The following is a 144179-nucleotide window of genomic DNA, read 5'->3' on the forward strand; positions in this document are numbered from 1 at the left end:
TATATACTTTCTATTTGTGTGTCATTTTGTAGTGTTTTCATTAAGTTACTGTGTGTGTTGGTACAAATACTTTACACCTAGCACTCTGAAGTTTAGCCTACTGCTCATGCCAAGCTACCAAGGGGGTAAGCAGAGGTTAGCTGAGGGTGATTCTCTTTTACCCTGACTAGAGTGAGGGTCCTTGCTTGGACAGGTAACCTGACTGCCAACCAAAGACCCCATTTGTAACTTTCCATTTACCCTTTTCTTGCTCCTTTTACCTCTTCATCACATCTCTACCCCTACAATTTCTCATTTTCTCTACCCTTGTTTTTCTTCTCCACTTCATCATCCTGTATGCACCTTCCTTCTCCATCTCACCCATCCTCTTCTCACCCCCTCTCTGTCCTCACCTCTTTCATTCTATTCAGAAGTGTTCCTGTTTTACTAGGATCAGTGAGCTGTTTCTCATCCACAATCTCAGGTGTTCATTGAGTCAGTCAGGTGAAAATAGGGCTTGTAGTCTGTCCTGGGTAAGGAATGCTTCCGGGTAAAGGAGTGGGAACAATCCTATCTACCATGGGGATTTGTGGAAGTGCAGGGGAGGAGCATGCTGATGTGTGCTGTGGCTGATGTATGGTTGCAGTGTCTGCACATGACAGTTTGGAAAATACACAACAGAAAGTGTGGGATTAATATCTGTAGATAGAATGTTGGTGAGGGTTTGAATGTGGTAATGGGAGCATTCTGCTGGCGGTTGGTGGCAAGAGGAACAGCAGAAGCTGTGCACTATTGGTGCTTCGCTGCATGGCTGGCATAGCTCTTGTCTGGAATACTGTTTATTAGTAAACTGTATATCCCCTACCTCATCTGTGTGAAGACATACTATAGTAAAAATGAAGACAAGGATGGGATCCAGCAGTGCCGGTGGCCAGCATTGTCTGATGTTGTTGGATGATCATCGATTGGGTGGTTGGACCACGTTGTCGGAAGTCCGGTGGGATTGAGGTGATCCCAGTCCTTTCTCCTTCAGCTGAGGCAATTTGGAGGCATTGATTGCTGGTGGTGTGTACTGAATTGAATAAAGTTTGTAGCATGTGTAAAAAAAAGGGCCATTTTAGTAGAGTATGTAAAAATATGGCCAAAAAAACTGAATCAAATCATGGAAGATGTGACGGAAGAAGAGAGTTTACAGGGGTTGGTGCTAAGTGTGCTAGATGAATGTGTACAACAGGAACAAGCATCTGGAATTGAGAAGACCAGGAAACTACCCAATTGTACTATATAAATAGATTGTAAACAAGTTAAAACTATGGTGGATTCATGTGAGTGGCCTGGAAAAAATTGCATTACCCAGATATTAATCCAGGGAGCTATTCAGGTCACAGGATTCCTTTGCAAGGATGTATGGGGGATGATATTGAGTTTGAGTCAAGGAAATTTTATTGGAATATTTATGTTGCTGATAAAGGGGCCATTATTTTATGGTGGCCACATATAATGGAACTTAGTATAAGAACTATGTGTAAATCCACCAGTGCATTCGATTTACAAGGGTGATGGAGGGGAACAAGATGATGTGGAATATGTTAATCTAAAAAAAAGTATCCTAGTGGGTTCAGAGATCAATTGGGAAGAATGCAAGGATTCAGGCACAATATTGTATTATGTGTTCAAGTGGTACTTATTAGGCAGAAATTGAGGAACGTGCCAATAAATTACAGAAGCAAATTGAAGGGGATTTTAAAGGAGTTGTGTGAGAAAGGGATCATCAAACCAGTAGAGAGTTCCAATTGGGTTTCTCCCTTGGTTATATCCCTTAAACCTAATAGAGATTTAAGACTTTGTGTTGACCTGAGGCTTGAATGAGGCAATTGGGTAGACACTTTTCCCTTGCCAAATCTGCAAGAGTTGATGTTGTAAATTGGTGATGCTGCAATGTTTTCAACAATAGACCTCACATGTGCATATCACCAAATTAAGTTAAAAGAGGAATCCAACCATTGTACGGCCAATACAACCCCTGAGAGCATGTATCAATATAGAAGGATGCTGTTTGGACTTGCTAGCAAAGGAAAATGATCAGGATTTTGTCTAATATACAAGATGAAAAAGTGTTCCAAGATGACATTTTGATTTTTGGTGAAGACAAAACAAATCATTATACTACGTTATATCAAGTCATGCTGGCACTCAAGGAGAGTGGATTGACTGTAATGAATGAGAAATTGGTATCTGGCAAACAGCAAGTGGAGAATTTGGTGCATGTAATTTCTAAGGGAGGAATTCAACCAACAATTAGTCATATGGAAGCTATATCAGTACTCCTGAACCAGAAAATAATGAACAGTTGATGTCCTTTTTAGGGCTTGCTGAAGTTTATTCCCATCTTGTGGAGAACTATGCTTTCAAAGTGGAACCACTACTTGTTTTACTGAAGAAGAATGCTATGTTTTGCTGTACACATGATCAATCACAATGTTTCGGAGAAGTGAAGAAGAAAATATCTGTAGCACCATGTCTAAAACGTTTGTGCTAGGGGCTGATTGTGTGGTATCAATGGATGCAAGTGGTCATGGGATAGGTGCTGTTTTTTCTCAGGAAAGCAAAAGTGATAAAAGGATTGTAGCATGTGCTTCGCCCACAGTAACACAGGCTACATGTAACAACTATGTCATGGAGAAGGAATGACTTGTTGCAGTATGGGCTGCAGAATTGTTTTTAAGAGAGGCTGGTATTAAACATGTGAGAATGTCATTGTACTACCTAGAAGGAAATGGCCAGGTAGAATGATTTAATAAGGTGGTGAAGAAAGCCATACAGTTGGCTCTTAATTCAGGGTTACCATGGAGAAAAACAATTTGGAAAAGATTGTTATTTTATAGGGTTACTCCCCATTGTGTAATGGGTAAAATGCAATTTCAGTTGTTGAGAGAGAGGAAACCGTCTACTAAGTTGGTGCTATGGTGGATGAAGAAGAAGAATGTGAATCTATTTGAGTGGAACATAATCAAGACGTGAAAAAGAGTGGAGAATTTACAGAAACTGACCAACCTGAGTTCAGGTGGTAATACTAAAATGCCAGTGGTGGAAGCACTATGAAAGTAAGTATGTTCGGTAAGGAGACCCAAATTTGTTGAAAAAGATGATGCAAGTTGGTTGGAGCCCTTCAGAGTTGTCGAAGTTATGGGAAGTGCTGTAAAACTAGAAGATGGCAAACTGTGGAATTTATGGAGAGTAGGTATGTGCTGGACAAAATAGAATAGTTGTAATGCTTGTGGTGTAACTAGTGGTGACATGAATAATGCTAGTGGGTGCATGTTGCATAATGATGTTGATGTGAGAATGGAAGAATTGCGAAGGGGAAATGGTAGTGGAAATAGTAGTGATCGTGGTGCAGATGCTGAAATGAATTAATTGGTGCAGCGGGGTACAAGAGTGAGGAAGCCCCCAGCACATTTTGATGAATATCAGTTAGGATGACTGTGAATGTAAGAGGTAATGATGCTGGAATTAATGAATCAGTGCGGCAGGGTACATGAGTGAGGAAACCACATTTTGAAGACTATTAGGAGGATTATAATGAATTACTCATTATTCTTAATTGTTATTATATGGAATTAGTATATAGTATTACTTTAGGGTTTAGGTTCATATTTCAGTAGTTTTCTATTTTATTCTGTAAGGTATTGTTTAAGATTTGACGAAGAAGAAGAGATTTTATTGTTTAGTTACTTAAAACCATAACACAAAAAATAAAAATAGATAAGCACTATGTAAAAAGGTAAAAAAGAAAAATCATTGTTCAGTCATTTCAGGTTGGCTTCATAGGAGCTCAGTTTAAATGATGGTTAAGTGTTGCTATTTAAAAAATTTGCGTTGCTCCAGTGTGAGTAGAGCAGCGCTTAATGCCATTGTAGTCCATTGTCAGGCATTAAGCCTGTAGTCTTCCTTTAGATCGACAGGGGGGCAATGTTGCTCGTTTAACTCCTGCTTTTGTGACACCTGCAGTAAAAACTTTACCAAGGCACAATTCAACTGTAGGTGACCATGTGCAAAGCATGCCATTACTGCTTGTCTCTGTGTCCGTATGCCTTTTTCATTAAATTTGCACATCAGTAGGGCTTTTTGTTCTAGTGCGAGATGATTGCAAGAACAAAGGACGTGGAGGAGATCTTCCGTGTCCTCACCGCACAGGCAGCACATAGAGTTGGTTACGTCCCTCAACCAGGGGGCCGCATATAAGGCAAGTGGTAGGAGACCAAGTCGGTACTTTGAGAAGTTGTCCTTTGTTCGTTTCGAGAAGCCCTGTGGTGTTAAAGATGTGTAGGTGTGCATGGTCATCCAGGTGTGAGACCTCCGTGAGAAGGCTGCTTTGTCCTCCAGTAGTGACTGGAGCCTAAGTGATTTCCTAGCTGCTTTCTGAAAGGCATTGTGTGGGATTGAGGTCCTCCACAAGTCCATTAGTCTGGTCTTCTTAAGAGAGTCATCTAAGCGAATTCTGAATGGGGAGGTGTTCTTACGTTCAAGCTCTTGCCACAAATGTTTATGTAGGCGACAGGTCGAGCCAGGGATTGGTTCAGGAGACCAAACTCCAATCTCAGTTGGGCAGGGGAGGTGAATCTGGGGATGTTAAAGATCGTCCGGTAAGCTTTGCTCACTGCACGATTTAAGATATAAGAGTCCCTGCCTCTTTGAGCTTCACTCCCGTATGCTATAGTGGGGAGGAGCTTGGCCTTTAGCACTTTTAAGAGGGGGGTGTATGAGGGCCCAATCAGAAGGGTTTTTAGTCTTTTTAGTGACAGTGCTATGGCTAGACTTTTTCCCATTAGGCTTTTCCTTTGATGCTCGAAGTTCCCAAGATATTTGTACTTATCTGTGTGGACCAGTCGTGTCTCACCCCATAACCAGGCTCTGGCGGATGGCGGATGGCTTTGACCTAATTGACAGTGTGCGTGTTTTGCCAAAGTTTGATGTCAAGGCATTCGTAGCTGTGTAGAGCTGAGTGGCGTTGAGTAGTTTCTGAAGGCCTACCTCCATGTGGCTGAGTAGTACGAGATCGGCGGCGTACATGAGGCATGGTAGCTCGAGGTCCCCAATTTTTGGAGAGTGCGAGTTTATAAGGGTGAGTGCACCCGCTAAGTCTGCTAGATATAGATTGAACAGTGTGGGTGCCAGAACGCAACCCTGTTTTAGGCCTTTGGTTGTAGGGATTCACCTTCAGAGATAAGTGCCTGTGCCTAGTTTTATCTGGACCCAAGTGTCTGTGTGGAGAGCTATTATTAGGTGTACAGTTGGATGGGGAAGCCCACAGGTTGCAAGCTTCTTCCACAACCCGTTTCTGTCAACATGGTCGAATGCCGCCTTAAAGTCAACAAGCATAGGTGGAGCTGACGTTTCAGTGTTTTTGCTTTGTCACTTAAGAGGGCAATGGCCGTGATGTTCGTGATGGTGCCGGTATGTTTGGAGAATCCTGTTTGAATCGTAGGGATTATTTCCTTTTCGGTAGCCCATGCCAGCAGAGGATCCAGTAACAGGCCTGCAAAGTACTTTGCATCATTGTCAATTAAGACAATCAGACGATAGTTATCGGGAAGCGACCTGTCCCCTGTTTTATAAATGGGGGAGATTATGGACCCCTTCCAGGACTGCGGGATCGTTCCTGTCAGACCTATTTCCAGGTAGAGGGGTTCAAGAATCTTTTCCCAGAAGGGTCTATTGTGCTTGAAGATTGCTGGCGGGAGGCCATTTGGTCCCGGGGCACCATCTCTCCGGCCCTTGGCTAGCTGGTTATGTATAGTGACAGAATTGGTGAGTAATGAATGCTTAGTCTTTGGTGCAGGCCTGTGTAGAGGAAGACATCCTGGTGGGATCATGCTTTGTGTGTCCATGCTAACTGATATTGGTCCGTTGAAATGCAGTCTGAGATATTTGGCCCAGACAGCTTCTTGTATAAGCAAAGAAATGGCACCTTGGTATGGGCCTGTGAGGTTGCATATTGTACGCCAGAGGCGTGCGCTGTTGTTACTCCTTGTATCCAAATGTAGTCTGGCCCACAAGTCTTCATTGCGGCTCCTTTTGATTGCCCATTTTAGTTTTTTCAGTTCCTGTTTGTGGTGCCTTAGGTTTGTCAGAAGTTTTGGATTACCCGAGCTGCCACGGAGTCGTCTTATGCTGGAGTTGATTTTTCTCTTTGCATCTCGCAGTGCCAGGTGAGTTACTGCTACAGGAGGTGGTGATCGTCTGTTGGTAATTGGTACCGCAAACATTCCGCTAAGCCTGGTTGTGAGTTGTTCCCATTTCTGCACTTCGCTATCGTTAGTTGTTTCAAGTTCAAGTGAGAGAACCGTTGCTGTTTTGATTAGCTGGTCAATGTTTGATTGCCCACATTTGACATGCTTGGAATTTGTAGTAAAAGTGGTGATTTGTGCACTGTTCGTTTTCTCTATTTTGGTTATCCCCAGTTTGATGGATACTTCCTGTGGGCAGTGATCACTCTCGCACCTGTTGCTGAGCTGAAAAGAGGCTACTTGATTGAATAGTGGAAGAGAAATGAATGTGCAGTCAATTGTGGTGGATGTAATTGTTTAAAAATATGATGCTGCCTGAGGCAAGTCTTCAGTAAATCTGCCATTCAGGGCTCTTAGCTGTAACAGTTCCAAGCCATTAAGCAGCATCCTGCTGATATTTGTTGGGCGGCCATCTATGTTATCCCCTTGGGCAGGGAGGACCCAGGCGCTTGAAAGAGCAGTTGTAACTTCTTCTGTTGAGGATCCTAGCAGGTGCAGATTGAAGTCCCCTGAGACGATGATGTCGGCTGCGTCGGCTATGACGCCGCTGCTTATGAAGTTCTCGAGGAGAGCCACTAAATTATTGGCTTCACTGAGTTAATTTTTTGGGTGAAGATAGGTGTTTACAAGAAATATCTCTACTGTGGACGCGCTTGTTGAAGCGGCAATTGACACCGTATTGATGGAGTAGCAGGTGGAATGCAAAGGGGTGACTCTTGCTGATAGTGCTAAGGAGACATAAGTGGCAAGGCCACCTTGCAGATGCCCATACTTCGCTATCCTGATTGCTGGGGTAATGAAACACATATAGCCCTGCAAGTGAAATGGTTCCTCCAGCCAGGTTTCCTGCATTAATATGATGTCAAAGGTGCTGATGTATTGGAGAAAATCAGAGTCCTGTACTTTGGAGAGGAAGCCATTGACATTCCATAAGCACATATGGAGGTCTCCTTTATAGATGTAAAGCCTATCTTTTTATCCAACGTTTGTCACCCTTGCCTGTTGCAGTTGTTGATTGTTTTTGAAAACCACCTTAAGTCTTCATTGTTTGAGAAGAGGCTGATCGAGGTGATGGATTTTTGGGGCCGAGATTCCCCTCTAGCAATCCTGGAGGAACTTGAGTTTACCGGAGAGCAACCTCGAGCGCTCCTGAGTACGGAGGGTGTTTCCCGGCACTGGGGGCCTGGTTCTAAAGCGGGATCCGGTGATAGCAGGGGAGTTGGGTAGCCAACCTTACAGTACGTGGTAATACTGATACCCCAGCGTTCGAAGGTTGTACTTTCTCCTAGGATTGTTTGGGCAATCAGGCTTGTCTTCCATGTGGCTTTAGTGGGTTCGGGAGGGGTGGTGTTGATTGGATGGAGAAATTCAACTGCTAGAAGATCAGTTGAATTGAGGCCGCTTGTGGAGGGGATATGTGAGAGTAGCCGAAAAATGTTCCCCCTGTTCAGAATGTCGCCAGATCCTTTGGATTTATAATGCGGGTGAAAAAGTAATGAGTTGGTGGTGGCCAAATCTGGTGGAGTCTTGAATTTCTGCAGATGATGCCGAAGGGACCCTGGGGTGGGGCCTTCTCCCTGGTTTCAACAACTTTTAGACTTGCTGATTGTAAAGTTTTCTGCTTGTGTGTGATATTTAGGGTTAGGAGGTTTGGGCAGCAGGGCAGGTGCTGGCGGTGGCCTATTGGGCAGCGGGGATGATGGCGGTGGGCTCCTGGGCAGCGGGATGATGGCGGTCTTCTCCGCCGTGCTGCTCTTCTCAGACCTGCTGACTTTCTTGTGGCCCTTCCCCACCTTGGAAGGTGTCGCAGCTGACTCCACACTGGCTGGAGTCTTCCCCCTCTCCCGCCGGGCACTGGCAAACTTTTGATGCTTCACAGGTGGGGACTGTCCGTGCTGTGGCTCCGTGCCACACTGGCTGCCTGGTGGCCGGTGCACTCCAGATTCCGGTGACTACAGGCACCACTGGTCCCGGAGATGTTGTGGTTGAGGTGCTAGGTTGGGACCTGGAGAGTCAGGCCCTAGGAGATGGACGGGGTGGGGGAGGTGTGGGAAAGAGGTCAAGGTAGGACAGGAAAAGTTTTTGGGAAACACTGGTACGGGTAGCTGAAGGGGGTTTGGAGTGGAGGAAGAGGTTGTGGTTGTAGGAGGTGTTCGTTTTGTGACTTTGTGCATGCGCTGGAGGCTGTCGTGAGGTGGATGGCTGTTGGGTGGGTGTGTGCCTGCGTTTGTGTATCTTGGGAAGTGGCGTCACAGACACACTGGGAGAGGACACAGGGGACGTGTGAATGGCAGTGGGGGTGGCGACTGCACGTGAGCGGTGTGTGGTGGTGTGTAGGCTGGTGATGGCAGTAGTGGCTGTAGATGTAGTGCATGCAGGTGAGTGGAGACGAGACTGGGAGGGAGGAGGGAGTCGAGGAGGAGGGGGACACAGTGGAGGCAGTGGATGTTGGTGTGTCTGCATGTGTGTGATGCTTGCATGAGTGCCTGTGAGATGTGTGGTTCTTATGTTTGCCTGAGCTTCCCGTGTGTGATGACGTGTGTGCATGCTGGTCTGAAGGTGTGCTTGGGATAGGCTGAGGTAGAGGGGATTGGGTCTGGGTGGAGGAAGTTGGAGGGAGGAGGCTAGAGACAGGGACAATGGCCGCCATCAGTGCTGAGGCCAGAGTCTGAAAAGCTTGCTGATAGGCCGCCTGACCAGAATGAATGCCCACCAGGAATGCATTTGTTTGTTGCAACTGCCTTTCTACACCCTGGATGGCATTCAAAATGGTAGACTGCCCAACAGTGAGGGACCTGAGGAGGTCAATGGCCTCCTCACTGAGGGTAGCAGGGGTGATTGGGGCAGGGCCTGAGGTGCCTGGGGTGGAGGTGATGCCCACCCTCCTGGGTGAGCGGGCACGGGCAAAAGCAGAGGGGCTGCTGGGAGGGCGGTGCTGGTAGGGGGGATGGTTGCTCTACCTGTAGATGCGGGGGCACAGATGTTGCCGCCACCAAAAGGGAGCTCCCATCAGAGGACGAATCCGTGTCACTGGTGTCAGCTCCTGTCCCCGCCGTGGAGCTCCCCTCGCCGTCCGTCCCACTGGTGAACTCCGATTCCGTTGTCTCGCCCTCCAGGGCCATGTGGGATGCAGCTCCCTCCTGCTCCGTTGCCACTGCTCCTCCTCCTGATGATGCTAATGCACACAAGAACAGGGAGACCACAAAAAGGGGGGGGGGGACGACAGAAGAAAGACATGTTGAGTGCATGCATTACCGCTACTGTTGGCGGACACGACAGACACAGAAGCCCCCTGCACTACGCCGCACACTTGCCCTCCACTGTTCAATCCCTGGGACATGGCCAATAAGGCTATGGACGACATCCGCACATGGATGACACAGGAGCGTGACTAGGTGTACTTGGCACTGTACACAGGTGGGGTGGGGTGCCACAGGCTCTGTCAGAACAAGGGGACCTTGCCTCCTAAACTTGCCCTGGGCTAGGGAAACCCACAGCCCACCTCCCACACCTAGACACCTCTACTGCGCGCAAAATCTGCAGAATGAGAGTGTACTCAGCCCCTTGTGGCTGCTGTGATGCCCCCAAGCGCCCATCCAACTCCGGGTACGCCACTGCCAGGATCCTGAACATCAGGGGGGGTCATGGTGCAATGGGCACCCCTCCCACGTTGGGAGGCCATCCCAAGCTGGGCCTCCGCCGTCTTCTTGCTCCAGCGGCGAATGTCCTCCCATCTTTTCCGGCAGTGTGTGCTCCGTCTGTGGTATACCCCGAGGGTACGGACATCCTTGGCGATGGCACACCAAATATCTTTTTTCTGGTGGGTGCTGACCTACATGAATTGTACAGGAGAAAAGAAAAGTGATTACCAAATGCACCATCACAGTCATTGGCCCCCATCCCTACCCTTGCCATGATGCACATGCACTCACTGTCGGTTCATGCACGCCTACTGCGACGGTGTACAATGCCAGCGCAGTTACCTCACATCCCATTGTCCCACTTTACAGGTCAGGCAGCCGCCATTTCAGTGGCCCACATGGCTTAATTTTTAACTGCGTCACACATACCTAGGCCTAGCCTCAACACACATAGAGGCCAATTTTTGGATTATGATTTGTGTTCTGTGTAAGCTGTGGGCACGTACCTCTGAGGTGTTTGACTCTGTGCTCTCTGTTGTCCTTCATAGGCACCGTCCGCTGGTACATGTGAGGAGATGGCGGCATCCTCCGGAGTACAGACCGCTGGTGGACCTGTCGACAATGGAGGAGCGACATGTAATTATCACCTACAGGCTTGACCGTGCCACAATCCAGGAACTGTGTGCCCAGCTGGAGCCAGACCTGATGTCAGCTATCTGCCATCGCACAGGAATCCCCCCTCAAGTGCAGGTGCTGTCAGTACTCCATTTCCTTGCAAGTGGGTCATTTCAAACAACAGTGGCCATAGCATCAGGGATGTCCCATTCAATGTTTTCCAACGTGTTGTCCAGAGTGTTGTCTGCCCTGATGAAACACATGCGGAGCTACATCGTTTTCCCTCAGGTGGAGGATTTGCCTACAGTGAAAGGAGACTTCTATGCCTTGGGACATATCCCCAACATCATAGGTGCCATTGATGGGACCCATGTGGCTTTGGTACCCCCGCAGGAGTGAACAGGTGTACAGAAACCGGAAGAGTTCTCATTCCATGAATGTGCAGATGGTGTGTTTGGCAGACCAGTACATCTCCCATGTGAATGCCAAGTTCCCTGGCTCAGTGCATGACGCCTACATTCTGCGGAATAGCAGCATCCCTTATGTGATGGGTCAACTCCAGAGGCACCGTGTGTGGCTAATAGGTGAGCACCTGGAAACAAGTCAGTGGGAATGGTTGTCTGGGTCTGGGGATATCCCTCCAGGTTAGTGTGTGTCTAACAGTTGTCCCTCGACATTTGCAGGTGACTCTGGTTACCCCAACCTGTCATGGCTACTGACCCCAGTGAGGAATCCCAGGACAAGGGCAGAGGAACGCTACAATGAGGCCCATGGACGAACTCGGCGGATAATAGAGCGAACCTTCGGCCTCCTGAAGGCCAGGTTCAGGTGCCTCCATATGACAGGTGGATCCCTATTCTACTCACCAAAGAAGGTGTGCCAGATCATCGTGGCCTTCTGTATGCTTTACAACTTAGCTTTGCAACGACAGGTGCCTTTTCTGCAGGAGGATGGTCCAGATGGCAGTGTTGTTGCAGCTGTGGAGCCTGTGGACATTGAAGATGAGGAAGCAGAAGAAGAGGACATGGACAACAGGAACTCGGTGATCCTGCAATATTTCCAGTGAGACACAGGTAAGAATACAAACCTGCCTCCTACATGTTCTTTAACACTACTACCTGTCTGTCGTTTTCACCCAGTGTATGGTCACTGAGTTGTCACTTTCCCTTACGATTTTATAGATGTGTGTCCCACTGTGTGACATCTGCTTTGTTTCCTCATGGACTAGAGCTGTGCGACATAGGTATGTTGACATTACAATTGAAAGAGCATTTTGCCATAGTAATTGCTAATACACTATTCCGAAATCACAGACTGACTCCAGATTGTGTTGTGCTTCAAGGGTGTTTATTTAAGTGCTCAATATTGGAGGGGGTTGTAAAATGGTGAGGGGTGATGGTGGAGGAATGTCCATGGCAGAGTCCAGTCTATTAGTCTCACAGGTGTATTGCCCAAATGGGCATAGGAAGTGGAGCTGGGGCAGTTTGAGGATGGACAGGGTGACAAAGTGGGACAGAAGGATGACATTCAGGGTGGTCTCATTTCTTGGCGGGGGTCTTGGCATTGTTCTCTGTCTCTGTCCTGGATCTCAGGGACCATTTGCGGGGTGGTTCTCCCTCTGCAGGGGGTGGGGTGCTGGTGTGGTGGTCCTGTGGCGGTGCCTCCTGTCAACTAGCGCCGGCGGAGGTGGTGTGCAGTTCATCGTCCATGCTAGTGTCAGGGGCCCCTTGTTGTGCCACAGTGTCCCTCCTGGTGTTGAGGACTTCCTTCAGCACCCCTACGATGGTGCCAGGGTGGAATTGATGGCTGTGAGTTCCTCCCTGAAGCCCAAATACTGTTCCTCCTGCAGGCGCTGGGTCTCCTGAAACTTGGCCAGTACCGTTGCCATCGTCTCCTGGGAGTGGTGGTAGGCTCCCATGATGGAGGAGAGGGCCTCGTGGAGAGTGGGTTCCCTTGGCCTGTCCTCCCCTGTCGCACAACAGCCCTCCCAGTTCCCCTGTGTTCCTGGGCCTCCGTCCCCTGGACCGTGTTCCCACTACCACTGCCCCCAGGTCCCTGTTGTTGTTGGGGTGGTGGGTTAGCCTGGGTTCCCTGTAGTGGTGGACACACTGCTAATTGACGTGTCCTGAGGACGGAGGTATGGGCCCGCTGGGTGGGTGCTGTGCTGGTGTTTCCAGAGAGGGGAAGGTGTGTGGTGGCCTGTGACTGGGTGAGGGGAACTGACTGTCCCGAGGTCGTCGATGGGCCGGGCTGGTCATCCTGATCCAGTTGGACAGAGCTGCTCTCCTCACTGTGGGTCTCTTCTGTTGGTGGTGTGGACATGTGTGGACCCTCCTGTCCGGTGACGTTGGGTATGGGTCCTGAAGGGGCATAAAAGGATGTTTATTACATGTGTGTGTGCCATGGTGTGCAATGGGTGGGTGTCCGTGTACCCCAGTGCTTGCATTCCTGTGTAGGACCTTGTGTGATGATGGTTTAGGGGGGTGTATGGGTATGTGCAGTGGCATGCTTTGGTGATGGGTGTCCATGCTTTGTTGTTGCATGCAGGGCTTGGTGTTGGGATGGGTGGGTTCTGATAGTGGTACATTTGTGAGGAGTAGGAGTGATGGAGGTGAGGGTGAGGGTGGGGGATGTAATAGTTAAGATTTGCCTTACCAGAGTCCATTCCTCCATCTACTCCTGCGATGCCCTCAAGATGCAGAATCGCCAAGACTTGCTTCTCCCATGTTGTTAGTTGTGGGGGAGAAGGTGGGGGTCCGCCGCCAGTCCGCTGAACCGCAAGGTGGTGTCTTGAGACCACGGAACGGTCGTTCCACCTCTTCCTGATGTCATCCCAATTTCTTGGGTGCTGTCCCACTGCGTTGACCCTGTCCACTATTCTGCGCCATAGCTCCATCTTCCTAGCTATGGAGGTGTGCTCCACCTCTGTTCCGAATAGCTGTGGCTCTACCCAGACGATTTCCTCCACCATGACCCTGAGCTCCTCTTCAGAGAACCTGGGGTGTCACCGACAACACCGCCATCCACACCTGGAACCCAACCACCACCGAGGAAACCACCCGCATCATGAACTCCATCCACTCAGGATCACCATCCGACCCCTGCCCGCACCACATCTTCAACAAAGCCGACAACATCATTGCACCCCACCTCCGAGACGTCATCAACGCATCTTTCACCACGCCACCTTCCCGGAGAACTGGAAACACGCCGAACTCAACGCCCTCCTAAAGAAACCAACAGCAGACCCCACCACACTCAAAAACTTCCGGCCCATCTCGCTCCTCCCGTTCCCCGCCAAAGTGATTGAGAAAATCGTCAACACTCAACTCACCACCGCCCTGGAAACCAACGACTCACTCGACCCCTCACAGTTCGGCTTCAGAGCTAACCACAGCACTGAGACCGCCCTCATCGCAGCCACGGATGACATCAGATCTCTGACTGACAAAGGAGAGACCGTGGCCCTCATACTCCTGGACCTCTCTGCAGCCTTCGACACAGTTTGCCACCGTACCCTGATACGTCGCCTCAGCAACGCCGGCATCAGAGGCAAGGCCTTGGAATGGATCATCTCCTTCCTCTTCGGAAGAACCCAGAGAGTCCGCCTCCCCCCCTTCAGATCCACTGCTACGGAGATCATCTGCAGCGTCCCCCAAGGATCCTCCCTCAGCCCAACCCTCTTCAACATCTACATGACCCCCCTGGCGAACATCGCACGAAAACACGGACTCAACCTCATATCCTACGCCGACGACACCCAGCTCATCCTCTCCCTCACCAACAACCCCACCTCAGCAAGAACCAGACTACACGAAGGCATGAAGGAAGTAGCAAACTGGATGACAGACAGCCGGCTCAAACTTAACACAGAGAAGACGGAGGTCCTCATCCTCGGCCCTACACCCTCCGCCTGGGAGGACTCCTGGTGGCCCCCCGCCCTAGGCAGCACTCCCCAACCCACCGACCACGCACGCAACCTCTGCTTCATCCTGGACTCATCCCTCTCCATGACCAGACAGGTCAACTCGGTGACCTCGGCATGCTTCAACACCCTCCGCATGCTCCACAAGATCTTCAGCTGGATCCCCACAGACACCAGGAAGACCGTCACCCACGCCCTCGTCTCCAGTCGCTTGGACTATGGAAACGCTCTGTACGCCGGCATCACTACCAAGCTACAGAAGAAACTACAACGAATCCAGAACGCGGCCGCACGACTCATCCTGAACATACCTCGCCACCACCACATCTCCGGACACCTGAAGAAACTTCACTGGCTTCCAGTCAGCAAGAGGATCACCTTCAGACTCCTCACCCACACACACAAATCCCTGCACAATATCGGACCAAAACTCATCAACCACCACGTCTCCTTCTACATCGCTCCTCGCACCCTACGCTCGACCGGACACGCCCTGGCAGCCGTGCCTCGCATCCGCAAAGCCACCGCCGGAGGCAGGTCCTTCTCCTACCTGGCAGCAAAGACCTGGAACTCTCTTCCCAGCCACCTGCGCGCCACACAGGACCACCTCTCCTTCAGAAGGCAGCTCAAGACCTGGCTCTTCGAGCACTGATCCCCCCACCCCCCCCTCCAGCGCCTTGAGACCCCTACGGGTGAGTAGCACGCTTTATAAATGCAAATGATTGATTGATTGATTGATTTGCCGTGCCATGGGGTGGTGTGGGTGATGTGTGGGGTGATGTGTGTAGTGATGAGTGGGGTGTTGTTTAGTGGTGTGTTGTGTGAGGTGCGTGGAAGTTCTGTGGGTGATGGTATTGTGTGCCTGTGGATGCTTGGTAGTTGTTTGTGGTGTCTCTCTCTGACCTTCGTTCGGGATTATGGTCGTAGAGTTTTGTGGGTGATGTGGGTGTGTGTTTTATATTGTATTGGGTGTGTGGGTGTGGTGTGTGTATGTGTATCAGGTGTGTGTGTTTCGAATTGTCCAATGTGGCTGTGTTTTGTAAATGTGTGTGTATTTTGAGTGCGGCGGTGTGTACCGCCAATGGAATACCGCGGTTGAAAGACCGCTGCGTGGATTCATGTGTCGTGATAGTGTGGGCGTATTTCTGTTGGAGTGACGGTGGAGGTTTTGTTTTCGTCAGTTTATCACTGACCTTTGGTGTGGCGGAGTTGTGTGGGTGTCTAAATTTTGGCGGATTCCGTGCTGTGGGTCATAATAGCTGTGGCGAAATTCCGCGGTTGCGGCGGTGTGTTGGCGTTCTTCTGCACGGCAGTAAGCGACTTTTACCCCCAATGTTGTAATGAGGGCCTAAGTGTTATTTATTCTGTGTAGCTGTAATTGAGTGTGTTGTTTGTTTAATGTTTCTTTCAGAGGTTTGGACACCCACTAGTGTTACTGTTCCTCTACAGTTTGCTTTTTTTAGAATAGTTTATATTATCCTGATTATTAATTTGTAATAAAACCCATTAGCTTTATCTCTGCTTTAGGTTTTCATTGTGTGGCCAAATTGGTCATACATGTAATTTAAACGTTGATTGATGTCATGCTAATATCTCTTCCCCCTGCTTAGGATGAAAAATTTGTCAACCTCGTTTAGAGCATACCTGAAATACTCCATCAACAGAGAGGGACAATAAGTCTGGAGATGTGGAAGAAAAAGGTGTGAGGTGGAATTAAAACTTGGAAGGCTTGGTTTTGTGCAAATCAGGAATCCAGGAGGGCTTATGATGGGGTCCTAAGTAAACCTGCACATATTTCATTTTATGAATTAGTAACCAGTGGTGCCAGGCAAATGAGGTTAGAAGCAGGAATTGGACTGGTTTACTAACCATAATCCTGTGCACAGCCTGAGTACTATAACCTGATCCATGCTTGCAGGCCCTTTAAACTGGTCTTAAAATCGCCATTGTACGTGGTCAAGTTGTATAATTGGACAGCGTAGACAACTTCACCTGTAGAAGTAAAAGATAATGCAAAAATTACTTACTCGTAATCTTCAGAAGCAAAGCATTGGATTCAGTCTAAGTAGACTAAGGTGGACCATTTTATGTCCAGTGATAAAGGTTCGGTAGGCAGTATTCCTGATAGTAAAGCAGGAATAACTATCTCCTGATAGAGGTGAAATTTTGAGTTAATCTTTGGTAAAACGTGCTCCAGTCTGAAAGTGTCTCTGTACAGGAAAAGCCTTAAATAGAGATAGAAAAAACACCAAAGAATTTACCTCCCTCAGTCTTCTTGCCAAGGTAATGGCAATTAAGGCCACCACTATTGGAGACAACCAAGGGAGTTTAGTCGACTTCGAAGGTTTAAAGGGTAGTTCTTGAAGATCTCTTAGGACTACAGACAAATGTCAGGTTGAACTAATGTTCGGAACTACTGGTCTTCTAAGTTTAAAACTTTTAAGAAGATGACCAGCTAAAGGAACAATTGACAACTATCGGCCCAATACACAAAAGTAAACTTAGACTTTTGGTCTAAACTTAGGCCAAAAGTCTAAGTTTACAACTTTCGATATCCACAAAGGGCATTTACGCATAGTACATTTATGTCCGCACTCAGGACAGAGTCTCCACACTTGAAGCAGAGTCTCCGTACTCGGTGTGGGGTCTCCGTACTCGGTGCAGAGTAATTGTAATTTCACACATTCGCTGCTCACTATCAATGCCACTTGCAACCCCGCACCAAAAATCAGATAAAGCAGCACACATCCAAGGCTTCAGTCTCTCCACGCCAACACTGTACCTACCTGCCTGCTCTGTGCTTGGAAAAACTCATGACATGCTACCCCTGATGAAGTAAAAAACGTATACAGCGGAGGAGACCACCATGATACTTAAGTTCATAGTGAGTCATTACAAAAGACTGCATGGTGCCCCACAGTATCAGTGCCACACAGATGACAGCCCCATAACAGCATTTGGCCATGACTGTCACTGCATTGGGAAAGGATCTCCATACAGTCACAGATATTAAGAAGAAGTGGCAGGATGAGGTGAGGAGGGTGAAGAAACAATACTGCAGGATAGAGGTGGTCAAAGCTCTTCCAGGTGGACAAACTGGGCCCCACCACTAACTCACACCACTTGAGAGGGTCGTCTTCTCCACCACAGATCCTCATCTGCTCCATGGGCTGCCTATGAGTGATGACCTCAATGTGCTGCCAGGTAATATGCGATGATCCTGATACTAAATGATCAATGTCTGTTATACCCTTCAAATGTAACCATGGATGTTTTCCCAAGTATTTGCAATTCGCATGGTGTGTCAGACCCTCATGAGTTTCATGTAGTCCATTGCACTACAAGTCCCAGATTCCTTTGTGATGGAAATGGCAACTTCCAATTTCTCAGGCCCAGGCAGTGGCACATCACTTCTGCTTCCTTCACTTAACACTGGTAAATGACAATAGATAAAGTGCCTCATTCACTTTCCATTACTATAGGCATGTAGATGCAATTGTGTACATATGTGACAAGTTGCATGTATTCTACAATTCTTGGTTATGTCCGGTGACCTCTCTCTTTTATTGCTACATACAGCCAGAGTACAGTCACACTCTGGAGCAGAGGTCCCTGCACCATCAGGGAGGCAACATCATGGAGCACATCAACCCATACCACCAGCACAAACTGGTATGTAAACATGGCCAGGAGAGAGTCCTTACTCCTACACTGTGATCACTCAACTCATAGATATATTACATAAAATACATCAAGAGTCCGAAACCTGTGAAATGAACTCAGGAAATGTTGTGTATCACCCGTGTCAACAAGAATGTCAACTGAAAACAGACATATCACCCTGTGACTTTGTCCCGAAATACACAGCCCGCAGTGATCTCTTCTGCACGTATGGGTATCACATCTGGTCAGGCACCACACACTGGGTTGATGTGGGACCCTGGTAAGTATACCTAAAATTACTTTACCAAATGCTCATGCACCTAAACTGTGGATTAAATGTCAGCACTATGTGGTGTGTGTCTAATATCACTGTTTTTATTCATCTCCACATGCTCACATATGGCTCATAACAGTATATCACTGCATAACATGTTGGCTAATAAAAGGTTGACTCAAAATGTATGTGTACAGAACGTATCTAAGGTCTCATATTGGCCTTCATATATCTGGATTTGGCGTAGAGCAGCCCTGCAAGCCTTCATGTTACAAGTCGTTACACCTCACCTCAGGAGGTGTAAGGTTTTGGTGCATCCCCAGCTTTACATGGTTTTGTAAACCTGTGGAAGTGTCAACATCCATGGGTGTTGTGTGGGAACACCCCTAGCAATGCCCATGGAATGCCAGAGTAAGGCAACACAGTGATTTGCTCAGGCTTGCCTTACTCCATAGCTAAGAGGCCATTCAGAGCCATGCAAAAGTGGCTTGGCATGGCCTCATAGATATGAATTTGTAGATTGCATAGCCAGAGCTGCACAAAAGGTGATGCTTTGACAGCTCAAGGGACTCATAAATATGCACCCAAGTCTCTTATGGAGAGGAGTAGCCACAACTGGTTTGAAAGTCAATGACATGGATACTCGCTGACAACATCCCAGGCTGTGCTGAAGCCAGAAGGGTTGCAGTTGTGGGGGGGTTGGGGCTGGTAAGCATATACATCTGGTAGGTTGGGCTGCACAATGTGAAACCAGTGAAGGTGGGGACCAGCTCAGCTTCTCCACTTGACCAAACTGTGTGATCCTAGCCAAATGTTGTTGTTCGCTTTGCCCCCTCTTCCCACTTAATCACATAAAAGCAAACGCTGAAATACGGGACTTCAGGAGGTGTGCTGTACAAAACCTTATCCAGTGTCAGGTAAATAGAACATGATGTCGCTAATGTATAATGGGAACATGGGACAGCAAAAGAGTGCAGAGCAGAAATGGTTGACCTCCCAGTCCACAGTGGGCAATGTTGTTCCAGGTGGGGGGGTAGAAGAATGAATGTTATCTAAACCTTGGTTGATAATTCTACATATCAAACTTGTCATCTGCAATGCACTGACATGATCTGATGTGCAAAGGTGAAAAAGCTCTGCATGTTGTGGAAACCTCCTTTAGAAATTTGAAGAGACCACATCACACTTATGATGCATGATGCCCCTAAAAATGAAGGTGTGCCCAAAGATAAGCAATGCAGGACACCTTCGTTATTTCCATTTTGTAACTATCAGTAACCTTCAAATCCATTTTTGCCTGTAAATATGATTATCTGGTTGATATCAGGGCCGTGTTGAATTAACAGCTGCCCAGTGCTGCTATTGACCAGGGGGCCATATGTGCTCCCCCCCCACCCGTAACTTGCAGATCACTGGTCTACATAATGACATATACATGTAGAATCATTACCGTCATCCTTTGCATTCAAATATGGACATGTATGTCACTTTACAACTGCTGGCAGAACTATCTAAGTGATATAGATGACACCATCGAGGGGTTTGGGAGGCATCTTGACTGCAGCAGTCAAACCTACTGCCATTCATCCATCAGGTAAATGTGCCATATAGTGCTGTAGACAATTGATTCCCTATTCATACAGAATAATCAAATCCTTGTGGAAGGGCATTAGCAGATTTAGCCACTTTTGCATTGCATCTAAATTTTGTGTGTACAATGTCCCAAACATAATCAGTGATGTGTGTCAAGTGTACATGTTCACATATAATTCATACAAAACATTAAGTATAGTGCCAATTCTTTCTCAAGCTGCTGGAATGAGGACTGTATCTTCTGCTACACACGAAATGAGCCACGTTCCAGCAGCTGACATTCCCCTTGAGAAATGCGGTTGGAACTGGTGAGTCTGCTTTTGCATTGCACATCTGCACTGAACACCTCAATGCTACAGGGTGAGCTGTCATGTGTAGGTGTACAAATACCAGGTCACATGTGGAACATCTGTTGATGCAAAGATCATTTGACTCAACCATTATGTTGCACCACAAGATATTCTAAGGAAGATACTTAGCCTCTTATAAACTCTGTCTTTCAGGTGCTGAGGATGATGAGTCGCTTCAGGAAGAAGGACCATCCACTAGTGGCAGGTGCTGGCAATCCAATGGGAGACCCTACTGCTCTTCCAAGCAGCCTTGTCAGCTGCCAGAAATGCACAAAAGGAAGAGAAGAAGGTAGAGAAGGAGGAAGAAGATCTGGCGCTGTTTGTAATAGATGAAGAGGCTGATCCCCTGCCCACCATTGTTGGCCCACTGGGCAAAACATCTAAGCAAACACCTACTCAGGCCAGCATAGTGCCTCCCACTCCACCCCAAGGATTGCCCATTACCTGCAGTCAGCCAACCAGCCGCAGCATTCACATACCCCAACATAACCATCACCTCCTCACAGCCATCCCTGGTTAGAAGCAGGTAGCCTCAAGGCACAAATCTCCTCCCCACAACCAACCAACTGCCCCCTCACTACAGGACATGCACCAACTCTCGGAGATGGTCCATACAATGACCCAGGTATTTGACAGGATGGATACTTCTTGGCATGACATGACAAAGAAGATACATGACATCATGGCCATACAGAAGAAAGAGAGTGCAATAGAACACGCACTGACTATGAAGGTGATGGTAAGATATTTTGAAGACACAGCAGTCCCTTGAGTGTAAGCAATCATGAGTAATATAATTGCTACTATGAATTTCAAGGGATACCCCAGTAGACAGTTTTATACATTTATTAAACAATGACAGAAAAAAATATTGCAGTGGGTAACATCCACAGAGAACACACATTTTTGATACTCAGGTATTCAGATGGTGACTTTAAACAATGTAATAGCAAAGCCACAGTAATCAAGTACCCATGTTTATGCAAACATATTAATAGTTGTAAGAAATTATGTCAGGGCACTCACGTAAACGACTGTTTGATCCCTTTACACAGGATCATCATCAGGACATCAAAATGAATGCCTGAGATACACTGAAGGGTACTGTATGTAACACCAAACAGCCTGGAGAATAGGACAGAAAAAGAAAGTTATAAAAGGTGGGGGACGCAAGGGGGTGAAGGGAAAAACTGTATTTAATGGTAAGAAGCAAACTGAAAATTAGAAGTCATTATGCATAACAAATATATGGTTGAAGCCATGCATAGACAACAATCATAAAAAAGAGGAGAGCGAATTGTAATAATATGAAAGAAGTGAACATGAAGGGCAAACCATGCACATGGTATATAAACTGGTACAGGCACATGGTTCTACTGAGGATATTGATGGAGGTTAAAAAAAAAAACAAGTGGAAAATGCTGAATACTGCACATGACAAGCACACTGTGAGCAGGGTGAAAAAAGAAGACACACTACATTCAGTGAGTCAATAGCTTGGCAGTGAAGTCCTATGCAAACTGCAATAAAAATGTATCTACTGACCGAGTACCCAGTAATAGTCCTACATAATCAAGAGTGCACAAGGGGAAATTGAAGGTGTAATATCACGACAAGCAATAAATAGCCAATACTGAAAGAAAGATGGGAAGACCTGAGACCAGGGTCAAGTGGAAAGAGGTATAAGCAATGTGGGAAGAATCCACCACCCTGGGGATACAATGTGTAATGGAAACCAGGCATAAAGTACAACCAAACGGGGGAGATGGGTACTGGAAAAGGAAACAATAGTGCCCCCAATCATGACCTATATACAAAATTGAAGAGGAATATTATCAATATTACAGTGGTGCAGAGTGCATAGATGAGGCAAAACAGCTGTCAAAACTCACCTGGGTGAAGTAATAGTGAATAGATCAAGGCATGAGAGCTGAAATGTTCATGTTGGAAAAATCGGGATACATGAAAGTGCAGCAGAGATCATAGCAAAAATGTCTAAAAAGATGTGTGCGCATGCGTGAGGGAAAAGAGAGTAATCATACGAGGCCCCAAGGGAATACAAAGAGGTGCAGCCATATTGAAATGTTCAGAAACCGCTAAGAGTCAATTAGTGAATAATAGAAGAAACTTGAGAAAAAGCAGGACATGTTGGACATGTAAATAATGTAACAAGGGCACATTTACCAAATAAAGGGAAGAATACTTAAATGCGGAAGAACTACAGCAAGTGGCGAATGACCATGTAACCGAAAATAGACAATTAACTAAGTCCAAATAATACAACGATCAACTATTACTCAAAACAATAACGCAACCAATGGAATAAGAGTTGGTGTCACATAAATACATGTAATAAACAGTACGATGTAAATGAAACCATGGCAGCCATATTGGATAGGGAGCAAATCAAAAGAATCACGTAGAAACTAGAGGGACCATCACAACATGAGCCAATCATCACTCATCACGAGGGAAGGAAAGGAGGGCCAAAAGACCCACCCAAAATGCTGGCCAATTTTATATATAGTGCAGAGTTTGAGAACCAAGTAACAGCAACAAAAATTAAATCAATTTCAATGTTAATGAAAAAACTACACAATCATGTTGTACAGAAATAATAATGTAAATGAAAACATATACTGTAGTGTGAATCAATTTACGATCAAAACTAAAGAGTTTGTGCATGAAAGTATTACAATTTTGCTGGATCAATTTTCAAACTGCAGTACTGTTAATGTTGTCTATGGCATTAAGGGGGTCATTTCAACATTGGCGGTAAAAGCCGCTTACCGCCGTGCAGAAGACCGCCAACCCACCGGCGCAGCCGCAGAATACCGCCACTGCCATTATAACCCACAGCTCGGAATCCGCCAGAATCTAGACACCCACACAAGTCTGCCACACCAAAGGTCAGTGATAAACTGGCGATAACAAAATCTCCACCGTCACGCCAACAGGAATACACCCACACTATCACGACCCACGAAACCACGTGGTGGTCTTTCAACCGCGGTATTCCATTGGCGGTACACACCGCCGCGCTCAAAATACATATTCACTTACAAAACACAACCACATTGGACAATTCGAAATACACACACCTGATACACATACACACACCACTCCCACACATCCAATACAATATAAAACACACACCCACATCACCCACAGACCCTTACAACAACAATTGCAACAGAAGGCCAGAGAGAGACACCACCAGAAAGAACAATAGCATCCACAGGCACTCAACACCATCACTCACACAACATCCACGCACCTCACACAACACACCTCTAAATATCACCCCACACATCACAACACACCCCACCCCACACATCACCCACACCACCCCATGGCACCGCAAAGACACCCCAGGTTTTCTGAGGAGGATCTCAGGGTCATGGTGGAGGAAATCATCCGGGTAGAGCCACAGCTATTCGGATCACAGGTGCAGCACACCACCATAGCTAGGAAGATGGAGCTATGGCGAAGAATCGTGGACAGGGTCAACGCAGTGGGACAGCAACCAGGAACTAGGGATGACATCAGGAAGAGGTAGAATGACCTATGGGGGAAGGTGCGTTCCGTGGTCTCAAGACACCAGATTGCGGTTCAGAGGACTGGCGGCGGCCCGCCACCTCCTCCCCCAGAACTCACTACATGGGAGGAGCAGGTCTTGGCTACACTGCATCCTGAGGGCCTCGCAGGAGTAGCTGGAGGAATGGACTCTGGTAAGTCAAACCTTTAACTACTTCATCCCCCACCCACCTACATGCTATCACATACCCCCACCCTCGCCCTCACCCCCATCACTCCAACTCCTCACATATGGCCCATTGTCACAAACCACCCATCCCAAGCCCAAGCCCTGCATGTAACACCAAAGCATGGACACCCATCACCAAAGCATGTCCACTGCACATACCTATACACCCCACTAAACCATTACCACACAAGGTCCCACACAAGAATGGAAGCACTGGTATACAGGGTCACCCACCCATTGCACACCATGGCACACACAGATGCAATAATCATGCTTTTACACCCCTGCAGGAACCCTACCCAACGTCACCGGACAGGAAGGTCCAGACATGTCCACTCCACCCACAGAAGAAGCCCACAGTGATGACAGCAGCTCTGTCCAAATGGATCTAGATGACCAGCCCGGCCCACCTGGGACCTCGGGACAGTCGGTTCTCCTCACACTAGCACAAGCCACAACAGAGCCTCCCCCCTCTGGAAACACCAGCACAGCACCCACCCAGCGGGCCCATACCTCTGTCCCCAGGACACGTCAAGCAGCAGTGTGTCCACCACTGCAGTGAGCCCAGGCTAACCCACCACCCCAACAACACCAGGGACCTGGGGGAAGTGGTAGTGGGCACACGGTTCAGGGGACAGAGACCAAGGGAAACAGGAAAACTGGGAGGGCTGCTGTGCGACGGGGAATACAGGCCCAGGGAACTCACTCTCAATGAGGCCCTCTCCAACATCATGGGATCCTACCACCATTCCCAGGAGACGATGACAACGGTACTGGCCAAGTTTCAGGAGACCCAGCGGCTGTAGGAGGAACAGTATTTGGGGTTTAGGGAGGAACTCAAATCCATCAATTCCACCCTGGGCACCATTGTAGGGGTGCTGAAGGAACTCGTCAACACCAGGAGGGACACTGTGGCACAACAAGGGGCCCCTGACACTAGCCTGGACGATGAACTGCCCACCACCTCCGCCGGCACTAGTGGACAAGATGCACCGACACGGGAGCACGACACCAGCACCCCAGCCCCTGCAGATGGAGAACCACCCCACAAGCAGTCCCTGAGATCCAGGACAAAGACAGAGAACAATGCCAAGACCCCCGCCAAGAAATGAGACCACCCTGATTGTCATCCTTCTGTCCCACTTTGTCACCCTGTCCATCCATCAGCTGCCCCCGCTCCACTTCCTATGTCCCTTTTGACAATGCACCTGTGAGACTAATAGACTGGACTCTGCAATGGACATTCCTCCACCATCACCCCTGACCATTTTATAACCCCCTCCACTATTTGGTACTTAAATAAACACCCTTAAATCACAAAACAATCTGGAGTCACTCTGTGCTTTCGAGAATGTATATTAGCAATACCAGTGGCAAAATGCTATATCCAATGTGATGTCAACATAACTATGTCACACAGCTCTAGTCCATGCGGAAACAAAGCAGAGGTCACACAGTGGGACCCACATCTGTGAAATCAAAAGGGAAAGTGACAACTGAGTGTCCACACACTGGGTAAAAATTACAGACAGATGAGAGGTAGAAGAATTAAATCAGATGTAGCAGGCAGTGTTGTCTTCTTACCTGTGTCTCACTGGAAGTATTGCTGAATCACCGTGTTCCCGTTGTCTATGTCCTCTTCTTCTGCTTCCTCGTCTTCACTGTCCACAGGCTCCACAGTTGCCGCAACACCTCCATCTGGACCATCCTCCTTCAGAAAATGCACCTGTCGTTGCAAAGCCAAGTTGTGAAGCATACAGCAGGCCACGATGATCTGGCATATTTTCTTTGGTGAGTAGAATAAGGAACCACCTGTCATATGGAGGCACCGGAACCTGGCCTTCAGAAGGCTGAAGGTCCTCTCTATAATCCTCCTAGTCCGCCCATGGGCCTCATTGTAGCATTCCTCTGCCCTTGTCCTGGGATTCCTCACTGGGGTCAGTAGCCATAACAGGTTGGGGTAACCAGAGTCACCTGCAAATGTCGAGGGACAACTGTTAGACACACACTAACTCTTAGGGACATCCCCAGACCCAGACACCTAGTCACACTGTATTGGGCCCATGTCCTCACCTAATAGCCACACACGGTGCCTCTGGAGTTTCCCCATCACATAAGGGATGCTGGTATTCCGCAGAATGTAAGTGTCATGCACTGAGCCAGGAAATTTTGCATTCACATGGGAGATGTACTGGACTGCCAAACACACCATCTGCACACTCATACACTCATAGAATGGTAAGTCTTCCAGTTTCGGTACACCTGTTCACTTCTGCAGGGGGGTACCAAGGCCATATGTGTCCCATCAATGGCGCCTACGATGTTGGGGATATGTCCCAGGGCATAGAAGTCACCTTTCACTGTAGGCAAATCCTCCACCTGAGGGAAAGCGATGTAGCTGCGTATGTGTTTCAGCAGGGCAGACAACACTCTGGACAATGTTGGAGAACATAGGCTGGGACATCCCTGATGCTATGGCCACTGTCGTCTGAAAAGACCCACTTGCCAGGAAATGGAGTACTGACAGCACCTGCACTTGAGGGGGGATTCCTGTGGGATGGTGGATAGCTGACATCAGGTCTGGCTCCAACTGGGCACACAGTTCCAGGATTGTGGTACGATCAAGTCTGTAGGTGATAATTACATGTCGCTCCTCCATTGTCGACATGTCCACCAGTGGTCTGTACACCGGAGGATACCGCCATCTCCTCACCTGCCCCAGCGGACGTGCTCTATGGAGGAGAACAGCGAGGAGAGAGTCACCCAACACTGAGGTACGTAAACACAACTTAATAGGAATTGTTTTTTAAATCTACATATGGCTGTATTAGTGTGTAAGCAAGGCTTAGATATGTGTGACGCAGTAAAAAATAATGCCATGTGGCCCCCTGAAGTCGCGGCTGCCTGACCTGTAATGTGGGACAAGGGGATATGAGGTAACTGCGCTGGAGTTGTACACTGTTGCGGTAGGCGGTCGAAGACCGCAGCACAATCCTGCATTGGCTAACATTGCACCCTATGCGTCCCAGGAGCCAATGACGATGTACGCCGGCGGTGACGGTACGCACCGCCGCGGACGTCACTGCCATTTTCTGTCTGTTCAATCTCTTGATACCTGATCTTCGACAGGAGAGGACCTACACTGCAAGTGCTACTGTGACCTCAGTCTGGAAGAGACAATGGCTGGTGTCTGGGGAAAGGGTCCCTGCCTTCAGCACGGAGGAGTTGGATAAACTAGTGGATGGGGTCCTCCCCCAGTACACGCTACTCTACGGTCCTCCAGACAAACAGGTGAGTACACTGTGAGCATGCTGTATGGGCAATGCCTGTTTGGAGTGGTGTGGATGAAAGATGGGGGGGGGAGAATGAGGCGTGCATGAAACGACGGTGAGTGCATGTGCGTCATGGCAAGGGTAGGGATGCGGGCCAATGACTGAGACGGTGCGGACGGTTATATCTTCTCCTTTTCCCCTGTACTATTCCTGTAGGTCAGCGCCCACCAGAAGAAGGATATTTGGCGTGCCATCGCCAAGGAAGTCCGGACCCTGGGGGTCTACCACAGACGGAGCACCCACTGCCGTAAAAGATGGGAGGACATTCGCCGCTGGAGCAAGAAGACGGCGGAGGCCCATCTGGAGGTGGCCACCCAACGTGGGAGGGGTGCCTGTCACACCATGACCCCCCTGATGTTCCGGATCCTGGCGGTAGCGTACCCGGAGTTGGATGGGCACTTGAGGGCATCACAGCAGCCACAAGGGGGTGAGTACACTCTCATTCAGCTGATTCAGCGCGCATTGTAGGTGTCTTGGTGGGGGAGGTGAGCTGAGGGTTCCCCTAGGCCAGGGTGAGTTTAGTAGGCAAGGTCCCTTCTTAAGGCAGGCCTTGTGGCACCCCACCCCACCTGTGTACAGAGCCAACTACACCTAGTCAGGCTCCTGTGACTTCCATGTGTGCAGCAATCGGGCATAGTCCCTGTGATTGATTAGGGAACTCCAAGTGCACGGCGTAGTGCAGGGGGCTTCTGTGTCTGTAGTGTCCGCCAACGGTAGCGGTATTGCATGCACTCAACATGTCTTTCTTCTTTCTCCCCCCCTTTTTTGTGGTCTCCCTGTGCTTGTGTGCATTAGCATCATCAGGCGGAGGAGCAGTGGCACTGGAGCAGGAGGGAGCTGCATCCCACATGGCCCTAGAGGGCGACACAACGGAGTCAAAATTCACTAGTGGGACGGAGGGCGAGGGGAGCTCCACTGCGGGGACAGGAGCTGAGACCAGCGACACGGACTCCTCCTCTGATTGGAGCTCCCATGCTGTGGCAGGCCCCTCTGTGCCCCGCATTTACAGGTACAGCCACAACCCCCCTACCAGCACCGCCCTCCCAGCAGCCCCTCAGCGTTTGCCCCTTGGCCGCTCACCCAGGAGGGTGGGCATCTCCTTCACCCCAGGCCCTGCCCCAGTCAGCCCTGCTGCCCTCAGTGAGGAGGCCATTGACTTCCTCAGGTCCCTCACTGTTGGGCAGTCTACCATTTTGAATGCCATCCAGGGTGTAGAGAGGCAGTTGCAACAGATCAATGCATAGCTGGAGGGCATTCACTCTGGTCAGGCAGCCCATCAGCGAGCTGACCCCAGCACTGATGGCAGCCATTGTCCCTGTCTCTAGCCTCCCCCCTCCAACTTCCTCCACCCAGACCCAAACCCCTGTACCTCAGCCTATCCTAAGCACACCATCAGACCAGCATGCACAAACATAAACACACAAGGGAAGCTCAGGCAAATATAAGCACCACACATCCCACAGGCACTCACTCAAGCATCATACACATGCAGACATACCAACAGCCACTGCCTCCACTGTGTCCCCCTCCTCCTCGTCTCCCTCCTCCCTCCCAGTCTTGTCTCCAATCACACCTGCATGCACTACATCTTCAGCCACTACCTCCATCACCAGCACACCCACCACCACACCCTGCTCAAGTGCAGTCACCACCCCCACTACCATTCACACATCCCCTGTGTCCTCTCCCAGTGTGTCTGTGAGCCCACTTCCCAAGGTACACAAACGCAGCCACACACCCACCCAACAGCCATCCACCTCACGACAGCCTCCAGCCCATGCACCTTCACCAAACGTACACCTCCTACAACCACTACCTCTTCCTCCACTCCCAAACCCCCTCCATCTACCCGTCCCAGTGTGTCCCAAAAACTTTTCCTGTCCAACCTTGACCTCTTCCCCTCACCTCCCCCCCCTTCAGTCTCCTAGGGCCCACCTCTCCAGGTCCCAACCCAGCGCCTCAGCCACAACATCTGCTGGAACAGTGGTGCCAGTAGTAACCGGCTTCTGGAGTGCGCCAGGCAGCAGGGCAGCAAGTGTACCAAGGAGCCAGAGCACGGACAGTCCCCCACCTCAAAAGCACAAAAAGTTGGCCAGTCCCCGGCGGGAGAGACGAAAAAAATCTTACACCAAAGCCTCTCCCAGGGGTACAGTTGGGAGTGTGGAGACAGCTGCGCTACCATCCAAGGTGGGGAAGGGGCACAGTAAAACAGGCAAGTCTGGGAAAACCTGCACGGCGGACAAGACCGCAACAAGCTCCGCTGCCAAGGACACCGGCGCCACAAGCACCGCTGCCAAGGACACCACTGCCACAAGCACCGCTGAACAGGACACCGCCGCCACCAGCACCGCTGAACAGGACACCGCCGCCACCAGCACTGCTGAACAGGACACCGCCGCCACAAGCATTGCTGAACAGGACACCGCCGCAACAAGCACCGCAGGCCAGTGAGCGACAAAGGTTCCAACGCTACTGAGGCCGCCACGAGTAGGATGAAGCACTCTGGGCAGAAAGCCCCCTCCAGAATGAGTGGAGAAAGGCACCCACTATCTCTGTCCATGGCAGGATAAAGCACTCTGGGCACAAAGCCCCCTCCAGAACCAGTGGAGATTCACATCCACTGCCTCTGTCCTTGGCAGGATGAAGCACTCTGGGCACAAAGCCCCCTCCAAAACCAGTGGAGAAAGGCATCCACTACCTCTGTCCTTGGCAGGATGAAGCACTCTGGGCACAAAGCCCGCTCCAGAACCAGTGGAGATTCACATCCACTGCCTCAGTCCTTGGCAGGATGAAGCACTCTGGGCACAAAGACCACTCCAGAACCAGTGGAGAAAGGCATCTACTACCTCTATCCTTGGCAGAATGAAGCACTGTGGGCCAACGCCCCTCCAGAACCAGTGGAGATTCACATCGACTACCACAGTCCTTGGCAGGATGAAGCACTCTGGGCACAACGCCCCCTCCAGAACCAGTGAAGAAAGGCATCCACTACCTCTGTCCTTTGCAGGATGAAGCATTCTGGTCACAAAGCCCCCTCCAGAACCAGTGGAGAAAGGCATCCACTACCTCTGTCCTTGGCAGGATGAAACACTCTGGGCACAAAGCCCCCTCCAGAACCAGTGGAGATTCACATCCACTACCTCTGTCCTTGGCAGGATGAAGCACTCTGGGCACAAAGCCCACTCCAGAACCAGTGGAGAAAGGCATCTACTACCTCTGTCCTTGGCAGAATGAAGCACTCTGGGCACAACGCCCCCCCCAGAACCAGTGGAGATTCACATCGACTACCACAGTCCTTGGCAGGATGAAGCACTCTGGGCACAATGCCCCCTCCAGAACCAGTGGAGAAAGGGACCCACTACCTCTGTCCTTGGCAGGATGAAGCACTCTGGGCACAAAGCCCCCTCCAGAACCATTGGAGAAAGGCATCCACTACCTCTGTCCTTGGCAGGATGAAGCACTCTGGGCACAAAGCCCCCTCCAGAACCAGTGGAGAAAGGCATCCTCTACCTCTGTCCTTGGCAGGATGAAGCACTCTGGGCACAAAGCCCCCTCCAGAACCTGTGGAGATTCACATCCACTACCTCAGTGCTTGGCAGGATGAAGCACTCTGGGCACAAAGCCCCCTCCAGAACCAGTGGAGAAAGGCATCCACTACCTCTGTACTTGGCAGGATGAAGCACTCTGGGCACAATGCCCCCTTCCAGAAGCAGTGGAGATTCACATCCACTACCTCAGTCCTTGGCAGGATGAAGCACTCTGGGCACAACGCCCCCTCCAGAACCAGTGGAGAAAGGCATCCACTACCTCTGTCCTTGGCAGGATGAAGCACTCTGGACGCAAAGCCCCCTCCAGAACCAGTGGAGATTCACATCCACTACCTCTGTCCTTAGCAGGATGAAGCACTCTGGGCACAAAGCCCACTCCAGTACCAGTGGAGTAAGGCATCTACTACCTCTATCCTTGGCAGGATGAAGCACTCTGGGCACAACGCACCCTCCAGAACCAGTGGAGATTCACATCCATTACCTCAGTCCTTGGCAGGATGAAGCATTCTGGGCACAACGCCCCCTCCAGAACCAGTGGAGAAAGGCATCCACTACCTCTGTCCTTGGCAGGATGAAGCACTCTGGGCACAAAGCCCCCTCCAGAACCATTGGAGAAAGCCATCCACTACCTCTGTCCTTGGCAGGATGAAGCACTCTGGGCACAAAGCCCCCTCCAGAACCAGTGGAGAAAGGCATCCACTACCTCTGTCCTTGGCAGGATGAAGACAAAGCCCCCTCCAGAACCAGTGGAGAAAGGCATCCACTACCTCTGTCCTTGGCAGGATAAAGCACTCTGGGCACAAAGCCCCCTCCAGAACCAGTGGAGATTCACATCCACTACGTCAGTCCTTGGCAGAATGAAGCACTCTAGGCACAAAGCCCCCTCCAGAACCATTGGAGAAAGGCATCCACTACCTCTGTCCTTGGCAGGATAAAGCACTCTGGGCACAATGCCCCCTCCAGAACCAGTGGAGATCCACATCCACTACCTCTGTCCTTGGCAGGATGAAGCACTCTGGGTACAAAGCCCCCTCCAGAACCATTGGAGAAAGACATCCACTTGAGAGACTGTGGCTTTGCACTCCCCAGGATGAAGCAGTGGGCAACCCACCGACTGGAGAGACTTGAGAGACTGTGGCTTTGCACTCCCCAGGATGCAGCAGTGGGCAAACCACCCACTGGAGAGACTTGGGAGACTGTGGCTTTGCACTCCCCAGGATGCAGCAGTGGGCAACCCACCCACTGGAGAGACTTGAGAGACTGTGGCTTTGCACTCCCCAGGATAAAGCAGTGGGCAAACCACCCACTGGAGAGACTTGAGAGACTGTAGCTTTGCACTCCCCAGGATGCAGCAGTGGGCAACCCACCTACTGGAGAGACGAGAGACTGTGGCTTTGCACTCCCCAGGATAAAGCAGTGGGCAACCCACCCACTGGAGAGACTGTGGCTTTGCAATCCCCAGGATAAAGCAGTGGGCAAACCACCCTCTTGAGAGACTGTGGCTTTGCACTCCCAAGAATAATGCAGTGGGCAACCCACCCACTGGAGAGACTGTGGCTTTGCACTCCCCAGGATAAAGCAGTGGGCAAACCACCCACTTGAGTGACTTGAGAGACTGTGGCTTTCCACTCCTCAGGATGCAGCAGTGGGCAAACCACCCACTAGAGAGACTTGAGAGACTGTGGCTATGCACTCCCCAGGATACATCAATGGGCATGGAGCCCCGTTGTGGATCTGGCGTCGTGCACTCATCTGGCTGCGGTGCCCCTCTTCCCTTCCCCCTGAGGTGCCTGTTGTATGTCTATCTAATGCCTCAGCAGTGTTCTCTCCGTTTTGATCGGGTATTGAGTGTGGGCCCGCCCATGCATTTTGGGCCCAGTGGTCCACGGACTATGATGGTGGAATACCTTGGACTTGTATTCTTGGTGTATATATTTGTTTCTAGTGTAAATATATGTATATGAATGATACATTGAATGATATGTTTGATTACTGTTTTTGAATAGATTACAAACGTTCAACTCATTTCCTTTTGTCCTTGCATTCTTCCAGGGGGAGTTGGGGGTTGTTAATGTAATGTATCAACATGTACTTGTGTGTGTGTTGTAGTGGGTGAGGGTGGGGGTGGGAGTGTTGCGTGTGTGTGTCACTTTTTTTTCCCTCCCCCCTCCCCTGTGTCGTAGGTGCAGTACTCACCATGGTCTTCGCCGCCGTCTTTGTTGTTCCTGGTAGAGAAGCAGGAAGATAAAGGCTGGCAGTATCTGGAGCTCGGGTTCCATGGTGTCCTGATTCCTCGTGGGGTGTGTAGAGGTGAGCGTTTTCTCTTCCAAGTCCTGTTTCTGCCGTGTTTTTGTTCGCGGTGAATACGCCCCAGAAAAGGTGGCGGATTGGACTGTTGTAATACAGTGGCGGAACCTTGTCTTCCGCCTGTCTGTTGGCGGTTACCGCCGTGGTGTTTGTTTGTACCGCCGTGGCGGTCAGAGTGTTAAAGTGGCTGTCTATGTTGGCGGTTTCTGCCACGGTCGTGGTTCCATTTTTTTTACCGCCGGCCTGTTGGCGGTTTTACTGCCGCTTTAACACCGACCGCCAGGGTTGTAATGACCACCCAAATGTCCATGTAACAAAATCTATATTGGACAGACTACACATAAGGTCCACATTTTCATGTGTCAGCACAGAAGCCGACTACATTTTAAAGTAACAAATGCTCCCTTGGTTGACCACTTTATGGAGAAAGGACACACTGAAATCGATCTTCGTTGTCAAGTGGTTTCAGTGATTACGCCTCCCCCGAGAGTTGCAGATATTATGGCCATGCTCAACAAGGAGAAACTCAAATGGATATTGGGTACAAATAGCCAGCACCATGTCACACCCAGCCCCTGGCACTAAAAACTGCACAGGCATCCCCCAATCTTCAAAGGCACCAGTCCCTTTGCACATGTCCCACACTGCACAGTCACATCCCCTACCTGTACAGCTATCATCACCCCCGTACAGTCACATGCCCCACCTGTACAGCCATCATCACCCCCTGTACAGTCACGTCCCCCACCTGTACAGCCAACATCACCCCTTGTACAGTCATGTCCCCCACTTGTACAGTCACCAATAGTTCCTGTACAGGCACATCCCCCACCTGTACTGCCACCATTACTCCCTGTCTAGCACCACCCCCACATGGACAGCCCTCATCACCCCCAGTCCAGGCACCTCCCCTACCTGTACAGGAACCCTCATCCTCTGTCCACGCAATTACTTACAGTGATCCTCACCACTACAACTGAGAAGTCGCAAGAGAGGTCCTTTGAACTATACAATTGTATATATCTGTTGCATTGTATATTTCTTATTTCTACTGTGTTGATCTTATTACAGTCACTTTAGTAAATTCCTTTTATCCTTGCATTATTCATCCGAGGTACAGGGTAAATAGGTTTTAGTACTGCAGCTGTATGTGTGTATGGTGTTGGGGGTGGGGGTGGGGGTGTTGCGTGTGTGTGTCACTCTCTTTTTCCTCCCCCCTCCCTTGTGTGCTAGGCAGCTGTACTCACTGTCGTCGTCTTCGCCGTCATTGGTGTTCATGGTGGAGCAGCACGTAGAAGAGCATGGGGACGACATGGAGGCTTGGGCTCCATGGCTGTGTGGTTGTTTCCTGCGTGTCCAATGGTGAGTCCTTCCCCTTCTGTGCAGTGTTTTCATCCAGGATTTTGATGTCATTGGTACCGCCCCGAAAAAGGTGGTGGATTGTGTTCTTGTAATATGGTGGGCAGAACATTGACTTCCGCCTGGCTGTAGGCGGCAACCGCTGTGGTTCCTGTTGTTTACGCCCTGGTGGCTGGTGTGGTAAAATGGCTGTCTATCTGAGTTCTCACTGCCATGGTCATAATTTGGCAGTATTTACTGCCAGCCTGTTGGCAGTATTACCGCCACTTTAACACCAACCGCCAGGGTTGTGATGAGGGCCATAATGCAGGCCGTGCACTTACCATGTCTCTGCTGCTCATACTCCTCCTGCCTGGCCGACCCTCCAGCAGGGTATGGAGGGTCGGCCAGGCTGCCTCCAGTACAGTGGCGTAATGTGGATCCTGTGCATGTGGGGCTGGAAGGACAGGCCCATATAATTCCTGGGCCTTGATTCAGCACTGCATCACTTCTTAATGTTGGCCCCGAGTCTGGCACACAATGCATTGCTCAGCAGGTCCTCTGGACCCCATAAAGCTGGGGTAGTTATGATGCACCCCTCCCAGATAATACGCTCAATTCACCTTAACTGAAAGGGGGTGCCTTCTCATCAAGTCTCTCAGCCATGTTGGGGGTAGTTTGGACGAATAGAGCACCAGGATAGCAGAGGATCTTATTTGGCAGTGAGGATGACTCATAATGACCATGAAATGGCTGCCTGGAACTTCCTGTCATGAACTTCCTGCCTTATATTTCCTCTTTGTCATTTCCTGTATAAAAACATTAGGTTCCGTCCCGTTTTTGGGTTCTATGCCCGTGTGTGGAGCTTCTGCACCCGAGGCCTATTCTCTGCACCCGAGGCATAGACTCCACAGTCGGGATGGAGATCCTGCAGTTGGAATGGAAAACAAGGTTTAATAAGTGTAAAATCTAAACAAATGTGAAAGAAGGGAAGAAAGTTCAATTCAGAAAGGGAAGAGTGTTTAAGTAAATGCTACCTCACATTCTAGCACAGTTTGCCCCTTTGCAGTATGGTATATGCAGTCCACATTTGGCACTTACATCAAAGTAGACTGTAGTGTTTCCCCAAAGTTGGAGCAGGTGCTGTTTCTCCCTAGACACATAGGGTCTGCTACACAAACTCACTACGCACTAGTTGGAAGGATCTCCACAATGAGAATTCCAAGTGTGGGGGCCCATTGTGAATCAGGCCCATACAAGTGTTTCTGAATTTTGTCCTTCATCAGTAGGGAGCAGCACTCCCAACGCTCTTTAATACATGGAGGGTCACTCTGAGTCTGCCTCACCTCCAAGCAGGATCCTCTGCCATCCTGCTGCGCTGTTGAACCCTCCTCAGCCAACATGGCTGGGGGACCAGAGAATGAGGCACCCAGACATTCTGTGATACTGATATGACCATACTAACAGAGGGGGTGCTTGATAGGTAGTCTCCACATTAGGTTGGCCCAGAGGAACAGATGACTGCTACAGCTCACAATGAGATCTTGGGCCTTATTACACATAGGATGCACATTCTCTGTTTGTGCCACGGTGGAACTTAAAACAGGTTCACCATGCACAAACAGAGAAAGTGCACCCTATTAAATTTAATGCGCTGCCCCCAGGGCAGCTGCAAACTCATGTTGCCCTGGTGGTAGCAGAGTCAAGTATAAAACAGAGCAGCCTTAAAGCAGTCCCTTCATGTAACACTGTGCTGGTGTCAACATGCATGCACGTTTAAGGGGGATTAGAGATATCCTTGGAGGCAGGTGTAGTGAGTGACTGCACCCACCTGCAAGGGGATGTCGGGGGGGGTCTGTAGGACAACCTATTTCCCCTTCAGGGGGCTGTAATCAGGGGGCACACTAACAGTGCCCTAACTTTTATGTGAAAATCGTTGTAAAGGCATGCGTGGTAAAGGCATACGTGGTAACAATGCGGTTGTTGTTCTGACCCCATTGTTCAGGCATGCGTGATTCTCCCATGCGTTGTTCCATCATACAACCCTTTGTAGACAACAACCAATTTAGTTTATTCACTGTATGCTTCAGGGTAGTGTGTCTTTGAAGCTGCAATGGTCCTAGATGTGCCATTAGAGCATGGAGTGTGTGTTAGTGCAACATTACCAGCTCAGACACTGGCAGCCACTCCATGTCATATATCTTGCAAGGGACTTGTTAAGTTAACATGATACAGTGACATATCATCATAGGGGTACATTTGACCTGCATGTGTGATGCAATCTGCATTACACACAATTCAAATTGCCAAGCCATTTGTGAATGGGACCAGTAGGTGTTAGTCAGATTCATGAGGATGACCATTTCTAATCACACAGCCCTGCCATGTTTCCCAGGTCCTTTCATGATGTGCTGATCCAGGCCAGATGATCAGAATGAATTCTGGGACTTGTAGTCTTTTTCATTCCATAGTGAAACAGGAACACAAGTCCCAGGATAAACTGTAATTAACAACAGGCCTGAAGTGGCACATCACACGAGCAGCTGCCAAACATGGCAGCTATGAGCATGGACGAGCCATGTCTTTACACTGGTCCACCTGTACCATGGTGTACATATGACAGTGATTTGGCCTCACTGCCAATTGATTTGCAACACACACACATACAAGTGGCTGATTCAGAAAAGACCTCCCCCTCATGGCGGAGGCCCCCCGTGGTAAGGGAGTCTCCGTGCTTGGAGCAGTATCTCTGCATTGTGAAATCTCATTGCAGAAACTGCGCCTTCAGTACGGAAACTCCCTCTCGAATGTGGTAACTCCGAGCCGAGGGCAGAGGCCCTTTCTGAATAAGACCCCTCTTGTGAAACTGTCCAGGGAGGTCTCACACATGCACTGACATTTAATCTCCTGTGTCAATGGAGCCCTAAGAGACATTGTCCACAATAAACACTGACGTGCACATAATGTATTGCATAGCTAATCTTTTGACTCTTGTCAATGGCTGTTGTTTACAGACATTATGTATACCCTACAAAGTAGCCTCAGGATGGAATTTTTGGACAGTGTTAAAAGTCCAACTATCATCATTGACAACAGACCACATGAAGGCCATAACACAACAGGCTGTTCAGGTGGAAAAAAGTGTCACGCACCTGCTAAGTTCACGCACCTGCTACCCCACCATCTGTTTTGTACAATTGCCCAGTTGCTCAGATTCAGACCTAGATGAGGGCTCAGAGGTACATGTAAGCAATGAGTTAATGCTATGTTGTGCAAAACACAACAGACTACTAAAATCTTGCACACAACTTGAGGGAAGCACAGCAGCAACCCCTGTACGGTCAAGACATCTGAATCTTGACTTCATGAAACCAGAACTGCACTCAATGATGGCTTGTGAATGTATGTGTGTCCTATTGTACCTCCTCTGAGGAACAGTGGTTGCACGTCTGCATGGTGTGAGGAGTTGAGGGGAGAGTGCATATGCAGCATCACCTGAGGAGAAAAATGAAGTAATATTTGTACATGTCCCTCTTACATCTGTACAGTACATTATGTATGAAATGGTACATGATGTGTTTGTTGGGGGCATGTATGTGGCATGAGGATTAGTGCTGTTTAATGGTTGTGTATATTAACAAACATTTATACATATTAGACTTGTGTGGTGCTTGGTACTTACCCAGTAGCCGCATGTTGGCAAATTCTGCCGCTGCCACCTGCCGGGCAAGAGGCGACTTGTGGAATACATAGCTGTCATGGGCACTGCCTCAGAACACTGTATACACATCAGTACTGCTACCACTGGAAGTGGTCACTGTAGTGGGTGTAGCCTGGACATTGATGGACTGCCAGCAGTGCCGTTGCAGAAGTTGTGTGCATTGTGGCAAGGCGGCTGAAGAGCCATTTGTGTGCAATCAATAGCACCTAGTGTGAGAGGAGGCCTCTTTTTGCATGTTTAGCCCCCACTTTTTCCCAGATGTTGCTTTGTTTTAGAAGTTGGTAGTGCCCAAGGCCCCTGCTAAACAGGTTCCCTGGGCCAGAGCTCTTTCCCTAAATCTGTTGTGCTGTTGGCACAATTGGATACCCTCTTAAATACCCCTATAAGTCTGTAGTAAATGGGTACCCCAGTACCCAGGGCAAGATATATTAAGAGTAGGCCCCTGGGGGCTGCAGCACTGATTGTGCCACCCCTGAGGGCCCTGCACCCAGATGCACCCAGCATTGCCATTGCAGGCTGGGTGTACTGGGGCAACCCTAAAATTACAAACTCGACATGGCACACTCTCTGTGTGCCCTGCCCCCTACACTGCATATTTTATGGGTAAGTCACCCCTCTGGCAGGCCTTCCAGCCCTAAGACAGGGTGCACCATACTATATGTGAGGGCATAGCTGCATGAGCAATATGCCCCCACTGTGTTCTTGCCAAACCTAGGACATAGTGAGTGAACAGAGCAGCCATTTTAAATGCATGCACTGGACACTGATCAAACAAGAGATCCACAGCTACATGATGGCTACTCTGCACCCTAGGTTGCTTGTTATCAAACAACTCAGAATGATAAATCCAGACTGGTACCAATATTGGAATTATCCCTAAATGTACCCGGGTCCACCTTAGAGGTGCCCCCTGCAAAAGCTAACCCTAACTGGCAGAGTTGCTGACTGGTTCCATCCAGCTGCCACTCCAGACAGCCAATATACAAACCTGGGGGAGAGCCATGGCTCTTTGGCTTGTAAGACAATGCCCTTCCAGGGTGGAGGAGCTAACTCCCCCTCCCTCAGGAATGCGCAACACCCTGGCAGTGAACTTCAAAGGGCTACTGTCCCTGATACTCAAGCCCCCAGGCCTGGTGCTAGCTTGCAAACCCCCACTTTTGGCTGGAGTAAAGGTGGGAAAGCAAACAAAGGGTCGGAGGAGTGGCCTCACTGAGCATGCACCACCCGTAAGGGCTTGCATGTGAAGTGGACTCTCTATTTCTGTTTTTCTCCATGTTGAAATGGAGGAAAGCAGCCAATGAGTTTTAGGGAAGTGACCCTTCCCACAGGAAGTGGTCACTGTAGTGGGTGTAGCCACCCAAGGGGAGGTGTCCCATTGGACACTACCAGGGTCCCCCTAAAACGCCCACTAAATACTGAATTTAGTGGCCTCTAGACCAAGATTTTAGATTGAACAGGAAGAAAGAAGACAGCGCCAAAGAATCCACCAGGACGAGAACAGAGGATCTGCTGCACCAGAAGAGGCTCCAAGACCCCTGCTTGCTGCACCAGAGTCCCAACAATCGCCACTGTGGAGGAGCTGACCACTGGACTGACCTCAAAAGCCCCAGAGGACCTCCAGGCTTTGCAAACAGCCTAAATCTCCCTCCTAAGTGGAGGCACCATTCAAGAAGATCGACAAATCTGCAAAGGACCAAAAAACCCAGTGAGGGTGACCTCACTGAATCCCCAGTATCTCTGTGACCGGAAGTCTCAGCTGAAACCAACAACACACCGACGACCACTAGGATGTGACCTGCATCTGTGCCAAGTTTGGTGGCACTATGCCCTCTAGTGGCCACGTTACAGCAATACCCTGGTTCCTGGTCAGCTGACATCGGACCAGCAGAAAAACAGCTTCCCTTGAGCTGAAAAAGGATCAGGAGGAAGCCGCAGTTGAGGGACTTCAGGAACACTCCAGATCTCCAACCAGAGTGCCCCCGTTGTCCTGTAAGCTGCCTGCTAAGAGACTCACCTCCAGCGGACTCAGATGCACACAGCATCCAAGACCTCCAAAACACCCTGCACCTGGCGCCCTGGGCCTTGCGTTGCGGGATCTGCTGTGTGCCCCGGATTCCTAACTCCTTGCTACCTCAACAGCTCAAGGGGACCCCCAGGCACCAACTTTAATTCTGCAAACCAGCTCCTTTACCAAGTGGCCCATCCAGGTGGCCCTGTACCTGTGCCACGAGACTTTCCAACGCTGCTCCCGCCGGAAGCGGGAGCCGCTCGAGGCTCTCCAGTTGGCACGAGGTGCCCACCGACTACTGCAACCATCCTGCAAAAGAAAAGACTGGTAACTCAACTGCATGATTTTTAATGCATTTTTAAAAGTGACCTATGGTGCATAATTACGCACAGAAAGACTTACTTTATTAAACCTTCAAAAAGTCATAACTTGAAAAGTACTTAACGTATTCTATAGATTTTGGTCTTAAAATTTATATAAAAGTCTGAAGTATTTTTATAAATACTGGTCTCGATTTATTCATTGAATGTGTGTGGTGCATGATTCGATTTGTGAGTACAGCAAATACTTAGCACATCTCCTGGACTAGCCTAATTGCTCGACCAGCTACCTTCAAAATTGGAGCATTCGGTGGTCTAATTTTTACCCCTGGAAACCAGCGTGTGGTTGCCTGAACCCTCTGCATAGTGTGCTTGGTTTTGCACACTGCATAGAGTGCCAGCTTCCAACACCTAGCACACATGGGAAGTGGAAAAAGAGGTAGAAATCCCTGGAAACTATGGGACACAGATTAGAGGAACTTAAATGGAAGATTTTGGAAAAAATCAGGAACACTCATGCAATTGAATGTAATAAAATCAGGAAAAAGTGAGAGGTATATTTGATTTTTATTTTGGACACATATAAAAGTGGTTTGAATGAATGTATTCCATGGGAAAATGCGATTGTCTGAGTTAAATAACAACTGGAGTGACCTCTTTGTTTGAGGTGTACCCTTCTGTTGATAAATGAGAAACAGCTGGTAGGATCCCATATGGTTCCATGTATGTGTCTCTTTCTACCTTTCATTGGTCTAGTGGCAAATGTCATTAGAAGTTGAATCTACATACGAGAAGTGACATCCGGTAACCTCATAGTTCTCTGAGTCTATGGCTCTCTTGCTGTTAACTTTGTATGTTAACTATACTTGAAGAAAAGAGATGTGATGTTTTCTCCCATTCGGACTATTGGCCTTTCAGTTCCTCAACTTGGGTAACTTCCCTTCAGCCCCAAAGACTTGCATCATTTGTTTATACTTCCAGGGTGGGAAGGTGAAAAGAAATACCCTTTGTCAGTTTCTGATCTATCAACCACCACTGACACTCTTGTGTAATTTCAGGTGCAACTGGAATCATATAATCAAAGTCCTGGGACGCCGGGTTCCAATATTATAGAAGGTGATTTAGAAGGGGATTCAAATGGAAGTGATCTCAGGTAACCACCATCATTATTGCTTTCATAAATCCTTGGACCTACAACCAGGTCCTTACCTGAGCACTCTGACAAAAGAGAAGCCTTTTCAGATTCAGTTGCAGATTGGAAATTATTTTATATGGGAGAAAGACTGCTGACACGAGTATCAGAGTTGGCTCCTACTGAACGCCAGTCAAGTAGAAGGATGCACCCTGTCTCCACATCTTGTTGCCTTAGAAAGGGAGGATAGAACAAAGTCTCAACAGGTAATAGTTACACAATTAATTTAGAAAAAAATAAATGGATTATGAAGAAAGACTAGAAGCACAAATGATTAAAGATTGTGGTTTGTGTTTTCAAAGGATGAACAAAGAGAGCTTGAAGACGGCATCATTGTTACTTTGATAATGTGCAATGATTATATGGTTAACACATAGTGCTTGAGGATCAAACTGTGAACAGCGCATGTGAAACATGTGAAAGAGTGAAAATAACAGCAAATGGGCATTGACTTAGACTGATATAAAACAATTAATTATAGGGAAGTAAAATTTTCAGAACCATGTTATAAGGCAGAGACTGTGAATTCACTGATTTGTGTCGGCGGCGTTTTGACCTTTGTTAGTTCAGGTCATCATCAGGACAAACAATGCACATATGTGATAGTTGCTGTCTGAAGAATAGAGAAAGATTTTAAAAGTGCAAATTAAAAACATTATAAGGAGTCCTAATAAATAAGGTCTGATGGTAAATACCTGATCGAAGTCTCAGAACATAAGTGATTGTTGGGCGCAGCATACCGGAGCCTGGATTTTGGAGTAACGACTCCACTTATGAATCAGAATTTGGAGTCTGTCAGAGAAGGAATAAATCCTGAAGCCAAAATAGAAGAAATAAGTGCCAGTGGTCACACTATATCATGTGTGATATATTTAATAAAAGGAAAGTACTAGTTGGGATACAGTTCTAATTGAAATTTGTGTGGAAAAAAATCAATTATGGTGAGTACTCACTAATATTTTAGGTGAATGGGCTAAATGCCAAAAAGTATATGGGGCCCAGCCGGGCTATAAGTATTATATGGAGTCTGGAGATGCGCTGAACTGCTTGGAGGTCAGAGAGAGCGCGATACTTAGTGGGTCAGGGATGGCCACTAGTAAAACAAAAACTGAATTGATTGAACTCCATGGAATTGGAGCCGGGGTTACTAAGTCAGCATCATTTCTTGAAATCTGCAGTATTCCTTCCTAAACCTGAGGCTCGACATTGAGTTCAAAAGAATAGTTGCCTTCCAGTCATTGCCTTGGTTGCGCATGCACCTGAATGCACCTGATTGGGGTGGGATCTCTGACCAATACAGCCTCCTTCAGCCTGCTACCAATGCAGACAATCCTATCTGCCCCAGCTCTGCACATGAGCTGTGAATTCGCTGGGCAGTAAAGCTTGTAAACTGCCATCAGCTTAGCCAAATGCACTACCTAGTAAAGCTTTTCAGGAATATGAATTCATGCAAAAATAAAGTTACACCTGATAAATTGGAGCCTGTCTTGTCAAGAAATGAGAACAGGAGGAAGGCAGGGGAAGAGGGAAGTCTTCTGCTATTTCCAGGAAATAGTAGTAGAAAGGATACTTTAAGTTATTTAGTCTTTGTAACTGACCTGAATGAGACAGGTCTCTTCAAAGAGTCGGGACTGGAATGTGGAAGGTGGATGATGGGTAATACAAAATCTTTTTTGGAAGAGGTGTCTGGGTGACTGTTCAGAGATAAAGAACTCACTAGTGGAAATTCATCATCCCTGCTATTTCTTTCCCATAGGATTCTCCAAAAGATTATTCTTAAGTGGTGGATCCTCCTTTAATGGAATATTAGCATTTTAGCTAGGAATTCATACATTTTCCAATGCTGTAGTGAATGTTGTCTGCTATTGAAATGCTTATATTAGTAATGTGCACAAGTTTTTGTTCAAATAAAGCATTTGCTAAATACAGAGGGGCATATTTAGGAGCCACTTCCACCTCTGTGCACCACATTAGTGTCATTTTTTTAGGCTAATGTGGCCCAACGAGGCCAAAGTCGCCACGCCAAATTGATAAAGTGGCGTAATGCATGCATTGTGCGACTTTACAACTCTTTGTACTACATTTTGCCTGTGCCAGGCATAATGTATGCAAAGGGAGCGTTCCTCGTTAGGGGGGCAAACAAATGGCGCAAAGAAATCTAAAAGATTTATTTGCATAATTTTTTCTGTACTTTTAACGCCTACTCAGAGCAGGTGTGAAAAGGAGGCACACCATTGTTTGCAATGGGCCTAAGTGGGCTTTACAGGATTAGCGTCAACATTTTTGACACTAATCCTGCAAAGCTCTGAACTAGAGAAAAAATTCTGACGCTACTTCCCTAACTACAGCCATGGTGCGCTGTATCTTAGATACTTTTCTTAAATCAGGCCCAAAATTTGTAGTAGGTAACTATATTTCAATGTTAAAGGTTTGCGCATAAATAAAGTGCTGAACTAAGTTAGCCTAACTGCTGATACCATGTTAACTGGAAAATAATGCATTATCACATTCAATAGTTGTTTGAGCAAGATGTTTTTCTACCCTTTGCTGCAGAAGTTGCAACTTCAGAAGGCTACTGTTAGCTAGTGAATAGACACTTTTTTGTAATAGACAACTGATAGGTTCTCACTGGGAGGGGACGTAGACAACAGGAAGAATGATTCGTGGGAAAAAGTTTTGGACCACAAGAAACAAGGTTGTAACCTTTCAAGAACTAACATCTGAACAACAAATGCTCTTGTGAGAGCATGGAGAGTGAGCTTGTTCCCAGGAGTGTGCTGATATTCTATTGGTAGATGAAGAAGACAAAAGAAAATAAGTTGTGACGTAGAATTTGGCGTGTTCCTGGAGTAGGGGTGGAATTCCTTTCCCCGACATTTTGACTAGAGACTTGTCTCTGATCTCCTAGACATCTCTAAATGAGAGGTTACTTAGCCTAATTCTACATGTCTGCCGAATTATCACTGAGAGTACATTTCCATTCTGATTTTCAAAGGCTTTATGCTTGTGCTTTGATCTCTCTCTCAACAAAACTCTTCATTGGGTTCCTGAACTGACACCTCTTCTCTCATTATATCAATGAATTTAGAATAAGAAGTTTCTTTTGTGGAACACACTTCTATTATTACTATACTGACTATGATTTTAACAAATATTTTATTTTATTTTATAGTCAAATATCAATTGATGGATTAAGTTAACTTTTGATGCTGAAATCTAAAAAACAAACCTAAAGAATAAATAGATGAAAAGTTTAGAGATTTGAAAATAAAACCCTTTAACTCACACTATCTCTCTTTGTTAACTGAATTTAAGGTATTTTAATAATGTAGTGGTTAAGTAGATAATTGCTTCTCACTTCTGTTCATTGACCATCAAAGGCCTAGTGGTGTGGGGTTATTTACTGATTACACCTTAAGCTTGAGATACAGAAAACCCCACTTCATCACCATTACCACCCAATCTATATCTATACCTAAGGAAGTACAGCCACAGAAGATAGAGGAAATTGATGGCTCACTTCTACACAGATCACTTCTGCACAGTCACTCCCCATCTAAGTACCGTTGTCTCACATCGTCCCCTCTCTCTGCGGAGCTATCTTTGCCCCACACTAACACCCCTTACCCATTCACTTCTCCTTCGTACCTAACTTGGCTATGCCCATGTACTCCACCTGAAAATCCCCACAGTGGGTGGCCTGCAGGTAGCCTAAGGTTCACCTTGATGAAATCAGGAAATCTGTTCACTTTCACAGATGGTGAAGTTGCCTGAAGCTGCTGGTTAAGTATACTCCTTCACCCACCCTTTCTTCTGAGTGGTTAATTGGGTTGGAATTAAAAACGCTTAGTTATGATAAATGGCACCTTGCAAGATATTTCAGTTTTTCTATTGTAGCCTTAATATCCCTTTGATTAAAAAATGTCATGATGTGTGCAGAATCTTGATTGTGTCCTTGAGCATGTTTGCACAAGTGTGTGTGTGTTTGAGGTTATGAACCCGATGTTCAGTACTTCACATTTAACTATTTTTAGGGACGAGCACATACATATCTATATTCCCAATAATATACAGTGGGCCTCACTGGTACAGAGTTTGGCATGTGTAAGTGTGACTTACTCTTGTACTACTCCTGTCTTACTCCTGAAATTTAAAAGTATGGCACAGTACTAAAGCAGTAAGTCACAGCAAACTCTGTATTGGGCCGTGTTGGACCTGGCTTTTTGACAGGGACATCCCCAAACTTTTTGCCTCCTTCCTCCTATTTTTTCTGACCTGTTGTTGTTGGCTTTTGCCCTCTGGGCACTTTACCACTGCTAACCAGTGCTAAAGTGCATATGCTCTCTGGGTAAATTGTACTACTGATTGGTTTATCCATGATTGACTATTTAATTTACTTGTAAGTCCCTGGTAGAGTGCACTACATGTGCCTAGGGCAGGTAGATTAAATGCTTCTAGTGGGCCTGCAGCACTGGTTGTGCCACCCACCTCAGTAGCCCCTTAACCCTGTCTCAGGCCTGCCATTGCAAGGCCTGTGTGTGCAGTTTCACTGCCACTTCGACTTGGCATTTAAAAGTACTTGCCAAGCCTAGAACTCCCCTTTTACTACATATAAGTCATCCCTAATGTGTGCCCTAGGTATCCCCTAGAGCAGGGTGCTGTGTAGGTAAAAGGCAAAACATGTACCTGTGTAGTTATATGTCCTGGTAGTGTAAAACTCCTAAATTCGTTTTTACACTACTGTGAGGCCTGCTCCTTTCATAGGCTAACATTGGGGCTGCCCTCATACACTGTTGAAGTGGCAGCTGCCGATCTGAAAGGAGCAGGAAGGTCATATTTAGTATGGCCAGAATGGTAATACAAAATCCTGCTGACTGGTGAAGTCGGATTTAATATTACTATTCTAGAAATGCCACTTTTAGAAAGTGAGCATTTCTTTCCACTAAAATCTTGTTGTGCCCTTCAATCCACGTCTGGCTAGGTTTAGTTGACAGCTCCTTGTGCATTCACTCAGACACACCCCAAACACAGGGTACTCAGCCTCACTTGCATACATCTGCATTTTGAATGGGTCTTCCTGGGCTGGGAGGGTGGAGGGCCTGCCCTCACACAAAGGACTGCCACACCCCCTACTGGGACTCTGGCAGACAGGATTGAACTGAAAGGGGGCTTGGTGCATTTTTTAGAGACTCTTTGAAGTTACCCCCACTTCAAAGGCACAACTTAGTATAAAACAGGGCCTCTGCCCTACCTCATCAGACACTTGCTGGAGAAGAAACCTGAACCAGAAACTACATCCTGCCAAGAAGAACTGCCTGGCTGCTCAAAGGACTCACCTGTCTGCTTTTCTACAAAGGACTGCTGCCTTGCTGTTGGCCTGCTGCCTTGCTGAACTCTTGCCTGGCTGTAAAAGTGCTCTCCAAGGGCTTGGATAGAGCTTGCCTCCTGTTCCCTGAAGTCTCAGGACCAAAAAGACTTCACTCTTCCTCTTGGACGCTCCGTGCGCCGAACTTTTCGACGCACAGCTTGTTCCGCGGCAAGAAAAACGCCGCACACCGATTCTGATCAACGCGACGCCTTCGGGACGACCGAAACTTTGACGCACGGCCTCGCAAGGACAACGCCGCCCGACTTCCCGGGAGAAATCGACGCGACGCCTGCCGTGAGATCGAAACTTTGACGCACGGCCTCGCAAGGACAACGCCGCCCGGCTTCCCAGGAGAAATCGACGCGACGCCTGCCGTGAGATCAAAACTTTGACGCACGGCCTCGCAAGGACAACGCCGCCCGACTCCGCAGGAGAAATCGACGCGACGCCTGCCGTGAGATCGAAACTTTGACGCACGGCCTCGCAAGGACAACGCCGCCCGGCTTCCCAGGAGAAATCGACGCGACGCCTGCCGTGAGATCAAAACTTTGACGCACGGCCTCGCAAGGACAACGCCGCCCGACTCCGCAGGAGAAATCGACGCGACGCCTGCCGTGAGATCGAAACTTCGACGCGCAGCCCCGCAGAACGACGCGCAGCCGGAAAACAAGCAGGAAAATCCACGCACAGACCCGGGACATCTGGTAATCCCCGCGACCCACAGAAAGAGACTGTCCGCGCGCCGGAACACGACGCACGACTTCCCCGCGTGGAAAATAACGACGCAAGTCCGTGTGTGCTGGGGAGAAATCGACGCACACACCCTTTTTCACGCACCTCTTCCTTTGTGGCCCTCTGAGGAGATTTTCCACCAGAAACCAGGTACTTTGTGTTTGAAAGAGACTCTGTTTACTTTCTAAAGACTTAAGACACTTTATATCACTTTTCAGTGATATCTTTACAAATTCATATTGCAACTTTGATCGTTTTGACCTGAAGATACCCAGATAAATATTATATATTTTTTTAAACACTGTGTGGTGTATTTTTGTGGTGTTATGCTATGGTGTTGTATGATTTATTGCACAAATGCTTTACACATTGCCTTCTAAGTTAAGCCTGACTGCTCGTGCCAAGCTACCGGAGGGTGAGCACAGGCTGATTTTGGATTGTGTGTGACTTACCCTGACTAGAGTGAGGGTTCTTGCTTGGACAGAGGGCAACCTGACTGCCAACCAAAAACCCCATTTCTAACATTGGTGATCAGCGGTGAGGATAGGACTTGTGTTTGTGCAGTGACATACAGTAGCTAAGTATTTCACTACCTACCCACAGTTGAAGGTCAACTTGATTTTTCATCTTTTTTGGCTTTTGGTTCTCTGATGTCCTCCTGGATATACAATTGATATTTTGGACTTTGGATTTTGTTTTTTGCTGATAAGATCTTATCAGAATGGGATTGCTTACCTACTCATTCTTTGTTCGTACTGACCACCTCACTAAGGCTGACCTAAGGGAACTTTGCAGAAAATGGGGCCTTCCTGTAGCAAGGAGATCTACTAAGGCGGAGATGCTCCATCACTACATAGTCTGGGGGGAGGAAAGATGGGCAGAGAGAGAGGCCGCAAGAAACCAAATGACTAAGTACCCCTCAGATGAGGAGGAGGACTACGCACAGGAGGAGGAAGACTTCTCACATGAGGAGGAAGACTACTCAGAGTTGGACAGTGACCCAGAAATAGATGAATGGCTCCGAGGTCAAAGGCGACAGGAGCAACAATTAGAGGAGTATCTTGCAGAGGTTGAGGCAAAAAGACTCTTAGCCCTGGAAGAAGAAAAGATTGCAGCTCAAGAGCTGAGCTGTAAAGAGCTGAAACTGGAGGCCGGAAGGGCTGAGTCCAGTTCAGATGGTGGCAGCAAAAATCTTGCATCTAGTACTGCTGAAGGAGGGCACAAGCCCAGAGATGTGGTGCCCAACTTGAAGAAGGGAGTTGACACACCCCAGGCGGTTCAAGGGTATGAGGTAGTTCCCATTATGCACAGGGTCCCTGAGAAGGATTGGGGGACTGGCACAGGGAGTCATATTCCTACTGGGGGGAGGGACACTTTACTGACTCTAGCAGAGTGTGACAGAGAAAAGGGTTCCCCCCTGGTGGACGTCCTGGATATAGAGTGTAGAGACATCCCAGAAGAGTATGGGTTGAGTGTCAGGGACAGACAGATACTGTCTCACCAGTCTCAGGAGGGTGAAGTAGAGTGCTTTTCCAAGGTTGAGTTACTGGGTGGTTGGGTGAAGGGTACTGTGGTTAATACATGTGAAGGGCAGAGTGATGTAATTGCTGGAGAGCATATGTCTGGTCCTTATTTTCCAGAGCTACGCCAACACCAGGTGGAGTGTGAGTTCTCTGACCCCAGGGAACTTACAATGGAGGCAGACTTCTGGGTGAGTACCAGAGAGTCTGAAGAGGCATTTGGGGGTGCTCCTGAAGGGAGTGGTCTAGGTGGTTCCCAACCGAGTGTGGTGGGAAAGGATTGTAGTGTCCCAGGTAGGTCCCAGGTCCTAGAGGGTTCCATGAGGGAACACCAGGTGGGAAGCCTAGCCTGTACCGTAGGGCCACCTTTTGAGGGAAGCCCCGCAGTGTCAGAAGAACTTGGGGGGGTGACTGTAGCCAGCATCCCAACAGTTCTGGTGTCTGGCAGTACCCCTCCTAGTGAGGGGGTGCAGAAGTCCAGACATAGGGTTGAGAGGGGGTTGCAGAACCCAGTGGAGGACCTTGAGAGTCAGGGGACAGCTCGGAGAGCAGAGCCCCCCAGGAATGACCCAGGTGAAACCGTTTCTGGTTTGGGGGAAACCCAGACTCTGCCGGATGGGCAGAGGTCGGGAGACCTGCGCCAACCAGACTCTTGTGTGGCCCTTGGGGACGGTGTGACCCTTGTGGGGGGTGAGAGTGCCCCCCAGGAAGTCCTGGCATGCCAGGCAAAGATTCAACCTCAGGGTGGTGACTCTGGGTTGGATACCCAGGTTCAGAGGTTAAACTCTGACCTGGTGGGGGGTAGGTGTGCCCCCCAGAAAGTCCTAGCGTGCCAGGCAATTGCCAAACCTCAGGGTGGTGACCCTGGGTTGGGGAACCAGGCTCAGAGGTTAAACTCTGACCTGGTGGGAGGTAGGTGTGCCTCCCTGGAAGTCCTGGCCTGCCAGGCAATGGTTCAACCTCTGGGTGGTGACTCTGGGTTGGCTAACCAGGTTCAGGGGATAAACTCTGACCTGTTGGGGGGTAGGTGTGCCCCCAGAAAGTCCTGGTATACCAGGCAGTTGTCCAACCTCAGAGTGCTGACTCTGGGTTGGATAACCGGGTTCAGAGGTTAACCTCTGACCTGGTGGGGGGTAGGTGTGCCCCCCAGAAAGTCCTGGCGTGCCAGGCAATTGTTCAACCTCAGGGTGGTGACTCCGGGTTGGATACCCAGGTTCAGAGGTTAAACTCTGACCTGGTGGGAGGTAGGTGTGCCTCCCAAGAAGTCCTGCTGTGCCAGGCAATTGTCCAACCTCAGGGTGTTGACTCTGGGTTGGATGACCAGGTTCAGAGGTTAAACTCTGACCTGGTGGGGGGTAGGTGTGCCCCCCAGAAAGTCCTGGCGTGCCAGGCAATTGCCCAACCTCAGGGTGGTGACCCTGGGTTGGGGAACCAGGCTCAGAGGTTAAACTCTGACCTGGTGGGAGGTAGGTGTGCCTCCCAAAAAGTCCTGCTGCGCCAGGCAATTGTTCAACTTCAGGGTGGTGACTCTGAGTTGAATGGCCCAGTTCAGAGGTTAAACTCTGACCTGGTGGAGGGTCAGTGTGCCCTCCAGGAAGTCCTGGCGTGCCAGGCAATTGTTCAACTTCAGGGTGGTGACTCTGAGTTGAATGGCCAAGTTCAGAGGTTAAACTCTGACCTGGTGGAGGGTCAGTGTGCCCTCCAGGAAGTCCTGGCGTGCCAGGCAATTGTTCAACTTCAGGGTGGTGACTCTGAGTTGAATGGCCAAGTTCAGAGGTTAAACTCTGACCTGGTGGAGGGTCAGTGTGCCCTCCAGGAAGTCCTGGCGTGCCAGGCAATTGTTCAACTTCAGGGTGGTGACTCTGAGTTGAATGGTCAGGTGCAGAGGTTAAACTCTGACCTGGTGGGGGGTAGGTGTGCCTCCCAGGAAGTCCTGGTTTGCCAGGCAGTGATCCATTCTGAGGGTACAGACCCTGGGCTGGAAGACCAGGTTCAGGGTGTCCCCCCGGACCTGGAGGGAGGGGCTACTGATAACAGTGCCCCTACCATGTTGTCTTCTGAGAAGGCCACTCCTAGTTGGAGGGTGCTGGACCCCAGAAGGGAGGGCAGGGGGAGGGAAGCCTCACCCCGGGCCCTAGTCCAACCTGAAGGTACAGGCCCCAGGTTGGAGGGCCAGTTGCAGGTTAACAGCCCTGCACTGGTGGAGGAATGGTACAGGGCGACTTCTGTAAGCACCCTGACCATGTTGGACTCTGGGGGTACCGCTCCAGGAGGGAGGGTACAGAGCCCCAGAGGGGAGGACCAGGTTCAGGCTGTCATCCCTGACCTGATGGAAGGGAGAGTGGTTAAAGGGTGCCCAGCACCTGGGGCTACCACCCCCCACTCTCCACAGCCACAGTGGTTGGAGAGCTTTGAGAGGCCTGGGGCCTGGCTCTCATCCCTGGCAGCTGTCAGTAATCACTGTGGCTTTCTGTCCGGGTGGACAGAGTTATCCCTGGGGAGGAGACAAATGTCACACCCCGGGGGTAGAGTGGGCAACACCACTGTGTTGGTCATGGTGGTACTATCCTGCTCCTGGGATACATCTGTGAGCAAAGTAAGGTTAGGTGCTGCACAGATGGGATCCGCAGGTAAGGAGAAAGGTTCCCCATGGGATAGCTTAGTGGGCCCTGAGAGTATGGACAGAGTGATCCAATTGGAGTCAGGAAGGCGAAGAACTGGAGCATGCCCCTGCTGTTGTGGGCCTGGGTCCTTGTTCTGTCACCTCAAACAGGGAAGTACATCAGGATAGTGATTGTTCTCCCCTGGCTTTAGGCTGGTAGGGGGTCATGTTGGACCTGGCTTTTTGACAGGGACATCCCCAAACTTTTTGCCTCCTTCCTCCTATTTTTTCTGACCTGTTGTTGTTGGCTTTTGACCTCTGGGCACTTTACCACTGCTATCCAGTGCTAAAGTGCATATGCTCTCTGGGTAAATTGTACAACTGATTGGTTTATCCATGATTGACTATTTAATTTACTTGTAAGTCCCTGGTAGAGTGCACTACATGTGCCTAGGGCAGGTAGATTAAATGCTACTAGTGGGCCTGCAGCACTGGTTGTGCCACCCACCTCAGTAGCCCCTTAACCCAGTCTCAGGCCTTCCATTGCAAGGCCTGTGTGTGCAGTTTCACTGCCACTTCGACTTGGCATTTAAAAGTACTTGCCAGGCCTAGAACTCCCCTTTTACTACATATAAGTCATCCCTAATGTGTGCCCTAGGTAACCCCTAGAGCAGGGTGCTGTGTAGGTAAAAGGCAGGACATGTACCTGTGTAGTTATATGTCCTGGTAGTGTAAAACTCCTAAATTCGTTTTTACACTACTGTGAGGCATGCTCCTTTCATAGGCTAACATTGGGGCTGCCCTCATACACTGTTGAAGTGGCAGCTGCCGATCTGAAAGGAGCAGGAAGGTCATATTTAGTATGGCCAGAATGGTAATACAAAATCCTGCTGACTGGTGAAGTCGGATTTAATATTACTATTCTAGAAATGCCACTTTTAGAAAGTGAGCATTTCTTTGCACTAAAATCTTGTTGTGCCCTTCAATCCACGTCTGGCTAGGTTTAGTTGACAGCTCCTTGTGCATTCACTCAGACACACCCCAAACACAGGGTACTCAGCCTCACTTGCATACATCTGCATTTTGAATAGGTCTTCCTGGGCTGGGAGGGTGGAGGGCCTGCTCTCACACAAAGGACTGCCACACCCCCTACTGGGACTCTGGCAGACAGGATTGAACTGAAAGGGGGCTTGGTGCATTTTTTAGAGACTCTTTGAAGTCACCCCCACTTCAAAGGCACAACTTAGTATAAAACAGGGCCTCTGCCCTACCTCATCAGACACTTGCTGGAGAAGAAACCTGAACCAGAAACTACATCCTGCCAAGAAGAACTGCCTGGCTGCTCACAGGACTCACCTGTCTGCTTTTCTACAAAGGACTGCTGCCTTGCTGTTGGCCTGCTGCCTTGCTGAACTCTTGCCTGGCTGTAAAAGTGCTCTCCAAGGGCTTGGATAGAGCTTGCCTCCTGTTCCCTGAAGTCTCAGGACCAAAAAGACTTCACTCTTCCTCTTGGACGCTCCGTGCGCCGAACTTTTCGACGCACAGCTTGTTCCGCGGCAAGAAAAACGCCGCACACCGACTCTGATCAACGCGACGCCTTCGGGACGACCGAAACTTTGACGCACGGCCTCGCAAGGACAACGCCGCCCGACTTCCCAGGAGAAATCGACGCGACGCCTGCCGTGAGATCGAAACTTTGACGCACGGCCTCGCAAGGACAACGCCGCCCGACTTCCCGTGAGAAATCGACGCGACGCCTGCCGTGAGATCGAAACTTTGACGCACGGCCTCGCAAGGACAACGCCGCCCGGCTTCCCAGGAGAAATCGACGCGACGCCTGCCGTGAGATCAAAACTTTGACGCACGGCCTCGCAAGGACAACGCCGCCCGACTCCGCAGGAGAAATCGACGCGACGCCTGCCGTGAGATCGAAACTTCGACGCGCAGCCCCGCAGAACGACGCGCAGCCGGAAAACAAGCAGGAAAATCCACGCACAGACCCGGGACATCTGGTAATTCCCGCGACCCACAGAAATAGACTGTCCGCGCGCCGGAACACGACGCACGACTTCCCCGCGTGGAAAATAACGACGCAAGTCCGTGTGTGCTGGGGAGAAATCGACGCACACACCCTTTTTCCACGCACCTCTTCCTTTGTGGCCCTCTGAGGAGATTTTCCTCCAGAAACCAGGTACTTTGTGTTTGAAAGAGACTCTGTTTACTTTCTAAAGACTTAAGACACTTTATATCACTTTTCAGTGATATCTTTACAAATTCATATTGCAACTTTGATCGTTTTGACCTGAAGATACCCAGATAAATATTATATATTTTTCTAAACACTGTGTGGTGTATTTTTGTGGTGTTATGCTATGGTGTTGTATGATTTATTGCACAAATGCTTTACACATTGCCTTCTAAGTTAAGCCTGACTGCTCGTGCCAAGCTACCGGAGGGTGAGCACAGGCTGATTTTGGATTGTGTGTGACTTACCCTGACTAGAGTGAGGGTTCTTGCTTGGACAGAGGGCAACCTGACTGCCAACCAAAAACCCCATTTCTAACAGGCCCCATTTATCTTAATATAGAACATTACTGAGCACCAATGAAAATATGGGACCTAATTCACAAAATGTTGATGTGACTTGCTTCTGTAGTATGCCTCTCTTACCTCTCTTACTCAAATTTAGGAATAACTCCGGAATACTAGGGGCCCAACGAACAAAGATTTTGCTTAGACTTACTCTTGCAGTTCTTTCAAATGGCATGTGTAAGTCAACATCAAGCCAGGAAAAATGCTAGTTTAATACTTAAATTCATTTGTAAGCCAGAAGTAGCATAAGCGTAAATTACACTTATTCTTTAAACTTTGCTTATCGGGCCCTTATTTTAAATCATATAGTGCTAATATTCTGCCATGCAGTGGAATTGTTTGCCCATTGGGAGAACATAATATATACAGGACATGAATGTCTGACCTTTTCAAACAAACATACTTTTGGCCTGACTTACTTTTCGGCGGGTCAGTTACTCTGTCATGGGTTATGGATATCCCATCCACTGAAATCTAAAATCCATTATTTCCTATGGAATTTATATTTTGTCAGATGGGATAGTAACTCGTCCGCAGTGCTTAATTTGTGAATAAAAACTTGCTGGTGCCCAAAGCCCTCCTCTTAAACACACGGCTGCTGAAATTAAATGTGCGAACACAGAATACTGAGGCAGCGTAGTCCTGAAGCCAATTCGGGCCTCCCCAATCCATTCACAGCCACTCCCTGCCCCTCCTGCTCACTCTTGCAGCTTTCTGCTTTCTCTCATTGTGATTCTTTTTCGTTTTTCTCTTCCTCTTTCTTTCCCATATGTGTATTTTGTGCGCAGTGAATGCTAGAAGCAGAAAAATAAGTGCCGGCCCTTGAAAATAGGTGCCGGTGCCCCACACCGGAAAAAACAAGCACAAATTAAACGCTGCTGCTCGTATGTCAAAATCTAAATTAGGCCCCTAATGACTAGCCTCACCGAAAATAATGTCAGTTCTACATTTGACTGGAGAAGCCATCAATTGTATTCACTTTTAAAGGCATGCTTCTTGAAACTTCTGTAACGTGTCAGCTCATCTTTCCACATTACCCAGAGTTCTGTCACGTGTGCAAATACACTCCCTAGCCACCTCCCTGTTACAGTTATTAAATTAAAATGTAAAAAATACACACTTCCATAACACCTGTTCTGTTCATCTGGGTACATTACCGATTTTTTATACATATATGTATTATTTAAATCCGTCCCTGATACTCTCGATACAGAGCCTACCTTTCCTAAATAAAATTGAAAAAAGAATTGTGGCCACTTCAATTTTTTGTAATTCACCATATTTTCACAGAAAAAAGAAAACAAGTTGTATTAAAGTTATACCAGTCGCATTTATATACTCTAGTTAATACTAAAGAAGTGGTGATGTCCTACCTATTTTTTGTGTTTAATATTTTGGTGAAATTAGCATAATTTAAACTCGAGGTATAACTACAAAGTGAGATTCGTAATTAATTTGATTAGCACAGTTAATTTATCCGTACTCAGATGGAATGCAATGTTCTTTTCTTTTATGGCTAAAAATATTCATTAATAAACATTTAATTACACGCTAATGGTGAAGCATATGCTGAGCAGCACGCAGTCTGAATGAGAGAGGTGACAGCAGGACCAGCCTGTATCAGGCCTCGGGCCCTTGTGCACAGCACATTGAGTTTTCCCAGAGTCACAGAAAGAGTTCATTAGAGGTCCTGGAAACTTAGAAAATAAATTCAGCAAAGCTTGCACTGTTCCGTCTTTGATTGTCTTGTAGTCATCGTATTGCATTTGTAGAATAAACTCAGTGAGAAATACATTTTTAGCAGGAGTATTAATTTTATAGTACTGGTCTTTCAAAACGTATTTTTTTTCATTTCTCCCAGCTTAGGTCTGATTTACTCGTGGGGTTGCTGGAGTAAACGATGCGTTCTCACATACCTGATGGCAAACTACTGAATCCTGGAGAAAGCCACAACAACTTACAGAAAATGCTTTGTGAATCAGGACTTGATGTATGTGTGTAATTCATGCCAAAGACTGGAGCAAGGCACAAATACTTGTAGAAATAGCTTAGTGAATCTGACCAATAATTTATATCAATGGTATGGTAAAAGGTGTGAATGTAGTTGTTCCGCTGAATACCAGTCCCAGTTTTAGGTATTCCTACTTCCGGCATGTGTAGGAAGCCAGGCACACGGGGATAGATTCATAGACATTCCTTTTGTGACTCAGAAATTTACACATCAGAGGATTATTTTTTATTCAGTCAACTTTTGACTTTCAATGGATTCACCAATTCGCCGGGTACGAATGAAAAGAAGTGTAAAGTTCTGTTCCTTTTCTTCTCCCCGCAAAAGAAACAAGGGGGCAAAGTTACAAGAAAGTGACTCATTGCTCCCGATGCTCCACTTTTCCTGCGTCAAGTTTCAGAGGGAAAGGTTTCAAGTTTCAAGTTTATTTTTTTTAATGCGTAGTTAATTAAAACCAATGTATCATACATACACTTTTTTTTAAAGAATAAAATACATATATATACCTCCCTTCCCTTATACTTTAAAAGGGATCAAAGTTTCCCATTTTAATCTAAAAAAAACTTCCTGGTGTAGATGTGCAGTCCAGCATGTCAAACTGTGACTTCCCTAGTGTATTTTACAATGAAGAATAATTTTATAAAATGTTATTACTGGCAGTAACCCCCTATTTCGATGGGTATATTATTGTTAAATAGTGTTTATTGTATAATACCTCTTTTTCCGTGTGACCCAACTTTATACAAGTGATCCTAAAGATTACAAAGGTATATTTTAGGACCGATTACATTTATCTAAAGCGAGGAGCGAAAAACGTTGTTTCCCTAGAATCAGCACAAGACTATAAGTTTACAGGTACATATGTTACATGTTACGGTTTTTAAGCTTGTCATAGTATTTTAGATATCAAATGTAAAAACGTAGTAATTTTTGTGTTCAAAACAAAGTGTGAAGGTTCGAAGGAAGCAATCACTGCTTGTCTATAGGACCGTATTCCCCTTTGGTTGAATGCTGCCTTTAATAAGAGTTTCCATTTGTTTTGTAGATTGTTACAGATGCAGATCAGGTGAGTTATGTCTTCCACTCCGCATCCGCACATCCTGCACTGAGGAATTGTTTCAGTGCGTTCACCCAGTCTCCAAATATGGCTGATATTTCAGAAGTTTATACTTGTTTATTATCATCCAAGCGTGTGATCTGGTAGCTAATAGGCTCTTATCCACAATTACCGATCTATTTTCCCTGTTCAGTTTAGGATTTTTTTGTACGCGTTACAGGAGAGATTGGAGTCCCATTGAACCTGTACTTCCAAACCTTCTAGTGCCTGATCTAAATACTGTCTTGGCTTGGCTTTAGGATTGGAATCGATCTCCTTCCAGAGTGCTTGGCAAAGCTGCTTTTCTTTAGTTTGCTCTAAGTGTTTCCAGGTTTTAATATAACTGGATTGCCTAGCTAGGCACTGGTTTAAATATCCAAACTCCAGCCTAATTTGTGTTTGGGAGCTATACCCTGGTAACTTGAATAGAGACCTGAATATTTTCCCAGTGATTCTGTTTAGGATGGTAGCATCTTGTCCACACAGTGCTTCACTACCATATCCTAATGTCGAAGTTAGTTTGGCTGCAACGGTAGCTAAGACCATTAAGCGGCTTCTGCAGAGTGCAAAAAGCTAGCAGTAGAGCATTTCCTTTACGATTTAGTTCCTGCTTCTGAGGTAGAAAAGACTCCAGTTTGTCAAATATCACGCCCAGGTATCTATATTTATTTACTCGTTCCAGTTCTCCCCTTTCGGTGTACCATTTTTTTAATCTGGAGATTTTATTACTTATTTCCATCACTTTGTTTTTTTTCTGATTAATTTCCAATCCATTCTGTTCAGCGTATTCCGATAACCTGACGATGAGCCGACGGAGTCCTATTTTGGTTTGACTCAGAAGAACTACATTGTCTGCGTATAACAAATTGGAGATAAGCATGTCTCCAACCCTAGGGGTGTGGGCATTCACCTTATTTAGTTCCACAGCCCGATCCGACAGAAAAAGATTAAAAAGAAACAGTGCCAGCACACAGTCTTGTTTCAGACCTTGTTTTGTCTCAATTTCCCTTAAAAGGAAGGTACCGTCACATATCTTAACTCTAACCCATGTATCTGTGTATATCCGCTGGATGGCTTTTAGCAGATTTCCTGGTATTCCCAAGGAGTCTAGTTTCTCCCATAGAAGGCATCGGTGCACCAAATCAAAAGCTGATCGTAACTCTACAAAGCACAGATACAAGGGTTGATTCTTTTGTTTGCATTTATCAATGACAATGGAGAGAGTTAGAATATTTGTGGCGGTTCCTAGGCCCTTTGTAAAGCCTGTCTAATTGGGGGGAATAATGCTATTCCCCCCAATCAGACAGGCACAATGGTTAGAGCAGCAGACCCTGATGCAGAGATCTGGCTCAGGACCAGGGTTCAATTCCTGCCTCGGCAAGTCTTGGGCTCAGTTCCCGTGGACCAGATAATTCTCGCCTCGGTGCCTAATCTAATTAAAGGGTCCCACTCTGTAACTCTGGGCAAAAGCTTGCTTAATCTCCACAACGGCCCTGACAGCGCTTGCATGCCTGGCTTCACCCTGGGAGTTGCCCAGGAGTGGGCGTCTCACTGGGAAAAGCCAGGAGGGGTTCCACAGTGGTATGCGTTCAGCGACTCGAGACCCTAACGGGTGAGTAGAGCGCTATACAAGTTCGAAGTTTACGTTTACTATTCCCGGTTGCCCAGTTGCAAAGTTCCTCCAGTAAAAGCCCAGCATAATATTTGGCCTCTACATCTATTAGGGTAATCAAACAATAAATCTCAGGGTGAAATGTACTACCTCCTTTAAATATCGGGTGGATTATAGCTCCCCTCTATGATTTTGGAATACTTCCTAGTTCTGTACAGTTGTTGTAAGTCAGGACCAGTTTTTTTCCCCAAAAGGCTGGGTTCTTTTTGAACAGTGCATTTAGGATCCCAAGCGCCACTTTTCCTGTGTCACACCTGTCCCACCTAACAACACCATGGTTGCACCGTATTTACAATTCGATGCACCGTGGCGGTCGTTAGGACAATAGCATCAACATTTTTGTCGCTTATTTTGGTGCTTTGCTGAACTAGCGTTAAAACTTTTGACGCTAGGGCAGCAAAGCAGAGGGAGGCCCATTGATTAAAATGGGCACGTCATTTTAACGCCTGCTTTGAGCAGGCATTAAAAATGATGGAAAACATGGCGCAGTGAAATGTGAATTTCACTGCGCCATTTTTTACGGGCCTCCATCGTCGGAACACCTCTCTCGCAGACATCATGCCTGGCGCAGGCCTAATGTGGCACAAGTGTTTACAAAGTGGTGCAATCCATGCATTGCATCACTTCGTAAAAATGGCGCCAGAGACAGGCCTCATTAACGCCGCCTTAATGTAAGAAAGAAATGACGTTAGGGTTGCGCAAGGTGGCACTAAGGGCTTGTAAATATGCCCCAAAGTGAGATGTGAATGCTGGGCTGAAAAGGAGGAAGCCCACAGACAATTTCAAGGCAGATTTAAGAAAAGTGGTGTTTTCCCTGCGCCCTTTATCTCCCCCTACCACCACCATGTGTGCGCCATATTTAAATTACGGCACACTACGGCGCAGGGCATGGGGCAATAGCTTCAGAATTTTTTATGCTGTTGATGTACTGTTCAGGATTAGCTCCAAAATGTTGGTGCTAACCCTGAATAGTACACAGGGGCCCATTGTAACCAATGGTGTGCCCTCTTTTAATGTCTCCTCTAAGCAGTCATCAAAAATGCTGAAAAAAGTGGTGCAAAGAAATCTTTTAGATTTCATTGAGCCATTATTTTCAGCTGCACTAACGGGGGAATGCCCCCGTGCATTCATTATACCTGACTTAGACATAATGTGGCGCCACGGTTACAAAGTGGTGCAATGCACGCATTGCACCACTTTGTAAATATGGCGTGGGGAGAAGGCCACCTTAGCATTAAAAAAAATTACACTAAGCCTGCGCTAATGTGGCGCAAGGGGCTCTTAAATCTGCCCCTTCACTGTGCAACGCAAACCCTTAATCCACATGGTGACTTCAACGAAGGAAGCCACCAATGAAAACAACACACCCTCACATTGCCTGATTCCTCACTCTGTGTTAAAAAAGGAGGGAAAAAAACTGTCAGAGATTTGACACACCATGACCGTATCTGCCTCTACACGGCAGTTCAAACGAGAAAGCCAATAAGCATTTGAAAGTTAAGTGACGCTTCCTCACTGTACACAGCATTGCCCCCGGCAAGAAGTGAAAGAAGAGGAAATTCATTAAATAGTAAAGTACGTCTCTGTCGGAAAAGGCTCACATTGAAAGGTCACCAATTTTTAACTTTAAAAAAAAATGCAAAATATAATCACAGGAACATAAGCTTACTGTTAGAAATAGAATACAATGTTCCAACATGTTTGTACTTAAGCTCTGTATACAATAGAGGAGGTGTTATAGAAGTATAGATACATGCCAATAGACGAGATTCAGGCAGGAGATCCACGATTTATTTTAAACCAAAAATTGCTTCATTTTGGCTTCTCCCACCTGAAATTGCCATTCCTTCAGTAGAAATCAATTGGGAAAATATATTCTCCGGATTATTTTTTTCGAATCTCCCACTTTCCTCTCTTAAAATGTTGGCATCTGTGAGTGTATATTACATTAAATTATGACGGGTAGCCAGCAAATAAGGGGAGACTGTTCACCTTCCTTGTCCTTGTGTATAATGTCACTAAGGAACCCACAATGATAAACATAGCCATAAATAATGGCTAACCATCTATATTTCTCAATCTCTCTGTTAAATTCAAAAGACAACTGTAGGAAATTTGCCTTTTTTGTAGGGTCATCTAGAATTTCTTGCCTTTTGGCAGAACTATACTTTTCTTGGTTGTGAAACTCTGAGCACTTTAGTCCCAGGTAACCAGTGGCAAAGTGACTGTGCTCCCACTTTCAATATGGTTGAATTGCCATTCTCCTAATTGGCATATTTAACATGCCTATAAATCCGTAGTATATAGTAAAAAGTGCATACAGGGCTTAAAAGTGAAATGGCACTACTGTAATGCAGTATTGTGCCATCCACTACAGTGGCAGTTCAAACATGGCTGCATGTCTACCTGTGTAGCCTGACTTGAGCCAGTGCTTAATGTGTAAATAAAAATGTGCCGGTGCCCAAAGCCCTCCTCTTAAACACGTGGCTGCTGCAATTAAATGTGTTCGAGCACAGAATACTGAGGCAGCGTAATTCTGAAGCCTTATCGGCTGCTTCAATCCATTTACAGCCACTCCCTTCCCCTTTAGCTTACTCTAGTAGCTTTCTACTATCTCTCTTTGTGATGCTTTTTCGTTTTTCCCTTCCTCGGTCTTTCCTATGTGTGTCATTTGCTCTCAGCAAATGCTTGAGGCAGAAGAATAAGCCCCGGCCCTCAAAAATAAGTGCCGTGCTCAGCACCGGAAACAACAAGCACAAATTTAAGCACTGACTACAGCACTGTAAAAACTGCAGTTCAATCTTTCCAAATAAACCCTTTTGACAGGTCCAATCCATCCTTTTGAAATATTATTAAGTCACCCCAATGCAGGCCTTTTAGCCCACAAGTCAGAGTGCATGGCATTTAAAAGTAGCCCATGCAGAAATTTTTAACATTAACCTGCCCTTAAAGTGGCTAGCATCATAAAGCTAACTTCCCTGTATTCCCTCTAGGAAAGATGGCTGACCCATAGAGAAACACTGACAAACAATATTGAATAGTAAGAGGCTCATTTACAAGACCCTTGCGCTGCCGTAGCGCCATTTTTTCTTTACGCTATGCGGCGCAGAATAGTCCCCCACCTCACACCGTATTTACAAACTAAAGCAATGGTACCATTACTACAGTTTGTAAGCCCTTGCGCCACATTATACCTGCGCCAGGTATAATATATGCAAGTTCCCCTGCAAGGAGGCTCTTAGGAATGGTGCAATGAAACCCACAAGATTCATTCTATTGTCATTTTTTAACGCCTCCTCAGGGCAGGCTTTAAAGTGACGCTGTAGTTTGTCCTATGGGCCTCCCCGTGCTTTGCTGGACCATTTTTTATGCTAGTCTATCAAAGCACCACAAATGCAGCAGAAATTCTGTTGCATCTGTGCTAACGAGCGCCATGGTCTGAAGTATTCTAAATACAGTGATACCATGGTATTGTTAGGGGAGCGCAGGGTGGCACAAGCAAACTGGCACATTGTGAGCAATGCACCAGTGTGTAGTAAATGAAAATGACGCCCTCAGTCTGCTATCTCGGTGGGAGGAGCATGGACAAGGGGCCGGCTCCATCGGAAACTCTATAAGCGAGCTCTGTGATGGGCCCACTCAATATTCTGCCAGTGGTCCCCGACCCACTGCAGGGGTGCAGTAGCAACGTTACCCCCTCCAAGAAGCACAATAACCCAGTGGATCCAAGATCGGGCATAGAATCTGCACTGCGGAGCCATGGAGGAAGCCGGTGTGTAGGGTCTGTGAGAGCCCCCCAACACATGGGCCTTGAGATCAGAGCAGCAACTCGCCTGGAGAGCAACAAGTGACTCCCAGTTGTGATGAGCTCACATGGATGTAGTGATCTGTGAGCCCAGCACCAAGGGCCCCGCTGCCTCTATAGGAGTGCACCGTAACCCCCGGGGTCGTATCCAGTGCTAGAGGTGAGTGACCTCCACATTCATGAATGCTCTGACCATTTCTAAAACATTTGGGGGCACCTCAAGTCATTAATCGGCACACCTCTCACGGTCCACATTGCTACCCCACTAACCCAAGAGATCATAATGGGTAAGCCTAGAAGCATCCAAAAATCTGCCCGTGGACTCCAATGCCCCAGCGTCACCAATGCCTCAGCTGACCAAACTACAACATCTGGAATCCACTTTGCTAAGCACTCAATGCAATTCGACAAGGTCCTTAAAGCCATACCAGAAACCAAAATGTAGCTGGCAGTGAAAATAGACACTGTCTTTTGGATGTATACCTACAGAGGGCAGATATTCACAAACTTGTGGATCAAATAGATGAGAAAGAATCTACACTGATCTCCATGGGCCCCAAAGTGTGCAAATTACAAACAAGCCTGGTGGCAATGAAGGAAGAGGTGGCCTCTTTACACCACAGAGAGGAGGACACCGAGGGGCACTCCTGGGGCAATAATGTCAGGTTCCTGGGCTTTCCTTAATGCTCAGAGCACCAAGCTCTTCCATGAGAACTGGCTGGCCACCACCTTATTGGAGAACACATTCCCAACGCTGTTCTCTGTGGAGCACGCACACCCCTGGTGCCAACCACAGAATTACACAGCACTGCCCCCCTGAGACTTCGGTTTCAGTGGTGGTATGACATTTTTAAATATCTGGGTATCCAAATATACCACTCTGAAAAGGATGTGAGAGAGGGCAAAGTGTACAGGACGATGAAATTCATTCGCAGCTCCCTGCCTTTTTGTTGCTCACTACCCTTGTCCCCATTAGTCTGGGTGACGGTCTCCAAAATGCTGATCCTCCCCTGCTTGCTGGATTTTTTCATGGCACTCCAGATCGTCCTACCCAACAACTGTTTTTGTAAATTACAAGACTTCCTACTCAAATTAATATACAGGGACGGTTGTTGACGGGTGGCACGAACCACCTTCCAGCACCTCTTATCTGAACGGGGTCTCAGTGCACCAAGTTTTGTGTTGCATTATGCTGCAGCACAATTACAGTGGCCAATGTCCTGACTACACATGCCTGCAAGACCTGACTACACAATTGTTCGCAGGATCCTGAGTGACATGAGTATTTACACATGGCTGACAGCACCAGACACCCGTGTCTGCAGTTTATTGTGACAGATGACTGTGGCCAACACATGCTGGGGCAGATTAATACAAGACAAAGGTCCCAACATCCCATACCCCCCATTTATTTTAATTTGGATCCTGCCACATCTCAGCACCTTGACGCAGCACGTGACTGGGGCAACTGGAGGGAAGCAGGAGTTGAACAAATGGGTGAGCTCTATCACGAGGGCACCTTCATGTCCTTTCAGGACATCGTGGATAATTACAGCATAGTTACTGATAATTTCCTGATGTTTCACACCAAACATCAAGCACTGCATGCCACAATGAACACAGGTGATATGGAGCCACCCCTCTCCCCCACGCTGCATGTTCACCTGCCTCAATATGGCAAGCCGCATGCGATCACCGTTCGCCACACATCCCTTAATTCCACGCCACTAGGGTGTGCAGAGGGAGCACACACCAGATGGGAAGGCATCTTACCACAACCACTCTCAGTTACTGCTTGGGCCAAGGCGCTGGGGCATGTGAAAGATGTATCTATCAACTTGAGATTCAGATTTATCTAGTTAATTACTGCACTATGCTCTACCTCTCACTGCAACGCATCCATCGCATGTTCCTTACCACGGTGCAAACTGGCTAATGCTTGTTTTTGCCACATGGTATGGGACTGTCCACCCTTACAGGTGGTCTGGCGGGAGGGTGCGGGCGTTATTGCTGGGCTAACAGACCACCTCCTAGTGCCCACAGCTGAATCATGCCTGCTGGAACGCTGCACCAGGGCCCGTGGCAACAAACACCTTCACGGGTTCATAAACCTCCCATTTGTCCTGTTTAAGAGACAGCTCTGTCATGAAAGGCACCTGCTCCCCCGACCTCCAGCGCTGGCTGGTCACATTGTTGGCACAGAAGTGCACAGTAAAGAATACACTCAAGATGCCCCGAACAATGGGGAGATCGAAAACAAAAATGCTGGAACTCCTATCTCCTCAAAGCTGAGGGAAACAATTTGAAGTGAAACACAACCCGTTATCACCATGGAGTGCCCCAAACACACACACAAATGAGAAGTGTACTGCTACGGGACTGAGATCACTTGAGGGTCTATGGGACTGCATACTGAAAGGACTCCCATTCCCCTACACCTCCCAACGAAACCGTGGACAATCACCTTGTATACTTGAAACCGCCTTGTCTGCCATGGTACCCTCCCCTCCTTGAATGTCTACCTCTCACACTCATGGGATGCCATCCCTGCACCCCCAAACTCAAGACTGAATGTCTGTCACCAGCCCACTTACACAGCACCACTCACATTTACCAGGAGTATACTCCACAGTTACACTAGTCCTTGGATTGTTAAACACATTTGTTTTATTTGCTCATTTTACAATGAACACCGAAGATGCAATGATATTCAGACCTGATGTAATTCATGCTATACTATGTATGGATATTATGTGTTGCCTCGTGACCACACAATTCTTTTCTGTACCTAAAGCCCTGGGAGACTTACTTGCATTAGCCTCCCGTTGCAGCCCTTTGAATGCTTAATGAGGTGTGAAACCTGATACCCGAACAGTGACGAGTGTGGGAGGTGTTTTTGTTCCTCTGAAATTATTACCATTTGGGAAGTGACATAGAATTGAACTTATTTCAAAGGAGCCACCCTTGTTACAGGCAGATGTCAGGTGACATGCCCCTTTTTTGTTCCCATAGTCAGACAGGCACCAATTCCAGAGGGGAGGAAACTGCCCCAGGAATTGGTGGAGTGACCACAGATGGAAGGTCTGCTCATTACCCAGGCCACACCTCCGTGTGGGCACACAGTCTCTGCACAATGGGAAAAGTATTTCAGCAGATTGGCTATAGGAAGAAAGAGGCACTGTGGGATTGTTTGCATTTAGGTGGAAAAAGACTGTGGCAAAAATGGGTATGATTACCTCTAGGAATTACTTCTCTTTTGGTCAGAGAGAGACCAGGAATCACACCCAACCACATGATAGTTAGTACCATTCATAGATCCCCTGACACACTTTTCAAAACACTTTCTGGACTTGAGGAAGGAAGATCGAAAGAGGACTGAACCTGTTGTCTGTGACCTACTCTCTCTTGTACCTAGGGTAAAGAAGTATATGCCAGGGGTCACAAGGCTGACCTCCTTTTCAAGCTACAGGGATACAACAACCTACAAGTGGCCTTTATTGTAACTGCCAGGCAAACCAGTTCCAAATCGGCCTGGACTCTGCTCTGGCCTCTTTTGGAGTGAGTCCTTACCCATAAGTCCTAGGACCCTTGGCTGTCTCTGACCGGACTTCTCCCACTCCCCCTGAAACCCTGGGACTCTAAATCTCGACTTCAAGACATCTGGAGGACTGGGACAAACCTTCTATACCAAACCAACCTTGCTAAGAAGGTATTTGGCCTTTGTTAGAAATTGGGTCTTTGGTCGGCAGTCAGGTTACCCTCTGTCCAAGCAAGGACCATCTCTGTAATCAGTGTAAAGGAAAATCACCCTCACTTAACCCCTGCTCACCCCATAGGTAGCTTGGCACAAGCAGGCAGGCTTAACTTCAGATTCTAGGTGTAAAGTATTTGTACCAACACACACAGTTACTTAATGAAAAGACTACAAAATGACACAACACAGGTTTAGAAACATAGCAAATATTTATCTAAACAAAACAAGACCAAAACAACCAAAATCCAACATACACAGGTCAAGTTATTAATTTTAAAAGCAAAAGAGTTTTGAATCCTTGAGAAAACAGGTAAAACACTGTTAGCATTGAAAAGTACCTGGGTATCATCAAAATAATACGCACGGACGAGTGTGCGTCGAAAAAGGTACAAGGTGCGTCTATTTCTCACCTACAAGCGAGACCGTGCATTGTTTCTCCTTCTCCGGTCGGGTCGGCATGCATAATTTTTCCTCCCCACGGGGGAGCAATGCGTGGATCCGGGCAGTACTCGAATACGGGCATGCGTTATGTTGTTTTTCGTGCCCAGCAAGGTTTGTGTCAAAAATCCTGCTGAAAACCGCGCAATGTGGGTTGTGACATTATCAGCCTCCATCTGCGGGTGTTTTTACGTCATTCTTCCAGCTACGTGCATCGATTTTCCAGCTGCGATGCCAATGGAGCGTTGATTTCTGCCGCGAAGCCGGCGGTGCATCGTTTTTCAGCCACGTCTCGCAAGGTGCATCAATATTTTCCCCACACAGCGGTCTGTGGGTGGATTTTCAGTCTTGGTCTGCCAGCTTCACCTTCCAAGGCCACAGAAATGGATAGGGCAACACTTGGCAGGGCAGGAGTCTCAGCAGAGAGTCCAGGTGCTGGCAGGAGAAGTCTTTGATGGCCCTGAGACTTCAACAACAGGAGGCAAGCTCAGGACAAGCCCTTGGAGATTTCTTCACAAGCAGTCTTTGTCCCCTTGCACATACAAAAGCAGCAACTACAGGATAGCTCCACAAAGCCCAGTCACAGGCAGCACTTCTCCTCAGCTCTTCAGCTCTTCTCCCGGCAGAGGTTCCTCTTGATGTCCAGAAGTGATTTAAAGTCTGTGGTTTTGGGTGCTCTTCTAATACCCATTTTGACCTTAGAAGTACTTTGAAGTAGGGTTACTTCAAAGGAAAGTCTCTCTTGTGTGTGAAATCCTGCCTTGCCCAGGCCAGGCCCCAGACTCACACCAGGGGCTTGGAAACTGGATTGTGTGAGGGCAGACACAGCCCTTTCAGGTGTAAGTGACAACTCCCCCCCTCCTAGCACAGATGGCTCATCAAGATATTCAGGCTACACCCCAGCTCCCTTTGTGTCACTGTCTAGAGAGAGGTACAAACAGCCCAACTGTCAAACTGACCCAGACAGGGAATCCACAAACAGGCAGAGTCACAGAATGGTTTAAGCAAGAAAATGCCCACTTTCTAAAAATGTCATTTTCAAACACACAATCTCAAAACTAACTTTACTAAAAGATGTATTTTTAAATTGTGAGCTCAGAGATCCCAAACTCCACATGTCTATCTGCTCCCAAAGGGAATCTACACTTTAATCATATTTAAAGGTAGCCCCTATGTTAACCTCAGAGAGATAGGCCTTGCAACAGTGAAACCGAATTTGGCAGTATTACTATATGTCCTACCTTAAACATACACTGCACCCTGCCCAGGGGGCTACCTAGGGCCTACCTTAGGGATGTCTTACATGTAAGAAAAGGGAAGGTTTAGGCCTGGCAAGTGGGTACACTTGACAAGTCAAATTGGCAGTTGAAAACTGCAAACACAGACATTGCAGTTGCAGGTCTGAGCCATGTTTACAGGGCTACTAATGTGGGTGGCACAACCAGTGCTGCAGGCCAACTAGTAGCAGATGATTTACAGGCCCTGGGCACCTCTAGTGCACTGTACTAGGGACTTACTAGTAAATCAAATATGCCAATCATGGAAATCCAATCACACATATATTTTACATAGGAGCACTTGCACGTTAGCACTGGATAGCAGTGGTAAAGTGCCCAAAGTAGCAAAAACAGCAAAAACAGAGTCCTGCACACATCAACAACCTCAGGAACAGAGGCAAAAAGTTAAGGGAGACCTCGCCAAGGATGAAAAGTCTAACAGCCTTGTGAAGCCGTCTTCAGCTACAGCGTGCAAACTTGCCTTGCTGATGATTCCCAAGATAAAACCGCCAACTAGGTCAAAAATGTTTTCTGTATTTGACCCATGCTCCATGTGGTTAGCCTCAAATCTCACTTAAGTGACAATCCTGATCTACTGTGAACCATTGACTGTGATTGGCACCTACCGTTTTTTGGTGCTATTTTTATTTTATTCGGTAAAAAATCATATCTTTGGTTCCCCGTATTGTATTTTTGATGCTTTGGTGTCATCTTTTTTGCTAAAATGGCTCTATTTATCTAACTTTGTTTAATTTCTAATTTACATTTTATTGTGTTATGTCTTGAATTTAATACATTTTCATACTGCATACATGATTTACACAGTGTATGAAGTTAATTCTGTCTGATCTCTGCCATTGCTACAAAGGGGTTTAGCTCAGGTTAACTTATTGATTCTGAGAAAGGGATAAGTTCCTTCATGATCAGATTATATAGTTCATCAACTCAGGACTGTTATGAATCTTTGTGTGTGTGTCATGGCACTTCTTCTGGTACTCCTCGAGTGTGAGCCCAAGCTTCCACTCAAGGGCATCTGTCATGTGAGTATATGAGTCATCTCTTACTCATTTAGAATCAGAAGTGTTGCCCTTCCTGGGGTAGGTACTAACTCCCACCATAAGGCACCCCAGTGATGTTGTCCCACCCAGCACCATCTCAAATCTCTTCCATAGAAGGCAAACCATTTGTCAGTGTTGTCCCCATAACAGAGCTATGCACAGTATCCTTGGGCAGGCAAGGGGTATGTGGCCTTCCTGTTGACACCTCACCATTGCTGCCACCATCTTCTTCAGATCTTATGAGTCCTAGGCAGGCCTTCGTCTCTATAGACAATCTATTTTCTTTCAGAGACTACCTCTATTCTTCCAGCACTCTGGCTGCCAATTTCACTTGCAGCTCCCGAATGATGACTGCTTACTGCTAAGCACTTCCCGGTGGATTGCCAGCTCAGAAGGAATTATGCTGGAGTGCCAATGTTACTCCCAGTCCAGGAAGGTTTATTAGAAAATCCATTTTGGGACAGATATTCCTCTGTACTTTCTTCGTCTGGGGTTTCTTCAATCAATCCTCAGAGAGGATTTGTGCTTGGTAGATTTTTTCACACATGCCCAACTTCAGTGTCCTTTTCTTGCACAGGACTTTTCTTGCCACCTCTGTGAGAGTAGGGAGGGTAGGCAGCTAATCCTGGTGCTGCAGGGCATTGTTAGGATTGGGCGCAGGGCAGGCTGGAAATCTGTGCCTGCAGCCGGCTAAAGAGACTGCGGTGGAGAACAGTGTGCAGGAAAGTTTATTTTTTATATATTTATTACATTTTATTAATATTTCCCCTCTGCCAAACCCTCTGCTCTCCCCAACCCCCCCACACGCCACCATACCCCCAGCAACACCTGCGAGCAAAGACTGGCTGTATATACACTTGACAGAACAGCATCAGACAGCTCCATAACTTTAGAGATTCTACTTGGACTTTACAGTTCCCTCAATTGAACCTGGACTGTATGGTTCCACTTAAACTAGTGGTACAGTGCCTACTAGCCACAGGAAGTAAGGTGCCTGCAGTTTGTCTAAATGAACCTGGAATTGTGAGTAACGTGCGCTGAAATCTCAGCTAATTCTTTCAGGTGACTTTTAATTTCAATGCACATACGTTTCTATCATCCTCAAACAATACTGTACCCAGCTAAATCATTACGTTCAGTGCACTCCGATCACAACAGTTCACTTATGAAAAAAAGGGAGCAAATAGGCTGTGGACAGAGAGGAAACAAATTACTTTGGCAAACATTTCCCATTCAAACATGTACCTGTTCCTCTGGGTTCCAATACAGCTGTCTGTACAGGGACAGGACCTCCCTGGTGAGGATCTCCAACTACTCAGTGGGGACGGCAGGGGCCCTGTCACCTTCTTTGCTCAGCATCCTTGCTCTCAGAGGTCAGAAAACAGCAACAAAAAACAATGATGTTGTGTTGGCTGCAGTGTTAGGAGGAAAGTGAGATTTTTTTCAATACACTGCATACAAGTACACGGTGTACATGATCTGCACTGAAGACGGACACAACTTTCATACATGTTCCACTTATTATACGGTCAACTTCTGCAGACAGCTGTTGGGTAGCCAATATCCGGAACACAAGGTCAGGCACCCGGAATTTTAGGGCATGCAGCTGTGTATTTTGTACGATATTTGAGCGTCATCAGGACTCAAAATGTTGGCTACTTTGTGTATATATCTCAGAGACATACAACACTGTTTTTTGCAGGATATGGCACAGAAAACAGTGAACCGTTACTCTGTTTGGCATCAGTAGTGTCGCTGTGTATATAATACCTCTGTTGACGATAATTTAAAAAATAAAATCAAAAATAAATAATACATTTCAAATGTATTATTCACACATTGTTTCTAAAAAATGTCTGACATGCAAAAAAATATCGAAGTTTGTTCATAAAATAGGCTTGTCTTTCTAAAAAGTTTGGAAAGTACTAATCTACAGTGTTGCAGTTATGATTCATACCTGCTGCCTTTCATACACTTCATGTTGAGTGCTAACAGCATAATGGTTGTTGCATCAAGCAACAGTCCTTGACGTCACCTTTAGTATTGAAGGGTTAATGTGACATAATTTAGTTATTACAAAGCAAAGCTGAAGGTAATGGTATTGAGCTCTTTCTTTTTATATGGAGGATTTTCCAATAGAAGGACATTATGGGGGTCATTCTGACCCTGGCGGCCGGTGACCGCCAGGGTCACCGACCACGGGAGCACCGCCAACAGGCTGGCGGTGCTCCCGAGGGCATTCTGACCGCGGCGGTTCAGCCGCGGTCAGAAAGGGTAAACCGGCGGTCTCCCGCCGGTTTACCGCTGCCCCAATGAATCCTCCATGGCGGCGGAGCGCGCTCCGCCGCCATGGGGATTCAGACACCCCCTACCGCCATCCTGTTCATGGCGGGAAACCCGCCATGAACAGGATGGCGGTAGGGGGTGCCGTGGGGCCCCTGGGGGCCCCACAAAGTATTTCAGTGTCTGCTTTGCAGACACTGAAATGCGCGACGGGTGCAACTGCACCCGTCGCACCCCTGCAACTACGCCGGCTCAATTCTGAGCCGGCGTCCTTGTTGCAGGGGCAATTCTGCTGGGCCGGCGGGCGCTCTTTTGGAGAGCGCCCGCCGGCCCAGCGGAAATGTCTGAATGGCCGCCGCGGTCTTTTGACCGCGGTGCGGTCATTCGGCGGCGGAACCTTGGCGGACGGCCTCCGCCGTCCGCCAAGGTCTGAATCACCCCCTATGTCTGTCATTTAATTGCGGTCCATTACCATCCGTACTTTGCAATCTTCTTTTTTGTAACCAATTAACTAACATTCTGCTAGTAATGTCACACTAAAATATTTATACCTTACGCATTTTTGCCTTTATGAAAAAAAATACAGTTCTGTCCAGAAAAGAGGCTCAGAACAGGTTTGCATTTTCTTCATGACAAACCCAAAATAAAAACAAACTATTTTATGGCTCAACAGAAACTCCCAGAACACTGTATGTGCGCTCTTATGCACAATCACTGCTCCACAGAGTCTGCCCGATGGAATCAACAGCTATTTTCTGGACAGTTCTCCAGTGACCATGGTGTTCAAATCAAACTAGTTCAAAAAATACATCTGTTTTCCCAAATCATTCGGTCAAGACGTGTGTGTGAATGCGAGAGAGACAAAACACTATAACGAAAGTTTCTCTTTGCTGTGCTATACAAAGTTATTACCGACACGATCATGCGGTTAACCACGTAATTGGAAAATAGAGAGCCTTTGTACGCCAACGAGCACAGGACTTGATAACCTTCCCAAGGTATTGACATCTGTGCTTTAGGCGCACAAACATCCCAGAGGAACAAAAAACTGGCAACATTTTAAACGAAGAGCACCATGATAATATTTCGTTTTTGTTTTATAAAAGCACAGAAGATCAACAACTTTAGATATAAAATAGGCCCAAATCTGCGCCCTCCCAACTTTGACTTTATTTTTATGAAAAAAGTGGCGCCAAAAATTCTCATTTTGGCCCATATTTATGAAAAGTTTGCGCCGGCTTTGCGTCATTTAATGACGCAAAAGTGGTGCAAACGTACAAAATGTAAGTATATTTTGTAAGTTTGCGCCGCTTTTGCATAAAAAAATGAAGCAAAGCCGGCGCAAACTTTCCATTAATATGGGCCTCTGTGTGTCTGAAAATCTCTTACGTTGGGGGTGCTTCGGACCCATGTGAGCTTGGACAGTGGTCAGACAACTGCTAGCGCGCCTGGTCCTTAGTAAGTAAACTTACAAGGGGACACGTATAGGTCGATGAACCTTTTGATTGGCATGGAGTATCCCAGTCATGCAGTGATTACTAGATCTATAATTAACAACAATAATCAAGAAACATTCTTTTGATAAACAGCTCAAAACCCATCTACTCATGAATAACCACAACTCGGTAAAGAGTTGATCAATTTTTATTTCCCTATTGATTACAGTTCTAATGATCTGTTAGTTCAATCTTTATTCAATCCACTCAATTATTAATTTGTTAATGAAAAACATCATCATCATAACTTGAAGAAAACCATATGTGTAAATACATCTACATAAGCCAAGAATACCAGCATTAATAGCGGAGTTCAGCAAATAGCTTGTCAGTCAATTGTCACTGTCAACGTCACCCTTAACAGCCTACCTAACCAAGATTAGCATCAGCATGTGGGCATTCATGCAAAAACATGTTAGAGAAAAACATCAATTTGGAAAATTCTATGTAAGAGAGATTTCTATAATCAGCGCAGTTGGTACCTAGAAGAAAAGGCATACATTTGTCAGTCACATTTTCATAGCTACCTATCCAGGATGGATCAATAACAAGTCAGTCTTCATCTTCAGGTCATCAATTAGTCAGCCACGGATCAGGCTCACAGAGTATGAGCCCAATGACAGCACCTCGGACAGTGTCTCCTGACATCATCAATTCTCCCCTCACATCTGCCCCTCATCTGAAGTTTCAGCCCCTTGTCATGACTTTTTATTAGGGTCCATCCATCCTTCTAATTCCTAATTGGTCAGTTAGTCAGCAGATATAATTTTAACCTATAGTATTTGTTTACCGAATCTACTAATTTCAATATCAGTTCTTTCACAAGATGTGGATTGATCCGCTATACGATGTCCTCATCATCCGGCTCCTCAGGTATCGAAATTGTTGCATGTTCCTCTTCAGTCAGTGCCTTCATTGTTCAAGTCCTGGGAAAGTACATTTAGCTTACTCTACACATAATTGTATCATCACCTGTCCGCCGGTACATTGCAGAAAATTCTAGCTAAGCAACTTAAACATCGGGTAGGTCAAGGTCAGGCTGTAACAGCTTCTTGCCACCACAGATATTGTTCTGCTCTCAGTGTGCGAGGCCTAGGGAGACTAGGTCTTTAAGTTTGGCTAAGTTATCACTATAAGTTGAAGTAAAACACAGGTTATACTTTTCAATATGTCATATTACTACATTTTTCTCATATATTTTCATTATTTCACACAGTTTCAGTTATATTAGTACACATGGTGATCATACCCCGAGGGCACATTTTCAATTGTGCACATTATTTTCTCGACGATTAATTTCTCTACGTCTTTCTCATTGGTAAACAAATATATATCATTGATAATTCTCTTAATTAGCATACCTGCTTCAACAGTCCCTCCTCCGATGACTAAATATGTCATCACACCTTTCCTATTACAATTCCATCTCTGTTGTATTTTGTCTTCTTCGTACATTTTCCCTACAGATTCTTTCTCTAGGTTGTTCTTCCCTCCTTTGATTATTTTTAGATCTTCTTAATTTTAATTTTTGCCGTAATTTGCATATGCCCCATAATCCTAATATACAAGCAATCACAATTAATATTCCCTGTACAATTTTTAATAATACCCCATTCCAAATTTGACTAGACCAATGCCCACTGAAGTAAATCCTTTACCAACTTTTTCCCAAACCCCTGGTTCCTTCAATTCTTTCAAATCTTTGCTCGCATTAGTTAAGTTAGTAAGTAAGGGGGTCATTATGACCCTGGCGGAAGGCGGAGAAGCGGTGGTAAGACCGCCAACAGGCTGGCGGTCTTTTTTTTTAAATTATGACCATGGCGGTTACCGCCATGGTCATCCGCTGGTTCTCCGTTCCGCCCGCCAGGGCGGAGATGACCGCCGGGCTGGAGACCAGGGTCTCCAGCCCGTCGGCCATCACTATACCGTCGGAGGTATTTGGACCCGGCTGACCGCCATGGATTTCCTTCCCTGACACTGATAGGAGTCTCCCCGACTCCCCACCCCGACTCCCTCCCCTACACCCCCACCACCCTTGCCACCCCCCAAAGGTGGCAGGACCCGCCTCCCCACCCCGACCCCCAACATCACAGCACTCATGCACACACGACACGCACGCAGGCACCACCAACACACATACATGCACACACACCGACATACATGCCAACATCCACACACAGAGTCAGACACGCACACCCACATTCAAACACACACGCACACATCCATACAGACATACCTACAGACATACACGCACTCATTCCCAAACACACAACACCCCCATAAGCATACACACACTCACACACCCCCTCTACACACACACATGCACACCCCCATGCACGCACACAACACCCCCCCACCCCCCTCCCCTCACGGATGATCGACTTACCTGGTCCGACGATCCTCCGAGAGGGGACGGGAGCCATGGGGGCTGCTCCGCCGACACCACACCGTCAACAGAACACCGCCATGCCGAATCACAGGACGTGATTCGCTGGGCGGTGTTCTGTTGGCGTGGCGGTGGAGGTGGAGCAACCTCCACTTCCCCACTGCCCGCCAGCATGACTGTTGGCGGCTCTCCATCCAAAAAAGGACGGAGAGCTGCCAACGGTCATAATAGGCAGAGCGGTCTCTCGGTGGTCTTGGCAAAAGACCGCCAAGGTCAAAATTACCCCCCATGTCTTTTATCTCCTTATCATTACTGGGTATGTAGGAACTACAGTGCATAGCATTAATCATTCTACAGACTCCGCCTTCTTTCGCTACAAGTATGTCTAAAGTAAGCCTATTTTGAAGCGTCATAGCTCTATCCGCAGCTAATTCAGTATCTAACAGAAGTATTGCCCCTGTAAAATCTATCAGAATGTTATATACAATAGTAGACAAGCTTTGTATCTTAATTGCATTCAAAATAACTCCTACAGAAGGAATTACTGCACCAAAAATATCTCCCACAATTTCAGAAGAGGTTTCCCTCCTCTGTTGCTTATGATGTAATTCAGTCATTTTTGGAAACTTCTTTAAATCATCTATCTGATCAATTTTATGGAAAACTATCCCCAAATAGCATGTCCCATACCATCTTCTCGGAAGACAGTAATAAGCATTAAGTCCACAAATATAGTAGATCCCAGGAATCACAAGGTCCTGATCATTCAGCATAAAAGTCCATTTACAAAAATACATGCCTACATTCACTTGTTCCCACAAATAAAGTGTCAGTGCGTGATTTTGGCATATATATATATACAAAGCTTCCCTACATGTAATGCATCTAAAGCTAATTTCCCCTGTGTTTTAATAGCAGTGTAAACATAATCATTCTTATAAGTCCTCTTCTCTAATCATTTCTCTAACTTCTCCTTCAATGCCTTTCTCCTGTCATCAGTATGCCCTATAAAGCTCTTTTCCAACGAGGTGAGTAAGCATGTCAGATTGTTCTTGTGGGCGTTTGCAGTGCCAAACGTTATTGTTGGTTCAAAGAAGCCTGTTACTAATACTATATCATTCTCTTTAGCTACAGTATTTTACTCAGATATCTCATAATAGGAACAAAAAAGAACACCATATCATAATTTGAGTAAGAGTATTGTATATTCTCTTGGTTATAGAATCTTGTTAGTAGCAGACTACAGCTTATGCCATATGTTAATGGCAGACTATGGTACGTAACCCCTTCTTCCACAGAGGAAGGAATTTGTGTACACACAAGACAATTCCTTGCATCCATCGTTTCAACATACTCATTCAACAAGCGATAGAATACATTAGAAGAAAGCTCTACTTTAGCATTAATATAGTCATGCAAATATTTCTCATCTAACTTAAACCTTTCTAAAGCTGTTAGTGTAGTAGATTCAGGAATAGTAACAATATTAGCCTTTTTCATATCATGAATAGACATTCCCACAATCCTTATAATGAACATTATTCCACACATAATTGCCACTCCAACACTCAAATACCTACAAATCCTAATATTCCTCACTTGATTATTTAACTCAGCCATGATCTGTAAAGAATCAGAAAGTAGAAGCAACTCGTAGGTAAAGTGCAACACAAAAAAAAGGAAGAGAAATATTTCTTTCTCACAGTTCAGTTTTACACCCAGGAACCATTTTTCCTTTGTCAAAATCGATTAGCAGCTTATCACATCCGGTTTTCAATTGCCATATCAGGTTATCAATGTCTCTTCTGGTTTTATTTCAACAGTCTCTCTTTTCAGGTTTTTCTTTACATCAGCTCAACAACTCAGTTTATTGATCACCTTCAGGTTGCATCAAAGTACTGACTCGGAAATTCTCTATCAAAACAAAAGGACATAAACTTGTGTTGCCATTCATTTGTTGCTGCATATGCCCACTCAGGACCTCCGTATCTTCGACTTGCTACTCTCTTCCTTTTCAACCTTCGTTCACCACCTAATTCTCCTTCACTCAATTCTTCCTTTCTCGTAGTATCCACTTCTTCTATTGTTTCATTTATGACCAATTCCTTCTTCTTCCCAATTTGCGATTCAGGCCAATTATCTCATTTTCTCATTCCTTCTGTCAATATTTTCCTCAGGATTGGACTCTTTTCCTTCTCTTTCTCTATGGTGTTTTCTCTTGATGGACTTGCAACGGGTTCAGGAGGAGTCAAATCACTTTGGCTTTGATCCGTCTCAACTCTTTCACCCTCTTGAGCTGGCACTCGCTCTGTTAGTTTTTCAGCACCGTCTGCTTCTGGGAGAACCCCTGCTGTGCTTGGTTCTCCTGCCGTATCCGTCGGGTTAGGCTCTTGCTCACCCGCCTATAATTCTTCACTCTCGTCTGTTACAGGGGTGATAGACCCATCTTCCACAAGCTCAGGTTCAACCTCAGGTTCAGCTTGCTCTTGTTCTGGTTCACATGTAGCCACTTATTTTTCTGTTGTTGGTGCTTTCAACAACACTTCTTCATGATCTTGCGGACTCACCACTCTCTTTGTATGGCTTGCATGTATCCAGTTGGGCAGCCCTGCACATTTTGCAGCTGTCGTAGTCATTAGAACCACCTGGTAGGGACCTTTCCAACACAGTTCCAAACAGGTCTTGCGAAAATGTTTCTTAATGATGACCCAATCTCCAGCTCTCAGATTGTGACCTGAGTCATGGATGGGTGACAGGGTAGTGGCCTGCACCTGCTGAGAGAAAGAGTGAACCACATCAGCCAAACCCTTGCAGTAGTCCAACACCATATCATCTGTAATATTGAAAAGTGCATTGTCTGGAATTGCTGGCAGTCTCATTGCCCTGCCCATGAGGATCACATGGGGTGACAGTCCTGTCTTCCTGTCAGGTATGTTTCGCATTGACATCAATACCAAAGGTAATGCATCTGGCCATTTCAGATTGGTTGCGGCACATATGTTGGCAATTCTTGATTTCAATATACCATTAATTTGCTCCACTAGTCCTGATGCTTCAGGGCGATAGCTACAATGCAACTTCTGCTCAATGTTTAGTACTGCACATAAGAGTTTGATCACCTCATTATTGAAGTGTGTTCCCCTATCTGATTCTAAAGAGATCGGAAATCCGAACGTGGTATTAACTCTCTAAGCAACAGCTTTGCTACTGTGAGACTGTCATTTCTTTGTGTGGGATATGCTTCAATCCAATGACTAAAGACACACACAATCACCAACACGTACTTCAACCCACCACATGCAGACATTTCAATGAAATCCAACTGCATCCTGCTGAATGGACCCCCTGCTCTTGCAATGTGGCTCAAATTCACCACTGTCCCTTTTCCCACATTTAGTTGCTGACAAATTACACTTCGATGACATACTGCCTCTGCTGCTTGCCTGAATTTAGGATTGAACCAATCAACCTTGAACAACCTGACCATGGCATCCCTTCCAATATGTGCCTGGCCATGGTAGTACCTGGCCATTTGGGACAATATAATATTGGGCAACACCATCTGACCCTCCTCAGAAAACCAAATTTCATCAGGTCTTTGGATGCATTTTGATTTGACCCAAAGTCGTTTCTCCTCCTTGTCTGCATTCTTCTGGAAGGTTTTCAATTCTTCTAGAGTATCAATCACTTTTAAGGCATAGCTTGTGCAATTATTCTCTTCCTCAGGCATTAATTCCCACTTGTCTTTAAATGATATACAATTCAGTGCGCAAAACCTTGCAACTTGATATGCATATCCATTTCCCAATGACATGTAATCCTGTGTCTTTTGATGTGCACTGCATTCTACAACTGCAATTTCTTCAGGTAACTGTATTGCGTACAACAACTCTTTTATTCTGTTGCCATTTCTCACTGGTGTTCAAGTAGAGGTCAGGTAACCTCTTTGCGACCACAACTGACCAAAATCATGAACAATTCCAAATCCATATTGACTGTCTGTATAGATTGTCACTCTTAGTCTCGCAGAAACATAGCATGCTCTAGTATGAGCTACCAATCCTGCCACTTGTGCAGAATATACACCTGGAAGCCAGGAACCTTCTGACGTGTCTGTAATTGTGCATACTGCATGTCCTGCTCTCAATGTCCCTGTTCCATCTCTGAGACACGAACCATCAACAAAGCCAATTTGGTCATTTTCTTCCAAATGCATGTCTCTAATATCAGGTCTTGGTTTTGTACACAGCTCAGTTACCTCAAGACAATCATGCTCAATTTCTTCTTCTTTCTCAATTTCAACAGTATCACTTGGAAGCAATGTCTGCTGGATTCAGCACTTTACATCTTTTCAATGTCACATTTGGAGCACCCAATATGCTTGTCTCATACCTTGTCAATCTTGCACCAGTCATGTATAGTGTTTTCATCCTTGTCAGTAAAATTTCAACAGAGTGTGGTACCAATACCATCAAAGGGTATCCCATGACTACCCCCTCACATTGAGAAAGACTTTGACCAACTGTGGCTACTGCACGCAGGCAACCTGGTAAAGCTGCTGCGACCTGGTCCAAGGTAGCTGAAAAATAGGCTACTGGGCGATAAGCACCTCCATGGACCTGTGTCAAAACAGACAAAGAACAAGCATCACGTTCATGACAAAACAATGTGAATGGCTTTGTGTAATCAGGCATTCCCAACGCTGGAGCTCTGCACAAACTCTCTCTCAATTCAGTGAACGCTTTCATCTGAGCTTCATCTAGGGTAATGGGATCTGTAACTTCCTTGTGTGTTAACTGATGTAGGGGTTTCGCAATCTCAGCAAAGTTTGGGATCCACTGTCTACAGTACCCCACCATTCCCAAAAACATTCTGACATCTCTCTGAGAATTCAAAGGACTTTTCTGCAGTATCATGGTAATTCTTTCTCTGGAGATTTTCCTTAATCCTTTTTCAATCTGATGTTCCAAGTATTTCACTGATTTCTGACAAGACTGCAGTTTTACAGGTGAGACCTTATGACCAAAATTTCCCAAATGATTCAACAGGGCAATCGAGTCATACTTACACTCGTCTCTTGTTCTGGATGCGATCAACAAATCATCAATATATTGTGCTAGAGTCGATTGGTATGGTAATTCCAATGATTCTAGGGGCCAGATGTAGGTAGGTTAAAAATTGCGAATCGGAAATAGCGACTCAATGCGAATCACTATTTCCGACTAGCAAAATCAAATTCATGAAATAATTGCGATACCTATTTGCGAGTCGCATAGGTGTCGCACTGCAATTTGCGACCTTCACTTTTAGCGAGGTCGCAATTTGCGACCTCGCTAAAAGCAAGGTCGCAAATTGCGAGACGGTGTCGCAAATTGTGACTGTCTCGCAAATTGCCTGCAGGTGCTGCACAACAGTTAGAAAAACCACTTCCTGGCTCTTGGTGATGACATCAGAACCAGGAAGTCATCAAATACACCTGGGAGGAAGGAGGACCACACCCTTTCCAAACTGCTGTGCCACACCCAGGAGAGAGGAGCTGCTGCTACAATGGAGGAGACAGGCAGTGCTGGAAGGAGAAGGAAGATGAAATTCTCAGATAAAGAGCTGGAGGTGCTGACTGAAGAATGCTGCCTGCGCCACGACCAACTATTTGGGAAGGCAGCCATGAGTGTCCCAGACACTCAAAAGAAAATTGTATGGCAGCAGATCCAGGAAAGGATAAATGCCATAGGGGTGAGCCACCGCACCCTTGAGAAAATCAGGAAACTGTGGTATGACCTGCGCTCTAGGACGAAGGAGAGGGTTGCAGAGCGGCTCAGAGAGATGAGGGGCACCAGAGGAGGCCCATCCACCGTCCCACCACCCACAGCCATGGAAGCAATGGTCGAGCAGACCCTGGAGCCAGAGGCCATCATTGGAATGGGAGAAGTGGACAGTTCAGCGCCAGGGACATCCAAAAGTGAGTACCATGAGATATGCTTTGACACCCACAAATGCAGTATACACACTCTCACAGTACACACAAGCAGGCACCACCAGACTAGCTCCATTCCAGTCTAGCAACCTCTAGAATAGTGCATTATGGCAAATGTAGTACAGTAGTTAGAATATAGGCAAATGTTTATTATGAGGCATAAAACCGATGTGAGATACTGACAGTGTATCCCCTATGTCCCACAGGTCTCCCACAAGACACTCCCAGCAATGACACTAGGCAGGGAGGAGAGCATGGGCCAGAGACACTGCAGGAGGCTGCTGCTGAAATTGCTGGGCCCAGCAGGACACCACCAGAGTCCATTGAGGAACATGCATTGGAAATGGGGGCAGCTGACACAACCCCAGGGCCCAGTCCCACAGGGAGTCAATCAGAGCCAGCAGCAGGACAAATGCGCAGACGCCTGCGCAGAGTTCTGGCGGTGCCCCAGGAGGAGGTGGGGGAAGCAGGCTTCGCAGGATTGGAGGCATCCCTCATCAATGGTCAGCGCCTGCAAAATAGACAATTAACAACAATATCAAGAACCCTAAACAGGATGCAGAGCAGCATGACCAATGGGCTGGCTGATGTCAGCAGTCAGTTCCCAAGGATGAACGATCATTTGAGGGATCTCACACAGGCCATCCGCCAACTGGTGAGTGAATTAGTGCCAGACCGACAATATGCAAGGCGCAGGGAGCGCCACACAGTGGCACGATTTGACTGCATGGCTGCATCCATTGGGCATCTGTGCTGCTTTACTCTTCAGAATATCAAAACTATGCACTTCAGGATATTTTAAGGCACAATGTAAAGCAATCACTCTCAAACACCTTCGTAAGTAGAATAATCAAGTTTATTTAAGGGGCAAGTTCTCAGCTAGCAAAACTAAACCACACTAATATATATATATATATACATCAGGAGAATAACATGAGAATAATGATAAAGATATAAGCACTCTGTGAATAATTGCAAGAGTAAGTGCATATAATACAAGCACACACAATATACCTCAATGCTCAATAGCATGAAAATGACTGCAAGAATAAGTGCATATTACGCGCGCACACACAATATACTTCAATGCTCAATAGCATGAAAATGACTGCAAGAATAAGTACACATTACGCGCGCACACACAATACACTTAATAAATTGAAAAGCTTCACCGAAAAGAGCGTCTGCACCCCTCCGCCGTACACAAAGCTGGGGAACCCAAATCAGCTGACACAGGGAGCCTCTGTTCGGGACAATCAGTCCTCCTGGCGTTGCGTCCAACCCAGAAGAGAGTTCCTAAACCTGCCCATCCAGGCCCCCAACTTTTATAGTATTTACTAACGCCCAGGAGTCTTTTCTAGAAAAAGACCCCCTCCTTTACAAATTGTGCAATCGGCGGTACCTTGTTCACCCTTCGAGACGTCTCCTCAGAACGGGCCAAGTTCCCAGGAGAGGACTCCAAGGTGAAGCTTGCATTCCTCCTTGTGTACAGGCGCATCCCCCTGTTGTTCTAACTGATAGCTCATGGAATGTAAATAGCGCCCTTCGTACCAGGCAGATGGAGCGAAGTTGAGCAGAAAAACACCCCACCCTTCAGCTTGCCGAAGCTTGTGGAAAAACACAGAACAGTGCCTTACGCAGCGAACCAGACTCGACAAAATGGAGTCGTGAACCAAAATGGAAGCGAAGGCCAATGAAAGCAGAGGCCAATGGTCCACACTCTGCACCACTGTTTACCTTGCACGTAGTGCTGCCGCATGCACGTAGTGTATGCAGCAATACATTTCCACCCTTGGACCATTTGGCCAACTTTCAACTAAGTATATCCTATAAGCTGAAATGGCAATGCTCTTGGGTGAAACTGAGATAGAAGGTTAGGCACGCACTGAATACAACAACATAATGAAATTAAAATAACTGTTATGATAATGATTACACCAAAGATATAACGCAGTTGGCCTAAATTAGGCAGCCATCCAAAAGCCCAATCCCACCACCCCTTGTCAACATCCTGCTGCACCCCCTTCACCAACTTATGCAGGGCCTCTATGTGGGAGTTGATTGATATGGAGTGGTCGGATAAATTGAAGCAACATAATCCTTCAAAATCACTGCAGCCATGGTTGTGTTTAAGCAGTAAATAATCAATAGCAGCGCGATTCTGCAAAGCAGCTCTTCTAATTCTCTGTACATCTAATAACAGCTCAGCTAAGGCAGCTGATGTATAGTTAATATTCTTGACTACTAAACATGCAAGTTTATTAATAACTCTGGTATTATATACTGCAAGTCCTGGCACCCCTACGATAGAACCAGCTAAACTAACATATTCTGTTTTGGACAGCAATGAAATTTCAGAATCACAGTCCGTAGGTAATTGAATAGTGTCTCTGGTATAGCGAGGGTGTAGAGCAGTATCCATAGGAAACATGAGAAAGCCTAAGCGTGACCAGGCACAAGGCCCTCCGGTTAGATTGGCTGGAATATAAGTAAAAGAAAGATTACCACAAGAAAAGAGCCAACCTTTAGGCAACTTAACATTTTGAATGTGGCTGGCAGCAGGCACCACATGTTGGCAAAACATTGAATTATTTACATTCAAACAGGTTAGGTCAGTCCGTGAGTGGCACAACGTCCGTTGTGCAGCAGTTAAGTTTTTGTCTCTTTTCTCCAATTTGAGCTGAGCACATTTACCTATTTTCATAGGATCACAGGTCAATGAATAGCACACATCCCCATTTGAGATGTTAAACGTGAGTATAGATGTCATGTTCCTCCACAACCGCCTGCCCACCTCCGGGCAATGACGGCAGTACTCATAGAGTGACAGATGGGAGCGAACGTCACTCACATCCACCATTCCATCCTGGTTTGTATTGTTAAAGATGTGTAATAATACAGCAGCAGGAGTGGGCACTGCCACTAGACAAGTGGTAATCAAATCTTGAACGCTTTGCATGTTACTCATACAGAAGTGAGATATATTCAGCACTTCCTGCGCTAGATGAATCCAAACATTGTTCGGTTGATGCAGCAGCGTTGGCATCTGCGGCTGACGGTTGAATTTTTGGGCTATGAGCCCCTCCCGCTCCCCGGTGGAGTCTCTTGAACGGGCTCCATACACCACACTCATGGCACAGGCACTCCACAGGATGATCTGAAAAGAACAAAGGACAAAACACGTATTATCATTCTCGCAGATAGCATTTGTCAGCGGGAACATGTTCCCATTTGTCTTGACCAGGTCGCATAACTACCAGGACATTGTCTGGTCCAGTGGCGATGACATCAGCGGGTTGAGGAGGGTTATTTGGGGATTCAATCCACACTTTGGCCCCTGGGTTCTTGTCAGTAGATCCGAACCCTCCTTTGCCTCTCACAGTGAGAAGAGCTGGGGCGCTCCCCTTCTTAACAACACCTCCATAAACCGGCATGATGACAATTTGGGCAACGCGATCACCAGGTTGCACCACTAGGTCTGTGTCACCACTGTTCAAGAGAATGACTTTCAACTCGCCTTGGTAGTCTGCATCTATCACGCCTCCTAAAACTTGGATGCCCCTCAAGGCAAGCCCAGATCGAGGGGCGATCAGACCGTAATGCTCAGGGGGAATCTGAATTCCCACCCCAGTTTCAATCAGAGTGATGTCTCTAGGTTTCAATCGATGCATGTGTAAAGCATGTAAGTCAAGTCCTGCAGATTCTGGTGTAGCTCGATATGGGGCCAAAGCTCCTGGAGCTGTTTCCCAATACACAATGGTATTGCTCGTTGTAAACGGATTAATCTGCAAAGCAGGTGTGAGCATTCTCATGAGAGGTGTCTCAGCATTTGTAAGGGGTCGGTTGTTCAAAATTTGCAAAGCATCATACAAATTATCCCTCCACCCCTTCAGTGTCCCATCATTCAGTTTACGCAATTGTTCTTTCAGCAACCCATTCATTCTCTCAATCAGTCCTGCTGCTTGTGGGTAGTAAGGTATGTGAAAAATCCACTCAATATTGCGTTGTGCACAATAGTCCTGCACTAGTCTGCCCTTGAAGTGGCTGGCGTTATCACTTTGAATCTGGAGTGGCACTCCATAGTACAGAATCAACAGATCTAGTGTTTTCAGGGTGCTCTGCTGAGTTGCGCGCTTGCAGGCAAAGGCTATGAGATAACCAGAGTAAGTGTCTACCACAGTGCAGGCATACTGACACCCTCTGCTCACTGGCATTGGTCCAATGTAATCAATCTGCCAAATCTGTCCTGGCAATTTACCTCTACCTAGCTGGCCTCTCACCACCTGTGGGACCGGTCTGTGCTGTGCATGCTGACAAATGGGACATTCAATGATCGCTGTTTTAATCAAATCTAGGGGAAGATGCATCCCTCTAATCTCAGCCCACCTGTGAGTAGCCTTTTCTCCAAGATGTCCGCATTTCTGGTGTGCCCATTTAGCCATTCCCACCAAATCAGAACTCTGCGCCTCCTCTTCAGCCTCTTGAATCTTGGCTCGATCGTCTGCAAGACAATTGAACCATCGGTCTAATGAATCAGTTGGACAGTGAGCGTCCACATGATAGACAGTCACGGTGCTTTGAGGTAACATTTCCCAGAACTCCTGCCATAACTCCTTCCCCCATACCTCTTTGTTATGGATTTTGTACTGATGTGCATGCCACGTGGGAAGCCAAGTAGCTAACCCATTGGCGGTAGACCAGGAATCTGTATAAATGTGACATTTTCCGGGTAGCTCCTGTTTTAAAGCCTGATACACGGCATAAAGCTCTGCATACTGGCTACTTTTTCCCTGTCCTGTAGTTGTCAAAAGCTTCTTGGTAACAGGATTATAGGACACTGCCTTCCAGTGCCTTTTCGCTCCAACATATTTTGCTGAACCATCTGTGAACCACACATGTTTTTTGTCATCTGCAGACAAGTCTGCGAACGGCTGGCCCCACCCTACTGGGGATTCACACACTGAAGGTACATCATGCAACATTTCGGAATTCTCCACTGGAGCCTGCGCTACCTGCTCATGCAAAACGGCGGTCCCTTTTGGACCCGCTCGTGCCCTGTCCTGGACATACCATTTCCATTTTATAATGCTGGCTTCTTGCGCATGTCCAATTCTATGAGTTTTTGGGGAACTCATCACCCACTGCATGATGGGAATTTCAGGCCTTAAAATCACATTGTGTCCCAGTGTAATTTGCTCAGTATCAACCAGGGCCCAATAGCAGGCCAGCAGCTGCTTCTCAAAGGGAGTATACCGCTCTCCTGCCTCAGGTAACTTCTTTGTCCAAAATCCCAGGGGCACCCTCTTTCTTCCTTGTTTTTGCCATAAACTCCAATTGGCATACTGCCCCTGGACTGTCACATTCAATTCAATGTCTCCCTCTCGAATCGGCCACAAATCCAAAGCATGCTGAATGGCGTCTTTCGCCAATTCAAACGCGCGCTGCTCCTGCTCTCCCCATTCAAACGCATTTTTCTTTCGTGTAACTTTGTACAATGGGGCCAAAATCTGAGACAAATGGGGTATATGTTGTCTCCAATACCCGAATAGTCCAATAAAACTCTGGGCTTCCTTCCGATTTCGCGGTACTGCGAATTCCTTAATCTTTTGTTTCACTTTTGGCAACACTTCTCTGTGTCCCTGATTCCACTGAATGCCCAAAAATTTCACGCTCTGAGACGGTCCCTGCACTTTCTCGGGGTTAATCTCCCACCCTTGATTCTGCAAATGTTCCACCACCCTGTCTAGCTGAATTTGCACCTGTTCTTGCGTCTCTCCCTGCATCATCACGTCATCTATATAGTGAGAAATTTGCACTCCAGGAACCACTGGTACTTCATCCAAATGCTCTGCCACCAGCCGGTGGCAGATAGTGGGGCTATGTAAATACCCCATGGGTAATCTACAGAAGGTGTACTGACGCCCCGCCCATTGGAATGCCAGCTGAGGCTGGCTCTCAGTAGCTATTGGTATCGTAAAGAAGGCATTGGCAATGTCAATGGTTGCATACCAAGTCCCACTGTGTTTCTGTATGTTCTCAATCAAGGTAATGGTGTCTGGGACCGCTGCAGTCAGAGGAGGTGTATGTTTATTCAATTGGCGATAATCAATGCAAATCCTCCAACTGTTATCACTTTTACGAACAGGCCAGAGGGCATTATTCCACGCAGTGGTGATGGGAACTATTACCCCGGCCTCTAGTAAATCATGTATAGTCTGGCTAATCTCCTCATGTCCTCCCGGTATTCTGTACTGTTTCATTTGAATCACTTTAGTAGCTTGGGGAAGTGTTACCGGAGGAATCTTCAACAGCCCCACCCTTGCGGCGGCTATTGATATAAATCTTTTGGAACCAAATTGATAACATCCATCTTCCAAATGTAGGGTCATCCCTTTCAAAATGTCAATTCCAATAATGTATTCGGGAATGGGCACAATCAGGACAGTGTATTCTCTCTTTGGAAGTGCCCCTATTTTCATGGGAACCACTATCTGCACTGCCGGGGTTTCTTTTCCGCCCAATCCCGTAATGGTGAAGTACTGTCCCCTGAATTTTCTTGGATTGCCATGAATCAAAGTGGCCTCCGCTCCGGTGTCAACGAGGGCTCGAACTTTTTGAACATTTCCACGTTTCCAATAAATTTCTACTTTGACATGAGGTCTGTTATCTTTGCGAGCCCATCCCTGCACCGGAGTTTGGCCTGTTTCCTAATCTATTTTCACTCTGCGCACATCAGAGTCTGCCCAAGTCAAATCTGGATACAGTTTGCGGTAATTCTCAGGGAACTCCTCCTCCCTGTCTCTGCTTCGCAACCTCTCTGAGCTTACCAGCTCCCTCTCCCACTCTCTTCCTCGAGTTTTCCCAGAACCTGTCAGTTCCCGGTCTCTCTCCCTGCTCCGGGTTCCCTCTGCGCTTCGGTGCTCTTCCTCCCAATTTCCGTCCTCTGGGGATCTCTCTCTACTGTGGGGTTTTCTCCCTCTCTCCCCCTTTTCACTCTCACGCTCCTCCCCTCCTGCCTTTCTCTGGTTCACCACTTTGTTATCCTTCTTGTTCCCTTTCCTACTCCCCTCCTTTTTATCCAAACCGCGTTTGCGGTACATTTCCCACATGTCCTTGGTGCTTATCCCATCAATTTCATTCCTGGTCACCCCATCTCGCATCAAGGCCTGAAACATGTCTCGCCTTGTCACCCTGTTGTTATCAGTACGATTCTCAGACCGTGAATTCCTCTCTGGCTTAGCCCATTCTCCTAAATCACTTAACTCACGCACCGCTTCTACCACCTGAGACAATGGGTTACCTGTCTGATTAATTAACAAAGTCATGATGACATGCTTATATGCAGGAGGAGCGGCCCTAATCAGCCGGTTTCGCACAGACACACTTAAAATTCCATTCATCAAATCATGGGCATTACCCATAAAGATAGCTGTTTTCATCCCTTCTTCCTTCAATCTCTGTACTGCATCTCTCAAAGTATACCAAGGTTTATCATTAGGCGGCCAGTCTGACTCTGTCGGATACTTCTGAGCACACCCTTGCGCAGCTAGCTCTAACAAATTGGTCATGGGACCATTCCCTGGATAGGTTCTAAACTCATTTTGAATAACCGGGTCTGTACTTAACATACAAAGCCTCGGGGCGTCGCCGTGATCCAATTGGCCCTCCTGGCCCCCCATATCGTGCACCCGCACCAACCACGTAAGCAATGTTTCCCCAGACCTCTGTCGAAATCTGTCTATCACATCACTTAGTTCTTGCTGTGTATAATCCTCCAGGGCATCCAACATCACCCCTCCAGGATTAGCTGGGCTATGCTGTAACTTTCGCCGATATATGGGCTGCGCACGGACAACATTCCTGCGCTCTGTCTTCTCCTGTCTAACATCTTGGCAGTCATCGCCCCCGGACCCATCTGAAAAATCAGATGTATCCCAGATGTTTCCATCCCAAAATTCAGGGTCAAAGGCTAATCCTGCCTGAGAGATAGCTAAATGCACCTTCTTTTTATTAACTTTCCCTCTTAGTTTCTTGTGTTTATATTTAGCTACGCTAACAGCCGTTCTCTCTGCAACCAGTTGGTACATTTCCAACTTATCACTTAATAATTTATTTTGACAAGCTAGCATGGTAGAGGAATTTCGGGCTTCCACTAACTCCTTCTCCAGCTGCTCGTGGTCTTTTTGTAACTGTAAACATTTTTCATACAACTTTCGGTACGCAGAAAGCAAGATCCAGCCTCGCCTCCCCAACGCACAAACCTCCCTTCCCTTGTCAATTGAAACTTTCCGTAGACATATGAGAAGGTCTTCAGGTTCCACATTTAACATACACGCATTCCAATTTTCACACAAACCAGCACAACGTGACCATTCCTGAGCTAAAAGTTTATACGGAGCGGTTTCCCACCCCGGTATTTCTATGTCTGGATTTGCTACATGAGAACCTGCTTTTGAGCTCGCTTTGATCTTATTAAGCATTTTCCCTTTTTTTTTTTTTTTCGAATCCTGCAAACGACTACGCCAATTTGTGCTGCTTTACTCTTCAGAATATCAAAACTATGCACTTCAGGATATTTTAAGGCACAATGTAAAGCAATCACTCTCAAACACCTTCGTAAGTAGAATAATCAAGTTTATTTAAGGGGCAAGTTCTCAGCTAGCAAAACTAAACCACACTAATATATATATATATATACATCAGGAGAATAACATGAGAATAATGATAAAGATATAAGCACTCTGTGAATAATTGCAAGAGTAAGTGCATATAATACAAGCACACACAATATACCTCAATGCTCAATAGCATGAAAATGACTGCAAGAATAAGTGCATATTACGCGCGCACACACAATATACTTCAATGCTCAATAGCATGAAAATGACTGCAAGAATAAGTACACATTACGCGCGCACACACAATACACTTAATAAATTGAAAAGCTTCACCGAAAAAAGCGTCTGCATCCCTCCGCCGTACACAAAGCTGGGGAACCCAAATCAGCTGACACAGGGAGCCTCTGTTCGGGACAATCAGTCCTCCTGGCGTTGCGTCCAACCCAGAAGAGAGTTCCTAAACCTGCCCATCCAGGCCCCCAACTTTTATAGTATTTACTAACGCCCAGGAGTCTTTTCTAGAAAAAGACCCCCTCCTTTACAAATTGTGCAATCGGCGGTACCTTGTTCACCCTTCGAGACGTCTCCTCAGAACGGGCCAAGTTCCCAGGAGAGGACTCCAAGGTGAAGCTTGCATTCCTCCTTGTGTACAGGCGCATCCCCCTGTTGTTCTAACTGATAGCTCATGGAATGTAAATAGCGCCCTTCGTACCAGGCAGATGGAGCGAAGTTGAGCAGAAAAACACCCCACCCTTCAGCTTGCCGAAGCTTGTGGAAAAACACAGAACAGTGCCTTACGCAGCGAACCAGACTCGACAAAATGGAGTCGTGAACCAAAATGGAAGCGAAGGCCAATGAAAGCAGAGGCCAATGGTCCACACTCTGCACCACTGTTTACCTTGCACGTAGTGCTGCCGCATGCACGTAGTGTATGCAGCAATACAGCATCTTGCAACCAATACAAGTGGCCTCTCTAGACAGACAGCAAGCCTACAAGTGGAACTTGGGCCCTTTGCTGGCGATGTGGCGCGTGGACTTGGCCGCATCAGCCACGCTGTCTACCTGATGGAAAGTAGGCAGGTTACAAGGGGCACAGGGGAGACCCCTCAGGACAGTGAGGAGGGGTCTACAATCAGTAGCGTGTCTGCCAGTGAGTCCTGTGTGCTATGGAGTGGTAATGCACAGCAGGGGTCAGGGGACCCACCAGGGATGAGCCAAGCTGGCTGCTCAAGGAAGAGGGTGTGAGCCACCATACAGCACGGTTCATGAGGCACATGACGTATAATGTGTCCTCATCACATTTGGACAAATACAGACTGTGACAGACAGCACTTTTCTTTCCCCACATAGTTTAGAAATAAACATTTTTGTTTGTTTCACTACACAACTGGGCTATGTGTGTCTGACATTAGTGAGTATGGTGACGGTTGACACGTACCTGCCAAAGTATTGGGTTGCAATGTGGTTCCGTCTCTGTCTGCCTTGATTTGCAATGCGTCTATCCCCAGGCTGTCGGTGTGGTAGCTCTTGCTCCACATCCTCCGAATCTGTGTCTTCAGGGGTGAGATCGATGACAGTTCTGGTCCGCCGATGGGCACTGTTATAACGCCTCTCGTTCTCATTGCCAGGTGTTAGGTACGGAGTAAGTATCTATGGTCTTAGAGCACTGTCACCTTTTTGCCAAAAACAAGCAATGTTTGCAGGGCATGAATGGTTTCCACAGTGACCTGTATGTAAGGCGTCAGGGTGTAGTCAGCAATACCTAATAGATATCCGTCTCCAAACTCCCCACGTTCTAGGCGTTGGTGTATCCCACTGTGCCTGAATATGTAGGAGTCATGTGTACACCCTGGAAATTTAGCTACAATGTCAGTAATGACATTATGGGCGTCACATACCACCTGGATGTTTAGTGAGTGGGTACATTTCCTATTGCGGAACACATATTCCAGATTTGCAGGAGGGCAGATTTGTATATGTGTCCCGTCCACACACCCTATTACATGGGGGAAGTTGGCAATTCTGTAGAAGTCCAACTTGGTGCTGTTAATTTCTGCCTCATTCCTGGGTAGGTATATATATCTGGACATGTGTGTGAGTATGGCATCTAGGAATGATCTGAAGTATCGTGAGAGTGAACTTTGGGATACCCCACCTGCCACAGCACTCACCCCCTGATAGCTACCCGAGGCCAAGTGGTGCAGTGAGCATAGCACTTGCACATGTGTAGGGATGGCGCTGCTGCGCATTGTCTGTCGTTCAAGCTGCGGATTGAGTAGTTCAACTAATTCTAAAATTGCTGCACTGCTCAGTCTATATTTGTCATAAATCTCCTCCTCAGTTTGTTGGAATAGTGTCTGCCTGGTTCGGTATATCCTCTCCTGTCTCTGCCACCTCCTCCTCCTCTGCCGGGCGGCGTGGACTCTCCTCCTCCATGCTATCACATACAGTTCAGCCATTTTGAGTAACCCAGATGCCTTCTGGGTCTCCTTTTATACTTTGGTTCTGGTTACCACCTGCTCTGAATCAGTGGGAATCTGGATGTGCAAAATGGGCTTTTTGCGACTAGTAGCAATTTGCGACTGGCTTTTGCATATGGTTTGCGACTTCGTATTTGCGGGTCGCAAATTTTGTAAGTCGGTAATGGCTCGCATCGCTATTTGCACTTCGGAAATGGGATTTTTGCATCCCATTTCGGATTTTGCGAGGTCGCAAATAGTGATTCAGGCCATTTGCGACTCGTAAAAGCTTGCTACATCTGGCCCTTGGTTCTTTTTCAAAATCTGATTAAACAGTGATGTGACTCCGTATACCCTTGTGGAAGCCTGCACCACCTGTAGACTCTGTCTAGAAATTTGAAACTAAAAAGAAACTGACTATCCTCATTAAGAGGCACAGAAAAGAAAGCTTGTGACAAATCAACCACTGTGAACCAATCTGCATCACAAGGAATCTGAAACAGTATCACTGCTGGATTTGGTACCACTGGACAACACTTAAGCACTAAATCATTCACTTTTTGCAAGTCCTACACAATGCGCACTTTCCCACATGGTTTCTTTAGGCCCATTATTGGTGAATTATTTGGACTGCTTAACACTTCCTTCAATACTCCATGTTTTAGAAAATCTCCAATTATTTGTGCCACTTTCATCAGAACATCTTGTGTCATGTTATACTGTGGTACTTGTGGAAATACCGCATTTGGCTTCAAAGTGATCTTAATCGGCTCCACTCCTTTAATCAGACCCACTTCTTTACCTGTCAGGTCATAGACTTCTTCTTTCACTGTTCCCTGTAAGTCTGCGTGCAATTCTCTCACTGTAAACATTGGGAAAAATGCAATCAATGGGTATTCCTCACTAGCATTGTTGATCACCATTTCAGTCACCTGTTCTTCTTCATCATCGCTATTAGTTTGTACTTCTATTCCAGTGTCTGAACAATTAATGGAGCATTTTATCTTACACAGTAAATCTCTTCCCAGTAGGGATACTGGACTCGAATCACATACTACAAATCTATGAAGTCCCTGGTAATTGCCGATCTCAAACTGCACTGGATCTGTGATTGGATTTGTCAACTGTCTATTGTCCACTCCCACAACTTGAACTATTCTGCCTGAAAGAGGTCAATTCGGGACTTCCACACTTCTTACTGTAGAGCATGTAGCTCCTGTGTCCACCATAAATGAGACCTTGTAACCCATCACCTTTCACTTTACAAAAAGACCTCTCTGATCTACTTCTAAGGATGCTCCAAGCATACACAGCCCTTCATCCATAATGTCACTCATCCATTCTTTCTTTATTTCATCCTCACTGTAAAATGGAAATTGGTGTACTGTGTCATTACTTCTGTCTTACCTCTGACCTGTGACCTGCTGAGTAAGCATCACCTGTTGCTGCTCCATCGGGGCTTGAGGTATCTGCATTTGCTCTCTAGGTACCATGGGAACCTGCTGCTGCACTTGTTGCAACTGTGTTAATTGTGCACACAGCACTTGCTGCATGGGTTGGAAATTCTGCACTCGATTCTGAACATTAGGAATAAATCCTTTCATTCTTGGGACTTTCACAGTTTGAAATGTACAGACATCACCACCTTGCTGAACAACACCATCCTGCGCCATCAACAGACACTCCCTCTTCCAGTGTCACACGTTTACACAGAAATGACACGGAAACATCTTTTTCATCCCCTGCATGTCATTCTGAATCACTACAGTACCCAAATCTGGACAACGCATCAGGTCCATTCCACGACCTCTACCTCGTATTTGAGGCTGGAACATAACAGTTCTCTGCTGTGGCGGCATAGGCGGTACTAAACCTCCCTGCACTCCTGTCTGAGCTGCCTTTATTTGCATCACCATTGCTTTCTCCTTCAGCTGTTTCTGCTTTAATTCAATCTCATCACTACAGTACTTTGCATACTGCAATACTTCATCAATCAGCTTTGGTTGCCAGCAAATCAAATGACTCTTAATCATCTGTCCTACTTCTGGTCTTAAACCTTCAACGAACCTGAACACAAAATGCAACATGTCTTTTGGCTCAATTGCTTCCTTGCCACTGTACTCTTTGAACGCCTTTAACAATCTTTCATAGTAGGTATGTATTGACTCTTTAGACTCTTGAACCGTTCTGTCAATTCTCTGCAGTCAATATTTTTGGGCGAAAACTTGTTTTCAGGAACTCAATCACCCTATAGTAATGCTTCATCACCTCAGGTGAAGGAGCACCCGTTACTATATCCCTTTCCGGTTCACTTGTTGGCCAATCTACTGCTCTCTTACATTCAACCCACAAATTGTCTGGAACCACTATTTCCAACAATGTGTTTAAGTCCTTCCACAAACATTTAGAAAGTTTCACAAGCCTGTCTGTCTGCTGATACCACTCATCCGGTTTCTCTCTCAGTTTTGGGTAATCATTTGTGAATGACAATATATCACTACTGTGCCATGGGACATGAACAATTTGCTCTCCTGGAATTTCTCTCATCAGAAGCATCTTTACTGATTCCCTTTCTTTCTGAGTATCTTCAGATCCATCTTGTGAATCTCGTTTTCACTTATCCTTCTTCTTTGCCCATCTACCTTCCCATTTTTCTAATGCTCCTCAGATCTGAGCACTCTGCAGCAATTATTTCAAGTGAGCCTTCATTCCTGCTGATCTCATGTGTTCAAAATCCTTCGCCTCAAAATATAGCCTGTAACTGCGTTTCAAATGCTTTGTTTTCTCAATCTCGATGTCATGTTTCTTTGCCAGCTCTGCCAATTTCTAATGTATTTTACTCACTTCTTTTGTAATCTTTGAGCACAAATAACTCAGCTCTTCTTCTGTGTAGGATTCTAACCTGTTCACTCCCATTGTTCCCTCAACTAACTCTGTTGCTTCTGTAGTTAACCTCACACGATTTATCTGCTCTTCACCCTTATATGTATTTTGAGGTGTGTTTAGACTGTCTAACCATTCACTCAATTGCTGTGCTGACAATCCCTGTTATGGGATGTTGCTAGCATTTGGTACTTGTACCTGCTGCATCACTGCACCTGGAGTTTGCGGTGTCAAATGTTTCAGACTTTGACTCGCATTCGAGCCATTTACTGCATCTGGAAGTGCTACAAGTGGACTAAGATCCATTAGCGGTCTAGATCCATTGAAAGTCTGACCCACAAATGACATCATCTGCACAGGATCACTCACTCCACTTCTCACAAGACTCTGTGACATTTAATTGTGATTCCCTGCACTCGATTTCTTTTGGGCGAATAAAGGTACTGTTGGACCAACAGTAATCGGTAGCGATATTGCATCTGGAGCTGCCCTGACATTCGCACTTTGTGGAAAAGTTACCCCCATCACCTGATTCATGACTGGTGTAATGTCTGACTGCGTTCCTGTTATCGGTGTAAACTTCGGAAAACCCTGTGGCTGTGCCGGAGGCAATAACATTGGAGTCGGCTCTGTCTGAACTAACATTGGCCTTAGGAGTACTTGCTCCGATGGCTGCACTAAGTTTGAAATCGTCTCAAGGACTGGCAAATCTGGATAGATTCTCTGTTTTGATAGTGGATGCATCTGTGCTTGGACCATAGTAGTAGTCCCTACATTAGGTGTAGTCTACTACCCCTGGTATCTGTCCACTGTCTGTCTGCACTGTTCCCTCTGTTCCCGATACTTGTGCTGGAGAAGTTGTAATGGCAGTAGTACTTGGACTCCCTGAATAAGTCCCTAAGGGTGGCGGTCGATCCCTCAACAGCTGTGTAATAAGGTCCTCAACATCAGAGTCCTCATCGTCTACATAAGGCTTTTTCTTTTTCTTTGTCTCTGCACTCTCACTCTCTTTAGCATTATCTTCTTTCTCTGTTTCATCTCCCTCTGTAATTGCAGGAAACAATTTAATTCCCTGTAGTGTCTCTGTTCTCCACCTTTTCTGTTCCCAATCCCACCTAGCTTCAGCTAAGGATTTTTCTACTCTTTTCATTCTTCTCTTGAATTTCATCTCTTGTTGCTGTCTGGCCACCAGCTCCCAAACTGCTAAAGCCTCAAACTGTGCTGGCCTCGGTAATGGCTTCATCTCATATAATGCCATTCGCAATTCATCCAAAATTCTCAAATTGAATGTTCCATGCTCTGGAAACGCTAAGGCCCTCATTATAACATGGGCGGTAAAAGGCGCTTACCGGCATGCAGAAGACCGCCAAAACACCGCCGCGGCCGCGGAATTCCGCCACGGTCATTATGACCCACATCTCGGAATCCGCCGAAATTCAGACACCCACACAAGACCGCCACACCAAAGGTCAGTGATAAAGCAGCGAAAACAAAACCTCCACCGTCACGCCAACAGAAACACGCCCATGCTATCACGACCCACGAATCCACGCGGCAGTCTTTCAACCGCGGTATTCCATTGGCGGTACACACCGCCGCGCTCAAAATACACACACATCTCCAAAACACTGCTACATTGGACAAATCTAAATACACACACCTGATACACATACAAACACCACTCCCACACACCAAACACAATATAAAACACACACACACATCACCCACCAACCCCTATGACCAGAAAGTTTGACGAAGGCCAGAGAGACTGAGAGCACAGCAACTGAGAACCCCACCACACAGAGGCACACAACACCATCATCCATACAACATTACACGCACAATACACCACACACCACTACACATCACCACACACATCAACACTTACACCACCCCACACATCACCCACACCACCTCATGTCACGCCAAAGACACCCCAGATTTTCCGAGGAGGAGCTCAGGGTCATGGTGGAGGAAATCCTACGGGTAGAGCCACAGCTATTTGGCTCACAGGTGCAGCACACATCCATAGCCAGGAAGATGGAGCTATGGCAAAGAATCGTGGACTGGGTCAACGCAGTGGGACAGCATCCAAGAAATCGGGAGGACATCAGGAAGAGGTGGAACGACCTAAGGGGGAAGGTGCATTCAGTGGTATCCAGGCACAACATCGCGGTACAGCGGACTGGCGGCGGACCCCCACCTCGTCCCCCACAACTAACAACATGGGAGGAGCAAGTCTTGACCATCATGCATCCAGAGGGCCTCGGAAGAGTCGGTTGAGGAATGGACACTGGTAAGTTAAATCTCAACTATTATATCCCCACCCTACCTGCATGCCATCACACACCCCCACCCTCACCCCCTCCCCTATCACTACAACTCCTCACTAATGTACTCATAACACAAACCACACATCCCAACACCAAGCCCCGCATGCAAAAAAAAAGCATGGTCAGCCCCCACCAAAGCATGCTCACTGCACATATCCATAACAACCCCCTAACCATCATCACACAAACCCACACACAGGAATGCTTGCACTGGGGTACACAAACACCCACCCATTGCACACCATTACTCACACACATGCACTAATCATGCTCTTATATCCCTGCAGGACCACTACGGAACGTCACCACACCGAAGGGTCCAGACAACCCCACTCCACCCACAGAAGAGGCCCACAGTGACGACAGCATCTCTGACCTACTGGATCCTGATGACCAGCCCAGACCATCGTGGGCCTCGGGACAGTCGGTTCCCCTTGCACAGGCACAGCCCAACACTGACCTTCCACCCTCTGGTAACACCAGCACAGCACCCACCCAGCGAGCCCATACCTCAGTACCCAGGACACGTCAATCAGCGGTGTGTCCACCACTACAGGGAACCCAGGATAACCCACCACCCCAACAACAACAGGGACCTGGGGGCAGTGGCAGTGGGCACACAGTCCAGGAGACGGATACACAGGAACACAGAGGAACTGCCCAGAAGGGCACGAGTATCGTCACTGGTCAGGAGACCACCGCCAGAGTCATTGCCCAGGAGGGCACAAGTATCGTCACTGGTCAGGAGACCACCGCCAGAGTCAGTGTCCTGGAGGGCCCCAGCTGCCACAGCCCCGCATGAAAATGAGGGACCGTCATGCCAAACACCAATGCACAGGTCAGAGACCACCATGGCAAAGCACCACTGAACAAGGGAATCACTGCCATGGTGAAGACCGCTGAACAGGGCACAGCACCGCTGAACAGGGCAGAGAACCCCTGAACAGATCAGAGACCGCCATGGCAAAGCCCCGCTGAACAAGGGAATCACCGCCATGGTGAAGACCGCTGAACAGGGCACAGCACCGCTGAACAGGGCAGACAACCGCTGAACAGATCAGAGACCGCCATGGCAAAGCACCGCTGAACAAGGAAACACCGCCACATCAAGCATCGTTATCCCATGTACAGCTGGGACTGTGACGTACAGGAACCGTCACGGGGAGCTAAATGCAGTGTGGGCACCATTCCCCCTCCAGAACCAGTAGAGATTGTTATCCACTTGAGAGACTGTGGCTTTGCACTCCCCAGGATTGTTCAGTGGGCAAACCAACCACTGTAGAGACTTGAGAGACTGTGGCTTTGCACTCCCCAGGATTGTTCAGTGGGCAAACCACCCACTGTAGAGACTTGAGAGACTGTGGCTTTGCACTCCCCAGGATACATCAATGGGCATGGAGCCCCATCCTGGATCTGGTGTGGTGCTGTAATCCGGCTGAGGTGCCCCCCCCTTCCCTTCCCCCTGAGGTGCCTGTTGTATTTCGATCTGATGCCCCAGCAGTGTTCTCTCCATTTGTGGACAGGTATCTATTGTGGGCCTCGCCCATGCATTTTTGGACCAGTGGTGCACGGAAATTGATATGTGCATACCTGCACTGCTTCTCGTAATGTATATACTTTTGAATGTGTATATATATATCTGTATATATTTGGTAACTGTATTTTGATACATTACAATGTTTGGGCAGATTTCCTTTGGTCTTTGCATTCTTCCGGTGGGGTTGTGGGTTATTACTGTGATGTTTTGACATGCATAGCTGTTTGTGTTATAATGTGCGAGGGTGGGGGTGGGGGTGGGGGTGTTGCGTGTGTGTCCCCCTGACTTTTGCCTCCCCCCTCCCCTATGGCGTAGGTGCAGTACTCACCGTTGTCTTCGCCGCCGCCGTTGCTGGTGTTCATAAATGAGCAGGAAGACAAGGGCAGGTAGGATTTGTAATTCCAGCTCCATGGTGTCCTCCTTCCTCGTGGAGTGTGTTACGGTGAGCGTTTTCCCATTGCAAAAGCTGTTCCCGCCGTGTTTTTATCCACGGTGAATCCGCCCCGGAAAAGGTGGCAGATTGGCGGGTTGTGATACTGTGGGCGGTACATTGTCTTCCGCCTGTCTGTTGGCAGTGACCGCCGTGCTGCTTGTCTGTACCGCTGTGGCGGTCGGAGTGTTAAAGTGGCTGTCTATGTTGGCAGTTTCCGCCACGGTCATAATTCCCTTTTTTGTTCCGCCGGCCTGTTTGCGGTATTACCGCAGCTTTAACACCGTCCGCCAGGGTTGTAATGACCCCCTAAGTGTCCTAGCTTCTTTGTTAGCTTACTCCATTGCTTTAACCAAAGACACGGTGCAACACCTCGCTCCTCCATCACAATACAAGCCAGAGAATTTTCTGGTGGGGTTGGCTCCACTACTGACACCCTAATGTAAGAATCACCCTTCATCGCACTCCTAAACGCCTTGAAAAATTTAATTTTGGCTCTTGTATTTATTCTGATTCAATAATGAAATGGCTTTTACTCCCAAGATTCCCTACACCCGCTTACTCAACCAATTGCCTCTTACGGACAGCTGCCAATCCGCTAGCAATTCTTCTCATTAACTGACCTATCCCAGCACGGCACACTCTGACGTCACACTCACACACTGCGGCTGACAAAGTCATGTGGCTTGTCTCCGTAAACTTCAACTCACACAACAAATGCAGATTATTGTGAACACTTTAATCAAAACCCTATAACTAAAACAAAACTGCTGGTTCACTACAGGAAGGGACACAATCACTTCAGAGACCTTACAGCTTTTCACTAATGGCTCCTTCGCTCATGTAGCTATTCCTCTTTCTCAGTCTCCCACATTCGCAAGCAAAATTCAACCCGCGAGCTTTACTCTCAACTGATCAATGGGTCTGTCCTGGTGCACATAGATCTCGCCGAATGTCAGTCAAAAAATGTATTTTACTCAAATATCTCATGCACCGACTTGTTGACCACGCCCAATCAACCCACTAAACCAGACAGATTACAACATGTAACCAAGTGTCTCCTACACTTGTCAATATACTCCGGAGTCTTAGACCACGCAGGGTCCGTACATCACCAACAAAAACGTGGATAATTTTTTAGCACAAAGCGCCACACACATGTGAAGTTCGATGACTTCACTACTCTCATACTGCGGAGTACACACACTCCTACTAACCTTAACTAGTGTATGCCAACTCCCTACTTTACCTCACATACATCACAGTTCACCCGCGGTTTGCCTAAGCCTGTGCAAGCACAACCTACCACTTTCACATCATCACAAAAATACCAAGAACATACCCAACTTTACTAGCGGGATCCAGGATCTGGGAAAGTCATTTTTGGGCTTAAGGGGCCATCATCTTTGCTACAATTTCCATTTCAGAAAAACAAAACTCAAACCTCATAAAATACGACAATTAACTCTTACTTAAACTACCACCATAACCAATAATCACCACATAACTAGTTTTCCAAGGAAATTAACCATCAAGCTGCTACCAAAAACTGCTAGAGCGCCTGGTCCTTAGTAAGTAAACTTACAAGGGGACGCGTATAGGTCGATGAACCTTTTGAATCTCATGGAGGATCCCAGTCATGCAGTGATTACTAGATCTATAATTAACAACAATAATCAAGAAACATTCTATTGATAAACAGCTCAAAACCCATCTACTCATGAATAACCACAACTCGGTAAAGTGTTCAACAATTTAAATTTCCCTATTGATTACAATTCTAATGATCTGTTAGTTCAATCTTTATTCAATCCACTCAATTATTAATTTGTTAATGAAAAACTTCATCATCATAACTTGAAGAAAACCATATGCGTAAACACATCTACATAAGCCAAGAATACCAGCATTAACAGCAAAGTTCAGCAAATAGCTTTTCAGTCAATTGTCACTGTCAACGTCACCCTTAACTGCTTACCTAACCAAGATTAGCATCAGCATATGGGCATTCATGCGAAAACATTTTAGAGAAAAACATCAATTTGGAAAATTCTATCTAAGAGAGATTTCTATATTCAGTGCAGTAGGTACCTAGAAGAAAAGGCATAAATTTGTCTCTCACATTTTCATAGCTACCTATCCAGGATGGATCAGCAACAAGCCATTCTTCGTCTTCAGGTCATCAATTAGTCAGCCACGGATCAGGCTCACAGAGTATGAACCCAATGACAGCACCTCGGACAGTGTCTCCTGACATCATGAATTCTCCCCTCGCATCTTCCCCTCATCTGAAGTTTCAGCCCCTTGTCATGACTTTTTATTAGGGTCTCCCAGTCCATCCCTCTAATTCCTAATTGGTCAGTTAGTCAGCATATATCATTTTAACCTATTGTATTTGTTTACTGAATCTGCTAATTTCAATATCAGTTTTTCCACAAGATGTGGATTGGTCCTCATCCAGCTCCTCAGGTATTGAAATTGTTGCATGTTCCTCTTCAGTCAGTGCCTTCATTGTTCAAGTCCTGGGATAGTACATTTAGCCTACTCTACACATAATTGTATCAAATTGTCTTCATCATCTCCTGTCCGCCGGTACATTGCAGAAAATTCTAGCTAACCAACTTTAACATCGGGTGGGTCAAGGCCAGGCTGTAACAGCTTCTCGCCACCGCGGATATTGTTATGCTCTCAGGGTGCGAGGCCTAGGGAGACTAGGCCTTTAAGTATGGCTAAGTTATCACTATAAGTTGAAGTTAAACACAGGTTATACATTTCAATATGTTATATTACTACATTTTCTCATATTTTTTCATTATTTCATACAGTTTCAGTTATATTATTACACATGGTGATCATACCCCGAGGGCACATTTTCAAACGTGCACAATATTTTCTCTACGATTATTTTCTCTACGCATTTCTCATTAGTAAACACATATACTTATGCACGTTCGAAAGGAAAGACGTAAGTAAAGCAAAAAGGGAGAGGAGTAGAAATAAACTGTTGACGTGTTGGATTTCAAGAGCTGGAAAGAGAAAAGTGAGGGTGAAAGAAAACCTTCAGAGTAAACAGAGTAAAGGAAAAACAGAGTGAGATAGGTGAAACAGACCCTCCCAAAAAAAGATGGCCCTAAGAATACATTTAATTGGCTCCCCCACATCCTCAAACAGAAGTCAGAGTGTGGAAAAGCAGGGGGCACTGTAGAACAGCAGGAGGTGCATTAGTAGAGTTGTATGTGAACCCCAATACAGCAATATTGGGATGCTACAGATCAGGAGTTTGGGTATAGACAGAGCTGTGTCCGGGCCCAGTGCTGGAATGCCAGAAAGGCAGCGGGTGAGGAATGAGAAATTGAGCGCCATGTAATCCCTAGTATTGGGATAATGTGGGGCTGCAGGATAGGGTTGAGGTGTACTGACAGAGTTGCTGCAGTGCTGGAGTACTGGAATGCAGTACTGGAATAGTAACGGGCACACAAGGTCAGAAGAGACGTATGGTAATGGAGCTATGTGTGGAACCTAGTATTGTTGTGCCAGTGTTGCCAAGTGTTAGCCTGGAGGTGCCCAGGTGAAGCTGGGAGTGGGGCCCAGCATGAGAGTGGCTTTGTCTTCGAACCACAGAAGCGAGGGGCATACATGTGAGCCTTAGTACCGAGAACAAACGTGCACTGAATGTTGGAATTGATGGATTCTTGTGGCGCTGTGGTAGTTCCCATCCACAGGGCGCTGGATGTTAGACCTGAGGTGCACTGGATGAGCTGTGTTATGCTCGTTTGGATCCAGTATTGGCTTAGCAGTTGACTGAATATTAGAACTGAGCTGCTGTAACAGAATTGTATGTGAGCGGGTCCCAGTATAGGAAAGGAGGTGACCTCACCAGGGTAGAACTGAGGTGCACTGTTGGAGCTGCGTCCGGGGTCCTAGTACTGGAACAGCAGAGTGTACTGACTGTAAGAACTGAGGTGCTTTGGCAGACAGCATGTGTGGGGTTCTGGCACAGGCATAGCTGAGGGGCTTGGAGTCTGTGAACTGAGGTGCACTAATGGTGCTGCACCCGAAGTCCCAGTACTGGAACAGCAGTGTGTGCTGACTGTAAGAACTGAGGTGCTCTGGCAGACAGCATGGGGGGGTCCTGGCACAGGCACTGCTGAGGGGAACTGAGGTGCACTGACAGAGCTGCACCTGAGGTCCCAGTACTGGAAAAGTAGTGTGTACTGACTGTAAGAACTGAGGTGCTCTGGCAGACAGCATGTGTGGGGTTCTGGCATGGCTGAGGGGCTTGAACTGGGGTGCACTGATGGAGCTGCGTCTGAGGTCCCAGTACTGGAACAGCAGTGTGTACTGACTGTAAGAACTGAGGTGCTCTGACAGACAGCGTGTGTGGGGTCCTGGCACGGCTGAGGGCTTGGAGTGTGTGAACTGAGGTGCAGTGATGGAGCTGTGAGTGGGATCCCAGTATGGAGCAGAAGTGGGTACTCTCTCTAAGGATTGGGGAGCCCAGGTAGAGCTGAACGCCCAAGCTATAAGCAACTGCAAGCAATCCTCCTCCCTGGGGACCACAGGCAAGCACACTTGATAAAGAAAATCCAAGCCAAAGAAGGGCTGGAGCCAGGCAGCTGGGAGAGAGTGCAGAGAGCCCACAATTACCAAATGTGGCTATGATGACAGCCTGATTTATAGCCTTTTTACAGCTAGGCTCACAGCAAGAATGCTCTGCAAATGCAAAGGGAAGCTTCCCTGGACAGGAGCAGGAAACAAAGTTAAAAAAAGTCCCCTACAGACCACATAAACATGGCAAAACATAATTATACTGTAGTTTGTCCCTGCTCCCACACAGAAGAAGGAGGGACAAAGAGGCATGACTGACCACTAGTAAGCAAGGATTTTTAAGTAAGTGACAATAAAACTAGCAAATGAAATAGCTGGAAGCCCACAGAAAAAGTATACTTAAAAGTATACAAGAGGTTTGATGCTTACGCGCGACCTAAAAAAGTGACTCTGACAATACCATCAAACGTTCTTTAGGAGTTGTAAAACAAAAGGGCTTTTGAATTAAATTCTGATATGGACACAGGGAGAGCCTCGTATTTTTTTATTTTATTTACTGTGGCTATTTGTGACATGCAACCTTAGCTTGATGGGCAGCGGAGAGGAACATTAGTTAGGTGCCTCATACGGTGTATTAAAGGGTGTTGCTAGATAAAAATCACAGGCTGACTCAGCAGCAGAAACAACCTTTCACCTTTTTTCCTTTATCCCTTACGTCCCCCTACCTCCGCCAACTGCAAACTTAGAGAGATCCGAGAGTCAGCAGTGTCCGGTCAAAAAGAACGGTACACTAATGAGTGGTGGCCCAGATTGGGAAATGTTTATTAGAGCACAAAAGTGTCTTACTTCGCGTGGGGAGCATAGCTGTCAATAGTTCAGCAGGTGCAGTTGCAAGAGAGCCCAAGGGTATCATGAACTCAATGCCCCCAAATTATGGCTGTATTTAACCTTTTATAGTCCAGTGAGTGATTGGGAGCTCAGTTACATGGCTTGCCCTGAGACCCGCAGCACCACAGCTATGCTCCTGGCTTTGGAGGGTCTAAGCAATTGTTCAGTGAGAAATCTGCCAATAAAACCTGTGCTTGGCAGTGGTTGATAATGCTGTGCTGAAGTGCCACAGGAAGTTCCTATTGACACTGAAACATGATGTCCTATTAGAAGAGCCTCTGTGGTTGATAAAGAATAAAGGAAAAGCTTCTCCTGACAATGTCACTGATTTTAAATAGCCATAAATGTGTACACCATTAGTTGAGCTTGCAAAACGTGCAAGATGACTGTAAAGTTTGTAGGTCTGACCAAGTTCCCCTAGTTGCACTGCTAGTGGTCCCAGTTGCGACAATAAAAACAGACAATATTTTTCAACTGCATCCTTTGACAAATTTGGACAGCGCAGGTGTATTTTTGTTGTGGACCATGTCAATGGATATCCCAGCGCAATTCCCACCAGCAGCACAACTACCACAGAGTTGGACCAGTTGCATTTTTTCACCCAGGTCAGTCTCACTAAGGAACATTTGTCACACACATACTCTTGAATCGATTGCCATCTAAATAAAGAGAGAGTCAAACTGCTAAAGAGTCTGAAGATTTTTGAAAGCCTAGTTGCTCTCTAACTAACCTGTACTCTTTTCTGTACTTCCTCTTTGCTAACACAGTATTTGTTCTCCAACACATGAGTATACCAGCAGGTCTGGGATAACCCTTCCGGTCGCTGTTGCGCTTGAACCAAATTAAATCAGATCAAAACACGCCACAAATTAAAACCCCGAGCATGTGGATTTATGCTTATTCGCTTCAACTCAAGTGTGGCAGCCTTTCTAGGGGTGTGTCATTTTTATACAAATCGCACTTCTGTAACTGTGCTACATGTCTGGAGAGTCTGAGCACTATTTTAGTGCAAAATGCGTCATCGCCTACTTTTTGGATGTGAGGATGCATTTCCCACAAAAATGTAACAAAATACACAAGCGCAGCAAACAGCAGCTGCTCCCACTTTGATCAGTCAGGTTGTTCCCATGTGTGCCATGAACAGTAAATAATTAAGCAACGTGACGTACAAGCATAGTTCGGAGAATCTTGTAAAACAAACATAACAGAAGTTTCTCCCGGGCCTACTATACATTTGATAGGGAGAGCGCTAAGAGGCACACTACCATTTAATAGCTAGGATCAGTAGTCATGTAAGGGATTTAGGTCAGCAACGCTATCCTTCTCCCTCCCCGCTACAACCTAGGGCACAACAATTACGATAGGCCTGAACCTTTATTTCTAACGTGATGTTGGCCCCCATTTGTTGCTCCAGTGTGGCGTTGCCTTACATTTTTACACACCTTTTTTGTGTGTGGCTGGTTCTTGACCATTTTTTAATGTTTTCAAGATTTGATTTGTTTTGCTTTGAAGCCAATAAGTGGCACAAAGGTGTATTGCCTTCTCTTAATAGGTAGGTCAAGGCTACTTCAAATTAATCTTATTCTTAGAAAAGTGAAGGCTGTCCATATTCTAGAGTTTCTTATTTTTTGTAATTTGAGGAGCCCCAAATCACAATGGACCCCAAAACCGTGATTCTAGAGCTCACTAGGGACACCCTTGGGGAATCTTCAGAATTTCAAACTAATGATTACCCAATGGCAGCAGGTTCCATCTGAAGGATCTCCCTGAATAGAATGAAGTGTTATCTGACATAGGCCCAATTGAGCATAGTTTATTAGGCTCGAACAAGAGTGTCCTACTCTAGTAGGTCCACAAACCTAAACCCAGGTGCACCCTGATGGAGTGGGTAAGTGCTTCAGAATTATTTGGAACAAGGACAGTTGCACATTGACAAATATCTCTGCACCTGGAGCTAGCAGCTGGCTAAAAGTATTGGAGTGCCAAGCAAGTTACTGTTTATACTGTCATCTTATTTTTGCTAAAAAGCAAATCTGGATGAAAAATAAGAAAGAAACATTCCTTCCACACAAGACTAGCAGAGCCATAAATGTGTAAAAATGTTGCCGGATCTACAACATTGTCAGATGTCTAGAACCCTTATTGGTCACACCACAGGTCTCTCCTGGTAGTAATACCTGTGGCCAGGGTTCCCTTTGCAAGGATAAGGATAGACAATATTGGTCCCTAGATCCTATCATCCATTTGGACAAAAACGTTTCTTGTTATAAAATACTATGCTTCCTTATATCCAACATAGTTCCCTGATGGAGACCAACTGCCTCATTGACAGTACATTTTCTGTTGCAAAACTTTATCTGGGTCAGTTTCACAAAGATACACTTTCTGAGAGAGAGACCACTTCATCTGCTTGAAGTCCATTTGGGAACGGTGCAGGATCACTTATACGTTCTCCAGCACATAAGTCATAATACTGATGAAGCTTCAATCCAGTCAAACACCTGAGAGCACTGTAGAAGCTAGAGTCAAGGGAAGTGGGACATCCCCAACCTTGTCTGGATTGTTTCTGTGTTGCACATCTAGATGTCATAGCTCTGTTCAATGGCATCTGGACTCGTCACCTTGTCCGTCTGGGGGAGGTACCCCAGGCAACTGAAAGAGCAAAGTCACTATAATGCTAAAATAATAAAGTCAACTAAATAACAAATTGGACAGGTTTTGTATAGCTCAGTGCTCTATCTCAGACACAAATGGGAGAAGGTAAGGTAGGGCTTCTTTAGGCTAGTATCCAAGTCATCGCGGAATGGGGCACCTCTACCACCAAGACCTTTTTGCAGGTTTGATCATACTGCATACTACTGGAACATTGTTATCACTATGAGGCCATCGCCATGGATCAGCTGCTATCTGAACTAATGCCTGCTGCCCCTGAACCTACTTGACATAATCCTCGGCGGTGAAGCTCTCCGATTAAGACAGCTTCCCCTATGTAATCAGATGCCACTTTCGTCTATGTATCGTATATTATTTATCATTTGCAAAAGCAATTGTGGTCGCGATGCATTGATACATTGCATTGTGACTTCTAAATAAAAGGAAATGCCCTATTCACCCTCGCTTCAATTTGGAATTAGTGATGGGTCACAAAACTGCTTTTAATAGTCAAAAAGGCTTTTCTGAGATACAATTAGATAAATTATATCTCCCCAGAATCTTCTCTGATAGCCTTTTTAAATTTTTGTACATACCGACTAGGAATTCACAGCATTGGCTTAGTTGCTTCAAGCCATCATCAGGATGGAAGAAATTTAGGCTTAGTACGATACACCATCTTGTGTAGATGCATATATAATGTACATAATGACGTTTAGGCAGTGCATAAAATGATGATCTTTGAGGGGTCCTATTGCTAATTCTATGCGAAGTCTCCGTTACGAGTTCCATGATGCCACCTGTATATCTGTGCACTAATGGACAAATCCTTCAGCTCTGTCCTAAATTGGGGCAACGTTTCAGCAGTACTTGTGGATATGGGAATATGCTTTCAGATCTCCAGACACTCAACTGTGTCCAAGGTTTAAAAGAAGGGCTAAGACGTATGCATACCCTGAGAGAGATTATTACCTTTTCATGAACAGTTTTTCCTGTCTGTGGAATTACTTTTTTGCAATGAGCAGAGCAAAAAAGAGCACCCAAAAATATTCACCGTTTGACTTGGCATGGACAATATTTTGAGTCGAAGAAAGATTCTATGCATGGCCCTGGAAAGTATTTCCATGGCAAATTGTAGTGCTTTTAATCCCTCTTTCAGAGCAAATGTGGCTCATGCATTTGTGTTGAGGCCTTCTGGTGTCATTGGGGTCCTATGGTTAGAGGGGCACCCTCCGAGGCACCCCCAGATTCACCCTCCTTTTGATGAGTCTGACAGTAGTCATCTCACTTGGCAATAGAGGAACGACAGTGGCAGCAGCAAAATATTTATGAGAGCGGGGTGGGCACCCGTGTCTGTCACTTGCTAGGAAGTGTGGCTCTCCGGGGTGTTCTGCGTTTTTAAATTTATGCCCCAGTCTCCTGTAAACAGGTCCTTTGCCTGTCTGTGTGGGACATGGGTGCCATGAGCACATACATCACTTGCATGCATATAGGATGCATGTAGAGAGCTGATGACACATGAGGCTGTAGACACATTGGGTTTCATTTTGTACTGGCTGTATTTTAAGTGTATTTGAGATGGTAGCTTAGCAAGTGAGCAGTCAGGCTTAACTTAGGAGACAGGTATGAGTAAAGCAATTAATATCACCAAAACAATAGACACAAAAGGCACAAAAAATTCAACACCAATTCATAAAAATAGAGAACAGTTTTATTTTTAAAAAGATAACAAAGATAACAAAGGAATTAATCTTGTTTTGAAAGGAGACTGCAACGCGTGTCCCAGCATGTGCTCACACTAGGAATATGATGCGTGCATTCGCGACGGATGCTGATGGCAGGTACAATACTTGATATTCATCCGACAGCACAGTTTAGCTCACCACTTCTTGTCCAAACCAATGCAATGATACAAGATCACTCAGTAACAGACGTTAAAGCTAAATCTGTAGGTTTTTTTTCAGCAAGACTTGTAGGTCTCATCACGTCTGGGGCCAGGGCAGCCGAGAGGTCCAGGCACATTTTCACCTGGGGATACCGGTGCCGCTCACCGCCAATGAAAGGAAGATCACACCAGGAATAAAAGTATGAAGCAGAGACTTTATTTTATCTGACAACACCGGTGGTCAGGTTGCAACATCCACCAAACCGGAATCTTACAATCCTTTGCCCCCAATGTTTTGCCCCCAACTTTCTTCCGGTACATTCCACAACCCTACACTCTCCCATATTTATTCTGCACTCTGGGCTGGCTGGGAAAGGCACTCCAACCAATGTGGGTAAAGTTACCTCCCTCTGCTAAAACCACTTACTTTGAAGTATGACATATTTTTGACACAGAATGCACTGTTTTGACAAAGAAAAAATGGATAACTTATCTCTTTGGAGTGTGTGTCTGTGATACTCAACCCAGATGTGTGGATAACAACATATAGTCCCCTTCCAGCCCCGCCTTTAATCCAATTAGGAGGACTCCCATCTGGCTGGGGATCAAGGAAGTGGGGGCTGGTCTGGGTCTTGTACTTCAGTTGACCCGTCTTTGAATGCCAGCTTATCTCCCCAGATCCCTTCCTCTCCCTTGCTTCTCCTCCCACCAAATGGTTTATTGTTTTTTCAGCCCCAGGCATCTTCACACCTAATCAGGTAGCAGCTTGGTTCAGGCTGTAAAATGCTGGCCAATCAGAAGAAGCTGCTACAGAGCTACTTTAGGTAACTTCAAGATAATACGTTTTCCCTGTAATAGTTAAAATAAATACAATCTTGGCATGTTGTTGGATTTATTATAACCACTATTTTGATATTTTGAATGATATTCAAAGTTAGACTTTATTAAGTTGAATAAAGCCTTTCCATGTTAGCCTATGGGATTAGCAGCGCTACAGTAGGGAAAAATGTATTTGGCTGTTTTTCCTTATGAGTGCACATAAAACATATTTTATCTTGTCCCTGCTTTTTATAAAAAGGCATCCTACCCTTGGGGCGCCTAGGGCAGACCTTATGGGGGGGTGAGGTATAAGTTATGAAAAGTTCTTTTTGGATTTTGGAAGTACTTTAACTTCAAAGTCAAATTTGGACACAGTTTCATTTTAAAATCAGCCTTCAAAGCAGCCCTGGCTTTCACCCCTTGGGTGCCAAGGATGCAACGGTTACGTCCTCGGCTGCACCGCTCGGTTGCCGAGGACGTATCCATTACGTCCTGGAATGGGCCATCTGGGGAAGTGCTAGCACTCTCCCAGAGGGCTTGGCACCTTCCTCCTATGGGCAGGGATGGAAGAGGAATTTTTTCCCCTTCCACCCCTGCGCCCTCCTCCACCCAGTGACGTTTATTGACATCATCAGAGGCCGCCCCACCACGCTGGAAGCTCAGCTTCCAGGACAGATCCAAAGAGAAATGCAGAAGCATTTCTCTTTCAATCACAGCCTGGGGACGGGACAGGCATCAAAGGAAGGGAAAGGCCCTTCCTTTCCTTGGATATCTCTCTGAGCATTCGGGCTGCAGAAATGGCCACTAGACATCAGGGATGTTTGCTTTTTTGATAGTTACAATAAAGGGGAGCGACCCCTTTGGCAATGGTCGCTCCCCTGGGGGCATTTTTGTTTTTAAAGGCCTTTTCTGTCCCCCCCCGGGGGCAGATGGGCCTATTGTTATTCGGCCGATCTGCCCCTGGGGGGGCAGAAACCTCTAGACGCCAGGGATCTCTTTTTTATTATTATTATTTTTTTTTTTTTACACATGGGGAGCGACCCCTTAGGCAAGGGTCGCTACCTTGAGGGAGCAAATTGTCTTTAGGCCATTTCTGCTCCCTTGGGGGCAGATCCGCCTATTTTTATTACACCACTAGACACCAGGGATTTTCTTTTAAGGTCAATTTCACGCAAGGGGAGCAACCACTTGGGCAAGGGTCACTCCCCTGGGGGGCAAATTCATTTTAGGCCATTACTGCCGCCTTTGGTGGAAGATCGGCCTATTTTAATTAGGCTGATCTGTTCCTATGGGGGGCAGAAACCACTAGGCAGCAGGGATTTTTATTTTTTATTTTTTCACAGATGGATGAGCGACCCCTTAGGCAAGGGTCACTCCCCTGTAGGGGCAGTTTCATTTTAGGCCATTTCTGCCTTTGGGGCAGATTGGCCTATTTTTCTTAGGCCAAACTGCCCCCAAGGGGGGCAGAAACCACTAGACACTAGGGATTTTTTTTTGCTGCAATTTCACACAAGGGGAGCAACCCCTTGAGCAAGGGTCACTCCACTGGGGGCAAATTTGCTTTAGGCCATATCTGCCCCCTTTGGGGGCAGATCGGCCTATTTTTATTAGGCTGATCTGCCCCCAGGGATTTTTATTTTTATATATTTTTTTACAGATGGGAAGCAACCCCTTAGGCAAGGTTTGTTTCCCTGAGGGGGGCAAATTTATTTTAGGCCATGTCTGCCCACCTTGGGAATTGATTGGCCTATTTCTATTAGGCCCATCTGACCCCAGGGGGCAGACACCACTTAGGCACCAGGGATTGGTGTGTGGCTGTGTGTGGGTTTTGTTTGGGGGGCAGTCCCTTGGGCAAGGGTCGCTCCCCATGAGGGCACATTACTGTTGGCCATTTCTGCCCCCCTTGGGGACACATCAGCCTATTTCTGTAAGGTCCATCTGCCCCCAAGGGGAGCAGAAAGCCCACCAGAGACCAGGGAAGATTGTTTTTCAAAAAAGAGGGTGGGGTATGGCCATATCCCCACCCAAATAAATGAGGACAAAGTTGTTCTACACACCGGTGGGCAGATGGGGAAATTACCCCTGATCCACTCCTCTGGGGGCAGAAGACCTATTAGAAGCCAGGGAATAAAAAATAAAAAAATAGTGGGGTTGTGGCTACCAACCAGTATGGGCATAGTTATGCCTCCCACACCAACTGAAGGGGGTAACAGCCTTTCAGCTTCCCCCCTCACACACTAAAACATCTTATCCCACGGCAAGCAAAATTACATTTGATTATTTTGGGTTTTGGTTTTACATTTGGGCCATGAGAGCTTGTCTAACTCTCAAAATCATCCCACTTGGAATGGTGAGGGCTGTACTTTTTGGACTTTGGGACGCTGACATTTAGAAAAATCTATGAGACCTAGACACATCTTAAAACTGAACATCTGGGTGAGTCCAGGGTGATGTGCTTCACATGCACCCTGCACCATTTTCTCACCCACAATGCCCTGCAAACCTCTAACTTTGCTTGAAATCACACATTTTCCCCACAGTTTTGTGATGGAACTTCCAGAATTTGCAGGAATCCACAAAATTCCTACCACCCAGCATTGTCGCATCTATACTGATAAAAATTGTACCCCACTTGTCAGCTTAAAAATGTTTTTTTTCAAACTACCCTTTTGGACCCGCTTTGGTTTCCCCTAATTTTTGACATGTTTTTGGCTCTTCCCTGTCACATGCACTTGGCCCACCTACACAAGTAGGTATCATGTGTACAGGGAGGCTGAGGGGAACGTTGGGTGGTAGGAAATTTATGCCGGTGATCCCACACAGAAATATGGGAAAAATTAGATTTTTTGGCTAAATTTGATTTGTTTTCTGAGGATCCGGGATAAGACAACACTGGGGAATTCACGCAAGTCACACCTCCCTGGACTCCCTCGGGTGTCTAGTTTTCACAAATGTTTGGTTTTGGTAGGTTGCTGAGGAAAAAGTGGTTTATTTGCCAAATTTTGAGGTCTGCTAAGGATTCTGAGTAACAGAACCTGGTGAGAGCGCCACACGTTACCCAATCCTGGGTTCCCCTAGGTGTCTGGTTGTCAGAAATGTCCAGGTTTGCTAGGTTTTTCTAGGTGCCAGATGAGCTAGAGGCCAAAATCCACAGCTAGGCACTTTGCAAAAAACAGGTCAGTTTTCTTTGGGAAAATGTGATGTGTCCACGTTGCGTTTTGGGGCATTTCCTGTCACGGACACTAGGCCTACCCACACAAGTGAGGTGCAATTTTTATAGGGAGACTTGAGGGAATGCTGGGTGGAAGGAAATTTGTTGCTCCTCTCAGATTACAGAACTTTCTGCCACTGAAATGTGAGGAAAAGGTGTTTTTTTGCCAAATTGTGAAATTTGTAAGCGATTCTGGGTAACAGAACCTGGTGAGAGCCCCACAAGTCACCCTATTCTGAATTTCCATAGGTATCTAGTTTTAAAAAATGTATATGTTTGGTAGGTTTCCTTAGGTGCTGACTGAGCTATAGGCCAAAATCCACAGCTAGGCACCTTGAAAAAAACAGGCCTGTTTTTTTCGGAAAATGTGATGTGTCAACGTTGGGTTTGGGGGCATTTCCTGTCATGAGCACCAGGTCTACCCACACAAGGGGGGTACCATTTCTATTGGGAGACTTGGGGGAATGCTGGGTGGAAGGAAATTTGTGGCTCCTCCCAGATTCCAAACCTTTCTTTCACCGAAATATGAGGAAAAGGTGTTTTTTTTGGACAAATTTTGAGGTTTGCAAAGGATTCTGGGTAATAGAACCTGGTGAGAGCCCCACAGGTCACCCCATCCTGGATTCCCCTAAGTGACTAGTTCTGAAAAATGCACAGGTTTTGTAGGTTTCCCTAGGTGCTGGCTGAGCTACAGGCCAAAATCCACAGCTAGGCACTTTCCAAAAAACACGTCAGATTTCAATGTAAAGATGTGATGTGTCCATGCTGTGTTTCCTGTTGCGGGCATTAGGCCTACCCACACAAGTGAGGTACCATTTTTATTGGGAGACTTGGGGGAACACAGAATAGCAGAACAATTGTTATTGCCCCTTGTCTTTCTCTACATTTTTTCCTTCCAAATGTAAGACAGTGTGTAAAAAAGATGTCTATTTGAGAAATGCCCTGTAATTCACATGCTAGTATGGGGACCCCAGAAATCAGAGATGTGCAAATAACCACTGCTTCACAACACCTTATCATGTGCTCATTTTGGAAATACAAATGTTTCCTTAATACCTATTTTTCACTCTTTATATTTCACCAAATGAATTGCTGTACAATGAAAACCCATTTCAAGGTGCAGCTCCTTCATTGGCTCTGGGTACCTAGGTTTCTTGATTAACCTACAAGCCCCATATATCTCCGCAACCAGAAGCATCCAGCAGACGTAACGGTATATTGCTTTTGAAAATCTGACATCACAGGAAAAAGGTACAGAGTAAAACATGGAGAAAAATTGCAGTTTTTATTTTTACCTCAATTTCAATATTGTTTGATTTCAGCTGTTGTTGTCTGTAGGAAAACCTTGTAGGAGCTACACAAATGACCCCTTGCTGAATTCAGAATTGTGTCTACCTTTTAGAAATGTTTAGCTGTCTAGGATCCAGAATAAGTTTCACACCCATTTCTGTCACTAACTGGAAGAAGGCTAAAAGCACAAAAATAGTAAAATGGGGTATGTCCAGTAAAATGCCAAAATTTTGTTGAAAAATGTGGTTTTCTGATTCAAGTCTGCCAGTTCCTGAAAGCTGGAAAGATGGTGATTTTAGAATCTCAAACCCTGATGCCATTTTCAGGGGAAAAAACACAAGCCTTCTTCTGCAGCCCGTTTTTACCATTAAAAAAAAAATTGCTGTATTTTGGCTAATTTCTTGGTGTCCACCACGGGAACCCACAAACTCTGGGTACCTCTTGAATTCCTACGATGTTGGAAAAAAAGAACACAAATTTGGTGTGGGTAGTTTATGTGGACAAAAAGTTATGAGGGCCTAAGCGCAAACTGCCCCAAATAGCCAAAAAAAGGCCTGGCACCTGAGCGGGAAAAGGCCTGGCAGCAAAGGGGTTAAAATGACACCAGACACCACAGCAGTGCATGCTTATGTGCATTGGCTCCACTGGGGTCTCTAAATCTACTATGGACTAACAGGTAGGTTGTCTTTGCCAATTAAAATTATTCAAATTGTCATATACCTTAAGAGGATAGAGCAGTGACTCTGGACCCGGTTAGAAGAGCTAAGAGCACCTTTAGAGTTGGTAACCACCAGCATCAGTCAACAAATGGTGGTCATCATTACAAAAAGGATAACTTTTCTACATGCATTAAATATTACACCATACTTTGTGATCCTAGTGCCACCCCTAATGGTACTATATCTGTTAACTTTCAACCAGGTGATCCTACAGCAATAGGTTCCCCCTCTGGTGAAGTCAGCAATAGTGTGAATCAGGCTCAGGTGCAGTTTATATGCTCAGAAAGCCCAATGTGCTTGATCTCAGTTCTCCTTGCAATAGTTGGATTTTGCAAGATGTTTTTTTTGCCTTGTCCCAGGCCAGCCCTTCTGTGTATCTTTTTGGAGCTGCAGTGATCTGGCAGGTCCCCTGATGTATATAGGAACTGTGCCCATGGCTAGCTCTAGTAGCAACTCCGCCAGTCTTTGCAGGCTTTGTGATATTGGGGTTGTTCAAGTGCCGGCTCTGCTGTGTCGGTCATCATCCAGTGTAGTGATGCCATCCTGCCAGGGCAGAAACATGTATAACATGTTTAGCACACTAGTTGGGGTGGCAGTTTTGGAGGCTGGAACCCTGCAATGACAGAAGGTAGATCCAGCTGCAGTTGGGCCTATGGCAATCACATAGTTGTAGGAATTCGCTGTGCCTCCCACAGTCAGTCAGTCATTTGAGCCCTCATTCAGGCTCATGGAAGATATGCAGTAGCAGTGCAAAAGTTCCCATCAGGCAGTGAGATGAATAGGTCCTGCCTAGTTCACTCTCAAGTAGCATGCTCTGTTTGTACATTCAAAAGACACTAGATGATCCACTAAGGATCACTCCTCCTGGACAGTCTATCCTCCTGGAGGGTCAGGCTGACTCATTTTCTCTCTCAACAGGGAGGCTAGCTTCTAGACCCTTGAGTGAAGATTTGTCTCTCTAGTAAAATGTCCAGACTTCGGGTGATGCGCCTCAGTTCTAAGAAACTGACACCTGGCCTGGTTGCACAGCAGTGTTACAACTCCATCTAACCTGAATAAAACCAGTCATGCTTGCTTCCCTAGTGGTGCCTCTCAGGCCTTTGCTCTCTCTATGGTTTTCCCCTTCCTGCTGAAGTATGAACCATTGACCCTACCCCATCCTGCTGAAGTCTGAACCATTGACCCTCCTGATGTGTTGATATGCAAGTTCCATCCAGTTTGGACCTGCAGATATCACGTGCCCAGTTAGAATAACCAAATTTCTTCTGAAGAACACTGGATTGTACCATCATGCACCTGGATCCCATTGTAATGATCATATGTCATAAACTGAATGCAACTGCTATTCGGTAAGCCCATTTCCCCTATTATGCAACACATGTATTTCCTCTCTCTTTAGGTTCACTGGAATATTCCACACCTCCATACGGACACAAACCTTTCTAGAACACTTCTGATTTCCTGTATAAATACCCTCCTTGAATCTGCAACAGCGCTTGGCCTATACCATGTTCCTGATGTGCACGAACATTGTGCCTGCACTCATCTTCCTGAGTCCCAGTCCAGGGCAGGTCTCTTCCTTGCGATCGTTTCCTGATTCGCCTAGAGTTTCGAACGATTGGTAGGCAGACCTTTTTTTTGTCACCTTTCATAAAATCCTGGACTCTGGCTGTATCCCGTAGAATTGGAAAGGTGCAATAATAAGGCCAATCCACAAAAAAGATGACCCAACACATCCAAAGAATTATCCCCTAATTAGCTTGTTGGACGAGGGTGAAAACATCTTCGCAAAGTTATTACTGGGGAAAATGAAGCATGGGTAGAGTCAAATAATTTGATCCCTGTAGAGCAAGGGGGCTTTAAACAAGGCCACTCGACAATGGATCATTGCTTTAGTCTGTGGGCACTAGCAAAAAAATCAATAGAGGTACGAGGATGCCTGTTCTGTTACTTTGTGGATTTATGTGCCTCTTTTGATCTGGTGGACTGAAATTTGTTATGGGATACGTTGAAGTGGCTCGGGGTTGATGCCGACCTACTTTTCCTCCTTCAGAGACTACACTCACAAAACTGGGCCCAGGTGATCTTGGATACTGAAGGAGCACTTTCTAAGAAGATACTTATAAAGAATGGGTTGCGACAAGGATGTGTCCAGGCCCTCCTATTGTTTGCTATATTTCTGTCTGATTTACCAGGGGTATTGAAGGCGGTTAAAGGCCTTTCCCCAAAAATGGATGGCACTCATATCTCCTGTTTATTATACGCTGATGATTTGGTGATAGTTGATATGACAGAACTGGGGATGCAAAGAAAATTAGATACCTTTTACACTTAATGTCAAAATAAAAAGCTCATAGGAAATTTGGACAAAACTAAAACAATGGTGTTAGGAAAAAGAAAGAGGGAGTTCTCCGGGTTCCTGGGAGCCGATAAAGTAGAACTAGTCAATAAATATAAATATCTAAGAACGTGATTTGATTCTACACTAATATGGAAAGAACATATTGAGACATTAAAAACCACAGCAGTAACAGCGGCAAAGGGCTTAAAACAATTTTGTTGAAAATATGGAGGTCCGTCCCTTCACCCAGTGGTTTCTGCCTTTAATGCAAGGGTGTGCCCTTAATTTCAACATGGGGTGGAAATTCTATCCCATGCTGGGAAGCTGAGTTGGGATGCAGAAGAAAGCAGATGTGTAAAATGATTGCTCTCACTCCCCCCCACAAGTATGATTCAGGCAATAAGGGTGGAATGCCAAATGATGGGGTGGATCTATCAGGAAATACAAGCAGGCTTAAATATTGGCTGAGTCTGTCTGATTTGGAGATTCACAAAATTGCATGATTATGTAAAAGGGAAATACAGGCAAGTGAAGTGAACTAGGCAGCCCAAGTAAGAAGATGGCTAGAAAAGATCTGTGCCTCTCTAGGCTTAGCGCCTTCACAGTGGCAAAGAGAACAGATTTCAAAACAGGAATTGCGTGCTGCAGTTAATAATAAGGCTAGAGAAACAGATCTAAGGTATCTGGAGGGGAAAATATCCACACAGTTTACGTTACATAGCTGGAGAAATAAGGAAAAATTATCCTATATAGAGTCTCTACCAAACCCAAAATTAAGGGATACACTGTTAAAATTTAGGTTTGGGCTAAACCCTTGCTATATGGATATAAAAATGGTAATTAGAGATGAATTGGGCTTATGTAGATGTGGCTTAAAAGTAAGAATGTAGTGCCCAACACATTTTATTGGACTGCCTATGGTTTTTAGATGCATGCAAGAAGTTTCTAAAGCCAATTTTACTGGAATATAATATTATTAATCTTGTTCAAGCTCTTAACTTTTTGGTAGATATGAGATTTTTAAATGTGACTTGTGCCTTAGGCTGATTTTTAATCGAAATACAAGAGGTTTTAGAGGATGATGTGATGTAGCATCGCATGAATTGGTAGGTCGGGTTATGAAAATATTTTTGAATATCTTAATATTTAGGGGCTCATTACGAACCTGGCGGTTCAGACCTCCATGCCTGAGGTGGCGGAAAAGACCGCAACCGGCATGGCGGTCTGAACCGCCATATAATTAACACAGGGAGGGCCGCCTGTGGTGGCCCTCTGCCACCACCAGGCTACCACCGACAGGCAGCCTGACAATGGTGGATTACATTATCTGACAGGGCAGCGCTTCAAGCAGCACTGCCCTCTGGATAATGTACCCTGTTTCCCCCAGCCTTTCCCTGGCGGGTTCCACCACCAGGAAAAGGCTGGAAGAATGGGTGTTCCCGGGCCCCTATGGGGGCCCCTCCACTGCCCATGCACTTGGTATGGGCAGTGCAGGGGCCCCAGTGCAGTGCCCCGTTGCGCAGGCCGCAGTGATCTGCGAGATGGGTGCTACTGCACCTGCCGCACTGAGGCATTGCCGATGGCTCCATTTGGAGCCATCGGCAATCTCCTGGCCCTGCATTTGCCGTCCCAGCAGAATGTTCTTTATGCGGCCAGCGGAGTCTATAGAAAGACTGCCAGCATGAATACGGCGGTGTTTACCGCCGTGTTCACAATGACCCCCCTTAATCTTGAATGTGATATTGTAAGTAGAGATGGAAAGAGGAACCTGGACTAAATCCCACTCTTATTATTTGCTGAAGATGTTACATGTTGGAGTTAGAAGGGTGAAGATTTCATCAGTGTATCCTTAATGCTCTAAATGGAATCACTGTCACTTTATTAAGAGTTGTTACCTATTATTAAATAGTAGAGTTTTTATAGGATTGATCTGGGTCTAAGGCGTATATTGTACTGAAGGTGGGGTTTACAATTATGAATTGTATAATAACCTGTCATGTTACGTGTGCTGTCTCTGCCAGGCTCGTGCAAGTCTCGGCAATAGGCAGCGTTCCAATTGTGAAGTGTCCCACGGGGGCAGGGTAAATGACAGTTGGGAGAGAGTGAAGTTGTGCTTTTTGGAGCACAGAATATTGTGCTCTGATGCAGCATCTGTAAATGAAATAAACCTACCTTTTTATCTTGATCGGAACTCAGCAGTATCACTACAATATCTTTGATGACGAGTTGATGACAGATGCTGCAGGACCCACGTATCTCTTTAAAAAATATATATATATTAGAAGAACCTCGCATGACTTCGACTGCGAATGTTACTGTTTACCAGAAGTCAAGGGTTACAAGATGCAGTCTTCCAAGGAGATTTGCAATCCAGTTTGGCACAGGAGGCCTCACAGCTCGAGGGCTGTTCGCACAGGATTACTTCAGGATGACATGACATGTTCCAGTTTAACAAAGCGTTCTCTCATATTTGAAAATAATTTTAGGATTTTGAATGAATTTTATCTCAGAATTATTTTTATCTAAGTGCATTGTCTCACTGTCACAGTCTTATGTATTGTATTTCTTTTATGTTCTTTTATGTCCAAAGAGAGTAAAGTATAAATGACTGACTAACTGGCCTAGAGTTTCCAGCACTCTAGTCTTCCAAGCCCTTCTGATGACTCTGTGATTCAACCCATGAGTTACAACTCTGCGTTTGCTGAGCTTCTGCACCGAGTTTCCTGTCGTTTTGAATTCCAGTTCCAATATTGTTAAAGCTAAGTACCTAACTCTTAAGTTAGTGCGTACTAAACAATAGACTTGTAACCTTTCAAGACTATCTTCCTGACATGTGATCTTGTTTTAAATTCAGTACATTGTTGGAGTATTGAGCCCTCCGCCTGAGGTCCAGCCCTTTGAATTCTTGTTGTAGCACTCTAAACTCTTCATACACAAACTGAAAGTTTGTCATTACGTTCTACTTGTATCTGGTACCTTGAAATAAGTTCTGCGAGACTATAGTCATATTGGTTCAGACTCAGATTTCCAACATGTCCTGGATTTCCAGAAGTTCTTCATTTATTCTTGAATAGATTGCTGTTCTTTCTTTCATGTAATGTTTACGATGAAGCCTGTAAGTGTATCTGAGGTGTAAATAATTTTGGGATTATAAGTAGGGAGTCATAGAAAACATTGTTTTTTGTCGTTTGTAGTGTATCATATCTGCATAGAAGATATTGTGGTCCAGGAAGCCCCAACCTTCTAGATAGTGTGTGAGGCAGTCAAGCTGTACCTGCAGTGATATGGGTTCTTATTTTTCTAGTTCTATCCCATCCTCCTTTTTCCCCCTGGAGGCTGTTGGTAAAACCAGGAACTAGTAACTTGCTACACTTCTCAGCCCCAGTTGGGACTGGAGATTCAGCATCTTACCTGCAGTTGAAACCAGGTACGTAAATGCATGACACTTTAAGTACTCTGTAGAGCACTCCCTTCCTGGGTCATGAAGGATTTGGAACTGGAGTCAAGGTTAGATGTTTTGGGTTCAACTTTCATGTACAACTTTGTGATCAGAGATGTAGATTCACTGTCACAAACCGTAGAATCAGTTTGGGGTGATTGGTATTTCAAGCCATGTGTCCTCTTCAGGCTGTTCAGGTTCAATGTAGTGGTGAATCTATTTTAGTTTCCCCTTGGGACACAGGAGTCAGCTTAGCCTTTAACTTTTAGACCTGTGCCCCTGTCACATAGTGACCTTTTACCTACTTAGCTTGCTCTGTTTTATTTCAGTTATTTTGTTTCTTTTAGCTTTCGCTTTTTATTTTTAAAAAAATCATTTTCATTATCAGTGCCATTCTGAGAAGGCGTCATTATGGGTGTTACTCTTAGTGATACACGTAGGTATTGTCATCATGTCCCTTTCCTCCTTATGTGTGATAGGAACATCATGCGCACTTGTCAGGGATTGTTTATGCAATTGCCGACAACAAGTCTGCCACATTATCAGTGAGTTCTATGTACTGGCCTGTCATCAACCCAAAGGAGTAATCAGGGACAGACAAAAAAGCATGCCTTACCTACAGACTACCTCACCTCTGCAGTACCATCCATCACCTTTATCATCCTCCAAATTCTAGCGTAAATGAAAACTAATAAGAAGCTCCTTGCTAACCAAAAGGGTTCATAGAATTTCTAAAGGCAGCCCTCTCTCCATTCCCATCACTTTAGTATCTGGGTTTCATCCCTCCAGCTACTACTGTCTGTGAGCCTAGTCCCCACCCCTATCATGAGCAAGGTTAGGTCAGGGATATTCAAAATAGATCCCACAAGCCTCTATTACTCACCCACCCATGTTTGATACACACAGAAGATGTCAGCTCAAGGCTTGGGCAAGCACCAGAACTTTACACAGATGGGTCAGTAGGCAGCAGCCCAAGTGGCACTGACAAATAGATCTGGCTGCGCTGCTTGCACTATCAATTTCAGTTCACCACAATGTGCTTCCACCCCAACTCTATGCGCTGTACCTGATAGTGACAATAGTCCAGTGCCATCTATGAGGGCACATGTGGTGCGTCCCCCTTCAGTTCACAGGAGAGGTCCTCACATTGTCAGAGGTAGGCTTACGAACTCTGTGCTCATCCTTTGATTAGCATGGTACTAGGGGCAGGTCCAAATAAAAGGTAGGATACCCGATCTGCATGCAGTAGGGAACTTAGGGCAGATGAAAACACTCAAAGACGATACAGGGGACATTCCTGTCCCAGCAGTGCTTTTCTCCCTTAACCTAATCTAAAGTACTAGTTGTACCACTATGCATTGTTTGTTACCTGATGCATATTGAGATTAAGGGCCTTATTTAGAGTTTGTGGACAAGGACTCCATTACAAAAATGGTGTCTGCCCCAACAGTTGTATTTCATGTGCCATTAACTATTGTGCATTTATAATATAGTGAATGAGACATCTGCCAAATTTGAGATGGAATATCCTGTCATCCACACTCTAAATAAGGTCCTGGGTTACTAATTCCACCTCACCTTCTTGAGTAACCTTTGAACTGCTAGTCTTCGCTAGCCTGAGGGTCAAGTGCTAAAGAGGTCGTTGGTGATCACTTTTGGGGTCAAAAGTATAGACACCAGTGATAAGCAATCTGAACCTTGTAACTAGGCTTGGGCAGAATTTAAATTGTGCTGCTGTAATTGACCAACATTGCAAGACGTGCACTTCATACCGAAAGCGACCATCCACGGCGATCCACCAGTGTAAAGCTCCAGCAATGACTGGCTCTTTGCTCAGCAGCAGCAAAGACCTACGCGACGCATGGTCTGCTCTTCATGCTGAAAGCCTCCTCCTCACTGCACCCTCCAATACAAACGGGACTCTTTGCACCAGAGTTTAGAAGATAACTCTTCAGCATGATTAACCAGGTCACTGTGCTTGTCCCACGCTCTATCAGGGTCGGCCTGAACTTGTGATTTTACCCTCTGTAGTACAGGGAGATAACCACAAGTGGCAATTTCTGCTTCTTGACACTATTTTCACTATTAAAGATTTTTACTGGTAGGATTTTGCTCATTTTTACGCTATTTTATTTATTAAATTTGACTCTATTTCTCTATATTGATTTGAGATTGTTCTTTGTTTCCACTTGATTTCTGTTTGTGTAATGCCTTAATGCTTTTGACATTGCCTCTAAGTTAAGCCTGAGTTCTTTGTGTCAAGCTGCCATAGGGTTAAGCACAAGTTAATTCAATTACTTTTGTGGCTCACCCTGACAAGGATTGTAGTTATGCCTGAGAGGATGCTGTACCCCCTCAACCAATAACCACATTTCTTACATTGACATTATAGTTCTTCTTGGCTGTACCAAGCTTTGTGAGATTTCTCCATGAAAAACATTGTATTTGTTGCACGCTGACAAATGCTTTCCATAGCAGTACAGGTAATGGATGCCCTTTTGTGAAGTTACTTGAAAGTGACACAGTGGGCTATGAAGTCTATATTATCTGAGGTTTGACTATGGATCCACACGCTTTTCATTGGATGGTGTGCACAACTATCTCAACCAGGGCACTTGCAAAAAATGCTTGCATTTCCATGTATAGCTTTTGGACCGAAACATTAGAGAACTAAGTCCGGCTCAGTTTGGACAAATTGTAATCACAAAATCCAAGACTTCTCTCTATCTAGCTAATTTTCTTTTGTATACGTTTTGGTGGCATTGGGTTTCCTAGCAAAACATTGCCATGATTAACTTGTAGAATTTGTACCTAGACACAAAAGGGTGACATTATTGTGAAAGGTAAAGGTTGATCTGACAAGTTCCTGGATCACCTTTTGTACCATTGTTTTCATCATCATTTCCTCTCTCAGGAATTATAGATTTTGAGGTAAAACCAGCCACAATATTTTTTGGTGTTCTTTCCAGGTGCATGTATGTCTGCCTCCAAAAAGGATTGAGTTGCTCCTCAGTACAAATATATCTGTCAGGTGCCCATGGTGCATTTCAGCCTCGCATAGTCTGCACACTGCAATGTATTGTTGGGTATTGTGAATGATGAATTCTGAACAGGCGTTGTGCTCTTTCTTACTGTGCCAAATACAGAATTTACATTGGAACTAGACTCAATCACCGGTGCTCAGTTCATGTGTGTCAGAAATAAGGTAGGGGTCGTTGCACTATTTTATTGATCTCTGTGAAACTACCTATTTGCAAACAGCAGAGATAAACGAAAAAAGTTAACTAAATAACACCATAGAAAATATTGTCAGTTATGGCTTGTATATATAAATGTAGAGAAGAACTTTCAAAGAAATAGCATTAGTGGCTAAGAGTTAGGATGTTAAGTGTTGGCACATTCCTCTAGGCAAGAACTTTCTACTTCAATACACCACAATCTCCTGCAAGATATTAAACAAAATGTGTCCTCAAATATCTCCTTAGAACTGTACTCAGAAGTGTACCTTAGCTTTATTTGATGAAAATGCACCCAGTAGTTTTAAGATAATTGTACTACAAAAAGGTATTGGTTAGGTTTCAAAATATCTTGACATGATGCCTCACTTCCCTAATGACGTAATATACTTCATAAAATCTAGAACACCCTTATGACACATTTATTGATTGCTGCTCGTGGTGCAGCTCCCATTTTTTTATAAAACGAAAATGCCCCACACACCCTCAATGGGGCACAAGTTCCTCCTTCTTCTGGGATTGTTGGGGTAGTAGTTTGTTGGCGCCTGATCTCTTGTGGACAATAGTAAATGGAATGAGGATGCTAGGGTTCACTTCTAAGCTACCTTATTGATATGCACTAATGGTGTCATGTACATAAATGGATAGCCACTCTCTGGTTCCTTCAACGTTTGAGGTCCAGAGTGCAGGCGCGGCTACTCCGCTAGGGCCGGGGAACTTTGTCCCCCGGCCAGCAGTAGCAGCTGCAAACCTTTTACTATAAAACTATAATAAACTATGTTTATTATAGTTTTAAAGTAAAAGGGGTGGGGTCACGGGCTATGACGGGGATGGAAAGGGTGTGCACAGCACTCCCCCTCAGTGCGCATGTATGTTTGTCCGGCCGTCTCGGGCCGGCCAAACACACATACGCACTGGGCTCTCTCTAACCCGGCTCTGTGTTGCCAGGTTGGAGAGAGCAGGCAGAAACTTTCACTCTGCCTTGCAGCACCCTGGCTGGGTGCTCCGGCCAATCCAAACAGCAACATGACAGCAGCGTTCAGATTGGCCACAGGGCAGGCTGGAAGCCTGTGCCTACAGCTGCAGCAGAGGGCCAGCGCGGTGGCGGCGAGATAGTTGCGTGTTTTTTTGTGTTTGTTTTTTTAATTAATCCCCCCGCCACAGCATGTGCCACCCAGCCCCTTCAAATACGCGACTGGGAGACTGTGGCAACAGGAGTAACTAAAGACAGCTAATACTGTCCTCAGCTACTCCCCATACATTTACATGATTCTTTAATTACATTTTGCCAATAAAGTATATGGCTGTATGTCAGAACAATTATTGATTAATTTAAACATTCACACGCAATTCCAACATATTTGGCATTTTTAGCAAATTAACACGTAGGTCAGAGTTATAGTGCATCTTTAAGGAGACAGATGTTTAAGTCGTCCCTGTGAAAGCAAAGGCTGGTTGATGATAACAACATTACCAAGAATGGCTTTTGAAGAACGTAAAATATGTTCTAAAAATGCTAATCGCAATCTTTTTATTGCATAACAATGCTGTCTTAATGCCAACAGAATGAAAGCAGAAGAGATTTACTTGTGAAAGCAATATGTTCGGAAATATTCCACAGGGACGAAAAAGAGCATTTTTGAAAGGCAGAGACAACAGTGCAACATTAAAGAGAACCAGATTGTGAATGGAGAAAAGACATCAAGTGATGCAAATTAACTACAGGATAGGACTCATTTTGTTTATCTTTCTAATATTATACACAAAGAACTATCAGCCAAGTAGAAAAACAAAGGTTGTCTTTTAAAAAAAGCTCATCACAGGAAAGAATGTGTAATGCGGTTATGTCATTTGCAGATTACAGTCATTGGAGTAGTAAGGGTTTGATGGGCCCTGATGCAAAGGAGATAATGACCCCTCAGTACCAGTTTGGGTAATAGTCCTACAAGTAGTGCTTTGAACCCTTCAGATCCCTGGGCCTCAGTGCCAGGGGCATAGCTAGCAGATGCCACTGTACCTACTGCACCATTGATTACCGTTCTCATGATTAGAGTGCATATCCCCAAATCAGGGATGTGTGAAATATACATGCACCGCACCCACAGGCGCATACTGAGTACAAATTGTTCAGGGACAATTGCAAGTGTGCATGCCAACTTGAGCACATGAATCTTATTTTGAGACAGCAAATTATCTTTGTGACATTGTTTGGGAGCAAGGGCGCCTTTGTCCCAAACTAAGCTTGAGGACAGGGGAATCAGGCCCTTTTCATGTGACTTTTCAAATTTGAGTCTGGATGGAAGGTCTGAACTCTGAAGCATAGCCTTCATGTCATTTCACTTACCTACTAAGAGCTCACCAGGCACAAAAGAGATGCTTATAATTTACAGAGTACAATATAACATGTAGAAATTATATATTGGACCTGACGTCCTTGCCTCCAGTCCTCCTTGTTTATGCGACTTTAGTTTTTTCTGGCCTTAGGACTCTGTGCATTTTACTAATCCCTGCTAACCAGTGCTAAAGGGCTTGTGCTTTCTCCCTAAAACATGGTAGCATTGGCTCCCACTCAAATGGCACATTTAATTTGCTTGTACGTCCCTAATAAAGTGGCACTACATGTACCCAGGACCTGTAAGTTAAATGTTACTAATGGGCCTGCAGAACTTATTGTGCCACTCACTTACGCAGCCCTGTTAAACATGTCTTGGGCCTGCCATTGCAGCCGGTGTGTGCAAATTTAAACTGCAATTTCGACTGGAAAAAAAAAATCTTTTGCCAGGCCTAGGCCTTCTTGTTCAAAACATAACAGTCACTCTTCAAGGTAGGGTTGTATCCCATTCACATGACTAGGGGCAGCTCCTCTTTGTGTATTGCTTCCAGACAGTGAGACAAATGGAGAATAGAATGTGGCAGGATGGACCATCTCTGACATGATAGGGAACGGAGCTGTTACCTACCACACTTACAAATCAGAAAGGCTCTGCTTCAGCATATTCAGAAAGAGTTCAACACTAGTAGTTTGTGCCCTCAGACAAGCTTGGTCCAGGGAAGGGAAAGTGAATGCTCCAGACACCTCATGCTCTAGAAACCTCTACTACTTCAAAGTTTGCACCAAGTACAACCCTGCAAGTGCCACGCATCTTGTGTTGGATTAACGCATTTTGACAATTTCACAACATCACCACAATGACAGTCAGTTCTGCCAAGTGCATTGTGGCGCTTGGCAGGACTGACACAGCTATGCAAATAAAGAAGGGAGTTGAGATGTGCCAGGCCACATCAATTAAGGGCCTGTTCCCCCTGTGTTTATGACACTGTGATGGTGGCTGCTCAACCGAAGGTGTCAGGCTGCAGGCGCTCACCCTTCAGTCCTCGCTCTGCCCTCACTGAATGTTGCTCTGGAGCTGGCCAGCCCCTCCTCCCTGCAACTTTGAATTAGTGCAACAGCCACAATGCCCACGTGTTTCTCCCAGCAGACCTGAAGGAGTCACTTTTCTGTCCCATGCTAATGACAGCCAGCCTCTAATCTGCAGAGTAAGTTACAAGACAGTTCAAACCTTTCACTCCGGTCTCACAGACATCACTACTCAAGGGGTCTCCGGTTGCGATGCATTCCTTCACCAATGCTCTGCTGGTCTTATTGTAATTCAGCACTGAGTCCATACCTGCTATCGCCTCTACTGACCCACACTCAGCTGTGCTGGTAATGCTATGAAAGGTAAACCACGCTATACATTCAAAACGTTCCCAGTAACCCAGAGTGTCTGAAAATCAGTCAGGAAACCCTTTACCTTGCACTCAGCTGTATATAGTCAAAACAGGATTTTTCTAGAATTGAAAGGGGAAACCAGTGTTCAAACAGTGTGAACACATGGAAATAACGTTCCCACTCTACAAATGGACGGGCCACATCAATCTTTGCATAACTAAAAACATTCATATTTGGCCATGAGCAGAATGATACAAATCCACAATCATATGTAATTTGACATATCCTCTTTGAATCCCTAATCCACCCTCCTCCTGCCTATGGATTCGTTCTCGTATGTTAAAGCATGTGTTAGGAGCCAGTGTGTGATCCTATGCTTCTCAGTCCCTCTGCTGTAACAGAAGTGACTAATGCTGTTGTTCTGCTTGGAATACCCTGCTTACCCCTCCACACTACAAGGAACGTGAATCTAGAAATTCTGGTGGTTAATGCACTTGCTGCAGTCATTGGCGTTTTGTTGGCTTTCAACTCATCACAGAGTCGCATGGAGGGCTAATGCGCCTGCTGCAAACACAACATGTAAAACAGAGATTACAGATTTGAATTTTATATAAATAGTTCAGTGGGTTACTGCTTTTGTCACAGAGATCCTTTTGTTATTTGCAGTTCATTAGTTACAATCATTCTAATGTTGAACAGAGAGCTTAGAACCGGTCCCAAGGATTGGTATGCACAATGCAAGGCATAGGTTTACAACCATATTGTTCACGTTCATCAATTTTATGGTATTCTAAGGTTGCTAAAAAGCGTTATTTTGGGCAGCAATAAAGATATATTAGTATAGAAAACCCCAAGCACTGTGCTAAGTGTTAAATTCTGCCTTTGGGCTCCCCTAGGCCAAACACTCTTAACATATAGGGCCAGATGTACAAAGCTTTTTTTCTGTGTGCAAACCGCCCAATTTGCAGAATCAGGCCGTTTGCGCACAGAAAAAAGCATTTTGGTATTTACAAATGCAATTTTGCAATTCGGTAATCTATTTACCGAATCGCAAAATAGTTTTGCGAGTCACAATTAGGAAGTGTCATGTCAAGGGTGTCCCTTCCTAATTGCGAGTCGCAGTGGCATGTATGATTGCTTTGTGACCATGAATGCTATTGCAAAACAATCGCAGTTAACACCAATTTCAAATTGGTGTTAACCCATTAGAAAACGGTCCCCTAAGGATCTGTTCCCCTTTGTGAATGGGGGTGCATAAATTTTTTCAGAGCAGGCAGTGGTCCTACGGACCCCTGCCTACTTTAAAATGAGAAACTGAAACATGTCATTTTTATTTCTGAAATGCATCTCTTTTTCCTTTAAGGAAACTGTGATGCATTTCAAAAACAAAAAACTGCTTTATATAAAATGCAGTCCCAGACATGGTAGTCTGCTGACCCCAGAAGGCCACCATCCCTGTGAGTGTGCCCATTCCCAAATGAGTTGCAACTTGAGACCTGCCTCATTAATATTTGAGAATCGCTAACAGTCTTGCGAGTCACAAAAGCTGACATTTGTATGTGGCCCATAATGCCTACCAATTTGGATGATATGTTACCCTGACACATTTTAACCCACATTGTGTCATGTAACATTTCCTGTATATTTACTTACACACTTTTATGATTCCCTGTCTTTGTATAATATCTGTGTCATGTAAAGCGTTCTGACACATTAAATATGGATGAATAGCACTATACAAGAAATTAAATAATAAAGTAGTAAGTGCTATACAAATAGCTAATAGTGTAATTACTCCTATAGATACGTCTGACATTTTTACAGTGCATGCTTATCTCTTGCATACTGTGGTTCAACAAAGTCAAAATTTGCCCCCAAATCATAGTTTTTCTCAAACACTTGTGAAGTGACAGTCAGTTCCCCATGACTTTGACACTCATTGTTTGGCAGTAAATAGACCCTAGCCATGATAAAAAAACAACAAATGGCCAAATGCCTTTTATGTAAGGTATTTTTGTTGGACCCAGTTCAATATGAAAATTAAAAAACCCGCCTGCACATCTTGCAGGTTGCTTCTTCGAATATAAAGCAGCCAAAGTGAAGGCGCTACAAAAATGTGTCTCATTGTTGATAGAATACACTCAAACAAACTTAGCCAATGTGATTGAGGCTGACCCAATCATGAATCTAGTTAAATAAAAGCTGCTAGATCCAGCTGACCACCCCCCCACACTCGATTCTTGCAAAGGATGGGGACAGTACCACTCGCGATCTGTGTGTCAGTCTGTCAGTGGTTGCAGAAGTTGATGAGCTCTGGTACTCTGCACTGCCTTTGTCTATCGTCCTGTGTCTGATTCTTGAAAATCGAAATCATAGATGCAGAAGGAAAGCCTCCCAGTTTCATCTTATGGATATTCTATGGCCCAGAGGTTCAGAATATAATATGGCAATGTACTCATCAATTGCCCCTGGCTATTACAACCCCCTTTTAGACACGTTTACATTTCAAAATGGTGTAATTCCTGAAAATAATCTCCATATAAGGATCAATTGCCTTGTTTGTCTCATGATAAAATGCCACTCCTAAGGCTGTAAATGTCACACATGAGCACTCTGCAAACTTGGAAATGTCCCTCATATGCAAACCAAAAACTTGGCAGCTATGCAAGTATAAATAGTGCACCCTTACGTTAGCACACATATGGATCTGTTGAAGTCTCAGAAGAAGGACCGCTGTGCTGCAAGGACTCCTACTCTGCTGACCTGCTGACCTTCTGACCTGCTGCCTGAGTGAGAAGTACTGGATGTGCATCTTGAACCCAGGGCCACCAGAGTGACTCCAACCTCATGGACAGAAAGGGCTCCAACCACCTTGAGCCCTGCTCCAGGACTCTGACTACTATGAGTCCTGTCCCTCCAAGTCATGCCAATGCAGTCCTGGTCCCTTGAGCATGGGCCAAAAGCTGTGGTCTTTTGGGTGGAATAGATGCAGGACAATGCATCTCCTCGCAGTTTTGAAACCAGCTGTTGGACAATGCAAGCAGGAGGAGGCCCTGCAGCTCTTCAGTAGCACCACTGAATGACAAATCCTCAATGCAGGATGTTGCAAAGCTCCGTAACCAAGGTTTCAGGTACTTTTTTCAGTGGGCCTAACTTGGTTCTGTATATGGCTTGCACTTCTTATTTTTGTTTAAATCTTTAACATTGCATATCTCTGGTTTTGCTAATTGGATTTCTGTTTTTGTGGTGTCAAATAATGTATTACATTTTCCTCCATTTACTTAATTGGTGTAGGATATTTATTAGGTTGTATTGTCACTTTTTTGTGTTTTAAGTGCTGCATAATTACTTTACACATTGCCTCTAAGTTAAGCCTAATTGGTTTTGTGCTAAGCTACCAGAAGGATAAACATGGGTGTTAATTTGGGGTTTGCTTGTGTTTAACCCTGACAAGAATTGTGGTTGCTGCTTGATTAGGGTTTTAACACTCTCAACCAGTAACTCAATTTTCTACAGTATAAAATTGCCGTCATTAATAGACACTGGTAGAGAAAAGAAGCCAGGAGCCACCACAAGTGAAGACAGAATTCGACCAAATTAGAGCATGCTAATAGGGTACATGCATTGAGAAGAAAGAAATGAATTTAAAAACTGGTGATTCGCCCAAGAATACATGACAAGAGCAGATGGGATTCCTTAGAAACATGGCCTTTGCAACAGTGTTGGTAATAGGATGGTTAGAAAAGTGAAGTCTAAAAGAACTAAGAAACGAGATGGAAACATGTAGGTCCTTGTCAAAAGCCTTGAGTGATATGGTGAGGGAAAGATCTAGGTGGGTGAAGAATTCCATATTCTTGTGGTGACTGTGAAAGATTGAGTCTGTGCATTGTTTATTGATGACAGAGGTTAAGGGCACAAAAGCTCAGTGATGCGTTCCCCTTCAGAAATGTCCTGCTTTTTGTCTGGGGACTGAAGAGTGAAGTGTTCTTAATATAAGGCAAATTTCGGATTCAATATATTGTTTGTGTAGGAAGAAATGGACTAGAGTGACAAAGTCAAAACATAGGGGCAGATTTAAGAAAAGTGGTGCTGCACCCAGTGCAGTACCACATTCCTTGTGCCCCTTAGCTACACACTACTGCCACTATGTGTGCTGTGCACCATGGCACTGGGTAGGGGGCAATAGTGTCAAAATGTTTGATGCTATTGATGCCTGTTCAGGGTTAGGACCAAAATTTTGGCACTAACCCCGAACAGTACATAGAGGCCTATGTAACCAATGGTGTGCCCCTTTTAATGCCTGCTTTGAGCAGGCGTTAAAAATAGCCGTAAAAAATGATGCAGTGGAGTCTCTTATATTCCACTGCACCATTTTTACAGTCCCCCTAACAGGGGAACACCCCCTTTGCATACTTAATGCATGGCACATGCATAATGTGGTGCAAAGGTGACACAATGCATGCATTGTGCCACTCTGTAAATATGGTGTGACGATTTTTGAAGCGTAATGTCACATTAGCGTAAAAAATATGACGCTAATGTGTCGCTAGTGCTTCTTAAATCTGGGCCTTAGTGTTCCAGAGATTAAATGGACACTTTAAGGAACTGCTTGAATTATTCTCCTGAGAGACATTTGCTGCTAGAAAGTAACAGGTAATGGGAAATTTGCCAATCTCACAGATTTCACTGGTGTAATAAAAATTCTGCTTGGACACAATACACATATTAGATATTGCTGTACACAAGATGCATTAGCTGACTTAATTGAAATCTTGAAACCTGCCAATCAAAACATCAATATCGAGGAGGCATGTACAGTGATGAGAATATATCAGTGATTTGTCATGACCTCAACATGGTTTGAATGTTCAAGTTGCTTGCCCTGGAGAGAAAACAGAACACATGAAAGGCTGAGGTCAGGACAAGGTAACATAATGGAGATGTTAAAGCTTTTTTCAATGTGATGGTCATGTTGCCTTAGATTGTTGATGGAGTGTCATGCATCTAATTTTGCATTATATAACTTTGCTTAGCGGCACTGTAATGCATTAAAGCATGCCGTGCAATAAGTACCAGGTTATATCAACTTTGCACCACTTGAGTGCAATTTTGAACCACCATGTGCACTAACAAAAACATTTGAAATTATATTTAAGTTGGCTGTCAGGGGCAAAAATAAAGTATGCAGTATGCATCTCTGCCTAGTGAAATTATTGCCATATTTTAGGGTAGATGTAATTTTCGCAATGATCAGTCAGTGAAAATGTTTTGGCAAAATGCCACTGAACTATTACACTGTTAATAATCTAGGTAGACGTTTAACGAGGTTTCATACACAAAATCTTTCAAACCATCACACACAGAGAAAGCTGCATGGCTCAAACACCAAAGCCTCAGCTTTTAGTAATCATGACTAGTGTTCTCTCCTGCAGACATTGTATTTTCCGCTTACCCCCCTGATTGACAACTGTTATTTATTTCAATGTTTGCTGTGACACGGTGTATTTATTCTGTTAACTCTATTCCCTCTGGAACCAGCTGCACAATAATTTCTCACAAAAATCGAATCGCATATTTGCATCCGCCTGCTGTGAAATGCAATTATTTATATATTTATGTAGAAATACAATTTTGTACTACCATAAAATAAATGTGCCATCTATTAGGATAGTAGAAGTACTTTCATAACATGATACAAGCGTACATCATTTATATTACTTTATTAAAATTAGTTTTCAAATATATTGCTTAGATACCATCTTTTTCATCCATCACTGTAGAAGTATCCCAATTCAAGGTTTTGTCTATTGAAAAGATGCTGTATTTCTCTGTGAATGGGCAATGCGGACCGGAGGGCACCTCACATCAGTGGAATTGTTAATTTAGGGCTAGTTCTCTGCCATAGTTTTGGGCTGACTGCACACTTAAATTGCTGAAGAGCTAGATCAGCGGTGTTTCATCACCTTAGACAGCGGTAATTTGGCTGTTTGTTACTGGAAATTAAATTAATGTGTTGCTTTTGGCTGGAAATGCAGAAACCTAGTTTGACATCTCTAAAATAATTATGCAACCCAATAAAACAAAGCACAATGACATAACACAAAGAAAAATAACTAGACAACATACAGAAAAGTATACAACAAAAACTGTCAAAACTGAACAAAATACAACAATAGCACAATGAAATGATGCAGCATATTACCACCGCTACAAAATATAGCATAACAAATATGCACAAATGTTCTTGTCACAAATTACCAACATGTGAAAGGGTAGGTCTTGACCCGATTAAATCCCGCTAGATTTCTGGATTATGGATCACAGGTTTCCTTTCATCAGTTGACACTCACTCTAAACTCTGCTAAAATGGATGTAAGTACTCACTGCCACTGCCTGCTTTTTAAATTAAGCTTCATTGCTCTGGAGCTGGGGTAAGAGACCCTTGAACGTATTTGCACTCGTGTGAGTACACATGTATGGTCTCAGAGATTTGGATTACTGTCTAACTTGCCTTGGTGCGCAGGGCTTCTATTTTTAATTGGGCATCCAAAAAAGAAATATTTTTATTTTGTTCGGACTATAGTGCGAGTCTGTAGTGAATTACTGTGAGTCTGAAGTGCTTCACTGTCAGTCTGCGATGCTTTCCTGCAAGTGACAGCAGGCATTACAATATTATCTATAGGATGGCTCAACAAAGGGAAATTATTAAAGTCACATGTTCTATGTTTAAAAAGGCCGCCCCACTGCAACTATAATATTACAATTGCCACATTTGAACTCCTTCATTTACTTTGTGGTTTGCTGTATTTTTCTGAATTAGCCTTTAGCGGGATTCAGGATTTGAACTACCCTGTAGGATCAGTGTAATTATTTATTTATTTATTTACTTATTTATTTATTTAATAACGGTATATTTCTCAAGCACAAAAATGTTCACCCCCTTGGGGTATCTTAACGTTGAAGTCCATCTTCTATTGTAAATCCTGTGGAACTATTAACAGAAAACCAAAAAGGAAAGCAATTTAAATCAAAGAGAAAAAAACATGTTTTCGAAAGTTTACAAAATGTCAGTAGATTTGATTTCAGTCAAAGGATCAGGGCGAACCTGTTCAATCTTATGGCAGCTGCCACCAAGAATTCTTTCAAGAAGAAGTTTTCTTGGGATCTCAAAAGTCAACAGGGTCGGTACCACTGAAGCCTCGGAATAAAAAATGATGATCATCTAGGATTGAACATTGCTCTGCTAAGCAAACACATTAAAAGCTGCTCACTTTTTGACTGTAAACCAGTGGAGCAACAAAAGTGCAAGTGTAATATGATTTCTAGGCTGAAGACCAAGAACAAGTCTTGCGAAATGTTCTGTTCCATCTGAAGCTTACAGAAGTAAACAAGGCAGTCAAGACAGACCACATTGTAATAATCAATTCATAAAGACACAAAGGCCCTCATTACAACCCTGACGGCCGCAAACATACTGTGAACCATGGTGGTATTCCGCCACGGGTATTATGACCCACACTAAGAGTACCGCCATTATACAGTCACCCACAGAAGTATGCCAGCCCAAAGGTCAGTGATAAACTGGCGATAGCCAAACCCACACTTTTACACCAACAGGAATACGCCCACAGTATCACGACCCAAAAATCACTGCAGTGGTCTTTCAATCGGTGTAAACCTTTGGCGGTACACACTTCCGCGCTCAAAATACACACACAGTTACAAAACTACACCACATTGGACAATTCAAACTACACACACCTGACACACATACACACACCACACCCACACACCCAATCCAATATAAAACACACACCCAGATTACCCACAACCCTTTCAATGAAAAAAAAGATTGCCAACAGAGAGAAAGACAAGCCAGGAGCACCCACTCAATCAGAGGCACAGAACACCATCACCCATACACCATTCACGCACATCACAGCATTCACTCCACACATTACCCCACGCATCCTCACACATATCACTCACACCACATCCATGGCACCCCAAAGACACCCCAGGTTTTCAGAGGAGGAGCTAAGGGTCATGGTGGAGGAAATCATCCGGGTAGAGCCACAGTTATTCGGATCACAGGTGCAGCAGACGTCATTGCAAGGAAGATGGAGCTATGGCGGAGAGTCGTGGACAGGGTCAACGCCGTGGGACAGCACCCAAGAACCAGGGATGAAATCAGGAAGAGGTGGAACGACCTATGGGGGAAGGTGCACTCCGTGGTTGCAAGACACCAGGTAGCCGTACAGAGGACTGGCGGTGGACCCCCACCTCCTCCCCCACAACTAACAATATGAGAGGAGCAAGTCTTGGCGATAATGCATCCTGAGGGCCTCGCAGGAGTAGCAGGAGGACTGGACTCTGGTAAGTCAAATCTTAACTACTTGATCCCCACACCCTACCTGCATGCCATCACAAACTCATACCCCTACCCCCACCCTCATCACTCCACCACCTCACATATACCCCACCATCACAACCCACCCATCCCAATACTAAGCCCTGCATGCAACAACAATGCATGGACACCCATCACACACCTGCATGGACACAAATCACCCCAGCATGCCCAGTAGGGAGACTCACTCAGCCCACAAAATCACCACTCGCACAAGGCCAAGCTGACAGGGAAATCACAATCATAGAGGGAAACACACCCATTCACAATATGGCCCACGCCAATACATTAACAATGCATTTGCATCCCAACAGGACCCATACTCAACGTCACTGGAGAGGAGGTGTCAGCTACATCCAGTCCCCCCACAGAAGAGGCCCACAGTGACGACAGCAGCTCTGAACGCCTGGATCACGATGACCAACCTGGCCCATCAGGGACCTCTGGACAGCCGGGTACCCAGCCACAGTCTCAACCTACCACAGAGCCTCCCCCTCAGGAAACAGCAGCACATCACCCACCCAGTGGGCCGATGCCACTGTCCCCAGGACATGTCAATCAGCAGTGTGTCCACCACTACAGGGACCCCAGGCAACCCCACAATCACAGGATGACCAGGGACCTGTGGCAGTGGGCACACGGTTCAGGGGACAGAGGCACAGGACAACAGAGAAGCTGGGAGGACTGCTGTGCGACAGGGGGAGGACAGGCCCAGGGAACCCACTCTCCACGAGGCACTCTCCAACATCCTGGGAGCATACCACCATTCCCAGGAGACAATGGGCCAGATACTGGCCAAGTTGCAAGAGATCCAGCGGCTGCAGGAGGGACAGTACCTGGGGAATCAGGGATGACTTAATAAAAATATACACCATCCTGGTCACCATTGCAGGGGTGCTGGCTGACACGGGCAAGACCATGAGGGAGGCAGTGGCACAACAAAGGGCACCTGACACTACCCAAACTGAGCAACACCCTTTCACCTCCGCCAGCGCTAGTGGACAGGAGGCACCACCAGAGGAACAACAGGCCACCAGCACCCCACCCCCTGCAGAAGGAGAACCACCCCGCAAATGGTCCCTGCGATCCAGGCTAAAGCCAGAGAACATTGCCAAGACTCCCGCCAGGAAATAGGACTCTCCTGATAGTCACCCTTCTGTCCCAATCTGTTACCATGTCCACCTTGAACTGAAATGTCTGCTGTGACGTAGTTAGGTGCCATGCCCTGTGCCCCCCTGAAATGGCGGATGCCTGACTTGTGAGGAGGGACAAGTGGAAATGAGGTAATTGCGCTGGTGTTGTGTGCTGTCGCGGTAGGAGGTCGATGACCGCGGCACAACTTCGCATTGGTTATTATTGGGTCCTATGGGTTCCAGGAGCCAATGGCGATGTCCACAGGGGTGACGGTATGCACCGCCGTGGGCGTGACCACCATTTTCTAACTATTAACTCACTTGCTACCTGACCTTCAACAGGAGAGGACCTACACTGCAAGTGCCGCTGTGACCTGTGTCTGGAAGCAACAACGGCTCATGTGTCTGGGGAAAGGGCCCCTTCATTCACTGTCGAGGAGTTCGAGAAACTGGTGGATGGGGTCCTACCCCAGTACACATTACTCTACGGTCCTCCAGACAAACAGGTGAGTACACTGTGAGCATGATGCGTGGGCCATGAATGTATGGAGTGCTGTGGATGTAAGCCACATGTTGGGGGGGCTGAGGCGTCCTGGCCAGAGTGCAGCATGTAAGGTGGTCAGTGTATGTGCATCAGGGCATGGGTGAGAACTGGTGGGCAATGAGTCTGACGGTCCGGATAGGTGAGTAATTCCCTTTTCTGATGTCTTTTTCCTCCAGGTCAGTGCCCACCAGAAAAAGGGTATTTGGCGTGCCATCACCAAGGAGGTGCGGACCCTGGGGGTCTTTCACAGGTGGATCACCCACTGCCACAAGAGATGGGAGGACCTGCGCCGCTAGTCAAAGAAGATGGCGGAGGCCCAGCTGGGGCTGGCCTCCAAACGACGAAGGGGGGCCCGTCGCACCATGAACCCCCTGATGTTCTGCATCCAGGCTGTAGCCTATCGGGAGTTGGATGGGCACTTGAGGGCATCACAGCAGCCACAAGGGGGTGAGTACAGATTCTGAAATCTGACATTACGCACGTTAGGAGGTACCTGGGCGGGGGATGTGGCCTGTGGGTGCCCCTAGGCCCGGGCGATCATGGCAGGGCAGGTCCCTTTTTGGGCAGTCTCTGGAACACTCCTACCCCAATAGTGTAAGTGGCCATCTACTACTGGACAGGGTCCTGTGGGTTTCTGTTGTGCAGCAAATGGTGTTAGGCATTGTACCCCATCGGCTGGTGACTGTCTCAGTAAATGGTTCGGCATGGCCTAGTGCATAGGGCTGCTACCTGTGTGTTGTGTACACCAATGGTAGTGTTGTTGCTGGCATTGACCAAGTGTAACCTCTGTCTCTCCCCCCCCTTTTTGTTTTGTCACCCTGTCCTTGTGTGCATTAGCATCATCTGGTGGAGGAGCAGAGGCACCAGCGACGGAGGGAGCTGCATCCCACATGGGCCTGGAGGTCGAATCCACCGAGTGTGAAGGCACCAGTGGGATGGAGGGCGAGGGGAGCACCACGACGGGGACAGGAGGGGAGACCCCAGACAGCGACTCTTCCTCCGATGGAAGCTCCCTGGTGGTGGCGGACACCTCTGTGCCACCCCAACAACAGGTACAGCTGCCACCCCTGGTACCAGCACCGCCCTCCAGCAGCCCCTCAGCGTGTTTCCTGTGCCGCTCACCCAGGAGGGTGGGCATCTCCCTCGCCCCAGGCACCTCATACCCTGCCCCAGTCAGCCCTGCTGCCCTCAGTGAGGAGGCTATTGACCTTCTGAGATCCCTCTCTGTTGGGCAGTCAACCATACTGAATGCCATCCAGGGTGTAGCAGGTCATTTTCAACAAACAAATGAATACCTGGAGGGCATTCACTCTGGCATGGCAGCCCAACAGAGAGCATTTCAGGCTCTGGCCTCAGCACTTGTCCCTGTGTCTAGCCTCCCCCTCCAACTTTCTCTACCTAGACCCAATCCCCTCAACCCCAGCCTATCCCAAGCACACCTTAAGACCAGAATTCACCCAAATCACCACACAAAAGTGGCTCAGGCAAACATAAGCATCACACTTCATGTCACAGGCACTCACACAAGCACCATGCCAGTGCAAACACATCAACATCCACTGCCTCCACTATGTCCCCCTCCTCCTCATCGTCCACCTCCCTCCCAGTAGCGTCTCTACTCACACCTGCATGCACTACACCTTCATCCACTACATCCATCATCAGCACGCCCATCACAACACACCCCTCATGAGCAGTCACCACCCCCACAACCATGCACACGTCCCCTGTGTCCTCTCCCAGTGTGTCTGTGACACCTCCTCCCAAAGTACACAAATGCAAGCACCCACCCAGCCAACGGCCATCCACCTCACAACAGCATTCAGCCCATGCACCTTCACCCAAACTCAGCAGACAGACACCTCCTACAACCACTCCCTCTTCCTCCACTCCCAAACCCTCTCCATCTTTCCGTCCCAGTGTGTCTAAAAAACTGTTCCTGGCAAACATTGACCTGTTCCCTACGCCTCTCCCCCATTCTTCCCCTCCGGCCCGGGTGTCCAGATCCCAGGCCAGCATCTCAGCCACCAAGTCGGCGGATGCTGTGGTACCTGCAAATCCAAGAGGATCAAAGGGGGCACCCTTCAGGCCAGGCAGTGTGCCACCAACCCCTGCAAAGAACCAAATCATTCCACCACCTGCCAAGGTGAAGAAGGGGACAGCATGCAGCACAGCTAAGGAGCACGACCCACCCAGCAAGGCCTCCTCCAAAACTCCAGCTGACAGTGCCAAGGTCACAGCAGCATCTGCCAAGGTGAGGAAGGGGCAGAAAAGCCAAGGCAAGGCACTTCAGGTCTCAGAGGCTCCAGGTGAGGGCCTGGTGCCCACCATCAGAACCACCAGCCCTGCCACCTTTACGCGGCCAGCACCGCCACAAGCACTGCCGCAAGCACCACCACCTGCACTGCCACCTGCCCCGCCACTGCCACCACTACTGTCAGCAGCAGCATCCCCAGTGGGCAGCTGTCCGAGGCCGCAGGAGACGGGCTGGTGCCTCGCTCCACCACTGGCAGCACCTGCACCACGGCCAGCACCGCCAGCATCCCCGCATCAAGCATCGCCACAAGCACCGCCACCTGCACCGCTGACAGTAGGACCACTACAAGACGCAGCAGCCCCAATGTGCGTCCATCCGAGGCTGCAGGAGATGGCCTGGAGCCTCCCACCACCACTGGAAGCACCCCCACCAGCACCGGCACTACCACCAGTTTGCAGCCTTACTCACCGCAGGATGGAGTGTGGCCCTGCCTCCATGAAGTATCATGCTTCCTGTTCCCTGCAAATCCCGAGCCTCAGAGACCCGGGTGAGGAAATGTGAACTGGCTCACCCCAAGTGCTGCATCACTGGGTACAAGGCCCTCTTCAGAACCAGTGGAAGAAGGCATCCACTCAGTCCCTCCTTGCCAGGATGAAGCAGACTGGGCACAAGGCCCCCTCCAGAACCAGTGGAGATATGCATCCACTTACCCTATTCTTGACAGGATGAAGCAGACTGGGCACAAAGCCCCCTCCAGAACCAATGGAGATATGCATCCACTCACCCTATCCTTGGTAGGATGAAGCAGACTGGGCACAAAGCCCCCTCCAGAACCAGTGGAGATATGCATCCACTCACCCTATCCTTGGCAGGATGAAGCACACTGGGCACAAAGCCCCCTCAAGAACCAGTGGAGATATGCATCCACTCACCCTATCCTTGGCAGGATGAAGCAGACTGGGCACAAGGCCCCCTCCAGAACCAGTGGAGAAGCCATCCACTTGAGAGACTGTGGCTTTGCACTCCCCAGGACCAAGCAGTGGGCAACCCACCCACTTGAGAGACTGTGGCTTTGCCATCCCCAGGACATAGCATTGGGCAAACCACCCCCTAGAGCATGGGTACTCGCAAAATTTTCCCAGGGGCCAAGAAGTTTGGTCTGTGATATGCCCGGGGGCCGCACTGATGCCAGTGCAGTGGCGGTTGACTGGGGTGCCTGGGGGCATTGGTTGCAAGGTAGGTGTAGGAGAAGCAAAAGACAATATATATATATCTATATATATATATTGTGGCTGAAATGAACAATGGGAAACCAGAAAACCTGGAATTAATCCCGGCTTCCCCACTTTTCCAAATTGTGTGATTCTAGGCAATTGTTTAACTTTACTTTCACTCCTTTTCCTGCATTATCGTATATCAGACCTCAAAATATATGATTTCATGGTGTGTGCGGCACAAAACCTGCTTCTATGTTTGATTTAATAAACTACAATGTTGTTCATGTATGATAGGAACCCAGGCCACCCATAAAGTTCACATAACAAGTGACATCCCTCTTTAAATTTACTATTGGTGGTGTTCTCAGGATAAGGGGAAGAATTAATGTTTGAAAACGATCACTTTTACGTGAATACATCTCAATGTACTGATATACCAAATTGTACTAGAGTGAAAAGGTTCTGTATGTTAACTAAATACACTTTTTTAATTTTGAAGTGACTGACATAGATTTACACTTATGCTGCAAGATGTCTTTAAAAATGAAGGCGTTTCCAAAGTTAAGTGCAGGAGTCCCCAGTCACTTCCTTTCTTTACAACCAATTAAGTTTAAATAAATGAATGTGTGTCTATTTAATATTTTTATTGTAAGTGCTGAGTCGAACAAACAGCTGTCCAGTGCTCCTCTTGCCCAGGGGGCCGCACGTTAAGGTCAGAGGGGCCGCATGAGGCCCGTGGGCCGTACTTTGAGTATCCATGCCCTAGAGAGACTGTGGCTTTGCACTCCCCAGGACCAAGCAGTGGGCAAACCACCCACTTGAGAGACTGTGGCTTCGCACTCCCCAGGACCTAGCAGCGGGCATGGAGCCCCCTCGAGGAGCAGTGGCGTTATTCCATCTTCCGGCTGAGGTGCCCCCCCTTCCCTGTCCCCCTGAGGTGCCTATGTGTTTTTGACCTGATGCTCCTGCAGTGTTCTCTCTGTGTTGAGCCAGGAGTCAAGTGTGGGCTTGGCTCATGATTTTTGGCCCAGTGGGCCACGGACATTTGCAAAGGACAATGTACGGCCTTCTGTACATATTGTAAATATTTGTATTTACTATTTTTCTATTCATTACGTATATCTGCAAATTAAAAAGATATCACTTGATTTACTCAATTCCTTTTGTCCTTGCGTTCTTCCAGGGGGTAACGGGGTGTAAATGTACTGCTGTTGCATGTGTTTGTGTGTATAGTGTTGGGGGTGAGGGTGGGGGTGGGGGTGTTGCGTGTGTTTGTCACTCTATTTTTCCTCCCCCGCCCCTGTGTGCTATGTGCAGTACTCAACGTAGTCGTTGCCTTTGATATTCCTTGTGTATGAGGAGGTAGACCAGCATCGGCAGGACCTGAAGCTCGGGCTCCATGGCATCCTGGTTCTTCGTTGAGTGTCGAGAGGTGAGTGGTTTCCCTTCCAAGTCCTGTTTCCGCCGTGCTTTTGATGGCATTGGTACCGCCCCGGAAAAGCTGGCGGATTGGCGGGTTGTAATGTGGTGGGCGGTACATTGTCTTTCGCCTGTCTGTTGGCGGTGACAGCCGCGGTGTTGATTGCTACCGCCGTGGTGGTCAGCGTGTCAAAGTGGCTGTCTGTGTTGGCGGTTTCCACTGTGTTCGTGATCCCATTTTTTTTACTGCCGGCCTGTTGGCGGTATTACCGCACT

This window comes from Pleurodeles waltl, chromosome 5 (genome assembly GCF_031143425.1).
Source record: "Pleurodeles waltl isolate 20211129_DDA chromosome 5, aPleWal1.hap1.20221129, whole genome shotgun sequence".
Lineage (NCBI taxonomy): Eukaryota > Metazoa > Chordata > Amphibia > Caudata > Salamandridae > Pleurodeles > Pleurodeles waltl.